The following is a 108,377-nucleotide window of genomic DNA, read 5'->3' as shown; positions in this document are numbered from 1 at the left end:
TAGCTCCTGGGTCCCTACTGTAAGATGTCTTTGAGCGAGGAAGAAAAGAACCAGAATTGTGCCATCTAGTGACCTGAAGAGGGCGGGCATCTGTCCCCGGCCCCATCCTAATCCTCTCTGCGCAAGTGTCTTTAACCCATAATGCAGAATCTTTAGATGACAATAAAATCCCCCACAGATTAATGAGCATATCAATTATTTTCCCATCTTTCATGTCCAACCCTCCTGGCATTCCAGGCTGATGCACTGTTATGGCTCAGCTGGCTTTGGTTTTGCTCTATTTTGCCTGAGAGCCAGTTTATGACCTTATTATTCAGCTCTTAATGTGTAGAGGTGAAAGTCCAGCCATGTGCCTCACCACGTTCCCTTTGTCTTTTGCTTCCAGATGGTCACCAAGCAATTAGCTCTTCTGTACTGCTCCCATTTCCCCCTCACAACGCTTGCTGACAACAAGCTCCTCCACAAATACATCTGTTTTCTGCCTTTTTTCTAAAGCCTTTTGCCATTTCTTCTCAAAGTCAGCAGGAAGTATAAGTCAGAGGATGAGTGGCAGCCAGAGAGTTGCAGCAGAACAAGTGCTTTTCCAAAGCGGACTCTATTTTTCCTAATGTGCTGAATTATAAGGGAATGGCTCATCTTTCCTCACAATTCTGGAAACATCAGCCAAACTGCATTAACTGTCCTCATTAAGGTCTGAGTGCTTACAAAAACAAATTACCAGGCAAAATCTCTGCTTTTGTAAGAATGGGAACACAAGTCTGGAGAAACCTTGTCCATCCTGCTGGAGCATTTGTGGGTAAGGGGGCAAGCTGGGGGAAGCGGCTTTCATAGGCAACAGTAGGTCAGTGGGGCCACCCCAAATACATTTGTAGAAGAAAGAGCCAATCCTCTTCTCCATTTCAATGATCAAGCCAAGGACCAGGGCACTGCCCACTTACCCCTCTCTTGGAGTAGTCTCCTTTCCCAGCCCAAGCCAGCAGCAAGGTCAGTTTGTGTTCCCCCACAGCAACCCTACACTTTTTTGCAGATGCCTCCTGGCCTTCAGCAGTTTTTGGAAGCTCCCGTGGCTCCTGTCATGTTGCACAGGTACCACAGCACACAGGTTCTCCCATGCTGGGGACTCCAGATGGAGCCTGATTTTGTGACAGCCACTAGCTTACTTTACTACAAGCCACTTGTCACAATTTTGATGGGATAATTTGATTCCTTTTGTGAATAATTAAAGCACCGCAAACATGAAGCTGAACACACTTGAATGCACACCAGCAGCAGGGAAACAAACCTGTTTCCACAAATGTTTCTGTGTGCTGAAAGCCTCGCTTGCCCTCTGTTGGGTGGCTGGGGAAGAATTTACGGCCTCGGGAATGACTGGTCCTGGTGAAGGAGGGATGCAGAGAGATGGAGGCATTGAAACCAGAGCAGTCCTTGCTTGTTAGCCTCTCTAGCCACCTGATTAGAAGGTGACATTCAATGAAATTAAAGGCAGCAATGTATTTAGAGCCAAGCAATGAATAAGCAGGAGGTGGTAATGTTTTATGCAGCACACAATGCAGGCAACCTGTGGAGTTCACTGCCACGAAGGGGTCACTGAAGCAAACGCAGTGTGTAGGTGGGAAGCAAGTGATGGCTGATTTAATGCCCACTAACAGGCTATGCAAACTGAAGTGACAAGCTTAATCAAATCTCATGCTTTAGGGCATAAATTGAAGGGGTTGAGTAGTGGAAGCAGTTATGTATATAAAAGGTCTGATCCTGAGAGGTGCTGATTACCTACAATTCTTAGTAAGTTCAGCCAGGAAAAGGACACTCAGGATTTGCTTGACTTCTCCCCTGGCTGAGTCTGTGCTTACTAATTTTCCTTATTAATAAACGTGGTAATATTTTAGCCTGCTGGCACAAACATTCATTTGGCTACAGCAATATTTATTTCCTTTCACACAAGAGTCAAACATTAAAGCTGCTTCTAAAATAAGATTTTAGAGAGATAATTTGCAGTGGTGCTGGCAAGGAATTTTCTCTCAAAATATGCTGTAATTCTTTAACTGGCAAATATTCTTATATAGAATCAATATGAGAATACGTGAGCACTTCAAAACCCCTTAGTGGATTTATATTCCCAGTTTTCTTTCTGAGCATGGGAAGTGGTACTAACCTTGCTCTACAGGTAGGGAGCTGCTCCATGAGCCAGGTTGTGGGCTTCCATTAATCTTTTGGGGTACTAATCCAAGATGGACCCAGCTGCCCAATTTGACAGTGAGCTCATGGCTTCATGGACATGCAGTGCATAGTGTGACATCTACCTTTTGCAATAAGAGAGGTCTGACTGCAGCCTTCTCAGCCTTTGCCTCTGAGAGACCAGAGGCAGAGAGGTCAGGTAGGCTGAATTCAGCCTTCAGTGACCTGCCCATGACAAACAAAAGGAAATCTTTGCTTTCATCTGGAATATGGCTAAGGGGGAAATTCAGCATCTTTCCTCAGTAATTTGAGAACTACTTAGGCTAACACCTCCTAGGAAGGACTTATGTAGCACTGATCCTGCTCGGGCATTAGGCAGTCTGGATGGCTTCTTAAAGTATTTTTCAATTCTGTCTGCAGTGATCACGTCAAAGAAAATGACACCCTTTATCCTAATAGATTTCTGTAGCTAAGTATTAAATACCTAAGCCCCTATTTCATGTCTGTGGGGAAATTCTACAAGTGTCCTAGGTCATTCAAAGCCCGCTGGTCTGCAACGCTAGGGCAAGAGTAGCTGAGGACAGTCACCATGGAATTAAGAACTGCTCAGATGAGCAAATTCACTTTTTTTCTGTGCTCTGTAACCAGCTCCTGCCACTGCTGCTACTCATAATCCCTACTTCTTGTTTTCTCTTCCCCAACCATAAATTTGCTGCCTTTTGCACTAGACAAATCTGATATGCTGTGCTAAATATTTTAAATGTGGCAAACAATCCTTCATCACAGAGTGGCATGATTGCATTACAATGTATTAGAACAACATGACTTTGCCAGAGGGTGTTTCTTGGCACCACGCCGAGTGAAGGAGGCAGCCCAAGTTTGAGAAGGAACTAGCAAGTCATTTATCAACATTTGGTCCTAAAACACATGGGGCTACACCAGCTCTAGCAGCCTTAGAGAGATAAATCTGGAGGCTGAGACAGAAACTCCAAATACAGACAGGTCTTTGAGGAAGCTTCTTGAAATCCAGAGCCATCAAAATGTCAAGCTGAGCTCCTGCGACAGATTCAACACATGCTTTTGGCATTTTTTCTGTTGTATTTAGTCTCCTCTTTTAGGTTCAGATGAAATATGTGCTGCTTTTCAGTCTTTTGGCCAGCCTGTGGTAAGGGTTGATTTGCTCTCGCACTCCTGTAGCGTGATGGAAGACCTTTGAAGAGCCAAGTGGAATCACTGGAAGCCAACATGTGGTGTCTAGAGCTTATTTTCCTTCATAACATCCTCATAGGATGGAGGTAACTCAGTTCCCTCAAGGCTGAACTGTGGGGCAGAAGAGGAGGACATCTCCGCAGTCATGCAGGGGCTCAGAGATCCAGAGAATGGGCATTGAGATGCTTCACTTGCTGGGGAAAAAGCAAAGTCACAACCATGCAGGAGACAGGCATGAAGAGCAAGTGTGGGGGTGACAGAGGTGAGCCCGGGAGGAGCTGCCAAACCACTTGGAAACAAGAAAGGCATGGATGTAATTTTTGAAGCATGGTATCACAAAGCCTTTCACCACAAACTCCAGATACAAGAAGTCAGGACAGAGGCATATGGGCGTGTTTGGGGTGGGTCTTCCCTGTGAAGACACTGCCCATGATCACCCAGAAAGCAGGTAATACATTCAATACATTCTCTGGGAAGAGCTCAGGCTAATGACAGGACTAGATTAATTTTTCTTGGAGGAATGTTGTCTGGCCCAGCCTGATGGTGCTGCTGACCATACTCCAGGTCAGTTATGGGTGTTACACATAGTTATTATAGCCCAGTCCTCAAAAGGCTGGGTGCTCCTGGGGGAATGCTGAGGGTGGCTACCAAAACAAAACCCACCAAGACAAACTTTTGACAGATCCCAGAGTGTATCAACCAGTTAAGCTGCCTACTGGGGTGGCTCAAGTTAGACCAGTGAAGTCTTGCCTGAGTGAGAAATGCAGGACACATGCTGGAAAGGGCTGCCTGACCCCAATGCCTGTGTCTGCATGTTGGGCCACTGAGTGCCCAGCACTGAGGGAGAAAGTCCCACACACCTCCAGTGTGAGTCTGGCCAAGCACCTTTGGGACATAATGGACACACAGGGACAGCACCAAGTTCAGCTGAATGTAGGACTGGGGAAAAGTGGATGTGGCTTCAGCCCTCCAGTCCGTGGTCTGAACATGCCCCCAGGATGCCTTAACCGGGCACCTCACTGTTCACTAGAAACACAGCCCAGCTCCTACTCAAGCCTGGCCACCTCTTTCTGGGTTATGGATGGTCCACAGGAAGCCCACCAGGGCTGGCAGGACCTTACAGCAGGCAGAGACAGGACTAACCACAAAAGGTATCTGAGCTGCTGAGGGCGAAGACAGCCACGGTGCGTTGGTGGGGCAGGCAGCTCCGGTGTTTCAGCCAGCACTGCAGGCAGCAGCAGATCCCACAGGACAGGAGCAAGGCCAGGAAAAACAACATCAGGAACCTAAGGCAGAGGCAGCAGGGGAGGAACAGTGCCATTACCATCTGCAGGCAGCACCGACAGATGGCTGCATGTCTTCAAATTAACATATTCATTAACATCTTTTGCAAATAGCCATTAAATGTTGTGTTTTCCCCACCAGCATACTGGACATGATCAAAGTCTCCAGAACCCAATGTCTCAGACCTGAGTGCTCAGTGACAAGTGCTGGCTGGAAATTCAAATATTTCTCCCTGAAATCATCCATCGTTTTTTCCCAGCTCAGTTGTCAGCGTACAGTGAGGAGGATATGGATAAATGATTCCCATTAGTTTGTAAAGACAGAACACAGGGACAGCCCAGGAGCAATGCTCTCTAGCTATCAGTCTCTCTCAATGCCTTTCTCTCTGTATATCCATCAAAGAATATTATTTGTCAGTTTTTTCCCTCTAAAGCAGATCTGAAACTTACCACACATACCAGCTGCTAAAATTTTCATTGCTCTGTCCAATGCACCTAAAAAGGGAAAATAAAAGGGACTTTCAGTCCAGCGTGAGAGGACTGTACCCACTCCAACACATCTACTAACACAAAGAAAAGCATCATCAGAAAGTAGAAGATTGAGAGTTTTCCTCCATCAAAGAAGCCCTATTAAAAGTTTCTCTATGTAGATGGGAGCAGATGCAGATGATGTACGAAGCTGAGTGCAACTGGTTTGCCTTTCAGCACTGGCACCCACCACCAGCGTTTTTGCTGAAAACCCAAAGGGTTGCCAGTCTCCATTTCCTCTCTGGAAAAAAACTCTAAATGGTCCTTTCCTGGAAGCTTTCATTCCTCTACTGTGCTGGTGTGCCAGGCAGGAGCACAGCATCCCTCCAAGAGCTCAGGGTGGGGGCAGCCACAGGTGAGAGAATGAAGCCACACTCACCTCTCGCGAAGCTCACAGTCCGACTCGGAGTCTGCTAACTGAAAACACACATGTAAATCACAGAGGGCAGATATGTGTTGGTTTTTTACAATTTACTAGTATAATTACTGTTCTTAGAGTGGGAAGTCCGAGAGGAAGAGCCATACAGGTGCTGGTCCTGCAGGGTTGAAAACCAGATCTCTCCCTAGGGACCATATGGCTGAGCTCTTGCCTCTGTGGGTCTCTGCTCTAAGCCAGCTCATATCAAAACCAGCAGATAACTTCACCAAGAGCTCAATAAATTCAGTAGTTTGCAGATGAAAGCTAGGCCAAAGAGAAAGCATTCCTTTTGATGTGAAAGAGGGAAAGACAAGAGCAGGGAAACACTCACTGGAATCAGAGATCTGTTTGCTGAACTGGGCTGTGCTGTTCAGAAATGTCTGCTGAAAATGTCCCACGACCAAATTCTTGATCTGTGGCTCATTTTCCATCAGCTAATTGTGTGTGAATGCATCCGTAAATAGGAGCTCTTTTGACCAGATATGTGCTGTACCAAGCATTTTCCTCTTTTCAGATAGTGGTGGTGCATCATTCCCAGAGTCAAGTTTCAGGTATTGCAAATATGTGAACCTGAAACCTGTTTTTCAGGTATATTTTCTAGTCTCTGCTCAAGCAAGTTTATTTTTACAAGCCTTGTTGATCTTAGCCTCAGTTTCAGATTATCTGGGCAAAAAGTAACCAGAGTGGTTCATCAGTATAATTAAATCAAATTCAATAGAGTTTTTGGCTGACTTGTGTTAGGTGTGTTATAATAGTTGCCCAATGTTATTACTAAAACTTCAGATCAGGTATAGAATTGCAATAACACTGGGAAGTAGAATGAACAAGATAGAAGAATTTAGATTTGTTTATTTATTGGAAAAAAAGTACTAGAATGTAATTTGTAAATCATTAGTTTGGATTTCCCTTTGTGTATATCCAAAACATGTAGACATTTCTGACTTTCTTTGAGTCCAACTAAAATGGTCTGTTCTGAATTATAAATTTGTATCAAATATGTATAATTGAGAGATCTCATTTTACATTTCTAAGTAACAGGACTTCTTTGGAGGCACTTTGTTATGCAAAGCTTGTGCCACTGTAAACAGCAAGAAATCCCCCCCCAAATCTCTATAATGTGTCTGATCCTGTGCACAAACTGCCTTTCCATCCCTAGTTTCACCAGAGATCTTGAGGTATGGTAAGTCTTTCATATAAAGTGCTATCTATGAAATTTAATGAGTGGCTGAAACACAAATGAGGAATAGAGAAAAAGACAGAAGCTTCAACTCTTCTAGACGTGTCCTTTTAAAACTGAGCTAATTTGCCATGTCACACATGCACCCTGCTGCAGAATATTTTAATTCTTTTTTTTTGCACTTCAACTGATTGTTAAAATAACAGGTCAAAAGCAAATAGGTGGTTGCTGTGATTACATGTACCCTGAGTATTCTTCATGGCTGAATGACATCCTCTGGACTCTCTTTTATCATCCTTCAAAGTACCTCAGCAGAACCACCTTAGTGTAGTTAAACTGCAGCAAAGTGCATCTGCTCTGAGGCAGTAATCTGTCAGAGCAGCCAAACACCCACCCGTGCTGCTGAAGCCCCAAGCTCTTCCATTTCAATAGCTGTAGACAGAATAAAGGATTAAGGCAGTCATGTTTTCTCTGCATTAATTGGAACTGTTGTGAGCATTAAATCTTCCCCACATTCATCAGGTCCTCAAAAAAACCTTCACCAAAAAAAAGTAAAAAGGGCTGATGACTAAATTCCATAAAAGTTGAAATCTTCCCCCAGAAAATCCCTAAAATCAACCTGGTCCCAGTGAAGGGTTTGGTTACCTGGAAGAAGGTTAAACACAGAACTCCATTTCCTGTGATCCATGAAGTGAAACACAAAGCTCCAGGTCTCTGCATTACTAGTGCAAGAAACTTTGGAAGAGCTTTGTTTGCAGCAGTGTTTTACTCTCTGTAAATTGGTGCTTTTAAAACTTCTCTGCACATTGTGCCTTCAGCCAGAGAACACGTTACCCAATGGCTTCCTGCGCTTCAGAAATTACCGCTAGCCAGGGAGTTGGGTTTGCATGGACACAAACAGCTACTAGAAGTTAAAGGAACACTAGTTTAAGGTCAGCACCTTGCAGTTGTTTCGGTCTTTTCATAGCTGTTCACAAATTCCTGCTGCTGAAGCTCAGTTCCATATTAACCCACGGCTGCATTTAACAGGACCTGCTACAAATAAAGAGTCACTGGTGTCCGTACTGTGAGACCACGCTTTCATTTCATGCTGCCTTCAGCTGGAGTACTGGCATTACAGAAAAAAGGAAGCTACCTCCAACCACGTCCTATGCACTGTGCCTACCACCTCAAACGTGCACCAAGGGTGAAGGAAACCCTTCCCAGCCAGAGGCAACCACCACCAGCACCCCAACTCCATTATACAGCTTCCGGAGTTTGGTTTGCTAGGAAAATGCAGCCAAAAAAACCCCACACGTACCCAGTGATTCTCACAAGGGACACAGCATTTCATTGTGCATTGTTCCTTTCATAAGGACTGATTAGATTCCTCTAGATACATCCAGGTGATGTGGTTAAACAGGGGTAGAAGACGGTTTGCACCAGAGCTCTGATCCTCTCAGAACGGACAATCCTGGTTTGTTCAGCAGTCAGTAATAGGTTGTCACAGGAGTTTACAGCCTGTGGCTGAAATGCACCATTAACTACAGTTCTTCCAGATTTAACACAAAGGGTGTTGCCATGAATATGTTTAATCCTCACTCCAGAGTTAAGCATTATGTTGTGATGCCATTACTTCCGTAATGATTGACAAAGCTGAGCTGCTCTTGAGATGTACCTCTGTGGCTTTGCTTCAGCTGAAAGGTCAAGAAGTCTAACCAACTGTGATACATGTACTCAACCAAGGTTTATTATTTAATGTTCAAGTTTTGCATAAACCTAGGCCAAGCCCTGGTGTTCTCAAATGTTTACTTTCAGCTCAGTACTAATGAAAGGTGAGCCTCTGAAACTATGCCCTCTGAGAAGGAATCTCTCATGATTTTGCTAAGTGCATGTGCTAGGCAACATAAGTGGTCTGAACATGGTGTCTTGCTTCAGACCAATCCTTTTCAGTGTTGTTCAACAGTAAATTGCCAAACCAATTTCTTAACTGTTTTCTTAAAAGAAAAAGGTCCTGCAGCATAAAAATGTGCACAGCCTTGCTGGAAACTGTGTGACTCTTACAATTTCAGACTTCAGAGATCATCCATCATTGAACTAATTTCAGATTTCTTCCTCTCACAATTACTTCCCTAGCATCATCACCCAGGGTACTTCCAATTTAGAGCCATCAAATGGATCATCCCCAGTATTTCAGGGGGCAGGTATCTCAATGAGCTCCTGGTACTGAAAAATAACACATAGCATTTCTTCTGGGTCTATTTCTAGAAAAAAAGGGAAAAGATTGAATTCTGCCACTGCTCAGCTTCCCAGCTTTGAGGCAAACTTTGATGTTTTCTGCTGGTTAGTCCCATACAGAGGTTTCAAGTTATGATGGCAATTTGTGAAGCCTGTCCCTGCATTTTCTGTAATGATGCCAAGAGGAGAGAGTTGGCTTAAAGGGGGTCCATGAATAGCCCTGTCTTTTGCTTCAGGCGTGATCCTGATATTGAAAAGAGCTGCTGCTTCAGCAGGAAAACTCTCCTTGTCCATAATCAGCTGAGCAGCTTGAATACATGAATATCATAAAGAGCCCCAGCACTTGCTCTAAGGCAGTCAGGACCAGACACCAAAAACCCAGAGGAGCTCTGCACTGAAACTCCCGGGGGGCTGTGACCCCTCCTGCTGCGGCTCCACTGCCTTCGGGGTTTTGCAAAACTGAGAGACCCACCTTCTGGGCAGCTCTGTAACTCCAGTCTGAGCAATTTTTTCTAGGCTTTTTTTCCTGCCCCCCATGAGGAGATATATGCACACATACACAAAGGCAGCACCTGTTCCCTCCTCCTCTACTTACTGGACGAACAGTTTGGTAACTCTTCCCTCCTCATTTATATCCACCTCATCTATGGAGTTGGGAAGCTGCTCCCTGATAGATTTTAACTTGTGGCCATTAGATTAACATTCTGTTATTTCCTCATCACCTTATGTCGTTGCTAGGTGACAAATGCATCTCCCAGGCAGCAATGGGGACTACTGCAACATACAGCAATTTATGACTGTCCATTATCTCTTTGCTTAATGTGCCCAGTCCTTTCAATGGGAGGAAGATGTGCAGTTCTAGGATCATCCAAAGGGTGACTTTTAAAAGTTACCACAGAAACACCTCCACTGGGGGGCTGGCTCTTGCTAGGCTTCACAAAATTGGATGAGAGCTTGTGACACAGGAGGAATTTGGAGAAGCTGACTTACCTTGTCAAGTCTGCCAGGATCAAGGTGGGATTCAGGGTCTGAATTTCAGGAACTGAACTCCAACTTGTATTTATGTGCACTAGAAGTGATGGCCTTTAATTGCTTGAGTGTCATACAATTAATTTCAGACATGCTTTTAGATTGAGACAGAGTTTTAGGGAATCTCTGGATTTTGGTGAGAGTGGGAGGCAATTCACTGGCAAACAAGAATCCACACCGAGCCCCTGGCAGCCTGTAAGCACAGCAAGCAGTTTAAACCTGTTTAAAGTTCTTCCCTAGCTGCCTTCTGAGCATTTGATGGCTGCTGGGGATGACTTTAGGGGAAAGCAACCACCTTGCTAAGCCCTGACCAGCCTCCCAGTACAGTCCAGAATGAGACTGTGAAAGACTTTTTCAGAAGGCAAACAAGGAGAGTGGCAGGAGGAGAGGTGGGACAGACACAGGGAAGGACATGGAACAGAATGGCAAACGCACGGAGATGTGATGTGGAAGGGAGATAAGGTACAGGAGGGTGGCCCTGTTCTCTAAATTAAGGTCAACTGGCAAGAGTTAACTAAGCACATTGGCTTTTTCATGCTGCAGTGTTTTCACATCACCACCACAATGAATTCTTCCTCCAGTTCAAGGCCCCTGGGATCTCTCCCCTCCCTACTCAACTTTGCTGCCATGGCTGTCTCACCTGGACCCTTGACATCTATGCTGCCAGGCTGCCATCATCCCTTATGGCCTGTCCTAGGAAGACTCAGGGCATGTAAACTCAGTTTAGCCAAAGAGAAAAGCAGGGTAACAGGGAGAACTGAGGTCTGAGTGTTGCCTCTCTGCAACAAGAGAACTAAAGCAGCTTTGGTCTCATTCTCACTAAATGAAAGCCACAAGGAGCTGCTCGCTCCCCGTGCACACACTGAGATGACTAAATCCAGCACTGGGGAGAACTATTTAAGCTAATGGCCAATGCTGGCACGGGAATAAATGGAAGCAAACCAGCCATGAATAAATTGAGGCTGGAAATGCAAAGAAGGTTCACCCCATCCGGAGCAGTGAGGTTGAGCAGCAGCTTGTCCGTGGGAAGAGTGTGGGCATGAAACCAAATGGCTCCCGGGATGCAAGTCATCGAGCTTCCGCAGGAGATGTAACCACTTCAGTGGGACTTGCTGACCCAGGGAGCCCTTTCCCACCTCATGGAAGCACTGCCATCAGTTCTTAGACCCTTAGATCCATCCACGTGCACAGGAGATAGCCAACAATACCCCAGGCTTGAGTGAGCGAGGAAGGATGAACACTTTAAAACAAGCCCTGGTAGAGCTGGCACAGCCTGTTGTCTTTCAAAAGGATTATAACCAGTTGCTGCTCGCTGATGAATACGGCCCTTTGTGAGCCTGTGCGGAGGACGTGCTGCACAGGAGGAAGGAAAGACTCGGGCACTGATTTAAATGAATGCAAACAAGGATGACATTGTTCGGCTGCATCCTCCCCAGGAGCGAAGCTTGGAGGCTTCAGAGGTCACCCCTCAGATCTGATGCAACTGCAGCTACCTTGTAGCTCTGGATAGTCCAGAGAGCCTTTTTGTTTGTTTTGGTGTATCAGTAGGGAAAATCCAGCAGAGAATGGGGTCAGTGAAGCCCTTTGCCTGGCAGAAAGTTTGGCTTTCTGGAAAGCGAAAAAAGGAATCTCCTTTAGGTTAGTCATTTGTAAAAGAGATTTCTCCTATATGTGCATGCATATCCTTGACTGAGCACTACAGAAAACTCTTCAATGCATAGGTGTTCATACATTCATGGGAAGTCAAAACTATAAAACTACCCAAAGTATAAAGTCCATTGATGTGTTATGAGAAATCACTGTGAATTATCCAAATACTGCTATTCAACCCTATAATGAATACTTGAAATGAATACTGTGACAACTGAAATATTAAGCTTATATAAAAGGATTTAGGCAGGAGCGTTCTTGCTCTGGAATCCACAGCAACTTTGAGAAGTGCACCTTTCTAGCAAGCATCTTGTGTATGCTGATGACTGGTACTGACTCTGTTCTTATCATTAAATACAGAGATCAGTGTGCAGTGTTTTACTGAGAGCTGTGTGTGGTGGGGCAGGGGAAAGCTGAAAAAATTTAGGAAAGCAAGGATTCTACACCCCCCCCGGTTGATTTTTTTTTAAACTTAAGATGGATCCTAAAAAAAAAAAGTGCCTAAATTACAGGATTTGGGCTAAGCCTACCAGTTGTTTAGTTTTATGGGAGAATTCAGAGCTCAGAATTAAATTTTAAGATCTGTTGCATCTGAGAAATAAATGGTAGTTGGGCTTGTCTTATTTCTGGCTTGGACACTAGGACATGAGATAATCCCCACCTCTACCACTTCCCAAATACCCATGAACTTCTGTGTATTACAACCCACCTGAAAAAAGAGCTTAAGAAACCTTTCATCTCACAATCTCTCCAGATACCATTAGACCTCCCACAGAGCTTGTCAGAAATCAGTTCAAAGGGCTGGATAACCCTCAAGACTGGAGGAACAGAAAAGCAGAACTAAGGATAAAGCTGATAAAATTAAAAGCAGCTTGAACAAAGAGAAAGATGAAGCATACCAGAAATACAAAGTAATCACCAGCAGAAATTTTTCCCTTTTGGTTTTCTAATGTGAAATCGAAGCTGATTACAACTACTCCAACCCTGAAGCCTGCTGCTGTTTCTTTGTGCTCAAACAGGTCCTCTTACCTTTAATCAGTTAAAATTGTATGTGGATTTTAAACATTAGAAATTATAGTTGGCTTTTAATACTTTTTCATAATTTTTTTGTTACTCTGTTGCCAGGAACTAAGAAATTACAGTTAAAAAAATTAAAAGCCCTTAGTATTTTAATCCCTGTAATTTACTTAGCTGCTGGATGTAAAAAGGCAAAAGGAGAATAAATTGCTTGAAAGCAGATAGAGGCTTCATTTTCCCCTGCTTTTGAGTTACTGATATCGCATTGGACACCACATGGGAGGTTTTGGTTGAGAAATTAGCATTAGGCTATCTGGCACATCCTGAAACATATTTTCAAGTCAATTTTCCAGGCAGAACCATTTAGCAAGGAGTGCTGAAATACATCACTCTGCCAGTCATTATATCAGCTGGCTCATGTGCTACTTCCCCAAGAAACCCTGTGTTCCAGGGGTTAACTCTGCAAGAGGGACCACATGGGCGCAGGGACATGTACGTGTCTCCTGGTGCCTCCTGCAACACCCAGACTCCAGGCACTAAAGGCCATCCTGTGTCCTTAAGTGAAGACATCTGCTAACGTTTCAGCCTAAGGCTTCCTCAGATTATCCCAATACCTATTGGCTCCTACCCTAGTTGACTGCTTACCTTCTACCTTGCATCTTATATTCTTGCCAGTTGCCCTCTCTGGGATTATTTTGAATTGCTGAGGGCCTCAGCTGCAGCCTGTCCCCTGCCAAGCACACCCAGCCCATCTGGGCTCCATGCAGGGAAGGGCAGTGATTTCAGACCCTCATTTCTTGCAGGCAGAGTCAGTTCAGAACAGGCTGCAGCCACACACCTGTGTGCCCAGAATTAGTGAGGGCTGATATCAGCACTTATGGATTCAAGAAACATGGCATCAGCAGGCTGCTCTCCAACTTTCCTCTTGTGACAGGTAAAGAGTCAAATGCTCTGCCTGGGAACATGGTGAGCTGATGCTTGGGGTGTGGTGTGTTCCCACCTGTCTTGTACTGCAGCAGTGTACCTGGGGTCAGGGTAGAGATGAGACAATGAGGCTCCTCTGGGTTTGCTTTTCCTCCACACCAGAGCCCTGTAGCACAGCCAGGCTGCCCTCCAGCCACCCATCTCACCTCCTCTCCAGGTTGGTGCCAGGCTGAGAAACAATGTCTGGAAGACCAGATGGAGAGCTTTTATCTTCCCCCTGCTCTGCAGGAGTTTGCTGCACATATAAACAGAGAGAGATATGGGGGATGCTTCCAGGGCAGACAGGGATTGCAAATAAGACCACGCAAGAGGAATGCTTAGCATAGCCTCTTCTCCCCCTCAACAGCTTTACCATTTTACTTAATCTCCCACTTTTACATCTTCCCCAGTAATATATCTGAAGAACACACTCCTGTTTATAGTTTCAACATAAACAGCCAGGCACCGCACACTTCTTTCTTTTAAATCACACTTTGATTTCCCCACTGACTCCTGCTTCTGCTCCTTCAATTTCCCTCTGGTCAAGCAGCATTATCCTAGCAATATGAATCTTCCCAAGCTCATCTCCCCTCCCTAGAAGCCTGCTCAAATTCATCAGAAAACCTTATCCTATCTTGAAGTAGGTTTTTATACCCCCTCCATCTCCCACAGGTCTTTGCAGCTCTAGAAGGAAAAGGTGCAAACATTCAGAACTGCCCTTAAAACAGTTGAGGGTGATTGGAAGGGAAAATGATCCCTCCCCCTTAATTAACTCTAGTGATAATCTCCCTCTTCTGCAGCAAACAACCTTCTACTGGCCAATTCCTTCTTTGTATTTGCAGAGGTCCTTTTTGTGCTGTAATAGCATTTAAATGGGCTGTATAAATGTAAGCCTCCTGATACATATGAGAGTATAGATGTCAGAGAAGGGACACTCTTCTCACTTCCACCAGGATGGCAATCAATATTAGATGTGGATCTAATTTTTTAAACTTCCTCATTCTTACAAGATATTACTTCTTCACCACCTCTCCTGAGTCTCTCCAGTGTGTTACAGATACCAATGGGCTCTAATACTGTGAGAGAAGAAGAAAATATTTAGCTTCATTCTCACTTGTGGTGCTTGGACACATTGCTTGTGTGACAGAACAGAGACTTCCAGGGTCTTGGTGGGAATGCTGGGGCTGGAACCCAGGAGTGCTGAGATTCAGCTATGTTGTGTTAAGTATAATAGCTTCCATTTCTAAAAGATATTCACTGAAAATCACAGCTGAGGCACCCACCTCATCTCCTGTGCAGAAATCTCTTCTTCCTTGATGTTCTCATCCACACTCCCATGATCACCCTATTCTTGCAAGCTCTGGTGTCAGGGACAGAAAGAATGAGCCTAATCCTACCAGACGCAGAGTTCCCGCTGCTTGCAGGCAGGATAGATGGTGCTGGGACATCCTTGGGGTGAAACCTGGGCTGTCCACTCCTGCCAGGCAGGATGTTACACCAAGGGCCCAACACTGGTGCAGAGTGGAGCACAACCATCTGTGAATTTACTATTCCTTCTCAAATGCTAATTAGTTATTTACATAAAACTTTGGAACATTTTAATTAGTTGTGTTAATTTAGAATTCACAGAAGAGAGCTATAAAAGTCTATTATATGGGACGCTTATTCAAATGAAGCTTGAAATGGCACATGGTGATGTACTCACAAATCTCCTGCCAACACAGTGAGAAAAATGAGAGGGTGGCCAGGCTTTGAGTGAGGCAGCGGGAGATTGGCGTTTCTGATGCACTGGGTAAAGCTGAGAAGCTGGTCCTGGTTATGGAGATGGCCCTTTCCCACTTGATGTCTCAGCTTGACAGCCCCAGATTCATATTGTCCTAATGTTACTGTATTTGATGTGTCCTCCTCCTCAGGGAAGCATTAACAGTTCTCTCTTTTTTACCTGATGGTTATTTTTTTAAAACTTGTAGGAATGATTAGGGTTGAGTTGGTTTGCGATGATTCAAATCAGGCTAAAAATGGCCAGCATTTGTGGAGTCAGAGCAATGAGATGGATGGACATCAGTCCATCAGTAATGTGATCATGCTGCCCTGTTTCTTTAGGAGATTAGGTGATGCAAACAAATACACTTCAAATACAGACTTGCCAGTTGGTCTATAAGCTCCCCTTGATGGGCTTCACAAGTCTTTGCCATCCAGCTCAAGCCCTGGGGTGGGCACCACAAGGCTGCCAACCTCCCTCCTGCTCTGCACAGGCTGTGGCAGCACATCCAGGCAGCATTCCTCTGCCATCCCACCTGTGGGTACTGCCTGCACTGGCAATAAAGGCAAAGTGTGCTGGTCCTGCCTCAGCTGGACCTTTATTCTCAAGGCAGGTGGAGAAGGACTTTCCTTCATCAAGTTCATCTTTTCCATGGCACTAAATTCAATTAAAGCAAAGATGCCTGGAAGTGGATTTACTGATAACTCTGTAAATCCATCTATCTCAATGTGCTACAGAATCTAAATTACCCCATCACCATTAATCCCACGATAGGCAATTGCCAAAGCTGCTCTATAAAATAAGAGACACTCTGCCCTAAGTTTTCATCCGCAGGGAAAACTGTTTTCTATATAAAATACAGCCCAAGTTACCTCTTGAGGTTAGGACTTGATCCAATAAATGTAGAATAACCTTCCTGGAAATCATCTTCCTTGAAGGAAGGTAAGTTCCAGCATCACATCCAGTAGTGACAGAGCTGCTCTCTGCCTGAAGAGCTGGAGGACAGCATGGAGCGAGGGAAACACAGCGGTATATCCAAAACATTATAAACAGAATTCATGGGTGGTAACATTAAAAGTAAGAGGAAACGACAAATTCTTATGTACTCCATGATAAAACACCTCTTTTCTTGGTGCTCACAAGAGGTCTAGGAATATTTTAATGTCATTTTCTGAAACTCTTACAGAACAGGAGGAGCATTGCACTGACACAGATCCACTCCACTAAAATCAGTGGGTCAGCTGGGCTTTCTGTACCCCTCTGATGAACCACAGTCTGGCGTTTTGCAAACTGTTGGGAAAATAATGCAAGAAAGACTGTTTTCAAACCAGAAAGAAGGTTTGGGCTGCATAGGCTCCATGGACATCTACCATTCTGCACAGACACTGGAAAATGTAAGTCATTTCATAGCAGGGAAAGATCACAGAGGACTGTCTTGAGAGACAAGAGAAGACTATTAGGAGCAAATGATTTGTTCTTTGTTTATGGGTTATGCTTGCAGAATAAGAAGCAGGAATGAGTCCTGCTACAAATCCTGTTAAAGTGGGGAGTGGAGAACATGTTCTGTGGAGAACAGCTCTATGTTCTCTGGACCACTTAACCTAACAATGGACTAGTTCATCTGGAGATGGAATAACTAACTTGGAGGTTTCTGCTTCCATCTCTAATGTCTTTGGCTTCTGAGGAAAGGACTGGGGCATACCTCAAGACTGTGCAATCCCATGGGAGTAGATTTGTTGATTTGATGGAGGCCAGCCTGGGATTGTTGTTTCAGTCTTCATTAAAGATGAAGAGCCTGAAGATACTTTGAGAATCACTGCCAATATCAAGGCAAATTGGAAATATTCTCTGGGCAAGAATTTTCTTGGTAGCAACAACAGAAGGGAGTGAAGCTAGAAGGCACTGTCAGCCAACTGGCAGGTAGTTCATGGGTGTCAAATCCTTTAATCCAACCTTTTAAAGCCCATCAAAAGATTTTACGCTGAGTGTATAAATGCCCTGTGAAATACAAGGCTGCTGGAAATTATTGAGGGCAAGAGCCAAACATAATTCAGAAAGAAATTGGACGTCGTCATGGAAAAGGAGAATTTACGGAACAATGAGGTATTTTTTGGAAAGCCTTTCTGTTATGATGCATAAACCAGATTCACACTAACAGAGGTGCAGAAGAAATATAACTAATAATTACTCTCTTGCTTTCACCTGTCTGTAATGGTAGCCAGGGCACCAGAATTGTGCTCAGCAGAGCAATTCCTATTTCCAGTTTTGGGCTCTTACTCTTTGTTCAGAGCTCACCCATTGACCCATCTTCCTGTCACAAACTGATTAAATGCACATGTCAGAAGGATTGCCTGCAATATACAGCAATCAGTGGAAAAGAAAAGAGAACTGGAGGGTATAAAACAAGTAACCTTTTACTAGTGACTTCACTGTGAAGGAGCTGGAAGTCACAGCAGGGCAGTGGCACATGTCAGGATAGTCCAGAGGAAAGACATAGAAATGGCTGGGGAGCTCCATAAAAAAAAAGTGCCTGCAGCCTTCCCTTGACCTGAGTATTGAATCCTTTCTCCAAGTACGTAAAGGCAGACTCCCAGGGTGGGCTTGGGGTCATAGGCACAGCATCACCTGTGCACAAGATCCACTCCAAACCTTATTCCTAATGCCTCCACCCCTCATAGTTCTGTCTCAGCATTGCCTGACATGAAAGCCTATATGGAGAACTAGCTTGTAGGAGGCAGGACATGCTGCCTGTCCCTCTGAGTGAAGGAAGCAGGCTCTTTCTGATCACCAAGAAAGGAATAGGCTTGGTCTCAACGTCTTCCATGTGCTGGATTAAAACTATGGTTTTAATAAAACCAAGGAGAAAAGGAAAGAAGAGGAATGGTCAGACAGGGTTTGGGGCGTGGAGGTTGTGATTTTCTTTTGTTTGTAAGTTCAGTATCTTGTGCATGACGAGAAGTGGCACAGCATGGTAGAAAGAGGTGCTGGAGAGAGCTGGTCCATAACATCAGAGCTGGGACACCAGGGTGCCTGTGGCTGGCCCGTGCTTCAAGTGACAGCTTTGCCATCTCCCACACTGGCCAGGACTCTCCAGGGCTGCAGCCAGGGTGAAAGGAAAAGTTGTAACAAAGGTGTAGATCTTTCCTCATCAGCTGGGAAGAGTGAATCGATCTACTCTGCACTTCATCAGAAAACTGTTTCGCAAAGTTTGTGTACTCGGGTGATGAAGAACTGCACTTGGCAGATAGCAAATGCACATCACATCCTGTAAATCTTTCCTAAAAGGGCATCAAAAATTAATCACTCTGCTGAAGTTCTTAATATTTTTTTAGAGCATCATTTATCAGTTTAATTTAATGTTACTTCAGTTGCTAAGGAGCTATGATTGCAAACCTCCACCAAAAAGGGATTTTGAAAACTGATGTCTGGTCATCTAATTGGAAAATATTATGAAAATCAAGCTGAAGTCTGCCCTCTCCAGCCACACTGCACTCTGAGACAGGGAAATGTTCTCTATTATATATAATAACACTGTTTATTAGTCAAGACCTGTAACTGTAGGAGAGAACAGCAAAATCACAAAAGGCTCAATAGAAGTGACTTGCAAATTAATCTCATTACTCTTGAAATTGAACTGCTTTCCATGCTCCTGGCAGAGATACCTCAAGGATACTGAAATTGCCCGTGTATTGCATTTCATATCATGATTGCTCTGCTTTACACAATAATGTACTAAGTCTCCATCAGGCCAGTGATGGGAAGGGGGATGTTTACTTAGTGATGTGTGAAATGATGACTAAAACTTCAGGAATTATTTTGGGGGAGAGGACAGCAAGGGGAGAGCTTTACTACATTATCATATTACCACTGACTCCAGAAATCCAGAAATTTTGCACATCTTTCAAATAATGAGCATGAAATGGGGGAAAAAAAAAAGGAAAGTTCAATGCTGGTTCAAATTTCTGCACAACCAAAAATGTTTCTTCATTTCAATTAAATCTTGACCTATTTTTAATCAAAAGAGCCTGCTGTGTCTTTCTGCCTCAGAAGACTGACATTGCCAGCAGGATGCTGAAATCACAGGTCCCAGTTCACTGGGGAGGAATGGAGGCTTTCCTTGGGGCAGCGTGGTGCAGTGCAGCACACAGGAGGGTCTGCTCCACGGGGGCCATGCACTGCATGCCATGTTTCTCAGACTGTCTCTCCTCACTGCCATCACTGCAGGGGACTTCCCTGGTGCCACACAGCACGTCTCAGATGTACCAGCAACTGGAACCATAAGAATGATTCAGGCCCTCAAGCTTCCAGCCCAGGCATGGCACAGGCTGGGGCATTGCACTGAACCCACAGTGGGGTCACAGAAAGGGACCTGAGCTGGCACTGAGAGGGACAAGGCAGAGAGACAGGCCAGTAATTCTTCTAGATCAATATTTTCAAAGAAAAATATACAGTGATGTTTTGAAAAAGCTCCTGTGACATAAATAATAAATAAGTAATATAAAATCTATATACAGTCATATGCACATGCGTGCATTACTGAGAGCTCTTCTTTGCTCATTAATTCCCTTGGGAGCTAGAAAATCACAGCTAAAAACAATAATTTGTATGCAGAGATAGATTGCATAGATAGACAGAATTTTCTGTTCTTAGCAAGACAATAAATACTTTTTGGAAAAACCCCAACAAATTAATGTAGGCCATACTCTATAATTTTGTCTAAACAATTAGCAAAAGAGATATTTTCAAAAAGTAAGGAAATAAAAAAAGCTAATTGATTTTCATATTTACAGTTTCTTAAGTTTTAATTCTATAAGACTGTTCTCGGGACATGGCCAATTCAATCCTTGAATGAGTCTTCTAAAGAACTGAGTTTGTATTGCATTAGCATGAAAAAAGGGTGGGGAGTACTTGCTGGAAAAAAGGTAAAACTCCCAAAATTTGGTTTTAAGAGTGCTTAGAACAATCATTACAATTTTTTGATTCATCTTCAAAGCCAAAAAATTCCCAGTTTTCCCAGACAAACTCCTGTGTCTGCCAGCTGGGCAGGCGGCCCATGAACCAGCAGCTCTGCTTGCCCTGCCATTCCCTGCTCTCACCACTGGTGATGGTGGACACAGGCAGTCCCACTTCTGTTCCAGTACTTCCACTTGTGTGTTGCATCTTTAAACCACAAGACACGAGTCCTTGAGCAATAATATTTCCTCTGATATTGCATAATCTGCTCAGCATATAAAAATGGGGAAGACTAGAATAATGTCTCCCAGAAGAATGAGTTTGGTGATATTGACTGATTTAAAAAAAAAAGTTATTAAAAAATCAAATATTTTCCCTGGACCTTGGGAGGATGAGATGTTTCCTAACATTTGAAGTGACTTGCAATCAATATTTCCTGCTTTTTCCTGGCCTTTTGCAGCATCCCCCTGACTTTATTTCTGATCTCGAATGTGGAAGATTTAATCAATCATTGCTCCTCCTGCTTCTGGAATCCAAGTGGTTCAAAGGGCTTGTATTTGCTGAATATCATTAGGCCATGGTGATGAAGTAGCTCTGCTTGTATCTTTAATCCACTCCTTGTTACAGAACAACATAAGATAGAGCTGTCTTTACCTGGTAGCGCTTTATCAGGTAAAGCACCAGGCACTGTACCAGGACAGGAAAAGGACTGATCTTCCACATTTTTCTAGGCTAATCTAAAGGGTTAATAGAAAGAGAACAACAGCTGCCTTGTGAATTATTGCTTTGCATATTAAACCTTCCTTCTTTTATTGAATGCAAGGCTGGAGTGTTATGTATTTTGTTACAGAAACTAGCAGTAGTTGATTTTATCCATAGTTCCACCAAATGTTATCTACCTCACGCCTGGAGAGTTGTTTCAGGAAGAGATGACAGATGCTACCAACAATAACAAAACCACATGCCCTTTGGATATGTAACTGAAATGCAAAGGACTTGCCTCGCTACTTCCAGAAGTACAAGCACACCTGGCTACAGCGGGAGAGAAAAATGGAGAGCTGCTCCCTGGGGACTTGCGGCAGCTCCCCTTCTCTGCAGCCAGGCTCATAGGAGGCCTGCAGGATTCACCAGCTCTGCTATACAGGGTGCCCATACTGCTGCTTTAGGCAAGTCTCTAGCAATCCACTAGGCTTGGATTTGCACTGTGTGGAACAAGTCTGAGAGAGGACTTGTGCCACGGTTGTTCTGAGACTCTGTTCCACAGAGCCACAAAACCTCACAGTACCAAACTCTCCATTGTTAGGGCTCATCAGGAGTTAAACTAATGATAATATATGTCATAAATACTTTTGGGAATAACAAAACATCACCCTGCATTGCAGTGGTTGAGTCGTGCCTCGTTCTTTGTAAATACATGCTGAATATTTTGAACAAATAATTACTAAACTTCCAACTCTTCCCTTCAGGGTATTCCCTGGTGACAATTTTTGCTTCACATTGAAAGAAACTGATTCTTTGTTCAACAAATGAAATGTTTACCAGAATGACATATCAAGAATTATAGAATCATAGAATGATTTGGGTTGGAAGGGACCATAAAGATCAACTACTTCCAACCCTCTTGCTATGTGCAGGGACACCCTTCACTGGACCAGATTGCTCAAGCTCCATCCAGTCTGGCCTTGAGCACTTCTGGGAATGGGACATCTACAACTTCTCTGGGCAACCCATGACAGTGCCTCACCACGCTCACAGGGAAGAATTTCTTCCTAACATTTAATGTGAAAGAAAGCAAACTCTTTGCCCCTCTACCACCAGGCAAGATGTGGCTTTACCAGCCAGTGGAAGGAACCCACCAGCATATCAGGCAGGAACTCCCCTGAGCCTTCCTTGCATTCCCAACAAATAGCCCCATAGTCAACATTTCCGAGGTAACCACAACCCTTGGGACTGGACCTGAGGCACACAGAGCAGAGGTGTCAACCCAGAGTCAGAGTCCAAACCACATGAATTCATTCACAAGCAGATGCAACATCTGTAAACTGTTTTGCCTTGAATGTTGGGAACACCTATTTTGCTTGGGCAAGTAATCTATAAATGTTATTCTCACTACATGTAAAAGAGCACTTAAGCTTGTCCTTAATTTGTAGAATCGTATTTAAGGTTAAACTCATGTTTAAATAACAAGCAATTCCTCTTCTTTTAATTAAGACAGATACAGGTTCCCATATGTAGATGAAGCAATGAAGTCCTAATGAGCAGAGAGTCTAATTATGATCATTCTGTAATTGAAATAATGGTGTGCCTCAGAATGAGACTATTACGTTGCCAGATAATGGACTAATGAGCTCCAAAGAAGTACTAAAAAAGGTCTGCAAAAGACTCTCACAATTCTTATGAGGACATGCCTGCTCGTGAGTACCTCCATGTAGTATTCAAACATGTATAATGGAATATATAGTGTGATACATCCAAAGATTTATATCAAGGTGTTTGAAATGGCTGAAGGTCAAGGGCAGACCAAAAGGAATGGAATTAATTATTAATGCAAGACAGAAGAAAATAAGCCAGACACAGCTGCGTGAAGTGATTTAGGAGACAGATTAAAAATATAAAAAGGGAAGTAAGTGGGAGTCAACGCTGGGAAAATGATCAACATCCACCACAATATTGGTTCCATCAGCTGTAACCAGCTCCCTCCACATTCTGATTGATGAAATACACCAGAGTCCAATATTTTTTCTTGCCTAAATGACCAGCTCTAATCATGAGCTCTACACATTGCTGCTTTCTTCCTCGTTCAGCTGGTCAGGAAAGAAAAGATAATTACAGAATGTTTGTTTAGTAATTGTCTGCTTCTATTTTGGAGTTTGTTTCTGGTGCTAACGAATGCGACTCCATTATGTCATTTATCATGTGAACAGTCAGGTTGAGGAACATTTTAAATCAGGAACTATTTTGGTTTGCATGAGAAATAACCCCACAGAACAACTGACAGCATGTGTGAGCAGAAAAATTCCATGGCTGAAAATGATAGGTTAGGTGATTTCACCGGGTAAAAAGCTTAAGGAGATATCTTTTCACCAGCAAATCAAAGTGTTCATGAGGAAGGGAAGAGTTGTAGCCCCATATTTTTCCTCACAAGGAAGTCCAGATTTTAAGTTATTCAACTGGCTTGCTAGGTAACATTTGTTTTCTATTACCTTTTCTTCTACCACTCATTGCAAGGGAGAGCTTTCATTTAGATCTTAGATGTGCTAAAAATTATACTCTAAACAGTACTTTAGTACAGGTAACACAGGCTGTAATTATATCTCAGGTGTGGCAAGAGTGGGAAGGTGGAGGTAAAGGGAAGCACCAGCCAGACATTATACACAGATGTATCTAGAGACCCCTGGTGGCCTAGTGGTTAGCGTGCAGGACTTTCACTGCTGCGACCACGGGTTCAAATCCCGGTCTCTGGCCTGATGGAGGTCGTTAGCCCTGTGTGGCCATCCATCTATGAGAAGGACACTCTAAACAAACCTACGTCCTGAGGACCTCACTGCCATTGTCCAAGCTTGCTTGGCCCCGGCAGATGAACCTTAGGATTAAAGGGTGGGCTCAGTTCAGCGCAGGCTGTGTCTCACCTAAAAAATCCATTGCGCAGGCTGGAAAGGTAAAAGACCTTTCCCCAAATCTTCGTTCACGAAGATGGGCCATTATTATTATTATTATTATCTAGAAAGTGATGGGGAGTCACAGTTATTTGTAAACAGCTTCCTCCCCATAAACCCACATTTGCATCAAAACCATTTAATTTCTTATGTTATTTTGTAACATCAGGTACATAGCTTTTTCCTGACTTAATACACCCAACGCACTGCTCCTGTCCATTAGGGTGGGATCTCACGTGTATTCCCCATCCTACGGACATGGGTCATTCTTGGTGAACCTGAACATGGTGGCTTGGGCTCAATCAAAAGGCTACTGGGAGCACACAACCATGTGAGAACAAACTGGAAATTTTCTCTGAGGGTATTTTTCAACCTCAAAATAATTTGCTAACTGATTGCACAACTGTGGGTTGAGAAACCTGTCTGAAGCGACTGGTCAAAGGAAAAAACATCCATTTAATAGGGTGTCCTCCCAGTAATAGTGGAACAGAAGTTGTTTGACAATACTTTGGGTAATGTCTTGAAGGCTGTATATGACTAATAATAGCAGCGCCTTTTTTTCCAGAAATATGAAAGTCATAAAAATGATGGTTTAGAGGGACCAAAACTATTTATAAACTGAAGAAGAATTCAGTGAAGAGTTTTGACTAAAAAGGAGTGGAGGGGAGAATTTTAATGTGCTCAAAATAGAAGTCAAATCTTAAAGAAAAAAATGCAAATCTGAAGTATTTTAAGTGGTTTTAAAAAAAGTTGAGTGGCTCAAACATGAAAGGACACCTTTTGTTTCAGATCAGATGAAGATTTTATGTTTACCAGGATAAGCAACCTTGATTCGAAACGTCCTCTAACTTCAGCCTTCTAAGGATGGGCAGAGGACTTTGGCTCACCCAGGATCTTTCATCCATGCTTTACACAGAGAAATAGTAATACAGAGAATTTTAACCGAAAAAAAATTAAAAGTTCCCAGGAGCATTGACTTCCATCATAGGGTTTATTGTTCATTTCCTTTTGGCCAATTACTCTCTTCAGAAATGTCTCTGGCATATTATGAAGACTAAGTGTTAAACCTGGGAGGACGTTTCACTTGCAGCCTGTCGAGTACATCTTTACATTGCTGGTTAACGACTTGTGAACTTCATTGTCAGATGCTGCTCTGCTACTTTGCATCTCCCAGTTGGTGGCTCTCTGCCATGAGCCGAGCAACTGCCGGGGTTCGAGGGTGCCTCTCGCCCTTGTGAAATTCAAGTTCATTCTTTTTCTGCTCCCCTCGCTTTCTCCCTGCAAATTTATGACTTGCTAACAAATGTGTTGCTCTTGATTCCCTCCTCTTCAGTGATCTTTAAGATCTCTCATTTCATAAGGAAGAGGCAGGTGGGTGATCTGCTTCGAAAAAAAAAAAAAGAGTTTCCATAAGCGTGGCTTGTGTCTTGAGGCTGCCTATATATCTGTCCAATTTCCATTGACTTAATTCAGTCTTTTTTTGTCAAATTACATAGCAGTAATTAACTGCCCTAACCAAAATGTTTTTCTCAAGGTGCCCACATTCCTGTGAGAGCCGTAGGTTGTAGCCACACATGCAGGCAGCATCCTTTCATTATTCTTCATACAAATTGAATACTTCCTCTGCTGACCTTTATAGCTCTTCTCTAAACACTATCCACAATTAATGGAATATTCCTATAGCTCACCTCTTCCTTCAAAAAACTCTGTCCAAGCTTGTTATATCCTGGGAGGCTAATAGTATTTTTTGCACCTTTGCAAATTTTGGCTCAATCCCTCTTCCTGCCACTGGGAAGAAAATAAGTTTTAAGGGCTTCTCATTTTCCCTTGAAGGCAGATGAGGAAATCCAGGACTAAAAGTTACCAGGAGCATTCCTGAGCCTTGCCCTCTGCTTTCACAGACTCATGATGACATTTATGATCATACTGATTTCCATTTAAAAACTGATTGATCTGTTAGGCTAATTTACCCTCCTTGCATCTGCCAGGAGGCTGCTCCAGAAACTTTCCTCTCTGGCACTTCAGGAGGTAATGATGGACAGGTGGGGTGGGCCTTTAGCAGAAGCCACCCGCATCCGAGCAGCACCATGGCTGTGACACAGTGCCAGCAAGGCCAGCATTGTCCCCCTGCTTCTGTCACCAGAGCTGGTCCCCTGCGGCGGCACGGGGCTGCATTGTGCTGATCTGGCATCTGAGAAATCAATAGCACTCGGGGTGGAAGGAGTTACAGCATGTTTCTAGTAATTGTGCAAATGCAAATTTATTACTCCAAAATCTTCTCTAATATAAATCCAGTGAGGTCAATGGAGTTAGAACAAAACTGGCCATTCTGCTTCATCTGTTACGCTCGTTTTTATAAAGATGGATAGCAGCTGTTAAGAGAAAGGAACCTTCAAATGCCTGGAAACACACTAACCTGGGAAATGAGCTGCAAGGATGCCAGGAATCACTCTTTGTGCAGATGGGTATTTTGCCTAACCACAGCAATCAGCATTGCCAAAAACCTTCAGCATCATGAACTGCTACAGCTCCATCAGAAGCACTGATTAACAGGAGCAGAGGGTCCTGCCTTTTGGTTAAAATATGCCAGCTTGCTTTAGCAAGGAGGAATTCCCAATTTTGGCAAGTAACATCATCTCCCTACATCAAGGTCTTGCTAACCTGCAGCTGCCCTTTTCAGGGATTGTGTAAGGTTTTCTGCAGTTTCTGGAGTTTGCTCCTAAAATCTTCTATTGCTTGTGCAACCCTTTTTAAGACTTACACAAAAGAATTGTTTTCCTTAAGAAATCCTTAGCTTGTGCACAGATAAACCCAGAGTGTAAAGGCTAATGTTGCCTCATCACTGCTGAAGTGAAACCTGATATTTTAAAAGCCATTCTGCAGAATGATCTTGTTATCTTTAGGGGGAAAATAAACTGTTACTGATTATAATAATAAGATTTTGGAATGTGCTTCTGGAATTTTTTTCATTCACCAGATATGATGCTCTCTTTTTTTCCACAACCATTGTGGTTTATCATCAGACAGTTACCCAAAATAGTTGGGGTTTGTTCAGAAAAAAAGACTATTGAAAAACTATTAAAGCATCAAAACATCTGTATAAACTTCTGTCAAGACAAGAAGAGCTTTTACAAATAGCTAGGATAAAAATATGATGTATTAAGGCTTTTCTTGCTTCCTTAAGATCTTTTAATTGTCTCCCAGGAAAGTGTGTTACCTCAGTGCCTTTTCCCATTTGCAATGGTGTCAGCAAACCATCAGCCAGAGAAGCCAGGTGTCTGAAATCATCTCCGGAGACCACTCCGTGTAGAAATACCCAGCAGTAGGGAATTGCCTCGATGACCAAGGCTGTATTCAGCCCATCTAGCTTTATTAATCTGCTGACAGCCTGCCACTTCCCACTGGCATCAGTGAGCAAGCGAGGTACACTGCAGCTTAATTAATGGCCAGGCTAGATGCCTTCTTCAAAGACTGACTGAGACAGACATTGGTCTTGCACAACTGAAATGCCAACCCAGTTTGAGTGTTCCTGCAACCTCCATGGTCAGGCAATTCATACAAATTTGGTATGTTTGAATACATTGTGCAGAAGGATGTTCGGGCATCCTAAACACAAACCATGCGCAACGTATGTACTTGTGGGTCAGATATCTGCCAAAAGTCAAAGCCTTTAGCAGGATGAGAAGATATTCCTCTCCATTGCTGATTTGAAATAGCTTTAGCTTGTATGAAACACAGACTCATAGGACTGGAAATATCTCTGGCCTTAGGCTATATCAAAACATGTGTGACAGAGATTTGAATGGACTTAGATGCAAGTCATGTAAGGTCAAGTTTCCATTTAAGAACCATTTGCATTAGCAGCCCTACCACTGTGTAACACAGAGGAAGAGACACTAACGATATTTAGCAGATTAACATGGACAACAGCTATTTGCCACATCCTCAGGAATAAACATAGATGAACTCATAATGAAGCTGTGCTTCTAATCCCTCCTCGTTGTGCAGGGGTTTTATAGAGGTTCACACAACATGCCTCACTGGGGAGTGAGATTTGAGATCTAGTTTGGACATACTCAGTATGGCAGCGAACACACAATCTGTGTCCGTCAAGCTCACCCGACACAGATACAATTGCAATTCCTTGTGCATTTTGGTGAATGAGCAGTTCACACCTGTCTGAAAGCCATGCCAGCATGTTCAGCCAGGCTCAGGTTCCTCGTGGTCCCAGCAGAAAATATTCAGCCCTTACACCCGTGTGGGGGTAACCTCAGCTCCCTTGACAGAAGCAGATGGGAGGTCCATGTGCTGCTACGTCAGAAATGTCTGTCATTCTCCCGTTTCTCCTGTGTCCTGTGTCTTAGGTTATCAAGCGTGCTCCTCTTGATGCCAGTTAAAACGTAGGTGTCAAACACAGAAGGCACGTTCATTTATAACTACACAGACTATAATTATATGTAGTCTAGGGCTTGTTTCCTGAACTAGGAAGAAGGAAAAATGGGTTAGGTGGGTGTGAGTAAAGTAGCAAGCAAGAAGATGTTTTTTAGAGATTATGAAACTACCTTGATCTCCCAAAGTCAGAAATGCTGGCTAAGAACAAACAAATTGGAAAACTGTGCACAGTCTGAGAGTCAGGACAAAAACAAAGGAATTGGGAACTGACAAGGGTGTAGTAACGAGTTCCTGATCGAGCCTGGGAACTTAGTATTGCAAGGAAAAATGGAGGAGAAATATGAGGTGATCACTACAGCTTATTTGCAGAAAGATAAATGCCAGCTTGGGATTACCAGGTGAGATATTTCACTGAGAAATGGGGACTTTAATGTCACTGTACGAAGCGTCAGTGAGACCTCCTCCCATTTAATACTCTAACTACTTTTGGTCATCTATATGCACTTTAAGATTAATTGAAACCAGAGCAGATGGAGGGAAGAGGTCTGAGGTGAACTGAGAGTCATTTAGGAAAGAAGATTGAAAAGCCAGTCCTGTGTAGCTCAAGGGGTAAAAGGAGACAGGAACCATCTCCATAAAAATACTTTAGTAATGAGCAGTGAGCAAAACAGCTACTGAAATGGAAGCCAGTGCTGGTGCCAGAACATGTGGGAATAAACTGGTGATGGAAATGACATGAAGGTTCCTGACCATCAGGGGCACGGACAGCCTGGGTGAATATCACAGAAGGAATAACAGGCAGAAAACACAAAATTGTTTTAAGTTGGAGGATGGTCTTTTCATGAAAAAGACCATAAACAACATTGTTCCTGGCACAGCAGAGAAGTGGGCTCTGTGATCCAGGCTCCTCCTGTGCATCTAGCTCTAAATTGCCTAATGGGAATAGAATAGCAGCAAACCAAGGCCTTCGGCCACTTGTTACTGGAGATCTGTGGAATATTTTCACAGCAGCTGTAATACCAGAAGCTCCAGTGTCCTGGCTAAACACCAGGACATTCCTCTGCTATTTAAGTCCCCCCCGTGGTTTTACTTAGTAATGCTACTCTTTGCTCCCAGTCCAAAAATTGTGGAACAATGCTGCCTTTTTGGGCTTTAAAGATGTTTTCTGTTTACTGAATTGCTCTTTAAACTGTAGTATAATTCACTCTAGGGTGTAACTGTGTTGCATTTTAACCTGCACAGAAATAGCATGTGCAAGTGTGGAGAGAGGATGGGAGAAAAAATAGCAGTATAAAAATATCCTTATGACAGCACTGAGCCCAAGTGAGCAATATTACTCTTATTTTACATTAGAGAATTCCTGATCCTTTTAATCTATAAGCAAAAAAGGTTTGAAACCTTTGCCACGAAAACACAATAAGCAGTGTGATTTGGGGCTTTGCTATCAGCTGTAGCTTTTAAACAGTCTCTGGAAACTTGATCTTGAATCTTACTTCATGACCCTTTCAAAGAAGTCTAAAGTTGAATTCTGGCTTTTTGTCAAAATCAGAGAAAGTTAATGACTCTGGCCTAAAGATCTTAATATGCACTGGCAGGCTTGGAGTTTGGAATGGTATGAATTTCCCAGGGTGTAAGTGTTGATGACTGTTAACCTGCATTACCCGTATTGCAACAGTGCCTGGATCCTCCCAAACAAGAATAATGACACGTCCTATCCCAGATCTGTATCTATGGATGGCAGATATTACGTAGAACAAGGAATCATTATTGTTATTTAATTCTTGCAATCACCAGAGCAGCTGAGCTACTCCCACAGCTGCATTAAATATCACGACTAAAATATGCAACCCTTTTGTTATTTCGTCTTCTATGAGAAAAGTGGACTGTCATATTTCAACAGACAATTTTAAGCCCATATTTCTGAGTAAGTATGTTGGGAAATACAGCTCACAAAATGTGCCTTGTTATTCCAGTTTTGCCTATATTCAGTAATACTACCTAAAGTAGCTCCAGACAAGATAGCTTGGGTCCTGGAGCTGTGAGGTAGCATGGAGCAAAATACAGACTAATCTGCCCTAAGAGTGGGGTAAATTAGTCTACACAGACCTCTGCCTTAAAAAGTCACTTTAATATGTGGATGGAACTGGGTTAGAGATGGCTTGAGCAGAGCTGATTCTAAGCACAAGCCAAGTAGGCAGATTTTCAAGGGCATTCACCACCAGGACATGAAAGCTGCTGAGATAAGAAACTTTATGCCTAATTTTGCCGTGCCAGAACCCTGTGAAGGGAAGGAGAGAGAGGCGCAGGAGAAAGAGTAGTTCTTGCTGGAGCTGCAGGATCAGCACTGGCCTGTCGCAGCTCCTTCCCAGCCTGTGGCATAGCCAGGCTGCAGCCACTCTTCCTCAGGATGGGGGAACTTCAGGTGTGCCCACCTTGGTGAGCTGGCTTGTGCTGATGAGGGTAAGGACCCCCTTTCCCAGCAGCCACGAGTGCAGTGGTGCCTCATATGGCCTTGCAGAGAAAATGGGGAGATGACTGATGGCGATGGCTATGAGAGGTCGTGCCAGATGCTCTGGCAAGACCCTGCTCTTCACAATAGGTTTGTTGCAGAGGAGCTTCATATGGTGGAGTGAAATCTGGTCTCTTACATATCCTGGATTCACCTTCTAGGATAACAACTGAAGTACTGAACTTGATCCAAGTGTTGTAGCCAATAGTGCTAAGAAGCTCTGCAGCACTTTGAGCAGACAGGAGTCTCCTTAGCACTAAAGACTTTTTGTCCAGCCATATCATTTTGCTGTCAGCCTGACAAGAGGCGATAAAAGTACCAATAAGGGCAGGTCACTCACTGCCAGGATGGAAGAGACTCCAGGCCAACTTGAGAGGAGAACGAGCTTTCCTCATGGACCAGAGCAAGGGCACTCCTGCACTAGGGGCTGCACTGATTATCTCCAGCCACATTCTTCAGGAGCAGGTGCTAGCCCAAATCTACGCAGATTCTTATTCCACTCCCCAGACTCACTGACGCTGCCCTTGCAGCCTGTTTCAAGTGCTCACTCCTCATCCATCAACAATTTCAGCCTCAGCTGGGCTGCATCTGTGGCAGGGATACAGCAAAAATAGGTGCCACTTCTCTGGGATGAGGTGGCATCAAAGCACCCAGGTTGCCAGCTCTCTCCAACGAGCCCAGGCAGGAAATTCCTGTGAGGAAATCCCAGCACATCAGAAGGGAGAAGGAGAAACTTTATTTTCCCGGGGGGCAGGTGGTCCGCAGAGCGCGCAGGGGCTGCGGCATGGGCACCATCCAAACGGGCAGCCCCTGGCTCCCGGCAGCTCCCGCCGGCAGGACGGCTCCAGCCAGGAGAGGGAGCCGTGGCCCCGCACACCCCGCCTCGCACCCGCCTCCTCCGGCCGGACTCCGCTAACTGCGAGAGGGACAGCGCGGCCGCATTCCTCTCTCTCAGCGCCCTCCGGCTCCGATCCCGCTTCCCCGGAGCGACCCGCCGGAGGCGGGCGGACCCTCCCCGTGCGCGTACGGAGCGGGGAAAGGGGCGGGCAGGGCGGAGCGGAGCCGCGGGGCGCGGATCGGGGACGACGAAGAGGTAGAAGAAGAAGAGGAAGAGGAGGAGGAAGAAGAGAGCGCGGCGCAGGGCACAGCTGTGCGCTCCCCGCGTCCTCAGGTGAGCCGCGGAGCGTGGGGATGGGCGGGGACATCCCGTTCCTGTAGGCGTGGGCAGGGACAGGGACAGGGACGGGGCCCGGACACGCCCCGCCCTGGCCGTGAACTTCCCCGCACGCGAAGGGAAAGTTTGTGTCGGAGGAGGAGGTTTCCAGCCCCGGCGCGGGGTGAGGCGGGCGGTGGTGGCGGCGGCGGCCGCAGCAGCCCCCGCTCCTCGGCTGGCACGGGGGAGAAAATAAGAAAGAAAGAAGAGGAAGCTCTCGGGAGAGCCCGAAGAGCAGCGCTCGGGGGCCTGGGCAAGGACGGGTCGGCACGGTGAAAGCGAGGTGCGGGGATGGGGGAAGCGGGGCGGAGGAGGCGGCGGGCGCGGCGGTGCCGGTGCCACCGCGGGGCCGGGGACCCCCGCGCTCCCTCGGGGGACCCTCCGCCATCCCTCGGGAAGGAGCCTGTGTGTGTGCAGGAGGCGAGCCGAGCTGCGGGACCGCTGATTGCGTCTCCGGCGCTCCTGCTGGCCATACCTCCGGTCTCCAAAATACGGAATACTTTCCTTAAATTCGCTCCTTTGGGCCAGGGAAATCTAGATATTCCTGGCTGGAGCTCTTACACGCACTGATGAATTCAACTTTAATTTTTTATTATCTGTATCGCAAATGTGGGAGCCTCTGATACCTGCTCCCCTCTGCTGTCAAACATAACTGAAAAGGAAGAGGGGAGAGGAAGGGGTCAGGCTTAAGCCACAGCAGGGAAATAAAGTGGAAGAGACGTCCAAGAAAACCGACTGCAAGCGATTAAATACTGGCAGCAAGATGGCCTTTGCTGTGTGTTTGTTGGGGACAGATGCTCCCTTATTAGAAGCATTTTTGGGAGGTTACCTGGAGGGAAACTGGATGGTGGGAATTATTTCCTGAAAAAGAAGGTGGGAAAAAAGGAGACTGTCAGGGCTTCACTGTTTCAGGTGTCCCTTTTCTGTGCCAGTGTTGCTTTCCCCCCGGTACAGTGCTTGTTCCCCAGCCTGGGCTGGTTTCTTGGGGTTTGTACTGTGCTTGGCACAACAGAATCCCAATCTCGGGGCCTTAGAATGTTACAGTAAAATGGATTATAAATGCACTCTCACATGCACACTCTCTCTTTCCATCTTAACCTCTGCTTTGTGAATAGCTGATTATAATGCTTGGATAAAATTCTGGTTTGCTTTACTGATTTTTTTTCTTATAAAATGATGGCTTTTGTTCCATGCATTCAGTTTTGTTTTCCTAGCAAAGGCTTTTTACTTCTGGATTTGAGAGATTGCAGCAAGCTCCTTATATTTTTCAAAAAATTATCTCCTTTGTGATTAAAAAGTATTATTTTCCTGACACTCTGTTTTTAACAGAGTGCCTCTTTTGGGTAAGAAGAACTTACACTTCCATACCTAGAAGGATTGTGGGGTATTATTTATTAACTGTACCATGGAGGGTCCATATCTCATAACTTAGAGGGTAATTTATAACAGGTTGCTTTTGGCAGCTCTGGAAGATTTACTTGTGTTCCTTGCAGGAAAGGCATCCCTTGTTTGCATGGAGAGCATTACTCCAGCCCAAGGGCTCTCTGGTGGACAGGCTTGGTGCTGGAAAGGGTCCTGCTTCTGCCTCCATTGCCTGCCTCTGGTGAGCAGGAGAGGGCAAGCAGAGAGGATTAAGCTCTAATACCTAGATATTCTCCTTCCCTGGAAATAGATGTGGTGTTGTTGGTGTCCCTGGGAACACTTTCTCTGTAAGAGCAGTTAAGGATGCAGGATAATGAGGGACATGGAGAGTAAGACTGTGAGGACTTGGGGTGGTGGAAGCATGCAGGGCACTGAAATGACAGGAAACATTAAGCTGGTAAGTTGGAAGCTGCTGCATGGGGGCTGTGGGGTGAGAGGTTATGTTTCTTGTGCAGTGCCTCTGTGCAAGGCAGAGGGCAGGTCTGCACTCTCACAGCCCTGTGACTTGCTTTCCATGTCTCTGGTTGTAGCTTGAGTTCAAAGTGTCTACATATTATATAGGAATAGCAGTGCTTGCTCATGTCTGTCCATGCCTCCCCAGAGTCCAGAAGGTCCTCTGGTCCCTCCAGAGTCTGGAAGGAAAGCTTGTGTCTGAACACATTGAGGCTCTCTCCTTCCAGACTCTGTGGCTCTGTGTAGGTATTCTGCATCTAAAACATTAGTGAGTGTGCAGCGGGGATAACTACTGTGTTGGTCTGGGCTCCAGCAGACTCATACCCTTGGTCAGGTAGTGCTACCCCAAAGTATCTGGCAGGAACATATAGGTAAGAGAGACTTCAGAAGGTAGGGAGAGTGATGTGGCAGCAGGTTGGATGGTGCCTGGATACACGAAGGTATGGGAAGTGCCTCATTGCTGACCTCAATGCTGTGATTTTAAGCTCTGAAATATGCATATAGGAAGAACAAGGCAGAGAGAGTTTGTCCCAGCTTTATTCCTTCAAGACCTGCATGAACCAGATGCCAGCTCTAAGGAGGAACCATGACACTTTTTCAGAATAAGAGGCCAGAACTTGCATTTTTATTCCTTCTTCTCACTTATTGTTATGTTTGGATTTCTATGTTGGTTATTCTGGCAGGCACATGATTCATATTCCTTTCCCCATCTGTCCTGGGTCCCCTACTCTTGTCAAGTGACCTCTCATTTCAGCAAGACTGACTTGCAAAAACTTGCCATAGAGGTAACCCTTGTGGCTGGTGGTGTGGGAGAGATGCCCCAGCTTGATTCTCAGAGGACAGGTTCCATTAGCCAGGTGGATAGTCAGGAAGAAGATATCAGCATGTGAGTGCACTCGTGTCTTTTTTTTTTTCCATCATACAGTAATGGGGAATGCTTCAGGAATAAAAATAGATATATGGAAAAGCCTGTATAAGCTGAAATCTGTGAACAGCACCACATTATCTGGGAACTGAAACACGTTCTACAGTGGATCTCACAATTCAGACATTGCCTGCTCTCCTCCTTCCTCCCCAGCCTTTCTCTTGACACAGCTCATGGATTTCACTGCCCCCAGAAGCAGAGCCAAGAGCTTTCTCCTCTGATGCAACCTGGGCTGGTAGCATCTCTGTACCTGGTGTGTGAGAGCTGGTGCTCCTCTGGCTGTGCAAAGTGGGACAGATGCAAAGGCAGAAGGAAGGCAAAGCTGGCTGTCAGGTTTACCACGCTGACCCCTTCTCCACACCAATTCTGCACCCTGTGTGTAGCTTGGGGGCCCACGTGCAGGTGGGGTTTTTTCCCTCCATGATTTGTAACTGCTTTGTTCTGCTTTGCCGTCACCAAAACGTGTGGCTGAGCTTCAGTCAGTGCAAAACTGGAACAAAACAGCTTCTCCTTTTGGGAGGTATTTTAGGATTTCTCCCCCCACACCGATGTTTTTGCAAAGCAGAAAGCTAATCTTCCATTTCTCAACCATGGTGTTGGTATGTGTAGGGCTTTGGCACGCGACTGAGCCAGATGTATGTTTGGCGAGAGTGTAGGAAGGGAACTGATTTGGGGAAATTACTTCAAATGGTGCATACACTTCTGGGAACTGCGATCTTGACCAGTGTGTTTGCTGTGTTCAGCCTCAGAGGTCCCAATAAGACACATGCACAGAACATGATACTCATAAATTCAGAGTCTTATTTGACAGAAAATAAAATACAGGAACATGAATGTACAAGTGTATGTATTTTGTTATAGGGTTCCCTAAAAATAGTTGCTTGTAAAACAGAATTTCTACTGCAAGTGAAGAATTGTATCTTTAGTCAGTCCTTTGTTAATGTAACAACTGTCAGTTTCATCAAACGGGGATATATCCCCAGGAATTCCTCTGACACAGGTGTCCCCTGAGTCTGGATGATTATCCAATTACAATTTAAAGAAAACTACATCAAGGATAATTGGCTAAAGATAGAAGTATTTGAGAGCGTTAGGGAAAGAGAAGAGTGTGAGAGCTTGCCTTTCTCATATGAGTAAATGAGAATTATTCCAGTCCTTACCTTTTGCAGTGAGAGGAGTCAAGGTTAGGTTCCTGGTGTTTGGACCCTTCTTGCTGTCTTTCCCCCTTTCTTTCCTTCTACACTCTCACTTGTTATGTGTTGACTCTATATTTATATGAAAAGGTTACATTGATTCTTATGGAGCCGTTTTACATTTACATGTGTTAACAAAAAGGGACTGTTAACTTAAATGCTCTGTTTGCAGCAGAGAAGAAGAGATTGCCATGAATCCTGGGCTGAACGGGGGAAGTGGTAGGTGGTTCCTTCTGGGAACACCAGGGAGGTGCTGGGGAGCCATTACCTTGGAAATTCCGCTCAAGAGTAGGGCCATCCAGCTCTTCCCAGCTCTCTCTTGGTGTCCCCAGAAAGAGACCTATTATCATTCCTGGAAGGAAAACTGAATGGTCTAGCACTCCCATCCCATGTCTGTTGTGGGTATTGGGATCCTTGAGCTGGCATGGCAGAGTTTGCAGTTGGTTCAGAAGCATTTGAGACTGCCCTTAAGCCTGCTCACCCTTTTTTTTTGTTGTTGTTGCTAGCAGCTTGCTTGGGCATGGCTGGGCAAGCTTTGCTCTTTAACCCTTACAGCTTTGGATCTGGCCTTCATCTTGAGCCAGCGCGGCCACGGGTCAGTGTGTTGTCTGGGTGCAAGTGGGGAGCTCTCTGGTGCAGCCTGGCAGTACCACGGTAAGAGGCTGCTTGTGAGCTCCACGTGCAGCTCCAGCTTTGTTGTGCAACTGAAAAGCAAAGATACAGCATGAATCGTGCACTTACACAAATTCTTAAGAGGCCTCTTCAGCTTTACTAATCCGAAGTGTTATGAGAATTAGAAGAGGACTTAAAAAAAAAGGTAAAAAGAAAAAAAAAGTCAGTTTTAATACCTCTCCCTTTATCTGGAAAAGCTGCTGGGTTTATTTGGTTGTGTGTTTGTTTGTTTTCCTCACTGTTTTGCTTAATCCCTTCTGTGACTGAAATAAAAGTGACATGGAGTATCTTGCCTCCCTTAGGCCTGATGCTGTCCGTTTATAGGGATGTGAGATTTTTTAGATGTTCAGAGGATGATTCTTAGATATTTGATCAACTTGTGTGTAAAAGCTTGCAAAACTGTGACCTAAATGTTTATCCTTAGTGCTGACAGGATGCAGTGGAGCTGTTTAACTATATATTTATAACAATTATCCCACTTGGCGAGAAAAATATGTTTTCTTCTCAGAGGAAATTTTTGCTTTTTTTTTTTCCTTTTTCTGCCCATGATTTGTGGTTATAGTTGCCTTTCTCTGTCATTTTACCTTTTGTGTTAGATGTAAATAAAGAGCTAATTACAGTTAATCTCAGTGCAAAGGAATGAAATTTTAAAGAGTGAAAAATAACTCCCATCTGTTGGATTTGCAGTAACGTTTTGGGGTTTGCCATCTACTTGGAAGGATGCCAACAGTTATCTTGCTCAATTTAAAGTTTTCTTTGCACTATTTAAACTGGATTTTTAATAATTTAAAAAACAAACAGAAATGTGAAAAGCTTTTCAAATTATGTTTGGCCACGTTCTTAATGTGGTGGTTGCTAAAATGTGAACAGCTTTAACTGGAATGAGTTGACATCTCACTACCAAATTCTATAGGAACGTGATTAAGACCTTCTGGAAAAGCATCTATTTTTCATAGTACTATACTGCATTTCTGTGTTTTCCCTCTGCCGAGGCTCCATGTGCCCAACTAACCAGCCTCAAAATTACTTGTTCCGAGGGAACTGTTGCTTAAGTAGTTACTATTTAAGACAGGCTCAGAACCTCAGTTTTATATGATGGATAGGTGAGACATTTAGCCCCATCAGCTCCACTGACTGTTGAGCTTAGGGAATTAATCTATACTTTGCACTCATATGTTATCTTTCATCTCAGCATCTCTAAGCACTTTAGAGACATTAAGATGCACAGCTGTGATTTGAGGTGGCAAGAGGCTGTTATAAATGTGGCTGGGGAAACAGAGGCACAGATTTCAGAAGCCTCTACTAATGCACTCAGTTCAGGGAACAGCCATTTATTTATAAGTTCTCTAATGCTTGATTATCAGGGAGGCACTACAATTTTTCCTGCCCTCTTTTGGTGACTGATGCCTACATGTAGGTTTCATGTACATTAACAGAAACTTGTATTTCTACCCTTAACTAGTAGACTGCTTTAAAATCATCAACCTTGGAGACTTACAGGAGCATAGTAAATGGCAGAGTAAATAGTCCAAATTTCTAGTTATTTTTTCTGAGGTTAGTTTGCAATAAGTACAGCGATCTCACCTCCTTCCCACCGTAGTACCATCGAGGGCCCCACCTACATAAGTTTATTAGCAATCTGTTGAGTCAAAGCTCAGATCATTAGAAAATACTGATTTTGACAGTAAGAGCCATGCAAATTCACTCTAATACAAATAATTGGATTTGTTCTGTTTAGAATTAGCTGCCTCCCCCCTCTTCCTTCAAGATACAGACACTTTCCAGTCCTTGTTTCTAAGAAGGGGTCTTGGTAATGAGACAAGAATGTGTGTGTTGCTGCCCAGCTGGCAGGCTGTGGAGGTCTTGAGGCCACCCAACCTCTCTGAATGAACAGAGATGTGCTGCTGGATCCCAAAATGTGAAGCTGCAGTAAATTGTGCTGGTTTCATTTGAGCCAGACAGGGTTGATGTGTTGGGGTAACTGAAGGACATGACAAAACTAAGACTCCACTGGAGTAACATCTCCACGGACTGGGTTTCCCCATATCCATTCTCCTGAAAAAATAACTGCAGTCTCAGTGCAATTTACCTTTCTCCACCTTCCTTGTTCTTTCTCATGTTGCTGTGTGGAATTTAGGGAGGCTGTTTAATTGTCTTCTTGGGAGGTTGCACACACATAGACACCCTGACTCAAGGTCATGGAGAGATGGAAATGTTTTTCTCCAGGCTTACTGTGTTTTCCTTTTCTCCCATTGCACAGGGGAGCTGCATTTTGCATTGCAGCACTGCTGAATAGCCCTAGGTTGTGACTACCCAGGAAGGTAATGTTCTTCCCTTTATAAGCGTTTTTTCCCCCCTTGTCTGACAGGTGCAATGACTGTCGTTGCTGACACAAAGTGTCAAAGAGCAAGAGGGAAACTCAACCAAGCTTTCTAAAGACGCTCAGTGATTACTTCCTCTCAATGCAGAGAAGCGAGCCAGCCCAGGGCTGGGGTCAGCACAGATTTCAGGATATCAAGACATCCACTTCCTGGCATTGAAAGTGCTCAGAAATGAAAATTGTGGAGGCTTTTCAGATTTTTGGCCCTTTGCAGCAGGGTTTTAGTGCACAGCAGTATTTCCTTGTGTCGCTGCTCCTCGTAGCCTTTGGAAATGTCAGCAGCGAATGTATTGCCTTTTGTTTGTCATTCAGCTGGGGAAATGAATTCATTGCCCTCATGAGATCAATCATATTCTCCCCAAATAATTAATATTGATGACAATCACAGCATACTGCTGCCTGCAGCTCCATCTCAGCCTTCTCACTGTGTACATGCTGTGGGTCAGAGAGCAGACTTTCTCAAAGGAGGCTCCAGGACTTAAAAATCAGGGTGTTGTTGTTTGAAGGTTGAATTTTGAGCTGCACTGCTGGGGTCAGTGCAGGCAGAGCCTGAGCAAGTTCCTTGTGATGGTGCAACTGAATATTTGCAGAAGGAAATGTTAGAGACATGGGGAGCAAATCCAGTACACATCACAGGGGAAGGATTGTCTCATTCTGTCTCTCTTTACCTCCTCTTTTTTTGTGTGTACCCAGCTTTTTCTAGTCCCCTTTGCAGAGTGCAGCTGTACTATGCTTACCAGGAAGGGACAGTATGAAAAAGAAAGCTGCTCTAATAGTCACCAGGAGGACCAAGTGGGGGGGTTGGGAATGTGGAGGGCTGGAAGGACCTCTGGAGAACTGTTTGTAAGTGGGGTGCTGTCCTAGGAGAGGCCAGTAGCTCCTGGGCTTTCTGTTTTAGTATTGCTTTAAATTTTGCCATGGATTGATGTGTAAAGTACACTTAGAACAGCCTGTCTGAGCTGCAGGACAGGGATAGAAGCGTCTTGATGTCTTATTCTTGTTTGCTTTTACGTATAAGGCTAAATGGGATTAAATTAACGTGATTAATATAAGTACCGGTGTGGAAATGCTGTGTGGCCCAAACTTGAAAAATTCGTCTGACTTGCTTTTACCCTTGAATATGTTGCTTATCCCAGAATACCAAGAGTCACTTGAGGAGATCCTTCTCTTATGCTGCGGGGAGAGCTGGGTCTTCCCCACTGGCAACAGCACGGGCAAACCTGCTGTGGTGCTGGAGATATTGCAGGCTGCCTGAGGAATTTGTGACACTTCTGGAAAGGGAAGTGAAAGACAGTGATGATGTGCTCTGGAGCATGGTGGTGCTTGGAGGATTTTTGCCTGCTGTGTCCCTCTCTGGAGGAACAAGAAGGGGAAGATGTTGGCTGAATATAGAGCAGCCACCGTGGGAATCTGGTCTGCGAGCACTGAGGGCTATAAGGGGAGGAGATGAAATGAAGGAGCAGGTATATCTGGCAGCAAGGGCTTGAACTTAGGAAAATAAACTCTTGGAGTGTTTTTTGAGACTGAGACCCTCTTGCAGCTAGTGCTGGGCAGGGCTGGGTGTAGCCCCTGGTGTGATGGTGGGGATGTGGAGTGAGCAGAGCACTGACTGTGCCAGGCTCTTCTGGGAAAGGTGTTCTGGGGTTCAAGAGTCGCAGGCTGGTGGTGTGAAAGGCAGTAAACCCAGCTGATAAACCTGCTCGAATCTGCACTGTATTCTCTAGATTTAGAGACTTGGGCAGAGCTAACTTGAGGTTGCTGCTGTGCAATCTGTTGCACAATGTGGATGTGCTGCTGTGTCCACCACGGCAGTGGAACAACCTCTTAGGGAGGATATTGAAGCTGCTTACATTGAAAAACCATTAAAAAGGTCAGGAGGCAGAATGTGTAAATTAAATGCTCGTCAGATGTCCCCAGGTGCTCCGTGAGAACTAATTGGAATTTTTCCAGCAAGGGAGGAATCTCACTCTGGATTCCTTAAGTCTTCTCAAGTCTTTGAGCAATGTTGATTACAGCTTTCTTTTTTTCTGTGCAAAGATTAGTTTATCAGTTTATTTTGTGGTAGTGCAATATGTGGGTATTTCTCAGAACTCTCCTTTCACTGTAACATCGCCATCCAAAATAGAAGCATTGTGTCTGGCTTCATGGAAGATCTCGGCTCTCTTTGAAGCTCTGTTGGAAACTTTTCATTCCCTGGCTATTCAGACTTAAAAAATAGACTATCTTGGCTGGATACCTTTTGCTTGAGCACAGAAGTGCTCTTGTAGCTCGGTGTTTGAACTGCTTGGTGGCCAGCATGTATGCATTTGTAGTCTGAGCTGTTTGATTTTTTAGCTGTGGCTCTACCTGCCCCTCTTCAGCCCACTCCACAGATCTCTAGGTGGTAACCCCAGCTGTTTATTTGTCTTGTGCAGGTGTGCATATTTTGTAGAGATGACAGATTACTTTGCTAGTTTATTTTTGATGTATGAAATGCAGTGTGCTCTGCCTGCTAAATAGCTGCCAGAGTATAATCAGCAGCACCCTGGTTTCCAGCAGAGCAGTGTGTAAGATCTGTAGCATTTCTGCTTTGCCAAGTCCTGAGAGGACCCCAGGAGAGCTGCAAAGAGAAGCAGGGTGTACTGAGTTTCTTTAGACATATTTTCAAGCCACCCCTGCCTTTCCACATGCCTAGATTGCACGTTTTTCCTTTTGAGAGGGAGAAAAATAGTTTCTTTGTCTGAATTCTGATTATTAGTATTAAATCCATTGAGCCAAAAGGATGCCAGGAGATGGTATCTAAATGTCAATAGCAAATCACAAATTCCCTGCCTGGCAATCGCTTCCATGTCCCAAACATTGGCACTGGCAGAGGCAAATCTTGCACTACCAAGGAAGCTCCCAGAAATGACTCACTGTGAATGAAAATCTCTGCAATTTTCCCTGAGCCTCCGAGCTTGAGGTGGGGCTGCTGCCTGCTCTGTCCTCAGGAGCTCTTGGTGCTTTTGGAGCATTGCTCATGCAGTTTGTGCTGCTCTGTTGAGGGAGAAATAGCTTGGGACCACCTCCTATGGTGACTCTGGAGTGGCACACTGCTGGGTTCATTCCTCCCCATGTTGGGGATTTAGTGAAAACTAATTATTAAAAAGACATCAGACTGCAGCCCTTGGCCTGGATGGGCAGGCAGGAGGCCAGGGAGGGGCTGTGGTGGGTGACAGGCAAATGGAACCACCTTAGATGCCTGATGTCATGTCCTTGGCTGGCAATGAGCTGGCTGAGCCACTGGCTGAGAAGACTGTTTCCAGATTTTTTTGTCGTGTGTTTGGTTTTATTTTTAGGGTTTTTTCCCCCCTTCTCTTCAGGGTACTTGGTAGACCTTGGTGTAAAGGTGGGTGTGGACACTGTATCTCCCCAGTGCTGGGAGCCAGTGCTTCCAGGTCCTGTGTTCAAGTGGCCAGCTCTGGCCAAGGAAGACAGAAGATGCTCTGTGCTAGTGATGGGGGACACCTCTCACCAGGGCAACTTTGCATCTGACTCCCAGTAATTTTATTTTTTTTTCCCCTCTACAAAAGTAGGTGTGTAATATCTGCTGTAATTCTAGCTGGTGAAAAACTTTCAGGCTGCTCAAATTGAAACGTTTCCTTTGGTTCTGATGACATAAATTACTTTTATAATAGAAACATTTCAGAACAAATTCCTTTCAGCCCGCTCTGCTGTCAGACGTGTGATAGCCTGGTGAGTGCAGCTACCCTGGCAGAAGTGGGACTTCAGTATTGATCTTACAGGTCCCTGTACATGCCTTGGATGTGTCACCATTAGATGTGCTGATTGGGTCACACTTATGGCTCCTGCGATATCCCTGATTGCTGGGCAGGCTTCAGCCCTGGCCGATTCCTGCTGAAATGTGCTGGCTGTTAGGGAGCTCCTGCCAAGATAAACTGGACTCCCTGCCCTTAGGGGAGATGCAAATGTTTTTCTGAGGACAGCGTTGGAGGCCCTTTGGTCAGTGTGCCTGTGTTTGAAGTGATGAGTGTGGCGTAGCATGCACTAGAGCAGGGAAAGTGCTCCGAGCTGCTTATGGCTTTCATCATCAAACTGCTGCTTGATTCCTCCCCGTTCTGTTCCTGGAAGATGTCTGGGAATGAAAATTGTAATGAACGTGTTTATTCCTCCTGAGGAGTCAAGGCTGGACTTCTGAACCCCGTCGCCTGTCTTTCTACCCACATTCCCAGAGATTGCAGTGTAACATTCCGTTCCTCTGGGGGGCTGCCCATGGGACTGGCCAACTCCCTGCAGGAGTGGGTCTGCTTTGGGCAGAGTGGAACCGCTGACACCAAAGCAAAGGGTGGTGCCATGTAGCGCCCAAATGGCCTCCGGAGGAGGGGCAGGGCCAGCGAGACACTGCGCAAATCCCGGGTAAGTGGCACCGAGATGGTTTATGCTACAGTAATTCCCCCTTTTGTCTGACTTACTCCTGCACGTACTGAAAAGCAAAAGTGTTTCCTGGAGGGCAGAAGGGCCTTTTCCCATTTTCCATTAGTGTTTTTGCTGTTACTTTTCTGCAGTTGCTTTTGCAGGCTGCCCTTTGTCTGCCTTTTGGATTCTTTGAATTTACTTGAACTGTACATTTATTTTTCCCCATAAGAAAACACAGCAAACTCATCGAGCAGCCTTCTCCAATGCTGCTGCATGAGGATGCAGGGACCCAGGGCTTGTGAGCACACTGTGATGTGGGAGCAGAGGAACTGTGCCTCTCTCCTGAGCACCAGCCTGGCTCTGCAGCCCATCACTCAGCCTTCATCCTCAAGTCCATGTGGCTTAGAAGCAAAGCATTTCCTAAGCCATCCCACTCTGGATTTTGCTAGCCTTCCTCTGTCTACATCCCATTTTTTGGGACCAGTCCTATGCTCTCAAATGCTTCTGACTTTGGACAGAATTATAGAAAGAAAATAGTATGTAAAAGCTGCTCTGGCTGAAGTTATTTTTTTCCTCTTTCTGAAAGTGCTTTATTATAAATGCCCTTTCAGCCAGAGCACTTAGTGGCAAGGTTTTGAAGGGTGCTTTTGTTCTGCAGGCCATAGTGTGACTTCTCAGTGAAAAGCAAAAAACCTACCAGCCCTCCCTAGATGCCTGTGGTTAGGAGGGACAAAGGTACTTTTCTTGGAAAATGCAGCATTGTTCTGTAGAATTGGTACAGTGTCTTTGAGAATAGGTGTGCAGTAGTTACTTAAAGTGCAGCTCTCATTGTTAATTATTTGACATCTATCTTGGGTTTTATAATTGTTTGGAAAGTGCATAGGCTTTATAGGGTCTGTGCTGCTAAAGGCAGGAGTGAATGATTCTTTGCTGAGGTCTGTTTGGAAAGGGTGTTTTATATGAAAATATTCATGTTTTTCTCTGACATAAATGCCACTTGTGACCAGTACCAAATGAAAAAAAACCAAACCAAACCTTTCCACCCTCTTTGCTTTTAAAGAGACACTTCTGTGGCTGTGTTTCTCCCCACCCCACTTTTCTTTGCTCCTCAGTAGACAGAAGGTGAAAGTTTGAAGAAGAAAGTGCTCAGGGAACAATTTCTGATTTGAAACAAAGTGAACATATCAAGTAAGTTCCTTAAAAAAAATTCTAACAGTGGCTGTGATGGATTATTTTCCCCAACCACTCTATGAATTTTTATTATTGAAATGTTAATTTATGGAGATATTAAGAACACCTCAGAGTATACTGGTCTCGTGAGAAGTTCCTGAAGTGCTGAGGATGTATCAGAGCTCTCCAGCTGTCTTCTGGCTGCTCTGATTGCCTGCTTCCTAGCTGTGATATGATTTCTGAGCTGGTAAGCTCTTCTGCTCACTGATTTTATTCCCGGCTCCCTTTAGTGTTTGCTTTTATTTTTATTTGCTTTGGGTGAATGCAGTTGGGTGAACCCCTCTGCTGCCACCTGGGTTTGCACTCCCTGGCCTCTGGCTCCTTCTCTTGCAGCCAGAGATGCTGGTGTTTCAGCACAGTGCTATGGAATTGCATAAGAAGTTCATCAGACACCACTGGAATTGCATCATATACAGGCAAAATGGCAACATGCTTTCTGATGTCACGAAACAAAGAAGGTTGAGAAAACTCTTCCCTTCCTGGCAAGACCGGGGTGGGTTGTAGTCCTGTGGTGTCAGATTCTTAAGGCCATTGCAAAACCCACCCCCTCTCTCTGCAACTGGATGCAATGCCCTCCTGTGTGACAACAGGACTGCTGTGGGGAGACCTTTCTGTTTGGGGTAGATCACAGATTTGGGGCTATTTAAAGCAAAGCATCCCAGTGCTAGCAGCACTAGTACACAGAACCTGTGTTAGTACAAACCATCAGATCCTGTGGCTTTGTTTTTTGGGGTCTTGGGGTTTTTTTTTTGAGTAATCATGTGCCACAGGAATGGAGCTAGACTGCAGAAGCCATCCTGCCCTACTGTCCCCTTTATCTTCTTCACTTAGTATGTGAACTCTCCATTTCTTTACCAAACAGAGAGTATCCGCTTCCTTTATCTCAACTGGCAAATGCTGGCCCAGTCAGGGCATCCAGGAGGCTGTGACAGCTCCTCTTGACCAGCCCTTGACTCTGTATGTGTGCCTTCCATGGCCCCTTGCATTTTGTACACTGTGAGAGCAACCAGGGCTGTGGTCAAGTGCATCCCTTTCCCGTAATGGAGAAATTGCTGTAATCTGACAGGCTCTGTGTCTGTCTGCCTCCACTGATAAGATCTCTGGAAAGCCTGGAACAAAGCAGAAGTACATCACTCTGTGTAAGGCTTCTGATTTTATAGCTCGGTAGAGCAAGAAGCAAGGATTTTCTTACTAGCAGGAAGAGCATGGAAATCTTGGACACCTTGCTCATGGGAACAGAGACTTGGTGGCTCTTTGAGACAGCTGAAAGGAGCATGTTCCTGTGAACATAGCTAATGGATGTAAATATTAGCTCGCTGCAGAGTTCATGTATCACTGAGTGAAATGTAGTAGTTTATTTTGGCCTCGGGCCACATAAATGGCCTTGCTCTATACAAGATAAACTCATCCAAAGTCAGTAGTTGTTCCTGCTTGCTTCAGGGCTGAATTCAGTCTGATTTGTGCAAAATGCAGGAGAGAATCACTAGAAAATAAGGGTGAGTTAGGACACGCTGTGCATTTAGCTAATGACAAATGGAGAGGGAACCATGAGGGATTTTTATTATGGGAATGATTCCCTGTCGCTGTTTACACCCCCTGTCTTCAAGCATCTAAATTACCAAAAGATCCTGAGTTCCTACCAGAAGTGCAGCATGTTGGTTCTCTCTGTCCAATCTGATGGTGTAAAGATGTTTTATTTTTCTTCAACATCTCCTGGGGGGTGGGAGTCATTAATGCTGTTTCTTCTCTATGAATATTCTTAAGTGACATTGGGAGCTGGTTGTAGGTGGCAGTGGAGAAGGGTTTGATTAGCAGCTGGCATTTCAGTTTGGAGGAAGGCAGTAGGGGATGACCAGCCCTCTCAACTGAACCTCAGGGAAGAAGATTCACTTTCTTCCCTGCTTCTTGCCCGTTTTTTAAAGCCTGATGGCTTCAGAGGCAATCTGCAGCCCTTTGCATGGGCTGTGCGGGGAAGAGCAGGCTTGCTCCGGATTTCCTTTGTCTCTTTGAGATGAGCCCAGCAGAAGGAAAGCATTGCACAAAGGCTTTTCAGATGTAAGCATTGAAAAGGAAGGATTCAATATCCGCTGCTGGGTTTTGAGAAGTACAGTTCACGCGTCCCATTCTTGTTAATCTCTGCAATCTGTGCAGTCTTAGGTGCTCTCTGCTTATGCTCAGAGCCCTTCTGTGTACTGCATATATTCTGGACAGGTTTATGAGGGACGTGTTTAAGGGAGCTCTGTGGCTTCTCTCCCCACACTTTTAACCCCCCATGATGGAACAGGTTTCCCTGTCATCTTGTAAGCACACTCCTGACAGTATCACCATGCTCGTTACTGCATCTGCCTGGTGGAGCTGAGATGCTTTGATGAAGTTCAGCCTTTTAACCATCTCTTCTCCCTTTGTGATCTGACAGCACCTAGGAATATCAAATGCGACCTTCACCCCATTAATGAGAGCATCTAGTAGATGTCAGTTTTCATGACTACCAGCTTATAAATTGCATCCTGAAAAACCTAGAAACAGAGGGAGATTTAATTCCAGTGAGCGAGCAGCTCTGAGAGCTGAATGCCAGATACCGGAGCGGTCAGCCAGTGAAACTCTGGCAATGTACATTTATCTCAAATTACAGGAAATTGTGCTCTGTAGCAGGAATGGAAAAGTCTGGGATTGTTTTTTTGCTTATCAGAGCTGCTTAGAAAGTATAAGCCTTTGTTCAGATCATTTCTGAAAAGCCTACAAACCTGATGATTGTTTACTCCTGTGAGGTGGCTGTTCAGAGAAGGGTTTGACTGGAAAGGGCTGGTGAGGCCTTGTGTTGCCTCCACTGCCTGTAGGAGCAGAGTGAAGCAGTCAGGACTCTGGCAACCAGCCTCTTTGCAGGTCACCAACAGCAGACCTTGCCAATTTGGGCTGCACTGGTGTGGTTGTCCTGTTGAACTGTCAAACACATATTCAGTGCAATTGTGCTGCAGCTGCTGCTCACCATCGCAAGTGCTTTCTGCACTTGTTCTTAGAAATGAGCTGAATGAGGTCTTGGCAAAGGACCTTGGTGTTTTGGGAGTCAAAGGTCGGGATTTCTAGCCTGCAAGCACCTATTTTACTCCTTATGCTTCCAGATACAGACTATTCCAGTGACTTGAGTCAATGATCTGGGCTGTCCTCTTCAGAGTCGTCACCTCCCAGGCTTGGCAAGCTGCCACAGGTGGAGCAACGCTGCCACGCAGATACTATTCTCAAGGAATCTTAATGAAATAAAATGAAATAAAAATAGAACCTCCCAGAATTAAAGGATCACTGGGTGGATGGAGGGATAAATACACACACTCAGAGTTAAAAAATTGCCTGCAGTGATGAAACAGTGTCAAATAACCAGAAACTCTGTGTGCTTTGTCTCGCAGGATGAAGATGGTCAGTGTCCTGCTGGTTACACTCTGGCTGTCCATGGTCACCCTCAGCAGAGGCTCAGGTAAGGACATGGCATGCGATGGTCCTGCTCACTTACTGTGGGAAGAGCTGGCCTGAGGCCAGAGAATAAAACTGTCTGCAGCGAGTTTTAAGAATTTACGGCATTTCTGGATTAAAGGGTTGTGTGTAAAATGCTTCAACAAAGTATTGAACACAATGCTAGTTCTGTGGGGTATTGTACAATGCTCATGTATGGAGGCTACAAGCGTGGTGTAAACGGGTGCATTAGCAAATAGCAGAAAGCACCACCTCGACCTAAAAGTGCTTTGTAAATTCAAGCTGCCCACTTGGTCAGTATCTTTATTCCCCTTCTGTGAGGGATGAAACCAGGGCTTGGCACGTGGTGTTGACTTGTCACTGAGTTGCAAGCAGGACCCAGACTTGAACCTGAACTCTGCTATTCCTGGTTGGATCCGGAGGGGGTTGAGATTCAGCTCTCCAATTCTGACTCATGCCTCAGCAATGCAAGGGGAGAGGGGAACTTCTGGAGTAAGAGCTCTGATACCCATTTCACTGAGTCACTTTCCTGACAGGAAATATGTTGTCATGCTCGCAGCTCCTCTGGCACACTTTCAGCCCAGCTCTTCTGAAGAGGCAGATTGTGCATGTCTCGGCTCCGGACTTCCTATTTGGAGGCGGAAGGAGACAGCATGATTTACAGGAGGCGAGTAGAAAGGGGGAGGGAGAAAAGAACAGGCGCTGGTTTTGTGGGGGGAAATGTTAGAAATAAGGGCTGTGCAGGGGATTGACAAGCCCCCCAATGAACCTTTGTCCCTCTGCAGCAAGGGACAAACAAGAAGTTATAATATCCTGAGCAGATGAACAGCTCTTGTGTCATTCCCTCTTGGACTACACTGAATTATCATGGCCAAATTCACATCATGCACTTCAGCGAGGTTCATCTCAGTGCAGCGTTCATCACAGAGACTGGGAGGATTTTCTCCTCCTTGGGCTGCCCAAGGGCTGCAGGCATTCACAGTAGGCTGTGGTCTTCGGTAAGGGATGTCCCATCCTGGCTGACAGGGGCTGGGTGGAAGTGGTGAGCAATGGGGAAACAGCAAAGGAGAAAGAATATGCGGCCTGGGCCTCCTCTGCTAAGCCCCAGGTAGCAGGAGCGCCAGGGGAAGGAGGGATCCTGCGACGTGGATCTTTGCTGCTCGCTGGGAAAATCCCTGCTTTGCATGTGATTCTGGACGTGCTGTTCTGCTCTCCACCAACGCAATATCTTCCTCCTGCTGAGGCAGCATTACGACACCCCATGTGCAGTCATCTTGGGCTTTTTCAGAAATGGGAGGTATGTGCAATTGGACCAGGATTGCCCAGAAAGTGTTAGAGCTACCCTAAAAGCTGATACAGTCATCTGGGAGCTGTGAAAATGAGCACCCTGGCATTTGGGACACACAGGCTCATGCCAACGGATCTGGCAGAACCAGAATCCTCCATGCATTTTTGTAGGGTGTCTAGTACTATTTAAATATTCCTCCTTCAGCAGAGGTTTTCTGTACAGGATGCTCAGAGCCCTTTTAGAGTGCTGCAAGAACATAAGTGTCAAAGGGTGATGCATGAGACACGTGATCAGTTAAAATACGTCTCTCCTGCAAATCCGATGCAGTATATGCATTTAATTATCTGGAGGTCTGTGGTGTCAGACACACTCTTCAGTTCAGAGCTTGCTTTTTATGCCATGGACATCATAAACCAGTTTGGGCTGTCAAAATGTCTTCTGTTATTCATGATGGGCCCGGATGGCTGTTTGTACTTGGATGGAGGGGCAGCTGTTTGTGCAGACCTCTGTTACACTGTGGGGTTTCCTGGAGCTGGCACCAAAAGGTGACTGGAGCTTGTTTCACCCTTGCAAAGTTGTAAATACAGAGCAGTATGGGAGACCAGACTTGCTCTGGTAATGTTGCAGCATTTGGACTTGCTTTTTCTTTCAGTAACAGGAAGCATGGGGGGGGGGACCAGAGCTGAGGTTATCTGGAGTGAATGTAGAAGGGCTGTGCCCAGTCTACAGCTGCCCTGGTGGTCGCCTAACACCAAGCAAGGCCGTGGAGAGGGGTAGCTCTCAATGAGGAACCTGGCTCCTGGGATATTTAACATGTGTAACATGGTAGGGATTTGTCATTTCAGATGAATCTCTTTCTGTGCTTTGACTATTAAGTTATGTAATGCTGTATTGTTGGGACCAGCTCTCTCTCCAGCCAAGGCTGGACTAAGGAAGGCTGGAGGCAGGGACAGGAGTCCTGCTGTGGTTTGTTGCCACTTCTCCTGCCTCTGCCATCCTTCTTGGTGGAGCAGTGTGGTCAACAACACTGACCAGGGACTGCCCAAGCCAGGGGTCCAGGTTCTGCTGAGTCCCAGGCTCTGTGAGTTTACAGAGGAGACGAGGAGCCAACCCTTGCTACATTTCAGCTTTAAAATACCAGCACTGCTCTGGCTGTGATGCAAGCAGCCTTTCCATCCAGTTCAGCCAGTACTGCTGACAGTCTCCCTGGCAATGTGTCAGAAAGCTTCAGCATTGTGCTTTACCCTGCTTCTTACTGGAGAGACAAATCCATAAACTTTATTTCCCCCCCAGATTTCGCCTACAGCACTGTGGCTCTAAACATCTGTTCTTTGGGCTCTGCTGTTTCTGCTGCGTATGGAGGCTGGTGCTGAAACAAAATCACTTGCCGGAAGGGAGGTGCAAACTGTACGAGGAAAGAAATGTGATCTGAGTAGTGTAGAGTAAAAGATGTGGAGTCTGAGACTGAATTGGTGCCTGAGTCTTCTATTCACTCGTACTGTATGTGAGGGTAGATCTTTTCTGGTCTTGAGAATGTACATGATCTGCAGTGCATGGGTTTGAATTCCTTGCTTGTGACCTTTGGCATAGTGTTTGCAATGGTGTTTGGGGTCTTTTGCTTTCATTGCCTAGCTAAGCCATCCCTAAGTTGGAAATGAGGCTCCGTACTTGTGTTGTAGGATGCTTAGTGAACTCGATGTTCTGATATCCAGAGAGGGATTGCAAAAACGAATGGACCCAGTTCTGTCTTAAAATTATTTCTTTGGCACTACTGAAGTCATATAAATATACACTGGCTTAAAAGAGATGAAAAAGCAGTTGGACAAAGAACAGTGTGAATACAGAATAATGTTATGTTCTTATTTCTGAACAAAGCTAGCCAGTGTTAGATACTGGCTTATGTAGAAGATATAGCTGTAGTTGTGCTCCTCGTTCCATTTTCCTCTCTCTGCTAACCAGGCTGCTCTCTTACTCTCCAAGATTTCTCAGCTTTTGAAGGGAGTGGGCTGGGGACGGGGTCATGGTTACGAGTATTGTCTTAGGGAATTGCAAAAGCAGAAGAATATTGCTGCCATGAGAGGAGGAGCAGCCTCATGCTGATTATCTGAAGGACATGTGTAAAGTGGTAGCAGGTACCTGCTGTGCATAAATAGTGCTTGGGTGGGAGGAATCCTCGTGTTTGCATAGGAACGCCTCTGATAGCTCCCTTGGGGAACTCTCAGACTCTCAGACAGGCTGTGTGGTAGGATGAGCCCACAACTGGGGCCAGCTTCTACCCAGAATGACACCCCAGCATGGCAGGCAGTGGCTGTAAGGCAGCCAGGAGGTTCTGTCCTGGGAGCTTTATTTCAGGCTCCACTGTTATTTAATGGACTGTGAGCATGTCTTTTACACTCCCTGATATCAGAGGCTTTCAGGCACTGGTTTTGTCCACTCTGAAGTTGGCTCCAAGGTGCCAGATGTCACCAGTGCTTCTGGATTCAGGTGGTGACTGGAGCAGAGAACTTGCAACTTCAGAGAGAAAGAAACAGAGGTCAGGCTCCAGAGGTTGGAGCTGCCGCCTGAGCCGTCTCTCCCAAGGGCCGATCTGTGCTTCGTGTCTGTGTCACGCTGAGCAGAGAGGCAGAGCAGTTGCTGGTGGCCGGGGGAAATTTGCAGATTAATAAATTACTGTCTGTAAAACACTTTGAAGATGGAAAGCCCTGTGCAGCTCCTCAGGATTATTACTATATAGCTCTTATTCTACTGATGGGGTTCCAGTGGCCTTATTTTCCGTATGATTTGTGACAGCCCCAGAAGCTGAGAAGCTTATTTTGGTGTGTAAAGTCAGAAGAAAAATAGATTTAACTGCATTATTGTTTTCTAAAGACACTAAATCCCTCCCCCATCATCTTCTCTTGGGATTTCCTGACTTCCTCCTACTCTTCCAATCTCAGCCTCTTGCTGTCCTAATTTAGGACATGATTTTATAACCATCCATACCCATCTGTGAGTTACTGTCATTGTAGAAGTTTATGGCACTCGGGGGCATGAAGTTATTTGACACCGAGGGTGTTGAAAGGTGCACAGCCCTGAAGTGGATGAAGATAAAACCTGCAGAGCAGAGCTGACCTGGGTGCAGACGTGTAAGTGCAGCTGCCAGCCTCCCTCTGCACCAGCCAGAGTCATGCCCACTGAGGAGATAAGACCTCAGTCTGCTTCTTGTCAGCTGAGGAAATAGGTTGTGAGGGGTGAGTTTTGTGCAGGCGTCAATGTGATGTGACCTATCTGCATTCAAGTGCAGAAATGTGTGGAGGAAGGCAGCCCTTTTTGGGTGTGTTGCTGATTTGGTATTGAATAGCCACTTTTGCTCCTCTGTGTGTATCAAATAGGGCATCAGGGGACATCGGGGGCCTGTCTCCTACCCACCTTATCTGTCACATCCCTCTCTCACAGCTGCACAGTTGTGTGCCCAATCTCATATGTTTTATTGCACACAAGTGACTCTGCCAGGCTTGTAGACCTTTGCAGTGCATTTTATTGCCTGCTGTGTTTTTTCAGTTTCTATCGTTGCCAGAGGACAGTTGCTGCAGCACCTTTGTAATGCAGACATCCCTGTGGATGGACAGTGCAGAATCATCGACTCTGTTTTAAAGCAGGCAACAGAGCACCTGGCTAAACACAGTAACTAGGCTGCATGGGTTAGCAGAGCCAGGAATTTGGCCTGGACCTTGTCAAGCCCCAGCTTGGTGTCTTAGGCACACAGAAGAGCCCCTGCCAGCTTGAGCACAGCTCAGTGGTGATGCTAATTGGGTAAACCTTCTTTTCATGCTGCCTCTCCTACTGATGAGTTTGCAATGGGGTGTTCTGTTTCCTGTATTTCTCCTCCCCCATTCTGCTCTTTGCTTCACGAAAAATTTTCTCAATGAAGTGGAATGGAAAGTAGCTATTTGCTCCTCTTATCCTTCAGGGAAGCAGTTCATACCCCTACCTTTATCGTTTTGACCTCAAATTTAAAGAAAGCCTTCAGGAAAATGTATCAAGCTTGCTAGAGGAATCTGAATATAATTTTTTTTTTTTGGCCCAGTTGCTGGAGGTAACCAAAATACTCTGTGCCACATACAGTAAACAGCTTTATGCACAGATAGAGAGTGAAGGCATAAAGCTCACTGTGGAGGAGTTTTAAAAGACACAAATAACTACCCCATGTTACAGGCTGTGCTTGATGAGATAAGGCGATTCAGAGTCAGAAGCTCTGGGCTCCATACAGTTTTTTGGATGTCATGCCTTGGCTGCTTCCTCTGAAGTCAACAGAAGTTTATGCAGTCAGCTTGTTTTTCATTAATTTGGCAGAGAGACAGGCTGTCACACCTGTTTAAACTAGACTTTCAGGGTCTGAAGTTAATCAACCACGGTGTACAAGTGCTTTTTGAAACGATCAGCCGTTCTGCAACAGAAAGTACTTTTTTTTCTCGCTTTCTCAGCTGTCCTACCTATTTAAATGATAAAAGCACTTGGGCAGGGAGAGAGAGACTCCATCCTTGTGTGCAGCATACGGAGGAGCTACTTTCATGGGGTCATCACAACTCAGTGGCAAAACAAGATGGATATGGTGAGACCTGGGAGAAGTGCAAGACCATGTTGCCAGTGCCATCACAGCAGAACCACATGGATGGGGCTGGGCTATGATAGGAGGTTTCTGCCAGGACCACTTCCACTTGCTTGTTCTGCTGGAGAGGCAGTGGGAGAAAGGCAGTGAGGTTATGACAAGCCTTTTTTGATGTGTTTCCACTGGATGTCAGATTATAAATTTCTGCAGAGTTCACACAGCTTCTAGGCCGAGCCTCCAAGGCAGCTGTGGCCTCAAGGCAGTTGAGCTGTGACCAGTTTTTAGTCAGTCTCTGACCACTGTCACTGCTGCAGAAATAGTGGGAGCAAATGGTGAGAGCTAGCTGATCTTGGCTTTGTCTAACCTAGTTTTGTATCATTCCCACCAATTTCAGCGTGTTTGGGTCTGTGCCTCTTCTCCCAGTTAAGGGCAGATCTCATTTGTTTTGTTCCATGCTTCTCTTCCTCCACTGTGTTAGATGGTCAGATGGGATACAGGCAGCATGGGGAACGCTGCCCTACTCAGCTACTGAGCAGAAAACACAGCCAGGGAGCATGATGTGGTTTTGTGCAGGGTGGGTGTATGAAAGGAAAACTGCGGTAGCAGAGAGGGTGCTCCTGGCACTGGCATAAATGGAAGGCACACCCACGCGTGATGGTGGCCACAGCTGGTACCTCCTGTGCCCACAGTGCAGCTCCTCCATTCAGCCTGGCTTCCTCTGCTTCCTTCTCACTGACTGAGCTTCAAAGATGGTGGGGAGGAAATTTTTTTTTTAAGGTAGTAGTGATTAATTCTCGCTTAATCGCTTTGCGTGATCAGCTGTTTCTGCCTTATTGATGCTGATTCGTGCATCGAGCTAACCACTGGCCTTGCTTTACTCCCCAGGTGGAGGCTGACTCATACCAGCTTTGCTTTAAGATAATGCAGCAGGGGCAGACAAAGAAAGTAGGAAGCTGTTGAGATATGGCCCAGCAGCGTGGGCTTGTAGCCCAAAAAGCCAATTGTGCCAATTGTGCCCTGGGTCACATCAGAAGCAGCGTGGCCAGCAGGTCAAGGAAGGTGATTCTTCCTCTCTACTCTGCTCTTGACGGACCCCACCTGCAGTGCTGCCTCCTCCAAAGGAGGGCACAAAGATGATCTGAGAGCTGGAGCACCTCTCCTGTGAAGACCAGCTGAGAGACTTGGGGCTGTTCAGCCTGGAGAAGAAAAGGCTCTGAGGAGACCATAGAGTCCCCTCCAGTACATAAAGGGGCTACAAGAAAGCTGGAGAGGGACTTTTCATGAGACCATGTCGTGATAGGACAAGGAGTAATGGCTTTAAGCTGAAGGAGGGTAGGTTTAAATTAGATATTAGGAAGAAATTCTTCGCTATAAGGGTGGTGAGGCACTGGAACAGGATGCCCAGAAAAGCTGTGGATACCCCATTCATGAAAATATTCAAAACCAGGTAGGATGGGGCTTTGAACATCCTGGTCTAGTGGATGGTGTTCCTGACAGCGGGGTTGGAACTGGATAATTTTTAAGGTCCCTTTGAACCCAAACCATTCTGTGATAGTGCAGCCCCATCTGATGCTGCAGCTGAACTGGTGTGGAGGACAGGGGTCGTTCACTGGCAGGGTCATTCAGTTTGCAGCATTGATGGCTTCGTGTCCTGCACAGTCCCAGTCTGTGTGCAAGGCAGGCCCCCTCCCAAAATTAGAGATGATTATGAAGGGCACATCAATTTGGCAAATGACAGGGTAATTTGTGCCAGCATGATAGATGACCTCTCAGAAGGATGGCTCTTTACTATTTCTTCATAGAAATTTTAACTAACAGAAGCCTTTGCTTGTAGCCCTATGAGAGGGAAGGGGTGGAGGTGGTGTGGAGCTGGTAGAGTTTTGATGATTGAGATTTTTCTTTTAAATAGAAGTACTTAAAATGTCTGCACAAAAGTGCCAAACTGTGGACAAAATTTAACAGCATTCTTGATGTGGCTTTACTCTGGGGTTTTTTGTGGTATTTTTTTTTAATCCAGTTTGTCTTTTCTTGAAAAATCTAAATGGCTGAACCAATTTCATCTCTGTTTTGAGAGTGTGAATTCTTGTAATAGGTGCCGCAGGTGCGTCTCAGGTGTTTGTATTCACACAGGAGCTCTGTTCCGAAGCCTGGAGAAGAGGAGGCTCAGGGATGACCTTATCACTCTCTACAACTCCGTGAGAGGAGGTTGTAGCCAGGTGGTCATTGGCCTTTTCTCCCAGGCAACCAGTGACCGGAAGAGAGGACATGGCCTCAAGCTGCATCATGGGAGGTTTAGGTTGGACATTAGGAGGAATTTCTTCACAGAAGGGGTGATTAGACATTGGAATGGACTGCCCAGGGAGATTGTAGAGTCACCATCCCTGGAGGTATTTAAGGAAAGACTGGACATGGTACTTAGTGCCGTGGTCTAGTTGTCATGGTGGTGTTCGGTCATAGCTTGGACTTGATGACCTCAGAGGTGTTTTCCAACCTAATTGATTCTATGATTCTGTGAAGAGGGTAAATCAGTGCAGTAAGTGAATGGCTGGGAAAGATTCCAGAAATGTTTGTTTTCATCTTTATGCAGCTGAGCAACGTTATTTTTTTTCCCTCTAATTTTCTACTTTGCCTCTGGAGAAGCCGCTTTCTTCAGCTTTGTTTGGCTTCTGAGGAGTCTGTTTTGGGATACCTGGTGTTGAAGGGTGTCATAGCATCAGATTCAGAAATGGGACAAATCTTTCAGTTTCTGTAAGAGAAGCAGTTTCTATCCCTTGTGTCAGGAGTAGACACCCCTATGAACACAGCTTGCAGCGTACAGTCCAAGCAAGGAAGACACTTGGAGTTAGCTTTGCCAGTTCACCTTGTTCCCAGTGTGCATTAAGGAGGAGTGCAACAGCCTGCTCGTATCTTTATGTCAAGGCACGATTTCAAGATAGGCATCCTTACCCTCAGCCTTCTGCCTGCACTTTGTCTCTTAATGCTGGAGAGGCGGGGGTGTTCCTTCTACCATTCAGCCTCCCTCCACCCTGTATAGTCCTCATCCCTTTTCCAAAGCAGGGCTGTGCAAGCAGAAACATTTCTTGCCTTTTTCCTGCATTATCTGTCACAGGTAGGTATTATGGGTCATAGGCTGCCCTGCTGTGTGATTGCAGAGCATTCAGCAGTAAGAGGGGTCAGTTGAGGCATCTGCAATGCACCTCATTGATAATGAGAGCAAGGTGGTTTCTTTCAGAAGTGTTTTGCAGAGGTGTTTCTAAGAAGATGCATCTGTGGGATGGTGTATTTTTAGAGAACTTTATTGTGTCCCTCAGGTATGTGTGTAGTGCTCCATTTGCTACAGCATGGAAGGGACCATGGAGTTACCTATAGTTCCATCTCCTCACTGGTTTCCATTTGTTAGCAAACCTCTGAAGTCACAGCATGAATGCTGATCTCACTTGATTTAATCAGGAGCTGCTCTTAACTCCAGCAGCTGTTTTGTGCATGAAATGTTTCGAGAGAGAAGAAATTTGCTTCCTAGGCTTAGCCAGTGAAAACAAGTGAGAGTTGCTGCAAAAGGGCGCAGCACCATAAAAGTTAGTGCTGTTTCTCACAATGAGAACTGGATCCTTGCATCTTCTTTCTGCAGTGCTCCCTCAAATATTGTTACTGGAGTCAGGATATATCAATGTGTGTGTATATGTATTTTTTTTTCATAGTGGTAGCTGCTTTATGCCAGTGAAGGGTCACTGTGAAGTCATGCCATTTTTTTCAGGCTATCTCCATTTCAGGCTGACATCCAAGTAGCTGCATGCTGATGTTAGCAGCAAATAGGCTCTGAATATCCAATAGAGCTTAAAATAGTGGAAGGGACACAAAATGTTGCAGGGAGCTGTTGGATACAATAAAATTATAGCAATAATAATGTGAGCATCCCCTCTGTGTGTGTGTGTGGAGTGCAGCCAGCTGTCTGGGTTTGATCATTCTGCTGGGGTCTGCTGTAGAAGTGCCCCCACAGCAGAGGTTGTGTTTGGCACAGGGAGAAGAGCACCCTCACAGCTGGGGAGCAAGAGGCTCACAAAGGTGTGTGTGCGGGATACCCTGCAGTCCTCACACATGTTATGTCAGGCAGAGCCCAGCTATCTTGGTCATAAAACACCCCAAAAAGTAGAAATAGCAGTACTGCTGTCAGCACAGCACAGGGAGAAGGGAAGCTGTGCAAAGGACCACCACTTCTGTCCTTGGTGTTTTGTGTCTGAAGGAGCTCTTGCTGCAGCCTGGGGTGTTTCTTCCATCTCTGCTGGGTCACGGCATTGCTCCCTGAGCCCTCGGAGCCGTACTTGTTGTCTTTGCCCTGGCAGCCAGGAGGAATCCTTGCCAGCCAGGTGGCAAACACAGCCTGTGATCTCACACTGCACGGCTGCTCCTGTGGTTTGGGTGTAGCTGTTCAGTACCAGCACAGTTATATGCTGGTTTTGGGGTTCAGCTCAGAGCTTGCAGCACTCCAGGTAAGGGCATGTGGGGAGCCTTAGCACTGGCTCTTTGCTGTGATAGTGTTCCTGAAGCCAGGCTAATTAGCCAGCTCTGAGACAAAATCTCCAGGTATAGCTCTTATAGTAAAACAATAACAGTCACTTCTTCCCAAGCCAAGAAGAAAAGGCCTGTGCATTGCTTTTGAGAAATGTAGGAAGAAAAAAAATAAAATAGTTGTATTTATTTTCAATAACTCATTCAGGTAGAACGGGTAAGTAGTTTTACAGTGCTGATTTATGGTCTGTTGCAAAATGCAAGAGCTGCTCATGATTGCAAATTTCATTGATCTTGACTCTAAGAATTTCAGTACTGTAATGTTTTATATAGTTTTCTCCTTCCCCAGTCCTGCCATTTGAAATAATAAGGACAGTTTGCCTTTATGCAGCCTAAGTCAGGTGCCAGGAAGAGAACCCAGGTGTCCTGATTTACAGACCTGGGTTTGCTCCTTCCAGAGGGAGAGCCTTTCTTTACAAGCAAAAAAGTCCCCTCTCCATGAGTAGCAATCCATGCTTTATCGTGCAGTTAGCAGACAGTCTCTGCAGGCTCGTTTGTCTCAGTACCACTGTATGGACACTTGCCCATACCTAATCCAGTAGCTTGACCCCACCAGCATAAAGCAGCATACTGGTTCCAGTTGGCCTCGATCATGGCGGTGACTGGCGACCATACACCTTCTCATGGTACAAGGCTTCCAACAATGGTTTGGTCTGTCAGAATGAGCCTTGGCTCTGGCCATGGTAGCAGCCATAATGTGTGATGCTGTCTTGGTTTAACTGCAAGATGTTTGGGAGGTGAGACCTCTAATGAGAGATTGGTCCCCGGGGAAGAGGCTCCAAAGGTCAGCAGTGCTCCAGTGAGCAAATCCCAGGTACCAAGAGAGGGTGAGTTCTGGGGCACACCTGTTTTTATCTCCTGTCTCTCAAGTTCCCGGAATGCTTCACTTAAGGGACCCACCTTTTCAGCAGGTCCCAAGATGCTGGGGACAGTCTTTCCCTGATTCAGCTCAGATGGGGGGGGGGGGGGTCCCCCCACACTCTAAATTACGTGATGGTATGAAAAAAAATCACTAAAAATCTTTCCCATTTAAATAAAACTACAACAGATGCTGGGCGGTTGTGAAAGATCTATGTTTTTTAGATAATAAGCTGTGGCACTCTCCAACCACTTGGGTTTGGGGTTCCTACAGGCAAATATTTGTGTTCTGGGTAGCTTCACTGCCTCTTCCTAGCCCAATTCGTTCTCTTCCTCCAGAAGTAGCACTCTGTCATATGGGTGTTCAGAATACCACAGGAGGAGCAGTGCAGCTTGCATTTACATTTATGTGCAAACCCGCCAAAAAACATTTCTATTCTTACTGGCCCAGATTCCTCCTCCCCATGACTAACCATTGCTGAGCCACAGGAGTTAGCATCACTGCCTTTAAGTGCTGCAGGCCTATCTTCTCAAAGGTTTATCACTTTGCTTTTTTTAATTAAGTATGAATTTGGGGCCAAGCTACATCCCACTGTCTACTTAAGGAAGAATAAATGCCAGAAATCCTGCTTTGGGCCTGTGAAGTCAGTTCAGAAGAATTCAGAAGAATTTGGCTCAAAGAGCATATTGTATTCTGTTTTTCCTTTTGGTCTGAGTTCTTCTAATATCTGCAAATGGGAGAGGCTTTGCAGTGTCGTCTCTGGTAAGCCTGTGATGTGCTGAGACACTGCTCCCAGGGACCGCTGCAGGCAGCACACCCCTCTCCTGTTTGACTCATTTTGGGTTCTCAGACGTCAGGCTGCCCTAGCAAATGCCTCCCGGCAGCTACAAGAGATGCACTGGGAAGCGTGCCATGCTGTGCTCTGCCTCGTCAGCGTGGGGAGACAGGAGATGCACTGACAGCAGCTTCTCCGTGTGTCTCAGTTGGTGTATCAGTGCAGGTTGCTCTCAGGTTTGCTGATACCCTGGTACCGTGCTTTGCTTGCACTGACTCCCTTCCTGACTGGACATCCTGATGGGTAGGAGGAACTGAATGGAAAGGACTACTCAGAATGGAGTTGGGTTTGAACTGTGCTTTTGTCCTGAACCTATTTGCTAATGAGAAGAATAAATTCTTTAAAGAAGAATTAAAAAAAAGGCACTGTACAGCTTTTTCTCGTGTTGACCAATTTCTGTGTCAGTCCAAGTCTGCTGTGAGCCACACTGAGCCTGTTGAACTGTGCTTGGGGAATTGCACCTGGGCACTGCCTGGGAATTCTCAAGAGAACCTGCTGCTGCGTCCTCCATACTGTTTCTTCTGCCCCTCAGCCTCCCTTCTTAAACTTCACTATAAACAGTTGCTCTGTGTCACTTATTAGTACTTGTACTCTTTATGTTACTGTAGTGTGCACAGGGGTCACATGAATCCATCACAGAAAAGACAGTTCTTGCTTTTGGAACCCACAACCCAGCTGCTTCTGTCAGGGGCAGTGACCCATAGCTCTAGGGGAGGGTTGATGTTTGTGTTGGATTTTTTACTTTTCCCCTCCCTTCTTATTTTAACACGTCTATTTCCATCTTCCCTACCATTGTGTATGGATGCACACACACCTCTGGCATTGCTTTCACCTAAACTTTATCTTCCCACATACGATTTTTGTATTACATTTTCTTGAAGCTCTCTAGGAAGCCTGGTTTTGTGCAGGAATATCCTATTCTGTTGTCCTGATGAGAGATAAATAGCTTGGAAGAAGTGTAGGAGGTGTACAAATGAAAGCAGAGGTTTGCAGGTTCTCCAGAAATGAACACAGTGTTCTTGCTCTGCTTTATAAAAGCCCAGTTTGGTTTCACTGAAAACACTATATTTTTACCTCTGACTTTAATGGAGACAGGACTGAGGGCTGTGGGGAGCATGGACAGAACAGTTTTTTTCCTGCAGACTTGCAAGCTAAGGCACCTTGTTCTTCCTGGCTGCAGAACGCTGCGATGACTGGGGTGTGGATACCATGAAGCAGATCCAGATTTATGATGGGGAACCTGCCAAGATCAAATGCCCGCTTTTTGAGACCTTCTTGAAGTACAACTATAGCACAGCCCATTCTGCTGGCTTAACCCTGATCTGGTACAGGATCGCGCAGGACCGGGATCTGGAGGAACCCATTAATTATCGTCTCCCGGACAATCACATCAGTAAGGATAAAGATACCCTTTGGTTCTGGCCTGCTCTCCTCAATGACACTGGGAATTATACCTGCATGCTCAGGTAGGTTGTATGGTACAGCTCCTGTCTTCAGTGCAATCGAAGGACTTCTGTGGAGGTGGGGAAATTAGGCTGTTAGCACCAGATCTTCCTGTAGGGAGACGACCATTTGCATAAGCATTAATGGGAAAAGAATGTTACAATTATAGGACCGCTCAGTGCTGAGCCAATTTACATTGCAATAATGCTTGGAGCCTTGCAAGCGTTAATGAGTGTGCCCCTCCTTGCTTGCTGCAAGTGTCCGTGAAAATATTATTGCTGAGCCCATGGCAAAATCCACAGGCGCTCACCATTAAGAAGTGATCTGGATGTCTAGAGTAAAAATAGCTTCAGATGCAGGGGTAATGTTTTGACTGCACACTAATTTGGCAAAGATTCATGAGATTCAGACTTCTAGGAAATTAAAAGTGTCTCTGAGTATGGTACAAAATGAACATAGCATCTGCTATGCACAAGAGCTCTTTTTGATCTTACATTGTCTCTTGTCTGTGTCTTTGACCCTGTGATCTGCTTTACCAGCAGGGGAGTGGATCTTGCTTGTTAGTCAGCTTTATAGGCTTTTCTGAGCTTGTGTGGCCACCTTTGATGGTGGTTTTTTTCCCATTTATAAATGAGTCAGCTAAGGCTGTATCTACCACATCAGCGCTATGATGCTCCTTATTGCAGATGTAATTTTTATTTCATTCTACTGCTGTAGGAGTAAACAAGTTTCAACTAATCAGTCTTATTCTTATCTGTCCTTAGAAATACAACCTACTGCAGCAAAGTTGCGTTTCCCTTGGAGGTTGTTCCGAAAGACCAGCACTCTTGTGTGAGTCATTTGATAAAACCCATTGAGGAGATGTTCTACTTGGAGCACACCAATCAGAAGATCATATGTCCAGATATTGATGGGTTTTACCCTGCCAGTGTAACACCAACTGTCAAGTGGTACTTGGTAAGAAGGACTTACGTGGGCAGTGGTGGAATGCAGTGGTGTATGTGAAAAAGCAGTGGTTGACATGAGAGTCATGGAGGTGTATTTGAGAGTCTTCCCAGTGATGCTGCTGCAAATGAAACTTTACTAATTTTAAGAGCTTTGTTTCCATTGAGTTCAAGGGTAAAACAGCTCTTGGAAGGGAATTGAGAACTAATGCTGAAGCTTTTTTGGCCAGAATGCACAAGTGGAGAATACTGTTGCAGGGATTTAGGAGCCTCAGTTCAGTTATGGGCAGTATGCCTGACCTGCTGTTTGAGCCTCTTACTATCCCTGTAAAGGAAATTATCATTCATATTCACTCTTTAAAAAACCCCCCGCCTGTTAATTAAAATCACACTCTTTCTAAAATCCTCTGAGGTCAGAAAATGAGGCCTCTGCAAGGCCTGTGGGTGACCCTGTTTGACACAACTCAGCAAACTTCTTTTCTGAAGATCAAGACATCCCTACTCCACCCTCCATACTGCTCTGATGAGTAGACTGTCTCTAGCCATCTTCAGGCTCTTGCCTACAGAATTACCACTCAATTTTATTAAATTGGACCTCACTGTTTTTCTCTAGGTCTTAGGTAGGACTAAATTCTCTATTTAGTCAATAGAGAATAGGAATTCTCAGGGGATGTACAGCCAGAGAGTTATGGGAGTGAATTCTTTAGTAACTGCTTAGAAAGTGCTTTTGGCTTTCTAGATAGAAGGTTCTGTATAAGTGAAATTAATAATAAAAGAATTTGTCAACAAATATATCTGCTAATTTAAAAAATAATTAAGAAAAAAGACCCAAAAGAAAACCCTTTAGGAAAAACTTACTTTTGTATCCAAGAGGAGCAGTTTCACTCCAGTAGTTTAAATGCTTTACTTGTATCATTCATTGAAATTCACATCTCGGCAATCAATTAGCAGAATGAAACAAAAAGCCCCTTGGAAGTGATTTTTCAGACAGCGAGTCATCTCATGCCTAATAAAAATCATTAAAAATGGTATATGACCCCTGTCTTAAACTGCCCCATTAGGATGTATCTGATTTGGAAATGTCCCATTCAGAAATAATCTCTTAGAAAATGTGCACATCTTTGGGTTTTATGACAATCAAGATGTTATCTGCATATCCCCTTTCTGAAAAGGGATCTCTAGCTTGGTATTTGGCAGAGTTTTCCTGCCTTGCCTGACAGAAAGAGAGGAGTTATTAAGATTTCTGTACTGCAGATTCTCATTTGCCATTTGCCAATTTGACTCAGCTGAAGTCAGTCAGGGCAACTTGATTAGTCCCAAAAGATGGACATCAATGGGGGACATGTCCCTTAGTCTTAGTATCCATTTGTGAATACATCATCATTTTCTTCCTGTCTGTTTTTACTTTTCACTCTGCTGAGGTGCTCACTTTAATTGCAAAGGTGCTTCTGGATTAGGGATCTCTCTTTTATAAAACTGCCTGTGTTTAAGGTGGGATAAAACTGTTAGGGTCATCTGCTTCATCACTTCATTTTCAAGGTGAACAGAGCAGTCTGTATTCCAGCATGCTCAGAGTTCATGGTATTTAGGTCTGATCTGCATCACGATCCCAAGTACCATATTCATAGCTGAAGATCAGATCTTTGTAGTAGCATTTAAACCAATGTCTTTTACTTTGGAATCCTAAACTCAAGTGTTTTTCTGCCTGACTCCAGAACTGCAACTTGGTGGATGGCTTCTCTGAGCGATATCCCCAAGGGCCCAGGCTTGTCATCGTCATTGTCCGCAGTGCATATAAAGGGAATTACACTTGTATTGTGACGTTCAAGGACCATGGAAGAACATATAATCTCACCAGAACCATAACGATGAAGGTGGTGGGTAAGAATGACTTTAAAATATGTAAAATGCATGTGGATAACTGCAGAAGTGGTAAAAACAGCTAGAAGAGTCTGTCGCAGGATCCATTTATGGTTGTGTTCAATCTGCATTACTCAACTGACCTGGTGTATTTTTTCTTGCTGGGGTCAGCTTTGTATGACTTCCCAGAACATGTTGCACTAGAGGTCTTACCCACCACCGTATCAAATGCCCCCAAACACAGAGAGTGGCCAGGCATAGGCTGGTGAGGTTCAGCCCATGAGATGGCCAGGGGTACCCTCTGCTGGCATGTGAGTGCATAGCCCTGGCACTCCTGCTCATTGTTGTCTCCAGTGCCCTTTGCTCATCTTTGTTTGTAGGATTGTCCCTTTATAGCCAACTTGTCTTGATCTTCTTGGAATCTCAAAACCTTGTGTGCTGAAGTTGGGACTGTTAATCACCCAGGCAGAGCTCCAGGTACCCACTGCTTGGCCAGGTCTGTCCCAGGCACAAGGGCTCAGCCTACCTGCCAGGGAATTGTAGACAGAGCTTAAAAACCTAGTGAGCTGTAGGATGCATTCTGAGACCCGTGGCAACAGCTGCTTTAAGAGCTGAATTAAATATTTGCAACAGGAAATGATGTTTGTATTTTGGTTCTAAAAGCAGCAGTAAAAAGAAAGTGGTACAGGTTATGCCTTGTGGGAGAGGAGAGGGGTATGGAGGTCTTCGGATGTGAGAGGCCCAAACTAACTTACCTAAACTTCAGAGAAGCCTCAAAATCTGTATCTGGCCCTCAGTTTGGGGGCTAGAATTAGACTTCTCTGTGCGTGGAACTCTGCAGCAGGACTGTATCACAAGTTAGTTTGGGGAATGTGCAGTGGGGTGCATCATGAATGAAGCTGCAAGGATTCCAGGTTCTCATGAAGTTTGGGTCCCTGTGGGGGGCTCTCTGTTGTTTCCTGCAGGATCTCCAAACAGGGCCTTACCACCACAGTTCATCTCTCCAAATGAGAAAGTTGTGTACGAACTGGAAGCAGGTAAATTCCAACACTCGCTGCCTACAGTTGCTGCCCTGACACCCTGCCTGTGGGTCAGGGAGGCCCAGCCAGGCACAGCAGCTCTCCCCTTCCACCACATCCCCAGTGCTTTCCCTCACAGAGCACACGAGCTGCCACAAGTTGCCTGGCAGACAGTGTGGGATGCCAGTTCTCGATGCCAGAATAGGAAAGCACAGCTTTAAAAGTTGTTTTTTTGCAAGCATAAATAAAGACAGATATTCAGGCATGGAGATGCAGGACTGCAGCTGCAGAAGCAGATGAAATGGGGACACTGAGCTGCTTAGGAAAATTCCTATAGGACCTTGTCTTGGCCCTGGCCCTGGCTGTGGTTTGCTCCCACCCTCCCTCGTTCACCCCCACAGTGGCTTCAGCCTTCTATCCACTTCTTGCTCATCTCTCCCTTTTTGGCTGATTACTTCCTAATTAGTGACAGCTCTCCTTCTGCTGGCCTCTCAGTGTTGGGTAATGGGGTACCCAACCCCTTCCCCCACCCCATCAGTTTCAACTCACAGCTCTTTGGAGCAATTCCCTATATTGAATGGATTGTGTGCCATTATGCTGCTGTAATAAATGTGGTGCCAATGATGATGATTAGCCTCCGAATCTTCACTTTAAAGTACAGCTTTTAAGGCTGAGAAGGTCAGACTTCTTCAATAATGACTTTATAAGAAAAAATCACTTATGTGCTGATCACAAAGATATTCACACTCCCAAGTCTGATCTTGAGCAGAAGTCAAATTCCTGAAGAAGTGTTCCTACATCAAAATGCTCTTGTGGAGCTTGATCCTTTGCTTTTTGGCATCTGTCCCCTGTGCAGTGGGAATGATTAACACTGCCTGGCTTTCCAAGGAAGTGGTTGGCATGGAGCATCTCCCTTTGGGTGGGTCACTTTGTGAAGTCAAAGAATTTGTAACACATTTGAGAAGGCAGGATATTTTTTTCTGTTTATGTGTCTGTCACAAATCATCATGTCCGAGATGTTAAAGTGTTCCTAGATGTCAGAAAGTGGATGCCTCATTCCCTCCTGAAGGGAGGCAGAGCTTAGGCTGGTAGGATCCCTGGATAGCACAAAATAAGGGTGGCGCTATTCCTGTTTTGCAATACCTCACAGTTGGTCCTTTCTTTCCAGGAGATGACCTTGTCCTGCCCTGTGAGGTTTTCTTCACCTTCCTGAAGGACTCCCGGACTGAGGTGTGGTGGACCATAGATGGAAAAAACACAGATGACATCACAGACCCCAAGATGAAAGTCACACAAAGGTAACATAAAATGTGAACCTTCATTTGAATCTAATCCCCTCTTGGGTCCCGCAGAGGGGTGCGGCTATAGGCATGCGACAGTCCCAAGGGAGTGTTGAGTCCCCTGCTTCCCTGTTAATCAGAAACCCCTGTGTCTACACCATGCTGTGATGAGCATGGTGATGAGCATGAGGAGAAGGCCTCCAGACCTGGACAGTTTCATATCTTACAGAAGGATTTGAGGGAGCTTTGTTATCCAGTTCACATCATCATGGGTGATGATCTTATGTTGTCTCTTGTTTGTGTCTTTGACTCTATGATCTGCTTTACCAGTGGGGGAGTGGATCTTGCTTGTTAGTCAGCTTTATAGGCTTTTCTGAGCTTGTGTGGCCACCTTTGATGGGGATTTCTTTCCCATTTATAAATGAGTCAGCTAAGGCTGTATCTACCACATCAGCGCTATGATGCTCCTTATTGCAGATGTAATTTTTATTTCATTCCACTGCTGTAGGAGTAAACAAGTTTCAACTAATCAGTCTTATTCTTATCTGTCTTTAAAATACAACCTTGTTCAGGTCCTGGTAGTGCTGCCAGTAGCTGGTGCCATTGTGGGACTTCTGAAACAGGGGCAGACAATTATATTTAGAGGAATGTTCCAAAATAGCCTAAGTGATAAAAATGAAAGAAAACAGGGGCTGAAAACAAAAGTGTAGTATTATATGTAGTATTGATTAGGAGGAATAAAGATTCAGTGACATGAAGGACCCAAATGAGGATGAAAGTCCCATTTGCTGGATGCTGAATTACAAGTGGAAGGCAGTCACTGTCCCAGTTGATTTGCAAACCAGTGTAGAAAAAGGAAAGTCAAAAGGAAATACTGTATCCCCATTTTGCAGATGGTCAATTCAGGCAGAGAGAGACAAAGTGACTCATCCAGGATTGCATGGGGAATGTGACGTGAGCTCTGAATCTTGAGTTCCTGAGATCTTCTCGTTTTATAGGCAAGAACTTCCATTTTCTCTAAAAGGCAATGTGACACAGCTGCAATGAAAAAATTCTGAGTGGTAAAATAATTATTAAGGGAAATCAGATAAAGGAATGGCTGCAGCTGTATTAAAATCTGAAGTGCGTATTGATTTATAAATATCAGTTTATGTGGTTTGGTCTTTTTAAAGAAAGAGGTTATATCAGGGAAAAGAGTATCTGTCACTAAGAACTTGCTGCAGTTTCTCATATGTAATGCTCTAGTTTTTCTTTTACAGTGAAATTACTAGAGATTTTGATGACAAAACTGTCATAAGGACTCTAACAGTTGCAAAGGCCACACCAGAGGAGTTAAAACGGAATTATACTTGCTATGCCAGGAACGCCAAAGGCGAGGACCACAGCCAGGCCATAGTGCACATGAAAGGTAAAGTACTTGCAGAGCCTGGGTGTGAAGTGAGGTGTTCTCAGTGGGGGCTGTTGGTCCTGCCTTGAGCCTTGCCCTGCAAAACAGTAAGGGAACAAAGAATTCCATCAGGACTTTTTGCCTAACACAGTCTGTTCTGTACACACTGCTGCATCCCTGCTGTCATACTGCACTACTTCTTTGAGATGGGGTACTGTGGTCAAGTGCCTGGGAGGAGAGAGGGGTGGGTAGGTCTTCATCCCCTCCATGTAGCACAAGCAGACCTGAGGGGGACAGGCTGCTTGAAATGATTTCAGGTTACTTTGACTGGATGAGGGTTTTGGTGACACAACAGGTGTCAGTTGCATCCTCCAGAAGGCACACTGCACATGCTGGCATTGCTCAGGGAACGAGATGGTCAAACCACGGTGCTCTGTGGTTTACTCCCTGCTGTGATGATGCTTCAGTCTAGATACAGCCACCTCAGCATGGATGGTATGGACTGATTCAGCTCTGTTCAGTGTGGGTTTTTCCTACATCTTTTTTTCATCAAAGATTTTGTTCCTGTTTCCCAGACCCACCTCTCGGTAATAAAGGCTATGTGAGGTTTCCTGGTTAAGGTGGATCTTTCTGCCTCCTTATCAACCTCATCTAGAGCTTCAACACCTACTTTTACTGTAAGTCAGACATCCCCTCACCCATAAGGAATGCTGCCCTGCCTTGTGTAGGTCATATCAGACACCTTCTTCCCCCTACTCTGCCCTACGAGCACGGGAAGGCTCACACAGGTCTTTACTGGAAGGTCTTTTTCTTCTTGATCCTTGTCCTCCCTCTTTTTTAGTCCCATACTTTGAGACAAGCCTCTTCTGAATTGTTGGGAAGGAACAATGGATCAAACACATAAGTAAGGCCAAAACTATCTGCCAGTGTGTTCATACTCCATACATAATTCTTCTGGGGTGATAATGTTTGTACATGTAGCAGAAGTGAATCTAAAATACTCAGATTCTTTATATAACAGTGCCTAAATGCTGTTCTCTAGTGGACTCATCTGTACCATCCTGTCTCTTCCTCCCCCATCTGCTCCTGGATAGTTAACTGGATTTTCTCTGAGCAGATGTGGTTACCCACAACCCCTTCTTCCTGCTCTGTTCCACAGAAAAATCCAAGAACAATCCCTAGCTGCTGCTGGCAGAGCTAAGCTCACTGCAGCCCATCTTTTTTTGCATCGGAACATTAAGAATGCCTGAACCTGACCCCTCAGCACTTATCTTCGAGTTTTTAGCAAGTGGCTATATATGTTGGCTCCAACTCTTTCATTACATTAGGTTACATACATTTCTTGCTTTTTCTGGATTATTTCCCTCTCCTTCTCACGTACTTCAGCTGCTCATCACTTAATGAAAGTTGATAAATTCTTTCCATTTTATTTTTTGTACTTCACTTTTATTAGAAACTTATTAAATATTGGAATTTGGTGGTGTTTCCACTCCCTGCTGTTCTTCCATTGTGCAGTTTGCCAGTGTGCATGTCAACTGCCACCTGGAGAGTTGCCCAGGGATACAGTGAGAAGAGTTATTTTCTGTTCTTAGTACAAAAAAGCCGTAGTGGTGTGACAGACAATGTATGAGTTGGAGGGGGCCTGTGATGTTCTGGCTTGATGTCCACAGGTTATCCTATTTGTTTGCAAGCATTTCAACTTTTCTTTAATAAACTCTGATTCTTCTTTCCTGGTAGAAAACAATCAGGCCATGGCTAGTTATATCCTTGCTATCATTCTGGTACAAGCCACAAGACCTTTGTCTGTTTGATGGGGAGCGACAAAAGTAGCCATTGCCTTTATTTTGCTGCAGATGAACTTTATCTGGCTGTCCCAGAAGTAAGTGTAGTTGTGTTGCCTCAAGAGTGTGTATACTGCTGAGAAGGTCGTGTTCATGAGCTGGTTTTGGACTATGAAGGTTTTTTCCATCAACAGGTCATTCTACCATCTGGCTGCTCCCGGGATCTTGCTCAGAGACAGAAGTCCAGCCTGTGCTATGACTTGCTCTGCCAGCTAAACTAGACCTAATAACTGTATCCTGCTAGAGAGCCTTGCCTTAGCCACCTTACTCTAAAGAGCCAGCTTAGCTCCTGGCTGCTCCTTTGTGATGTTTGGCTGCATGTGACACAAACTTGTTCCTGCCTAGCTGAAGACCCAGTCTGTTTTTAAACCTGACCCTCTCTTTCTTTTTGGACCCAGTTGTAGCACCGAAGTACACCGTGGAGCTGGCCTGTGGGCTGGGGGCAACCATCCTGCTCGTTGTGGTGCTGATTGTCATCTATCACGTGTATTGGCTTGAAATGGTCCTCTTCTATCGGGCTCATTTTGGAACAGATGAAACCATTCTAGGTAAGATATTAAAGAGTTTACATTTATTTTATCCTGCTGCAGACCAGGCCCTTCATTTTCATACAGGAATTTTCCTATAAGCTATTTTTAACCCTCTTCAGAGCATAATGACATTTTGACCTTCCATTTCTATACCTACATTCAATTGTGTGGGTCATTGTAGAGTAAGAGGAGTCAGGCTTGGATCAAGGGTAAGGAGAGAGAAGTCCTCTGTATTCTCTGCTGAGGTGAAGCATGGACATGTTGGGCTCACTGGGGCACTGCCCTGCTGATGGCTTGCTATTTCATCCCATCTAGACAGTAAAGACAAGTCACCAGGTTTCAGTAAGTCCTTGGTTTCTCTGGTGACTCTGTGTAAGAATTCATGATCTGATCCAGAGTGATCTGCTTTAAAATGTGGGAAGGCATCCAAAAGGATGCATCTGGAAATCACCCTTCTCTCCTCAGTTTTTCCACAGCTTCCCTGTGTTACTGGGAGTTCATCGCTAGGGACTCTGAGGTGAGATTTCTTCCTCTGGAGGAGGAGGGTGTTCGAGCCCTCGCAGCTTGGGGTGTGAACCTGCCATGGGGATGCGGCAGCTCTCGTAGGGTGTAGGCAGGGTGCAAGTCTCTGTCTGGTGGGACTGCTCATGTGGATAGACTGCAGTGACAGGGAGCAATGTCAAAGATGTCAAAAGACAAAAGGAGCCTGGACAGAACAGACTGATCATCTTGCTTTGCTTTTCTAACTTCAGCGACCCAGCAGTATCTGAGTACGTGCATATTCAGGCTGGGTAATCAAACAGGCAGTGCTGCTCTCTGGTAACTATGGAAATAGATTTGTTTTAACCTGCAGTGCCTGGGCTCAAAGTGAGCCTTCGTACCTGCTTTTCCCACGAAGCAAGTCAAAGGCCCAGCATGTGCAGTATCACAGGTGTCTCTTCTGCCATTTGTGTCTCTCTGTGCTCCCAACGCTCAGACGGGAAGGAGTATGATGTGTACGTGTCCTACGCGCGCAACGCGGAGGAGGAGGAATTTGTGCTGCTGACACTGCGGGGAGTCTTGGAGAATGAGTTTGGGTACAAGCTGTGTATCTTCGACAGAGACAGCCTCCCTGGGGGAAGTGAGTATTTCACGGGGGGCTGTGCTCCATGCACCTCCTCTCTTTATTGTTCTTTGAGGTATTGGTAGTTTGGAACAGGCCTATTCAGGTTATCTTCTGGTTTTTTCCCCTCATCACTATTAATGAACTCTTTTTGGTATCTTCTAATGTTTTTGCTTCACATGACAGTGTTGCAGATGCTCCCGACCTCCAAAAAAGCTGTGGTGGGCAAGTGATGGTGGTTGGTTGTTTCAGTTGCTCTCTCCAGGACTGATGTGCAGGAGTGATTGATCTACCAACATGGGGAACCAGACAACTGACCTTCATGCAAGCCCTCTGAGCTGCCTTAAAAAAAGGGGATAAAGTCAAGGCTAGAAGAAAAGAAGCAGGGGAAGTGTTACACTGGATCAGACTATTAGCTCACAGAGGGTAATGGTGAATGCCTGTAAAAAGCAGGAGTGTCTGCTTCAGGAAGGTGTGGAAAACACCGTGCCAAAATCAGTGAGAAGATAACATGCCTCCCACTCACCCTCATTATTAGGGAGTTTGTGTCTAATATGGCATGCAATTAAGCTACTATAATTAAAAGTACTTTGTTGCAGGTAGTGGGACTATCTTTTCAGTAAGATGTAGTCTTTTTTCCCTGTTTTGAGCTAAATCATGTAAGGTTCTGGACATAGTGTCTGCTTCAGGGATGCAGGGAATCAAGAATAGAAGTTTGTGAAACTCCCCGGATAAGCATACCTTCACACAAGTGCCACAGCAAGGGCACAAATCTAGCCAACACTCTCTGTTTCCAGTGTCCTGGGGGCTCAGTAGGCTGTGTGACCCCTGATGCCTATTAAAAGTTCAAAGTCTGAACTTCTGCCAGTGCAGACCACCCTACTTTGAATTCATGGCCTTTGGGTCAGGACCCCACTGATGACAGAACCCATGCTGAGAAAGTCCATCGGGGTCCCTTTTGGGAAGGACAGGAGGGACTGCTGGAGTCTCAGCCCAGCTGCGTGACAAAGGGAACAGAATCAGTCCGGAGTCTGTTATCTTTATCTCCTAGATGCTTGCTAGGATCTAGGAGCACCTCAAAGTTTGGAGATAAATGAGTTAGTTTGCCTCAGGGGACCTGGAGACAGATGCAATCCTGGTACTGTTCCTTCTACAGAGAGCCTGGATGACATGGCAGGGAACCTTCCAGACTCAATTTTCTTGATGCAGTGTCAGATTCAGAGCAGGTTTGCTCTGAGCTGTTCTCACCAGATGTCCTTCTTCCTCCTGTTCCCTCTGCCGCTTCTTGCCATCCTTCCCCTTTCGCTTTGGAGGGCGTCATTTTCCTTCCACCACAGCTCTCCTGGGCTCTCTCTCCCTCACCCTTACCGCCGAACGCTCCCATCTCTGCCCCTCGTGCCAGTCACTGTCAACCTCAAGCCAGTGCCGGCCCTCTGGAGCACTGCTGGAGTGGCTTGTCACCACACTGCGTTCGCGATGCTGCTGGGGCTTCCCTGCCACTTCTTAGCCAGGATTTGACTAATCTTCTTGGGAAAGCACGACAGGCCAGGAAATAGCTTTTGGCAGCTGATGTCATGCCTCCAGAGTGTGCATCTGTGTCATGAGTAGAGTTATGTTGTCCTTGATGAAGAAACAGTGGGGGATGGATTATCCTGCGAGTTAGCTGACGGGAACTAATCAAACGTGCTTGACAGCTAAATGAAGTTGCCTGTCAGCATTATTTTATTCCCATTGTAATTTCTGACCAGTCAAGAGTGTTCTTTTGTAAATGAAGTGTGGGAGATCCTGCAGCAGAGAGTACAAATGCTGGGATTCACACTTACAAGGGATTTTCACATTAATTACAGGAGGATGCCTAAGGACAGTCTACCTGCAGATATTAGAATATTAAAGAGGATCCACAGTTACCATGACATGTCCCTTCCTTGGAGGGTGTTATTTTTGGGACACTTCACTAAAAGGCCTCAGAACAGTTTACTTTTAAGTTCTAAAAATGCTCTAATCTGCTTTCATAGATGATAGCAACGGGAACAGATGGATGAGTAACAGGAGTTAGAATGGTAGTACTACCAAAGCAAATTAACACACTAGGACACTCAGGGAGGGTGTAGATGTGTAGATACATATTGTTCGTGTTTGGTGTGGGGAAACTGAAGCAAGAGGAGTGAAAGGAGTATCCAGAGTCATTCTGGACATCTGCCAGAGGAGGATGTAAGCATAGGCATTCAAGCTTCCTGATACCTCTTCAGGCCGAGTTTTTCCCTTGAGGTCATGTGTTGTTCAGCTGCCAATTTCCCTGCTTTGCTCCAGAAAGCCTCTTTTCGCCCCTCTCTATGAGATCAGCAGCCCTCTTGGCCACAAGGCATCCTCATAGCATTGCCTGGTGTCACTGACATGTGGTATCGTGCCTTTTAGATGTAGCTGTCTTGGGCATCTCCACATAGCACAGGGAGGAGGAAATGCATCTCCAGGGAGTCTGAGGCTGGGAGTAGAAGATGTCACTGTGTGGGGAAGTGGGTACCAGCCATGGTGTAGGAGGTCCTACCTGGAGTCACTTGCAGGGTTGGGAAGCACCGGTGTAGTCTCTAGAGAGGGCCTCCAAGGGGTTTTACTGTCCCCTTCAAGAGACACCTGGTGTCACACTAGCAGCTCAGCAGCATGTTCTTGGGCATCACTAACAACCTCAATGTTTCTTTCTCCCAGTTGTCACAGACGAAACCCTGAGCTTCATCCAGAAAAGCCGACGTCTGCTTGTTGTCCTGAGTCCCAACTACGTCTTGCAGGGGACACAGGCCCTGCTGGAGCTCAAAGCTGGTCTAGAGAATATGGCCTCCAAGGGCAACATCAAAGTCATTCTAGTGCAGTACAAAGCCATCAAGAAGAGCAAAGTGAAGGAGCTGAAGCGGGCCCAGGCGGCCTTGACTGTCATTAAATGGAAAGGCGAGAAATCCAAGTACCCAAAGGGCAGGTTCTGGAAGCAGCTGCAGGTGGAAATTCCAGTGAAAAAAATTAGGAGGAGTTTGAGCCTTGATGGGTTGACACATATCCCTGAAAAATGTTTGACACCACCAGAAAACAAACCAAAACAAACCCACAAGTTGTACCAGGGAGTGGGAAGGAGCTCAGGGTTTTTTCCATGAAGGACCATGTCCCAACCTTTTAGGAAGATTGTCATGTTTTCCCTGCAGTTTTGTATTGCTCTGGCAGTAGAGGGACCAAAGATGTAAACACCTCCTCTCTGCAAATGTATTCTTGTTATCAACCGCATGAGCCCTGGGCTTAAGGTCTAAATTTGAGCTATACAGGTGTGATGCATCCAGCACCTTGTGATGGTGTGGTATTTGTATAGGCCAGTACTCCTAGATCCAGTTCCTATGGGACCTTCATTAGCATCCTGGACAGAGCTCCTTTCCTCTCCTAAGTGACTTCACTCCTTTGTGTTCCTTGGTATCTGTTACAGAGGCCAAGGAACAGTTTGAAAGGTGGCTCCAGCCCTGTAGTCTGAATCACTGTGGGGTCACAGAATTCTGCTTCAGTGGGGGGAGCATAGACTCTTGAGGCTCCTTATCTTTGCTTCCCACATTTCTGTTGAAGGTGCATTCAGATAGTTTGGCAATGGGAAATGGCTTTTACAAAACATTAAACCCCCCTCCCACAACACTCTGCTAGGTGATATTTGTATTGTAGCACTTCTAGTAACGAGTGGTCAGTCTCTGGGACTCTGTGGTCTCATGAGTACACCAGATCATTCAGAGCTGTAATGCTTGTAATCCAGGGGAAATCTCTCATTAGTACAGGCCATGGAGCATATCTGAGAGATGTTTCTTGTAAACTCAGGGACTTCACAAGCACTACAAGGAACCCCAGTGTACTACTGAACCTGCCTACTGCCTCTGCCAATGGCTGGGGGACAGCATCATGCAAGGTACTGCCAAGGCCTCTGGGATGACGCTGGATATATATCCGACTCACCAGGAGGCCCTACAAACTTATTTGAACTTACTAAAAGCTACTAGCTCTGTCCAGCTGGGTAAGACTATGAGGACAGGCTTAGAGAGCTGGGATTGTTCAGCCTGGAGAAGAGAAGGCTTCAGGGAGACCTTATTGTGGCCTTTCAATACTTAAAGGGGGCTTATAAGAAAAAGAGGGACAGACTTTTTAGTAGGGCCTGGTGCAACAGGACAGGGGGTAACGGTTTTAAACTAAAAGGGGGTAGATTCAGACCATGTTTAAGGAAGACATTTTCTACGACGAGGGTGGTAAAATGCTGGTGCAGGTTGACCAGGGAGGTGCTGGATGCCCCGTTCCTGGAAAGAGTCACGGTCAGGTTGGACAGGGCTATGAGCAACCTGATCGAGTTGAAGATGTCCCTGCTTATTGCAGGGGGATTGGACTAGATGGCCTTTAAAGGTCCTTTCCAACCCAAAATATTCTATGATTCTGTGAAAAATCTGTCTTCTGTGCCTGTTTGTGAACACCATCACCATTCCTAATTCAGGGCTCAGGTTTAAACTAGCCTTGGCTTTACAAAGCAAGTCTCCCCCTGTCTTGTTTCCAGCCTGGAGTTGCAGAACAGAGGATGTATCTCAGGTTCTGTAACCTTTGCACAAAATGGAAACACAAAAAACCACTGTGTACCAGTCCTTGCTTCAGTGGGAGGCAGCAGGAGAGGACCTGGTGAGCTAACCCCTAGCACACAGGCTTTTAAGACAGAAGAGGGGAGTGTCCCTTTCCAAAGCACAGTGGGACCCTGGCATTGACTGGTGCTATGGCTCACAATGTTTTTAAATAAAACTGCAAACTGGGGGTGTCTTCATACTCCTGTAGCTCCCAGTGCAAGGACCTGCCCACTTTCAGTATTATGCACACCAAATGCATGCTTATTTTTTATTGATAATTGTTGCTGCTGAGTCACCTTTGACTCATGTATTCACTCTGGTGTTCAGGGGGTGAAGCACATGCATTCATAATGGCATTAAAAAACACTACAATTTGGTGTCTATGCACTACTCACCCAGCTGAGGAGGTTTAAGGGCATCCCAGTAAAAAGCCCAGCCTTAAAGATGTGGGACTGAATCCTGGCATCAGGGAAACCCCTTGCCCTTAGCATTTTATGATTAATAATGTTATTCCAGGGCTGCGGGGAGCTCTGCCCTTGGTCAGGTACTGTATGCCATGGTTTAGGAATGGTATTTCCCAATTTAATGCTACCACTGGAACCATGTGCCACTTACTCCTCTCCCCTTCCCCTCCTCCTCCCCCTGCAGCAGGCTGGTGAGAATTGGAGGCACAAAAGGTAAAGATCACAGGCTGAAATAAGAGCAATTTACTAGAAACAGCACAGAGATAAGAAAACAAACAGTAGCAGCAACAATACTAATGACAGCGGGTACAAGAAATGAATGATTCACATGGAACCCCCCTAACAGTAGACAATATCTGGCTGTTCCCTCCCACCAACCCAGAAGGGACCCCTTCTCCCTGAAAGAGACCCCCTTCCCCTGGCAGTGATGTGAGGTGTTATAGAATAACCTCCAGATCCTGGCCATGCCCCTTCCTGGCTACTGCAGAAATTAACCCTGTCCTGGCTGGAACCAGGATGCTACAAATGTGAAACAGATAGAGCTTCTTTTTTACCTTCCTTTTCATTCTCCCCACCCCAAGTAAGCTTTGCTTTAAGCAAATAAAATTGCAGTCAGCTTCACTGGAGGCAGTGGAACTTCTCATCTGCTCATAGGTGCTTAAAAGCTTTATTATGAGCTTTTCTACTGTAGTTGTCTGAGGAGGGACATTTATAAGAGATGGTACCCCAAACTGTGCTCAGCTTTGTGAACCCATTGCAACTGTGTCATTTTGCCCAGCTTCACCTTTTTGTTTGTGTTTTAAGCATCTCTGTAACCAGCTGCCAGATCTGCAGGCAGAGGGAAGGCCCTGAGGCCAAAGCAGAGCTGTGTTAGATTCCTAGATGATTTTTAAAAAATTGACTCCAAAATATGCATAAATTGAATTGACAGCCCAGACCTCACAACATCACATCTCACTTTGGCTGAGTTACCAAGAGAACTTCTGCTGATGTTTCAGTAAGTCTGATTATTTTAGAAAGTTAAATTCACCTCATGTATTTTGCTGATTTTATTCAAAGAGTTTTCCAAATAATTAATAGACCTGAAACTTTCTCTGGCATCATTGCACTGGCCTTTGGATGCATCTCTGGCACTACTGCAGTGGCCTTTGGTGCCATTACAACCTGAGAACAGGATTACTGAGAGACATCAGCAGAGGACCCACAAGGTGAAAGGTGTGATGGTCTGGAAGGGACCTGAGAGGCCCAGAGGGAGCAGTGTGGAAGGAATAGCACTGGAGCAGACTCCACTTCCCCAGGAGCTTTACCACTGGCTTTGCTGGGATCTGTCAGGCCAGGGGTAAAGCCCAGTCTAAGCTATAATGCAGATCTGCAAGCACCTCAGATCCACCTGCCATTTCATTCTAAGCCCCTTGTGGTTTCCACTGTGGGATTCTGTCACAGCATGTGTCTGAATCAGTTGATTCATTTGAGTTTCTGTGCTCTAACCTAATATTTATGCAATATGCGCCTCATGCAAAGTTCCTCATTGTTATTTCGTGGGGAAACAGCGTGGCACAAATTGGAAAAAATGTCTTCCCTCCCTACGCTGTTTGATGTTGTACAGCTGTTCCAGAGTTGTTTTCCCTTCTCTTTTCTGCATGTTTTTGCCTTTGTGTGATTTGGTCTGTGAAGTGTCAGTATTATTTTATTTTGCTTTTCAATAAAACATTTTCACTTTTGCATTTCAGTCCTTGTGCATTTCTCATAAGTACCATCTTCCTCCCCATTATGTCTGCAAAATGCTGTTTAAGAAAGATAATTGTGTGTAGTCCAAGCATCAAGATCACTTGGGACACCTCCTTAGAGGGGGACATTTTCCTGGCTGTTTCGTGTTGTGCCTGCAGAGGCACCTGAGCTACCAGGGCCATGCAAGCAAAAACAGAATGACACACAGCATTGAGGTGTCTCACAGCAGTGGACACACACACACACACAGAAAATCCCTGATCTGAAGAGTGCCTGGCAATCCCAAGACAGAAAGATGGAAAGGAAACATCATCTCTTTGCTTTAGAGATCAAGTCAGAATGTTGAACAGAAATCTTGGAAATCTGCCCAAACCACAGAAATGAAACTCACTCTTAGGCTACTTTGGCCATCGCCTTCCAGGCAGTTGGGTAGAAAAGTTTCAGTCAGCTTCATATTTTCTCATTCAAGCCACTTTCTTGTCTGTTTCCCTTGTTTGCCTGTTAGCAGGTAAGTTGAGAGAGAGCCCAGCACTTCCAGACCACTAGCAAAATGAATATTGGTGACAATCTATGGATTTGGGGTCTATGGGTATGGGACCTAGGACCATAATAGTTATAATCCTCTGTTAAATCTCTGGAGTGCATTAGGGAAGACACAAGTAAACCAACGAAAACATTCTGTAACCATTTAGTAAAGGTGGAAGGTTTTTTAGTGTAAAGCAGATAACTAAGTGTATCAAATCCCCAAACTCCTGCAGTGTTATTGCTGCTTGTCCTATCCCATGCTGTTGGTGTCACTGCGGCCTGCACACTGTGAAGTGGCCACTCAGGATTTTTCATGAGCTAGGTAAACATTGAAAACTGAACATCCCAGGGTATCCTGGTCAGACAAGTCTAAATGCATCCCATCCTCAGAAATAAAATCTATCTTTGGGAATTTGAGCGTCTTCCCTGCCAAAAAGTGTCGAGTCTCAAAAAGTTGCAAATTCAAAACTGATAAAACCAGCACTGTCACCTCAATCAAAACATTTCAATTCAACAGCATCAGAGTCATTCATGTTAATTAAGCCTGGACTTTTTGAGCAGGCAGGTAGAATAGGTGACCTCCCAGGGACTGCTCCTGCCTAAATTTCACCATGGTTCTGTGATTCCAGTTTCAAAAAGACCTTTCAAACCAGCAAAAGATCTTTTTCTTTCACAAAATTTGAAGCCTGGATGTTTTCAAAATAGATCTCAATCAGTTGTAGAAAGGTTTGAATGAGGTCTGGACTCAGTAAATTGGACATTGCTGCCAATTCTTTGTGCCTTTGAAACAGGATGTTAAGAACATGTCACAGCGTTAAGTGACAATTCTGACAGAACTGACTTTATCATCTACTTTTGATTTCAATGAATCAGTGTTTTCCTGGGTGTGTTGGGGGGCAAAGTCCCCCCAAACCTTGTATACCAGAAAAAAAACCCCTCCAAATAATTTTATTTTAATTCCAGTATTGTGTTAAAGAACCAAATAGTGCTTTGCTCTATTAGGATATTACTATGTGATCATTTTTCCTGTCCCATGTTCTTGGTCTCCAAATAATCTAGTGATAATGAGTTTTACAGCTACTCATACATATTTGAAAAGTATTTCTCTGTACAATATTAAAATAAGGTTCATCCAGAGGCAACATGGTGGACTTTCTGCTGTGAGATTAGAGACAGCCAAGTGCTGGAAGAATAAGAGGCATTGCCATTGCAGGGAAGGAACTGTATTTTTATTTATATAAAAGACCAGTGTTCTACTGGCAGGCAGAGAGGGGAGTCTTCAGACTGAGGAATGAAGGTTTTAGCAGTGTGACAGGGAAGGGAAGCAGCAAGTACCTCTTCTTCCCAGAACAGATCTTTGCAAGACATTGTTACAGGCAGGTTTTTCTCTCTGCATGTGTGAGAGCTCTTACTCAAATGATCCCTGTCCTGCCTGAACACCAACTTGTCCTTGGGTCTCCCCTCATCTCAGGCACCAGCACTCAGTCAGTGTATGGTTTTTTTGGAGTTTTTACAGTTCTCTTAATCAGCTTTGGTTAATTTGCTGAGTGCCTGAGCCCTATAATTCCCATCGTTTCCACTGCTCACCCATTAGCCATGACACTTTCAATATGCTTACTGCATCCCAAGCCACAGGTAGAAGTCCAAGGACATCCTTCAGGCTTGCTGCTTTTCAACATTCATAATAAAAGAGATGCTGCCCTTGCCTGGCACCATTCCAGCTAAGCATCTTGCTGAGCTTTACAACTTGCAATGAATCGCAAGAAATGTTTTGAAGGATGGTATTTCCACCCCCCATGATGGCTAGGGGAACTGATGGAAAGGTTTAAGGCTGACATTTTTGCTTTCTAAATTTGGAGGTTTCCATTTTTAGGTGAAGAGAGCATGACAGGGAAGGAGGTGGATCTTGGCCTTGGCAGCGTGAGCTGTGGCAAGGTGACGTGATTGCTTCGCTTTGTTCCCCTGATGCAAAGGGCTACTCAAGCTGTGGGCAGGTGGTTCCCAAACAAGACCTGCCCTTTATCAAATGGCTGTACTTCCCTGGGAAGGAGTGATGCTGTGCAGAAGTCAGAATACAGCAGTGGCATATTCTGGCTTCTCGTTTACCACTTCTCAAAAACACCCTGCACAGCAAAAATGCTGCCAGCAGGAGTGTGGGCAAGTCAAAAGCCACAGGGCTTCTGCCAGGTTTCCTTCTGTGGGAAGGGGGTTCTGTGCAGGTATGCCACCAAACAGCTTCCTTCAGTTTTTATCTCCCCACTCCCTTCTCCTTGTGCACCCCAATTCCTCTGTCCTTGTACTCTTAGATACCACCGAAGCCGTGTTCGACTTCATCCAGAGGAGTCGCAGGATGATCGTGGTCCTGAGTCCTGATTACTTGACGGAGAAGAGCATCAGTCTCCTGGAGTTCAAGCTGGGCATCATGTGCCAGAACGCCATAGCAACCAAACTTATCGTGGTGGAGTACAGGCCACTGCAGTGCACCCACCCCAGCATCCTCCAGCTGAAGGAGTCTGTCTCCTTCGTCACCTGGAAGGGGGAGAAGTCCAAGCGCTCCGGCTCCCAGTTCTGGAAGGCACTGCGGCTCGCCCTGCCCCTGCGCAGCCTGAGCGCCAGTGCTGGCTGGAATGAGAGCTGTTCCTCCCAGTCAGACATCAGCCTGGATCCTGTCCAGAGGAGAAGGAGCCGGTTGAAAGGGCAGCCTGACCCACGGGGCGCTGCAGCAGTGACTCTCACGCACGGAGCGATGGCCCTGACCCCCGAGTCAAAGGCCAAACACCGAGCTAAGCGCTTCCTGACATGCCGGTGTTGTGGGACCTATTGCAATGACAGCAGCAGACTCAAGCACAAGCATCAGGCTGTGGCTGAGCCCAGGTGGGACACTCATCTCTGCAAGCCGGGCTTGGGCAGGCCTGCGGCACAGGGGCTTCAGGGCAGGGGTCGAGCTGAGCCCCCACCAGCACAGGCTCCCGCTCTTGCCCTTTGCCATTACAGCGACCTGTCAAACAACAACGACTTCTATGTACTCTAACCCATAGGCTGACAGCACTGCTGGTGCTGGGCCAGCAAAAGAAACTCGCTGCAGCCTCAGGAAATTTTTATCATATCACAGGCTGGCGTGGTGCCATTCAGCGTCAGTCCAGTGCCAGCGTGGAGGACTGCAGCAATATCACTGCTGCTGACCCGAGCCACGGACCCGCAGCCATGCACAGAGCAGTGGCTGGGGGCTTCCTGCCCGGGTCCTTCTGCTGAATTTAAATTGCAAAGTGGACCTGAAAATGTATTTCTCTGGCATTGCTGTTCCCCAGCCGCGGTCGTGTTTGCAGCAGGTCTCCTGCTGGGGTTGGGTGTGGGAGGGAAGGTCCCCAGCTGGAACCTGGGAGGGAGGGAGCAGGGAGGAGCCATCCTCCTGGCAAGTAACCTCTGGAGAAGGAGGAGCAAGCCTGCATTTTGCAAAGAATAAAACTTTGCTAATGAGGGTAACAGGAACCCCTGCCAGTGCAGTTATCCACTGTGGTTTAAAAGAATTTGGTCAAAAGTTTTAAGACAAGCCCTTTCTCTTCAAATAAAACTGATTTCTTTAACCTGCTGTTGTTAAAAGTGCCATGGGAACTGGTAAATGCTGGAGCCTTGTTCACCAGGTGCTTCCTGGAAAAATGGTTTGCCCAAGCTGGCTCAGGTCCCCTCCTGTTCCCAGAGCTTCAGTGGACTCCTGGGCTTGGTCCCTCTCCCAGCTTCACCACATGATGAATTTGTTCTGTTAGTTGAGTGGCCTTTCACACAGCAGGAAAGAAAGCCATTAAAAATCTAGGGAAATCTGATTTTTAAAAAGTTCTCTGAGTAGTCAATGAGCTCAGGGATAGGGCAAGACCTCAAATGCTCACAGAAAACCTCCAGTCCTGAAGCTGAGGGGTCAAAACTCAACCACACTTCATTAAATAACCAAAAGAGCCTTGAACAGTCTCCCTGGGGCTACTTACTGTTTCATCAATCTGTTGAGCTGGCTGTCAGCAGTTTCCCACTCTTCTTCTGCAATGAAAATTTCATTTCCCCCAATCCACTTTGTATAACAGCTTCTCTCCCCATAGAGGAAGGGTGTTAATCCTGGGAGTCGGCTGCTTCCCTTCAGCTGATGCTCTGGCTTTCTTTCCCTGAGACAAAAAAAAGGTCTCCTTCACCACTCTGGTCAGTCTAGTGATTGCCTGCCAAGTTGGCAAGTAATTATTTTTCTTCTGCCTTGGAAATATGAACTGAGTCCTTGGGATACAGGGTCTGGTGGCCCCCAGGACAGACCTTTATCTGATGGCCTCAGGTGAAGCCCTAGTGAAATTGCTGGAGCTGTGAGGAAGGAAGGGGCCATGTCTCACTTATTTCAATAGTGCTGAAGTCCAGTTATAATTCACACATCACTTTCCTTCCCTCAGCAGGCCCTCTTCCCTCTTCCTCAGTATTGCCCTGACTTTTTTGATCTTTTCCTTCTGAGATCAAGCACAGCTGACAGCTCTCCTGGTACAAGTCTCTGTGAGCTGAATCCTAACAGCCTGCAACAGACTGAGAAATAGAAACCAAAAAACCTGGTGCTGAGTCAGTCTAAATAAAGCAAGGGCAATAAACCCCTACCAGCTCCTAGGAGCTAGAAATTCAGACTCTAGAGAACTCTCCAGGTGTGGATTTCTCTCTAATTTCAAGTAGACACACTGTAAATTGCTTGGAAACGCTTTGTCCATATGTGGCCATTTACCAGTGATCAAAGAGAAGAAGCAGGAATGAGATATTTGGAAAGCAAGCTGTTACATTGCAGGATGCTTTGTAAGAAGTAACGAAAATACCATTAAATGGTTAAATGGTTCCAGTTGCTTACAATTAGATGTGGGATGGTACTGTCAGTGAGTCTGGTAGCGCTGAAAAATGCAGCTACAAAATATAAAGAATTTGAAATCAATTAGCCTCCAGAGTCAACATATTTGTTATTTGTTGGCATTTAAACAGCTTTTATTTACAGACTCTGCCTTTACTTGAGTGTGGTATTGTCTCGGTTGACTACAACAATGCAAAGGTACAGGAAACAACAGCTGGAGCTCCTCACAGAAGTACAGAATGGCTAAAGCAGCCTTTTGGGGCAAACTGTCATCTCTTCATGAAAGAACAAAAGCAAACTGGTAATGACCGTTGCCACTAGTGCAATTTTACCACTCCTTTTCCTACCCACCAAATGGACCCAGGGTCTTGGTTGCTCTTGTAACAAATACTGAGACGAGGTGGATTTCAGTATGTGCAGAGAATTTTCCCCCCAAGGCCAAGGTCCTGGAGCCCAAGGACTCACCATGTTAAAGGGGATGTCTGAGCAGGGACACACGGAGCAACTCATAGAACCAATTTCCATTGTGTTTATCTCTCATCCTAAGCAAGATGCTTAGAAATACCCCCAAGGACCAGCCTGATGTCCTGCTTTAGGACCAGAACAAACTCTTTGCAGAACTGAATTCTGTTCTCTGAAAATCTTTTAACATCTGTTCATGTCCCATCTGACACTGACTGGTGCAGATGGATGTACTCACTGCTCTCTTCTTTGCTACACGTGAATTTGCCAGCTGTATACAAAAATGTGTCTCCAAAGTTAACAGCACAGTGTTATAACTCCCTTCACCCCATACAGTTCTCCCCATAGAACAGTTCAGTGGGAGCAGAGTCAGAAGATATGTAGAATTTCTACTATATTCTAATACAAAAACATTCATACGATGCTAAATATCCTACCTGTGGCATGCAACTGTAGAAGACTAGCAGGTCAGGACATGCAGAACCATTTCTACCATAATTCCACTGCTCCCTAGGTGGTTTTAATCTGTGGAGGGCTGGTGCTGTCATGAAGACACTGAACAGGCATAACTAAACAGGGAACACAGGCAAGTCACTTAGTCCATCTCAACATCAACCTGCCTTCACTTTAGTGATTGCAAAGGTCTGGTATCTAGGAGGTCTCTCCCTAGCAAGTTTCACTGGACATACCAATAAATGGGTTGCTCCTCACATCTGAAATGTTGGATGAATCACTAACCTGCAAGAACTAAAAGAAATTCTCTTTCTAACATCAAACAGATTTTTATTCTCATCTGTTACACTAGATGCTGATCTCAGAGCATCTGATCTAAGTGTATTTATAGCAGACGTTTTCCCAAACAATGACAAGATTGTGAAGGAACCAACAGATGCCAGAAATAAGGAAAAAGTGCTTCAAACCTTTAATCCTTCCTCCACAATTATATTTTTTATCCCATGGTTGATTCGCCATCAATATCTGTGAAGGGTGGAACCACCTCCAGGATGGTGTTTTCCCTGTGTGGCATACACAGCCTAAGAGTATAACCCAGAGCCAGGTCAAGCAGATGAGGGGAGACATATGGAGAGAGGGAGCACCCATAGCATGGAGCTGCACCCTGGGGCATATAGTGCTCCCTGCTCACCACCCAGGCATTTGGCCTCACCTGGGATCTGGGAAAACGTGGTGATGTTCTGGAAATGTATGAGTTAAAACACTGTGGCCCAAGTAGGGAGAAACATGAATGACCCTACAGCTGCCTGCCCAAATCCATGTGAAAGAGGCACCATGGTTTGACTCTTGCTCACATGGTTGTTCACTCTGTGTACCACCACTGGCTGTGCTGGGGAAAGGCTGTGGCTCTGAAATGACATAATAAATGCACTGCAGAGACTCCTTTTGCAAAGACTTTAATAAAACACGTGAATGCTGCAGAATGGTTTACAGAAGAATAGGGCTTGAATTCTTCAAAGTACCAGACACAGTAATAGCCAGACATCAGGGGACACAACATTTACACTGATACGCCTTTAATCAGGTTAATGATTTGTACTTCACTAAAATGTATCTGCCACAAAGTCATTTGGCTTGAAAACATCGAAGATTTTTCCAACTCATCAGTATTTGTTCAAGCGAATAATCAGCCTCCCCTTTAATATCACACCTGATTGCTGTGTAGCCTGGGTTTTACTTCCAGACAAGGTGCTGGTTCTACTCCTCTGCTTTGGCAAAGACACTTCTCAGGTATTTTTTCTGTGTATGGGGGTATTTGCACGGTATTGCCAATCATCTGACAATCCATTGCCTGTGAAAGGGTTGTTCACAAGTTTTCCGAAAGGTTTTCTTCCTTTTCTTTGCTATTTAATAATTTTCAGTCCTTGAGTGGCAGAGACATCTCTGTTGTTACCTGGGCTGCACAAGGAGGTATAGTCCCTGACCCGCAGTTATTCACTGCTTCCTACTGACATTTCCTTCATGCCATTACATCTCAGTCGGACACCGGACTTCATTGCTTGTCCACTCCAACACCTTTCCCAAGGAGGTGTTATGGCTGAGGTGTCTCCTGGCACTCCACTGGCATGATCTTAGATGAACTTTTTTATTACACTACACTGTATCTGCCTGGGGCCAGTTCATCAGGCAAGGCAGATCACGTTGCATGCTTGGTGAAGCGGGAAATAGCGATGACACACAATCTTTGTTCCATCTGCCATGGTTATTAGCAAATGATGTTTTATTTATCTCTGGATCAGCCAGAAGACACTGACTCCCATTAGAAGCGTGTTCAATAAAATGTTCTTACCTTTTGAGATTTATAGGTTAATGGATAAAGAACCAAAAACCTGCTATCAGTCTGTGCAAGGTGATGCTTATGAAACACTATCGTGTCTATGTACCCACAGTTACCAGCCAAGCTGGAAGTTCTATTTGTAGAAAAAGGTAATTTAGGAATATCTGGTCCCACTGAGCCATTTTCACTGGCTACTAATGATTTCAGTGATACCTTGAAATTCCATATGTGGGCAGTTCCATATTGACCTGTCTGGGAATGAGCCTGCAATGAGCTATACAGATTCACAAAGAACTTGAATTTTCCATTCACAGGAAATCCCATTTACTTTGATTTTTTTTTCCTCCTCTCCTGTCATCAAGTAGAAAAAAAAACAGCACAAGATGACATCAAAATTTTCCATGAAAATGGAAAACATGTGATTCCCATTTAAAATTATGTTTTCTTTAACATAAACATGTTTTGAAAAGTTTTTTAAATGCAGCTCAAAATGTGCTATACCAAGAGTGTCAAAATCAGTCTGGTATTTCACTTCTGTTTTGCTTACAGCATGCTTTGTTAAGACTAGTGCCTTTTAAAACATTTCAACTTGCATGAAAACAGCATTTTCCTTCGAAAAGCAGCTATCATTATAAACACATTAGGTCTGCGTTTGTTATCAAACTTGCCCTTTTCTGCATATTGGCCCAGCATTCTCAGTTTTCAGTATTTGCAGTTTCCCAGTCTGCTAAGATTTATTAAAGAATTAGGTCAGTGATGCTATGAGCTCCCTAACCAGCCCTCTAGCAATTGAAAAGCCTCCAACTGTATTCTTACGGCTTGCTGGAAAAAATCAACGTTTGCCTATCAGATTGTATCAGCTCCTCAAATCTCACTCATGTTTGTGTATCAAGTCCAAGAACTTGGCTGTGAATAATGTCTTACTACCTCTTTCCTCCTGTACATTGCCAACACAAATGGAGATGTCTCTGCAGACAGCAATCCATGCCTTCTGCTTTGCTCTCAGTCTTTCAGTGCACACTGTTGCCAGTGAAAGAAAATTCTGCTCCCTTCATGCTTACATTTTAATTGCATGCTCCTTTCTGAAGGCAGGCGAGAGTAACATCTATAATTTTGTTTCACGTCTCTGCCTCGAAAGCATCTGCTCCATTTGGGGATGCCTGAGAGAGCAGCTTCTGGCTCCCGTTCAGTATCAGCCTCACTTGCACATGTTCATTTACCTGCATACAACATCAGACAGCATTTCCAACTCACTCACTACATCCTTCAGATTTGCATACGGGAAAAAATACACCACAAACCAAACCAACCAGCATATACCTGGCATTTTCCCTTGATATCCACATCTATTTTGGCTGGTTTCATCCTCTCCAGTAGCACACTCCTGCCAGAGTCCTATTTCACCTGAACAACAGTAAATGTCCAGTTGGTCTACTTTTGCCCAACATTTGGAACAAAGCTGGACCTGAATGAAGAAAAGTGAGGGCATCTGAGCTATGTCAACACCTCGCTACTACCCAGCTCCTCAGATAGCCATCAGACCCCATATAGGGCTGCTCTGTTAATGCTGAGTCCTAGTTTTGTGCTTGCTTGGCCTCGTGGTCCCTTTTCCCTTGATGTCTTCAAGAATGTGGCTTAATAAATGCCAACAGTGTCAGCAGGATCCATTCATATCATTCTAATTTTAAGTATTTATTACTGCTTCTTTGGGGATTTAGGGAAAAAGATCCAAGTAACTGGGCTAAATTACCCTTTTCCCTGGGGATACCTTGCACTTCTGTTTAGCTTTGTTGTTACTAGTGAGCCAGACCTCTCACACACACTGCCTCTCACTCCTGCCAAGCTCCTACACACAGGCATAACTGGGAAGATGCCCAGAGTTCACTCTAAACTTAGTGCTTTGCTCAGTCCAGCTCAACTGCTTGCAATTCCTTTTACGTTGATTTTATGCCAAAGGGGGATCCAAGGTCGCCACTTTGTAAACTAGATCAAATGACTTAACTTCTCATCTTCATTTCTAATTTAGCTACCCCTCTGTCTTGCCTGTCTGAATCTGAAGCTTCCTGACAGCCATTGCCATCCACATGAGCAGTATCCAAATATTTCCAGCTGCTCTGCACACCAGCCTGACTATTAGAGGGAGACAGACTTAGCAGGTGGCTGGGACTCACCATCTGGCTGTACTCCATCCTACCTGCTTGCTTGCTTTCTCTTACTTATTCTCACTGAAGTACAGCAGCTTACCTCCTGCCCTTATACCCCTCTACTCTAACAGTATCTGGACAATTCAGTCTCCAATGTATTCCTTTTTTCCCATCCTCCATGGGTAAGGAATTGTGTGCCAGATGCTACGCAGATGTCAGGAGACACTTTCTTCTCTAAAGGGGCTCCAGTCTTATTTTGTGTGATGCATAACCTGACAGTAAACTTCCACAAGGTACACTAAGTTTCTTCAGTCTGACCCTGTGTACAGTGAAGAGGTCAACACAACAGATGCTTTGAGCAGTGACTTCATCAGCAAGCGTGGTCCAAAACTGTGTACAGACGTCTGTCTGCCAGTTACCAGCAGAATGCTGGAGCATCCAGGTCGGAGCAGCCTGCAGGGTGTCACCTCCTGTCACTGGCTGTTTCAGTTTGGTGAGTGGCTTATATTTAGTCTCTAGTAGGTGATCTTATGAAAGGAGATGGAACAAGGAAAGATGTGGCAGTGAAAACAGATCATATCATTCCAATTAAAAAAAAATATTCATCCTGGCATTATCAGTTGTAGTTTTATTTATAATAGGGTTGTTTCTTTTTTTTTTTTTTTGGAAATACAGTACTTGGCAGGCAAATAGCAGCTCTCCATTGTACAACTACAAAGTGAAACTGAGACCACTCATTTCACAGACTGAAGGTAACTCTTTATTATTCTCTGTTTAGCCAGTGCTTTTACAGAAAAACTAGAATAAGGAGAACAATTGCCCAAAAGCAAGCTCTAGGACTATTGTTGAGAATTCCTTGGTGCCTGGCTGACACCTTAGCAGCATTCCCCGTTGTCACCTTTATCACTCAGTTTGACTTAGTACATTGTTTGATTTTTGTTACTTTCCTCTCAGGTTGGCATTTGGCCTTTCTTTTTAAATTCTGTGTGCTGCAATCTCCCTCCCCTTATAAGCAGGGAAAGTTTGAAGCTTTTGCTCCCTCTTATCCCTGGCTGCAAAAGCAGAGCATACAAGATTAGTATTAGACTAGTTACATTGATATTTTCCTTCAATTTTTAAAGATAGAAAGCACCAAATAATTCAGTAATGTTGCTAGCAGGTGGCAGGGAAAATTCTTGCAACAAGTTCCACCTGCAGCAATTCCTTTACTGCCTCGAGCAACTCCCTTAAGGTCACCCCATTAAATAATCAGTCAATGTTTATTAATCACACCAGCTGTGTCTGAAGAATACAGCTGGGCAAGCAAACCCTCACAGAAATGACTGAGAAGTGGGGCTGGTTGAGATATATCACCAGATGCCTGCTTTGGAAGCAAGTGCTGGAAGTGAACGTCACCAGAGATCACTTTTCCTATGGATCACTATGGCAAAGTATGACTTATTATCTCCCTTAAGAAAAAGCACTGAAAGGTGGATATCTGAGTGCTTTCAGATACCTTAATCTAGGTGATTGCTCCTGGTTACATGCAGACTTCATAGCAGAGAGAGAAATTTTTGTATCTGTGAAGCTTAGCTTGTTCGGTTGAAATACACCTTCTGTGTTGCCTATATGGAATAACAGAAGGCAAATGTGCTGGTTCTTCCCTGCAGCTTTCAGAACAAGCTCCTTTTAGTTTTGGGGTCCAGATTCCCAGGGGTTGCAGACAAAATTGCTCTCTCCTGTATATCCTCATGTCCTATTGCATGCCAAATTGATATTTTAATTAGTGAGCTTAATAGGCTTTAGTGTTCTTTCTCAATCTCCATATTTTTTGTGGAGTTAACCCTTTTTACAAAGTTCCCCTGGACTAGCAGTTGAAATGCACAGGCTATCCTGGACGATTCCAGTCTGGATCAATCCAGACCATTTTTTTTTCCTATTGATCCTCTCCTCCCAACTTTTTACTGCTTCTTCTCTCCTAGCCCGTTTGGTTTGAAGAGACACACACAGAATCTGGAGAAATCCTGACACTGTGTCCATGACTTGCTCTGCACAGAAGTAGTCAGAAAATCAGTAATGATAAATACATGGAATCCATATCCAGTGTGCACCTTCCCCACTGTGCCATCGGCTGTAGCTAGCACAGGCTGTTTGACACATTGGGAGTGCATCACACCTTCCTGAAGTGCCTCTGGAGTGGGGGTGGGGGGAAAATGTGAGTAGCTTATTTTGTCCTGTTCTGTATTTTCAGGGATGCTTGGGCTTCTAATTATGGATTCATATATGAGACTGAAGGCTTCACTTTTTTTCCCCACTTGTAGCCTGGAGTCTTCTAGCCACTGTGCTTCTCTGTTAACCCTTGCTATGTTTGCTGTCATCTGTAAAGATTAGCAGTGTTTTCTATAGATGGAGTCAGACAGTGCCCTTCAGGTGCAAATTAAAAGACAGGTTAACCCCACAGGGCATACAACCAACAGTTCTCTCTGCATTAAGCACATGCCAGAAAGGTCAGTAGATACCTGGGAGGGGGCCCTTCAGAGAGGACAGCAACTGGGGCTTGCCTGGGGATTGTCCTGTTCAGAGCACTTCTGCTGGCATCCACCTCTTGTGGGCACTGGGTTCATTCATATTTCTGCCACAGGACAACATGCCTTGCCACTCTGATAAGGCAGCTCTTTTGAGACATCTTGCTTGCTCTGGACACTCTCTCATGGAGGCGTCAGCTTCTGCCGCGTTTATTGTGCGTATCAGGAGTGCTGTGATATTTGCTGTGTGCTCCTGATGGGAGCTCTTCCAGCTTCCCCCACCTACTTCACACACAGATACACACACTTCAAGCTGTCCAGTGGATCTCAAGAGAGCAGAAAGTATTTGCTAAAAATATTTATGCAGGAGTTATTTATGGCCTGGCCCACATCAACCCCGTGGCAGCCGTTACGCAACGCCGCACAAAGGAGCCCTTATCTGGAGGAGCACACAGCCAGTTTTGCAGCCCACAAGTTACCAAGAGGCAGTTCTACTGACTCTTCAATCAAATCAGGAACTTGAGGCCTGGATGTTCAATTTAGATGTCAAGTCTTGTCAAGCAGGCTCCGCCAAGCTGCTTTCTCATGCCTTCCAATTTGAAGGGAAAGAGAAGATGAGAAAACACTGTACCGCTCCAAGGCGTGGTACCTTTCTCTCAAAAAGCTGGAGGTAGGCAAAGCAGGTCTCTTCATCTGGAATTTAGATCAAGATTAGAATTATTTTCTCTGTCCAGTTGTTGTAGAAAACATCTCAATAGCCTATGTAAGGGGAAGGAGACTTATCCCTTGGCTGACGCTGGGCATATACCCACAAGGCTGGGCACAGAAATGGGATCTGGGTCACAAATGCATTCCACGGCCAGAGTGCACATCTAGCCTAGGTGGCTTTTGCTTTAAACCCTAACAAAGGTATGGGGAGTTTATAAAGCCCTTAATTTTTAAAAAACTACTCAAAATTCAGTGCAAGGGAGATCCGGCCTTTTGTTCTGGACTATCTCCACTTTCATATAGGTTTTTTTTTTCACTCTATTTATGATCTGCAATGGCCTCACGGGTGCTGATCTTTAAAGGTCTGTACTAAAACCTCCAGCCTCATCTATTATGGTGGGGACGTGAGACATGAGCTTATGCAGGTAAGAAAGCAGAAGATACTCTCAATATAATGAAACTGGTGGGATGCAAATGTACTAGAGGAATGACAGGAATATCAGCACCTCCCTGCCCAGCTACTCAGTACTAGTGCTCATAAGTCAGAAGTGATTACAGCATAATTCCTCAGTTAACTTAGGGGGTGTAAGAAGGGAAAAAGTATTGAAAGATACTGATCTCCAGTTAGGATCACATATGTTGGTTCCTCCTTGTACATCAGGTCACTTACCTTCTGAAGGAATTCAGGGTGGTTCTACACACTTGTTTTCACTAAATCTCTGGCAGCAGGTCCTTATGGTTTCATTATCCGTTCAGTACTAACGATGGGATGCTCTGTAACCACTTACATGTCCTAGATCTTGGAAAGGCTAATCTCTAGACTCCTCTCTTCCCTCTTTTTAAGATAATTATTATGCTTGCCCTTTTTCATTCCTTTGAGACCTTTGCTCTCATCTTTGCCTCCTTGAATTATATCACTAATAGTTCAGAGGTTTAATTAAGCTAATTCTTTCTATAAACATTCTAGAGGGAATTTCAGCAGCCCTTGATATTTTGAATACATGGAGTTTTTTGAAGTCTGGATATTTCTCGGAATCATTCTTCCACTATGCTCCTTCAGATTAACCTATTCCTTTAATACAATTAACCCTATTAGAATTTACTTGTTTATGAAAAATAGAACAGAATTAATTTTGAGTCCTTCAGCTTTTACATGCTTTTTTTACCTGTTTGCTCTTTCCCCCCACAAAGCAATAGGCCAGTAGCATCTTTTGTCACAGCCTATTCCTCTTTCCCTCACACCTCTCCTTTTGGATGACCACGCAGAAGTGTTGTCTTCTCAGGACTCTCATAAAAAAAGGGACATGAAGAAACCTTTAGAGCTGGAGAATGAGGTGATATGTACATGCTGATAATACCTGTCTACTCTTGGGAAAACCTTCATGGGACTGTGGGATTTTATCACCAGCACTCAGGTGCAGGTGAACAACTCTGAAGGGAGTTTGTGGCCTCCTCTGTATTTACTAATTTTAGTGTTGTTAGATCTGCCTTGAGTAGATTTCAGCAGTTTGGCTAAAGTTGTCTCTGTGTGTTATCTGGGTTCCCCAGGATGAGGAGAATGACATCCTTGCAGCTCACACCAAGGAGCCTAATGCTTCCTCAGCTCTGTCCACATCTACCCTGCAGCTCTGCAGAGCTGGAACTGCCCAGCTGTACCCATGTTTTTACCACTGAGGACACATCTCTACATGAAATGGGCATGAAACTGCCTCAGTTGTGTACAAATATGGGAACTTAGAGGAGAACTGCTTTTGATTAACCCTTTCTATTGTTTCCTGGCATTCCTAAGTTGGTCTGCAGGGTGGCTGTCAGCTCTCACTGTTCAGAAAAGAACTACAAATTTCTTTTCCTAATGCTTTTTCTACCTCTTGTCAAGAAGAGCTAAGGGCTATGATCCATGAAAAGCAAGTGATTCCATTCTATTCTTCCCCATCTAAATCAGTTATGAGCTATTCAGATCAGTAGCAAACTAACGTGCAATAACAAACGCATTGGCAAGAGATTATCAAACATCTGCTGCTGTGGTTTTCCTTCCTCTGAAGTACTTGGTTATTATCAGAAGCAAGATCTTGAACACTTGGTTATGGAATAGCCACACCTATGTCTCTAAAGGGTCAAAAAACAGGAAGCAGTTTTTAAAAGCCTCAATCACTGTTTTAGTCTATCAGCATTTTCCAGCTGATCTGATTTTGAAGGACTGTCTGTATCAGTGTTTAGTCCTCTGGGATGGTAAAGCCAAGCATGGACAGACATCTGCATGTGCTGTAGGTGACCATGAATGCAGGTTAACAGTTTGCCCATTGGAGATCAGCCCATGTCTTACAGATGCCTTTTGGTATACCTAACCAGATTTTAAAACTTGTCAAGAGCAGGACGATGCTTGAACTGGTACCTCACCTCCCTCGATGCCACCTGGTGGCTGCTGGGGCCAGGAGCTCTTAGACAGGAACACAGACTTTATACAAACCATCTTTTGGGATGAGGGACTTACAAGTTATGGTTATTCTTGGAGTAATAAAGTTAAAAATCAGATAAGACCACTCTTCATCATATACTGGTATGAATCAAGCCACTGAATCCACTGTAGAGCCCAGCACAGACAGGGGTCAGCAGAGCTTGGGCAGCTGTAGCCTAACAGAAAACCATTTGTGAAAGTGAATTTGGTGTAGAAAAACACAGAAAAAGAGCATCCTTAAAAAACACAGATGCTGATGTGAAGCTCTGGGTATGCAGCACGGACATGGAGCTGACAGACAGGCAGCAGTTTCAAGCATGATTACAGACTTAATGTGAGTCTTTCCCAGTTTCTTCCAAATCCTGCAACACATCTAAGTGGTGTAACAATATGTTTCCCCTGCCAACAACGTTCCAGATGATGACACTTGCAAAAAATCCTAATTAGGACTGAGTTCTTAGGTGCAACTGTAAGTATCATAATATCCTAATGACATATGTGTAGAAATCAGTGACTGAGCAAATCATCTAATGCAGCCTCTCCTCTTTCATTCACAATTTATTTGGGATGTACTTTGTCCTATTTTGTTGTTGTGTTTTGTGTGCTGGGTATGAGAGAATGGCTTCCAACCTGCCTGAAATATTCCTGTTAATCAACCTTGGCACAAAAGCTCAAGGCTATTTCTGGGTTTAACTTTTCTGTTAAATTAATTTGTGGTCCCCAGGTTATTTTTTATTTGAGTTTCTGTGAAATAGTTTATATGTAAAAACACTGAAAAGTATTTTTCAATCACATGATAATAACCCTATTTTCTGACCACAAAAGCTGGCTCTTTGAGAGTTTCCAAATAGAATTTTGATTTTTTTTTCCATTTCTGTGATACTAAGGAATTTAACTCCATTTCCATTCTTGGAATATCTTGGGCTGTAGCAAAAGTGTCTCTAATTTAGCAAAGATAGACTAGCATTTTCAAAATAAAAAATATTAGTATTTATTCTTAAGTTTAAAGCAAAACCTTTTCTATACAGTATTTTCCAAGAATTTGCTTTCCGTACAGCACAGCAATTGCAAAATTCTAGATGTCTACTCTAATCCCTCTCTTCCCCTGCTACTGTTTAAACAAAGATCAGTGTTGTTATTTTTCCAACTAAGAGCTCTTTTAATAGTCACTTACACAGACTGTAGCTCACAAAGTCTATAGCCCCATAGATCACAAAATATGAGCTCATGATCTGATGAATTGTCAATTGTTTGCAAAGAGTTTGTAGGCAACACAGCTTTGGAAAGGAATGTGGAGCGACTATTTTTGCTTCCATTATTCATCCATTCCTTTTTCCCCCAAATAGTCTCTTTTCAGTTCCAAGGCATGTGCAGACTAGAAATAGTGTCAGCCCTGGGGGATTTTCCTTTACCAATCCCTTGGACATTCATTTCCCGATTTAGGGTGTCTGTTCTCAACTTTTCAGAATAGCATCTCCTTCCCTTGCTCCATCCTGCATGGACAGTGCTGACAGGCTGTCTTGGGAGAGGGATATTCTTAACTGGGCCAAAGAAAGTCAGAACAACCTCACTGCTTGTCTACCAACCATCAGATGTAGCTGGACCTGATTTTTACTAATTGGAACAGAAAATTTCCTGGTTTATGCTTAATAGTCACTAGAGGGCAAAGCAGGTCTCCATAAGGCAAACCTGCAGCCCACAGTGGAGGTTCCCTGGCTCTTGCCTTTGTCTCATGAGGCTCTGGTGTGGGTTCCTGTCTGCAGGGACAGAGCTGGACAGTCCCTGTCCAGGCCTGACTGCTGACTTAGCTGATTTGGGACATACTCAAGTTTGCCCAGAAACTGCAATTCTTGTGTGTTTCTGGGTTTGGACAGTGTTTACATTTATGATATTGTTTTGCTTTTATAAAAGCATCTTATAAGATCAGAGTCCTTGTGGTCCAGCATCCATCCAGCATCTCGCTACTAGAAGATGCCAAGGGTAAAATATATTAAGCTGGTGCCACAGCAGTGGATTGAGCTCCGGGTGGAAAGACCCTGCACTGACTTGACAAGGGATTCTATATGAGCAACAGGGTTTCCCTTTCCAGAGTGCCAGCATGGGGTTTTTTTCCTGAGCAGGAAAGGCTTTTCAGTCCACAGATGTGATGGCAAGTCAGCTCACAAACATCACCTCAGGTGAGCCAGTATTCTCAGCCCCAAGCCAGAATCAACAAAGCCTATGCTCAGGCCTGGCTGCTGAGAAGTTATAATTGCTTTTTGAATTGTGGTCATGTCTAACATTGAGCCATTTAGCTGAGAACTTTTGTTACCCTGAAATCCCTGAAATGAGCAGAGAGGATGTAATGGTCAGGGAGGTCTGTGACAACCCAAAGGAGGTTGGAAAGGCCAAGTCTTTCCAGTCCACAGGATCACAGATTTGCATCAGTGTGTGCCAGCTCCAATTGGCACTCTCAGCAGACTGGTGAACAAGCTGTGAGCAGCACACATGGTGCAGAGTGGGGCCAGAGCGTGCAGCAGCTGCTGAGCCACTGGCTAGAGCTACTGTGCTTTTGGGAAAGACCAACTCTCCCAGCTCACACTGAGAGTCACAAGGAAGTCAATGGGAGGATGTATTTTATTTTGATGTATCTATGTTTGGTGTTACTGCAGGAGGACAAGGATCTAAGACCTAATTTTTTATTTCTGTCCACTTAAAATGAGGCTTAATGCCTAATCTGGACTTTTTGTTTGCAAAGCAGCCACAACTCACACTGAGCACAGGGATAATTGTAAGTTCTCATCACTTCTGGAAAATGGGCCATTAAATAGGTCATTAAGTATAGCATTAGCTGTCTCATTTCAGCCACCCAGGCTGAAGAAATCTGGCTGTTGCAAGGAAAACAGAGGCTCAGATGAGTGCTGGGTGCAGGCTGGCTGGCCATGCTGTTGTCTCCTGCTGCACTGCAACAGCACAAGAAACCTGGGAGCCTTCAAACACACACTGTGAGGTCCACACTGGCATTTAATAATCCACTTTCTCAAGGGAAAACAAAACTTTCCTGAAACCATGTTTCCAGAACACAGCAAGATCCACAACCCCCCAGGACCTCTGGAAGTGGTAATCAGAGCTTTTCATTTTTAGATCATTGACTCATGCCTAGTTCAGATTGGAAGGTCATTCAAACAGTGGCTCCTGTTATCCTGCTGTGGAATGAGCTGACTTCTGTCCCTTTAGGAACCCAATTGTCCATAGGAGAAAGACCCTACTACCCCTTTTAAGTGGTCTCCTGTGAACACAGGAATGGCCACCTCAGTCCAAAGGTCCAGCTATCCTGATGTGCTGTATTTGGCAGTGACAAAAGCAATCCACGGGAAAACGTGTGATAACTTGGCAAGGACATATATCTCTCCTTGTTTAGGGAGGGTCAGATCCAGAAGGAGTTTCTCTGTCTTTAGTAACTCTGTACATTTCTGTTTCATGAAGTTTCTCTGTCTTCCTTGTTCTCACATAGACTTGTTGCATCCACAGTGTCCTTAGACAGGAATACATGAATCTGAGGAGTGAATTACAGAGAATGGATATGAAGAACAGTTGGAAGCAGCATAAGAAAGCAAGCCAGCTTTCTTCTGGCTCAATTCCTCTTGATGCAGCTGTAAGGAGGCCTTTTCCCAACACGCTGAGTCTTTGCCACAGCTTTGGATTTGCTGAACCAGTTTGTGAAAAATCAGGAACACATGGAAAAAAAATATTAGAGATGTACTTAGCATGAATGTGAGCAAAATCTGTGTGATTTTGCCAACTGTGTGACTATGGGATAACCCCACCCAAACCTGCCTGTGTTCTATAGGTCCCGGAAACAAACCCGAAGGCTCAAATAGCATCATTGTGCTACAGTGAGCTCTCCTTTTTGAAACATTTAATGATAAATGTTTAAACAGCTGCCCTTGTAGGATTCAGGGAAGGTGAGCAGTAAGGCATTGTCTTGTATTAAAGCCACAACTGGACTTTGGCCAGAGCTGAGGAATTTGTGGGTGACAGGAGTATATTTTTCATGCATTTTGCTGAATCTCCTGCATGGCGTAACTTTCTCTGTGGGAGATTTAGCCAAACAGTCCAAAGAAAAGAAAGAAATGTGGACAAACCAGCTTCTGTGATTTATTGCCTTAAAGCCATTCAGTAGAGATTGTCCCAGCTGGTCATAAACTACATATTTCCTACTTCAGTGGAGGGGAAGAAGGGTTCTGGATGCACATTTCACCCAGATAGAGATCTCTATTCTTTAATTTATCTCACATACTTAAGACAAATGAATAGTAGTGTTGATCTTATCTTATGCTTAATTTCTTCTTTATTTTTTTATTTTATCAGTCCTCTCCCCCTGCTTTTTCCCCTTTCCCTCCTAGATGGGAAGTTTCTTACATTAGCATTATATGCAGCTGGAGGGTTGATAAAACTAATAAACTGACAACCTTAGTAACCAGAGTGCTTCATCTGGTGTGATCCTGGAGAATACAAATACTTGAGGAACGCTGAGTGCTTATTTTTTTTTTCTTTTAGTACTACTAACTGTGTTTTGCTTCCTAAATATCAACTGAGATTACATATCCATTAACTAAAATCGTTGTGGAACCCCGAGTGTGTGTCTGCATTAGTGTTTCGGTTCACATCAGCTTCCCTGTAGAAGTGGTTTGGTTTGCGTTGTGGTGCCATCTTAAGGATGCTCGGATTAATGTCCCTTTGAAGGAAACTTCTCTGCATTATGTGTTCCCCTTATCCATTCCAGCCACTACTGGGAAATCAGTCCCTAGAACCACGCTGTATATGACACGAATTAAAAAAGAGGAAAAAACCCCAAACAACTAAGCCCCAAACGATAGAACCATGAAATGTGTTTACTGTGAATGTCAAGTCCTCAGCAAAAATCTTCCTGGTCCCTGGCTCTGTGCCTCTTAGTCCATCCTACTTGCTAATGCAGACATAGTCTTAGAAAATCCACAGATAATCCTCAGTGGATTTGAAGGCTTCATGGCTAAGCACTTCCAGCATAATCACAAAGTAAGTGTAAAAAATTAAATGAGTCCAGGTGTGTTATGTGTTACCTCTCTCCCTGCAAGATACGTGAAATGCAACTTTTTCTGTTGTGACAAATAGGAATTGTTCAAAAAATCAGTCGTCCTTTTTTATTTCCATGTGAATAAAATTCTTATTTCTACAATATATTGAATTGTTGGGACTGGGAAAATCTCACTGTAAAGGGAACAAACCTGTGTGTCCTCTGATGGACTTGTATGTGCCATGGGACTTCAAGAGCACCTTTACATTGCACAAAATTCCATGCCAAAACATTTTCCACATGTCTAGAAATCCATTTATCATGAAGGTATCTGTTCTTTAGGGTGTGATCCTGCCACCTGCAGCACCAGCATCCCAGCACTGCTGATGGCTTGTTCTTCAGCCTTGGGGACAGTGACCCACTGAGCATCACACAAGTGCAAATCCCCACACCCCATCTCCTCCCACAGCCTTTGTATCTACTGCCCCTTTTGATGATTTTAATTATTTAATCATTCATCAGAGCTGCCTAAGGTGAATAACTGTGGTGTTACGGGGGCAGAGAGGTGCAGTGTGGGGGAGGCTGAGCTGTTGAGAGTGGGATTAAGTGTTCCTTGCCACTGCACTTGGATATCTGTGCACCCCACACTCTGACCTGAGTGTACACACTTTGCTTTTTTTCTGGTGACAAAGAAATGAAATTAAATCAACTGAGACTGATTCTTTTGAGAGGGAGAGAAGAGAAAGCGAGTGAGATGGGCTGACACACATCTGATCCTCACAAAGCTGCTATGCAGGTGGGTGGACAGGTGATGATTGACAAACAGTGTGTCCTGCTCCAAGCTGAGTCAGAGGATGTGGAGGTAAAAAAGCAGATGCTACCTCTGCCACCTCACAGCCCCAAGTATTAAACATCCCTCAGAAGTGAGCTAGTGAAAAATTTTGTTTAAGTGTTGGCAAGATCTCTGAGCTTACAATGGCAGATTGTGAAATGTTTATTTGTTTGTTCCGTGGGACTTTCCATAAAACTTCTGAATGCGAACTTCTTTCCCTTTCTCTCTCTCAGACACGTGCACTCAGTGCCAACACCTCCATCTGAATAATGAGATAATCACTTTATCTGCAATTTTTTTACTCATAAACAATCCAGTTACCATGAATACTTAGAAGGAGGTTCATGATGGTGCTGTAAATCAGGACCAAATTTGATGTCTAGATCTGATACACATTTTTTTACATATATTTTGTAATTTGAAAAAAAAAAAGTCCTGTAAAACATCAATAGTCCTGATCTTTTGCCAAACACTCCTTTGGCAGAAAGTTTGCTTTCAACTGAGATGTGTTACTTCTTCAATAACCCAAAGTTTTAAACATTCTTTTTGCAGGACTGTTGGGGAAATTACAGACAAATAAAATGTAAAGGATTGTTAACAGCTCTGACAAAATAATAACCTAGAGAATCTACTTTTTTCTATTTCATTTTTACCTCTATGAGGGCCAATACACTGAAATGCTGTGCCATAAGCACCCAACACACTCGTGCTATACCCTCTCTGGTGTAATCTGCAGAGGTTGATGCATGTAACTGCAATTGTTCTTTAGTAGATGTCGAATTTGGGGAATCTATCCTTTCTCAGACAATGTTGGTGGAAGTCTTGCCCTCTTCTTGCCAACTGTTTTACCAGGCCTTTGTGGACACAGATTTTACGGAAGGAAAACTGATAAAGAAAGAATTAATTAGCCAACTGTCCTTACAGACAAGAGATCTGCATGTGGAAATTCCATACAAACACAGACCTTGAAACTCATTGTAGAGCTTTGGGATTTAAGGGTATAAGTTCAAACTTAGCAAAAATAAGCGACTCAGTGATTATGAATAGTCACAGCCTCTGTGTTTGCAGCTTATGTATCACTTCTGCAAACACAGTGGTTTATAATTGACTGAGAGGAGAAATACATCTTTCAACACCCACAAGCTTCTGTATCCTGGGTGATTTCCCACCTGAGCACCTTGCTGGTCTGTTTTTGTCCTGTGGAGAGGTTACAGCAGCATGCTGGCCACGATTTCTTTTACCTAACAGGTGCTGGTGATACTTTATTTTGCAAATGAGGCATTTCGTGAACTATCATGAGAATAAAGAACTACTAGAGCTGAGGGGAGCCAGGGGGGATGTGAAATGGAAAGAAAGGGAAGGAGGGCAAAGAATGACTCTGCAGACAAATCCTCCACACTATTGAATCTTTGCTGGCACAGAAAAAAACCAAACATCAGAAAAGTCATGCTTCAGTTCTCCACCATTGCATTATCCTTTTCCTTTTCTTCTGCTACTTCAAAATACCTGCAAGTATGCTGCCCTCCTTGAAGCAGGCTCCTTGAAACTGAAGTGTGCATTTCAAAGACTGTGTAAAATATAACTCTTTGTGTTTGGCTTGGAGAAATATTTGTTGGGTGGAAAGGAAAAAGGAATTTAAGTAGCTGGTAGTAAGTAAACGTTCTTCCACTGTCTGCTCAAAGCACATTGAAACTAAGGACAGATCTTGACCATGCTGGCCAGAAGTTGCATCTTGTGGCCTTAAAAGAGAATTGGAGCTCTTGACAGGGCACTGCAAAATCAAACACCCCCAAAACTTGTGAGACACATATCCAGAGATGTTAGTGTGGCAATGGCACAGAGATGACAGTGAGGGCTGGTTTCCTCAGCATCTGTCCCCAGTGCAAGGCAGAGCCCTGAGCTCCCTGTGGCACATCTGTTCTGCATGCAGGGCTGTCACCACCTGGTTTGAAGAGTGCTGTAGTCTACACATGGAGCAGCAGTGAAAACATCTCATGCCATCTGATAACTTCCCCATCCTGTTCCCCCTGCCTCGACCTTTTTATCATCTCAAAACCTCTTTGAGCCAGAAAAATGCTGCTATCCCACATGTACAGATGGGGACCCAAGGCCCAGACTGCTCAAATATTGCTGCCAGTTTGTGTTACAAGTTGCTCCACAACATCCACTGAAGATACCACTGGTGAAAGAACAAGAGGGTTTTTTTAATTCCAAACTTGACGACTTAACAGCAAGTATCTTTTTTTTCCTTGATTCCACACATGAGCTCAATGCTTCCAAAACAGGACTTCTGGTGAGCTGGCAGGAGAAATAATGATGAACTCCCCCCCTGGGTGACATGCTCTACCTGCTCTACATTCCTCAGGCAAATCAGGGAGGACAGCAGATTTAGATCACCTTTTGTTTCCTGAGCATGTCCAGATGAGATGATTAGTTCAAGTAAGTGGGTAGGACTGGACTTCCTTAGTATATACTTGTCTGTCCTCATTTCTTTTCGTTTTGACTCAGGTGCCAAAGCACAGTACCATGATGATGAATACACAAAGGTCTTGGAAAATTAGAATTAAATATGTGTATTTTCTGTAAGTTGAGACATCATGAAAAAGAGAACTCTATATCTAGTGTAAACACATATCAACATACTTCTGTTTGTTTTTCAGTCCAATTGTCTAAGTGTGCTATATCTCATGTTTTAAAATAGTACTTGAGCTGAGCTGATGCCAGGCTGCATCTCTCTTCTCTTAGAATTCCTAAGCAGCATGTACTTGGCCAAGGAGAACAGGTTGGGCACTTGAGTCTGGTGTTGCCCAAAGCTTTGATGTGCCACCCACCCACTCTTTGCCACTTCATGGCTGGGCCAGGGCTGAAATGCATCTGGATTTAGTGTCTTGCTTGGGCACTAAACAGAGCAACAATAAAGCTTTGTCATGCTTCAGTATTTTGTCTGGAGTTTTTTGTTGTTTTTAATTTCCAAACTGCCATAATTCTCTGTAAGTTAGCAATTCCCTGGGCATATTTCTGAGTTAGCTTAATAAATTTGATTTTGCTTGAGCCAGGACTTGAATTCTTTCATCTACATTCAGAGAAGATGGAAGACTTTCCCTAAGTAAGTTTATTTGAAGCCTCAGTTTCATGCAACCATCCGAAAGAAGCCCAATTTTGTGCATGCAGAAGAGATACCTCAGTGCTTAAAATAATTTCCAGGGAATAATAATTTCTCACAGTTTGTGTGACTTTCAGCATAGAACAGTCAAATAGCTCCCCATTTTTAACTGATTTTTGGCCTAAAGCTGTCCCACAGCAGAACTGAACATTTCAGAAGTTGTAATTTCAGCATAATTTGAACTAAAACCAAATATGACTTCCCTTGAAACAAATAAAAACCCCAATTATTATTTCATTTTGAGAGATCACTTGGAAATAAGAAATTAAAGCATTGCATTTAAAAGTCATTCAACAGTTTAGAGAAATATAATTCTATTTTTGGATTTAATACACTGCTTTTTGATCTAGATTAAAATAATATTTTGGTTGACCAGCAGTTCTGTTAAAACCTCCCCTCTGGTTATCTTTATGCTCCTCTCCTGTACAAGACATGCTCAGCAGGAGGTACAGGAACAAGATCAAAACCAATACCTTGATCTGGCCAGGCAGAGCCCGTATCCTGAGTCCACACTCCGAAAGATGTGCAGCTCCTGCAATCAGAGGGTTCCTTTCTTTGACACTCAAAGTATTGCCAGTTAACACAAGAACAGCAATTTTCCTGCCTGTGGACCTCTGAAGTAACTATTCATTGCTTACTCTCATGGGGAATAGAGGAAGATATGGCCAAGGAAATAAAATATGCCAAGGTCAAAACAAATTAAAACGATGTTTTCCACTGAAGATACAATCAGGCTGGGAAATCAGTGTTATTTGACATCACTGTGGTCAAGGATACCACAAGATACATGAAAAGTCTTGGACTTGAGATTAATGTGCTTGTATCTCTGCATGTACACACACAGGTATTGCCAGAGGTATCATAAGTCATTCTAAGATATTTGTATGTAATATTAAACTTTCTGCCACTGTGTTTGTGACACAAAATTATTTAAACCCTAATTTGTGCTTAAGATCTAAGTTCCCGCTGAAGTCTGGGAGCCCAGATGGCCTAAAGGATCCTTCTGTTGTCCTGCTATGGTGTGTGCATTATTCCAGCTCAATTACTCTGGCTAGAGGGCTGCAGCTCCAAGCAGTGGTCTGCTTGGGCAGCCTCGGTGCCCTTGGAGATGAAAATGTGCAAGCAAAAAACCTGGTTCACCCAGTGGCTCATATTTGGGTGGAGGAGGGCCAGGCTTCCTACACTGGCATCATGCCCATAAGGCAGAGGATTCCAGTGGAGTTCAGGTACCCAGGACCTGCCAAGGATTGTATGACCACGTCCCATTTGCAAGTTTCAAAGCCATTGGGAATCAGTGAGCCAGTGGAGGAAGCAAAAAAGGATCTGATAAAGTCTTTGTTAGAGGCTTGTTCCAGTTCTAATTAATCACATTCAATAACAATTCAATTAGTTCCATGAGTTAAAAATTACCAAGTTAGCTGCACATACTGAGATGGACACATTCAGGGCTGAGACAAAAATAATCTGGCAGAAATGAGAGGCATTGAGTAAGGCAATGATCTCCTGGGACATTTCTGGAAATTGTTCATGGCTATTTTCCATGTCCTCATTCTCCAAATGCTTCTAGCATTGCTTTCCTTCTCTGACCCAGGCCCTGCACAGCAGATCTCCCACACATCTTCTCTTGCTAATGGGCAAGAGCAGAGACTACTGGTGTGAGTGGGGTGCTGTGGTTAGTCAAGGAGACCTGAACCTCTCTTAGAAACGCAGTCCCACTCTGCTAAAAGTGGAAAAGCCCTGAGAAAATGAATACAGACAAAACAGCAAGCAAAAGGAATATAATTGAATAGGATTGGTCTCTCTGAGAGCCAATGGTCCCAGCAGTTCAGCTGTCAGCCCTCAGGCTGCTGGATACCACAGCCATGTTTACCAATCAGAAACACACTGTACAGCACCATCTCTTTGCTCTTTGACTTCTATCATCCATTTCTTTATGTATTTAATCTCTTTTAGCTTTTACAGCTCTTGGATGGTGTTCACTATTTATATTGCATCAAATACAACAGGGTTTTGCTGTGAATTTTTGGCTGGTAAAATAGGAGGTCGAGTGAAAGTCATCATCCCATGCTTTATAACATTAAAAATTTTGTGATATAAGTATACTGAAGGAGCAGAGAAACTCTTTTACCAGGCAGAAACAAGAAATACTCGACTAAAATTCTCAGTGATTCTTTTAATAAGAAAATAAAAATTTAACACTGGAAATCATCTTCTGCAAGCTAGGTCCATAATTTGCCCTGCATCTTTGAGGTGAAATAGCTTTTGGTTGCTCTGCTAGGTATTTCTTCCTCCATTTTCCACTTTTTAAGTTCTTTTGGGATGTGTCAAAGGGAAATATTTCACCGGAAGTAAAGAGAGTACAGTTGGAATTTCATGGAAGTCTGCATTGTTGTGTACACACATACACACATGTACAAAAATATCTGGGCCAGCACACCTGCAATGTGTCATTGGTGTCTCTAGATGTGTCAAGCTGGTAGAGGTGCAGGTCCTAGCCCACCTGCAAGCTGACCTGTGGAGTAGATCCCCCAAAGCTGAGAGTGTTGCTGAACATTTAGCATTGTCAAGTCAGTTTTCCTTTACTCTGGCAGTGCCATCATGAAGATTCTTCCCTCGGGTTCCAACATTTCTTTGTATTTCTGGAATTAAGAGCACTGTTTTGTTTCAAATCAAACTTGTCTTGCCTTTACCTGAACTTAAATTTTGCTGCTCAAACAGCATATAACTAGTTTGTAGACCTTTGTACCCAGTGGATCTTCATTTGGCACTTCATCAACATGTCAGAATAATGAACTATAATCTCATTTTGCATTGAAAAGCATGAACAAATTCCATTTGAAATCAATCAGAACAATACATACCATTTTGGGTAAATGAGTTGGAAATAAAATAATCAGAGCTGTTTTCCTGTATGTCACCGAGAGACAGTGCTGGTGGTGGGGCTAATGTGCAACATGGGTGTAACTACTGAAATGGGAATTCTGAAGAGGGAGCAGTGGCAAAAATAAACCTCTAATTCAGCAGCCAGATGAGTAGTGGGAATGATTTCTTCAGCACACTGTCCCTGTGGCTCCCAGTACAATAGGTGCTGCTGTGCTCTTGCATGATGATTCAAAGTCCACTCCAATAAGAGGAAAGGAGTTTTCTGTTAATTTGTTTGAGTTTTCCACTTGTCTTACAGAGGCGACGGTTTATGGTTCAAGTCACAGCTGTAGAAGCCTCTCTCTAGTATGGATTAATATGGATGGGCACCAAACAAGCAGGAGGCTGCAGAAATTCTCCAGGATCCCAGAATAATTCCATCACTGTCTTCTAGTAGCCACTGGCAGTGCTGACAAAAGTGCCATCACAGTCCTCCTACACGTGTTGGGGCCCTGATGGTACCAATGGCTCTTCATTGTCCTGATGAGCCTCACCTGGGACCTCCACCCACAGCCCTTGCTCACTGACCCCGGGATCCCAGGGCTCTGCCTGGGGCATGGAGCTCTGATCTGAGCTATGCTGCAGGAGTGTGTTGACCTGCAGATTGGCTGTGTGCTTTCCTGGTAGTGAACCCTGTTGGTCCAGACCCTCATGCACAGATTGACTTTCTCCCCTGACCCTGGATGTGCCTTGCTCCTGTGGATCTGCCTGAATATGACCCGTGGGTTGGCTTCCTGGTTTGACTTCAAACCTGCCTCATCACCAAGGATTCTCTAGTGACCTGAATTTGCAGCTGAACTTGCATGCTTTCTGTGGCCTGCCTTGCTTGAGTGTTTTAGATTGGGTCCTGCTTGGTGAGTACTGTGAGTCAGTCTTTGCAAACGTGCTGGGTACCTTGGATGTGGAAGATCTCTATGTAGTAGCTGAATTTCTTAAATCAATTGTTTTAGCCATGGAACCATCCAGGCAGTTTTAAATGTGGGCAAGAGCATTAGAGATATTCCTTTACTTACTCTTTATTCTGACAAAAGTGGGTTAAGACCTATAATGCTCCTGCCTCCCCATGCAGACCTTGCTTTGTGAAGGAAGAGTTGCAGCAGCCTGTTCTCAGCTATTCCACACGCTCCTTAGCTGAGCATAGTGCAGGAATTTGACCCTTGATGAGACTCTGCACTCACTGAAGCCTCCCTTGGCACAGGGAAGATCAGTCTTTGACCCTTGGAGATAGTAGTAGTAGGTGAATAGTCTTAACCAAGACCCCATATTATGCCGAGATTGCAAACTCTTTTTGGCAAGGACTGTCCTTTCAATGCGCATGGAGCACCTACCTTTGTGTGGTTTTGGTCATGTTTCCAGGTGCTGCTGAAATGTAAATACTTAGTAGAGTAATATCCAAGCTCCAGTTGCTTTTGTTTTGCTTTTCATAAGTTCACATACCAGAGAGGGCTGGAATTCAGGATTTACCAATAATAGACCCTGCTCTAAAGGTGATGCTGTTGTCACTTGCACTGTGTAAAGGGTGGGTGAGGTATGTTAGTAGATAGCAGACAGCAGACAGTTTCTTTTGGGAATAAATAACTAGGATTGCTTCTGTGAATGACTTGGGAATTGTTTAACCCACTGTACTGTCTTGTTTGTTAAAAATACTTGGAACTATTCATAGAATCAATTTGGTTGAACAAGATCGGTTGAGATTGAACACCATCATGTCAACTAGACTGTGGCAATAAGTGCCATGACCAGTCTTTTCTTAAACACCTCCAGGGGCGGTGACTCCACCATTCCCCTGAGCAGCCCATCCCAATGTTTATTCACCTTTTCTGTGAAGAAATTCCTCCTA

At 44.7% G+C, this 108,377-nt stretch overlaps 2 protein-coding genes across 9 annotated transcripts; one reads left to right on the top strand and one right to left on the bottom strand.

Annotated features, from left to right (window-relative positions):
- Positions 1-644: 644 nt before the first annotated feature.
- TMEM207 (transmembrane protein 207) lies at positions 645-7,576 on the bottom strand. 3 transcript variants are annotated; one of them, XM_027685806.1, is made up of 5 exons: positions 7,436-7,576; positions 5,575-5,612; positions 5,118-5,162; positions 4,528-4,670; positions 645-3,578 (listed from the first exon to the last, which is right to left on the bottom strand). In XM_027685806.1, the coding sequence occupies exons 1-5, from the start codon at positions 7,508-7,510 to the stop codon at positions 3,430-3,432; spliced, it is 450 nt and encodes a 149-aa protein (XP_027541607.1). In that variant the 5' UTR covers positions 7,511-7,576; the 3' UTR covers positions 645-3,429. The 3 variants fall into 3 exon arrangements, 2 of the variants coding, with proteins under 2 accessions (XP_027541607.1, XP_027541608.1); XM_027685807.1 differs by having other exon boundaries at positions 3,508-3,673; XR_003534657.1 differs by lacking the exons at positions 645-3,578; positions 5,575-5,612 and having other exon boundaries at positions 4,607-4,670; positions 7,436-7,544.
- Positions 7,577-31,998: 24,422 nt separating this feature from the next.
- On the top strand, positions 31,999-82,496 carry IL1RAP (interleukin 1 receptor accessory protein). 6 transcript variants are annotated; one of them, XM_027685701.1, is made up of 12 exons: positions 32,249-32,434; positions 44,707-44,779; positions 48,223-48,290; positions 61,603-61,888; positions 62,630-62,822; positions 64,525-64,690; positions 65,635-65,706; positions 66,857-66,986; positions 68,228-68,376; positions 70,595-70,744; positions 71,703-71,846; positions 81,471-82,496. In XM_027685701.1, exons 3-12 carry the CDS (start codon positions 48,224-48,226, stop codon positions 82,193-82,195), a joined length of 2,082 nt encoding a protein of 693 aa, XP_027541502.1. In that variant the 5' UTR covers positions 32,249-32,434; positions 44,707-44,779; position 48,223; the 3' UTR covers positions 82,196-82,496. The 6 variants fall into 6 exon arrangements, with proteins under 6 accessions (XP_027541498.1, XP_027541502.1, XP_027541499.1 ...); XM_027685697.1 differs by lacking the exons at positions 32,249-32,434; positions 44,707-44,779 and adding an exon at positions 31,999-32,109; XM_027685698.1 differs by lacking the exon at positions 44,707-44,779 and having other exon boundaries at positions 32,249-32,423.
- Positions 82,497-108,377: the final 25,881 nt, after the last annotated feature.

This window comes from Neopelma chrysocephalum, unplaced genomic scaffold (assembly GCF_003984885.1).
Source record: "Neopelma chrysocephalum unplaced genomic scaffold, ASM398488v2 Primary Assembly neopelma1_69, whole genome shotgun sequence".
In the NCBI taxonomy this organism is placed as follows: Eukaryota; Metazoa; Chordata; class Aves; order Passeriformes; family Pipridae; genus Neopelma; species Neopelma chrysocephalum.
The sequence above is the reverse complement of the archived record's forward strand: the minus strand, read 5'-3'. Positions and strand labels throughout refer to the sequence as shown.

Coding starts and splice junctions, on each gene's coding strand:
- TMEM207 (XM_027685806.1), bottom strand. CDS start 7,510: ATGCAGAGACCTGGAGCTTTGTGTTTCACTTCATGGATCACAGGAAAT. Junction 5,613..7,435: donor TGTGTTTAACCTTCTTCCAG/GTAACCAAACCC, acceptor GTGTGTTTTCAG/TTAGCAGACTCCGAGTCGGA. Junction 4,671..5,117: donor TTTAGCAGCTGGTATGTGTG/GTAAGTTTCAGA, acceptor CCTCTGCCTTAG/GTTCCTGATGTTGTTTTTCC.
- IL1RAP (XM_027685696.1), top strand. CDS start 43,542: ATGGCCTCCGGAGGAGGGGCAGGGCCAGCGAGACACTGCGCAAATCCC. Junction 70,745..71,702: donor AACAGATGAAACCATTCTAG/GTAAGATATTAA, acceptor CCCAACGCTCAG/ACGGGAAGGAGTATGATGTG. Junction 71,847..81,470: donor AGACAGCCTCCCTGGGGGAA/GTGAGTATTTCA, acceptor TTGTACTCTTAG/ATACCACCGAAGCCGTGTTC.